Below are 144179 nucleotides of genomic sequence, written 5' to 3'. Positions count from 1 at the left end.
AAGACATAAAAAACTGATCTGGGAGCAGGGTTTGCCTTTGGAGGGAGAGGAGAGCTGCTCAGTGGCAGAAGCCTTCTCCCAAAATTGCCAGGAGTGCTCCAGAGGGAAGCAGGAGCAGAACTTCCTGGTGCTTGTCTGTTCTCTCACGCGATGTGTCAGGAGGAGTTATCCACAGCTCCGCTGCCTCCTGACAATGACATGATTTAATCCACGAGGCATTCGGTACAGGCCCTGCAACAGCCAGAAAATGGCATGCATTCAGATATGTAAATTGAATTACTTCGTTTTGCACACAGAATTTCAGTCATTAGAGGGAGAGATAATGACTTGCAATATGTTTTTGAGGAGAAACACACAAGGATAATCTTATTTACTTTACACTTTAATTTCCTAATGTGCACATGTGCATGTAGGTCTTGTTTGTGCAAATGTCAGTTATCAAAGAAATGTCAGACTATGATTAATTTAATATTGCTGCCCCTTAGGCTCGAGCAGATGGGCAAAGTTCAGGAACTAGCAGGGTTGCCTGCATTAAGAAGAGAAATCCATGATGTGCACAAGGTAGATTCTTGCTGCAAAGTTGCTTATATACATAAAGACATGCAGACACACACGTACAGTTCTGTGGAAAGTAGAGAGAATAAGAAAACATGAAAAATCGTCCAAAATTATTTTACTCAAATTATTATTTTCTTTCCAGAATAAAAATAGTTTATTTGCAATTGCTTAGAGATTATTATCTGACTGATCTGAAGCATATTGTGATTCTACAATTCTATGTAACACTATATAACGAATTTCTGTTTTCATGCAGTCTCACAGGAGCTGCATTTTCAGAGCTCTTTTTGTTAAGAGAGCTGTAAGTCCCCTGACAGATACAGCCATTCTCTGATGGAGCAGTGTGGTAAATCCTGGGAGATACACACTGGAGCTGCAAATGGGTTATCCCACCTCAGGCACTCCGGTGGCTCAGAGAGGAGCAGTTCCCACAGCCCAGGATACACCACCCTCGACAGGAAACACCACCTCTTGCAGGATGACCTGAAGCACTGCTTCCAGCCACTTCAGTATCAGACACTTTGTGTGGCAATGCTGTGGCTCAATCATAAAGTCTAAAATTAAAGGATTTTATGGTGGCTCTTTAAAATGTCTTTCAGGTAAGTGTCCCTCCTGAAATACATCATTGTGTAGTACTTTTGTCTCAATGGGACAAAATGGGACTAAAATAAACGCATCAACACAAGAATTCCTTGGGGAAAAAAAAAGTATCTTATTTTTCCCTCCTAAAAGGAATTAATTTTTTGTTCTCCCTGCCCCCTAAGCAGAAACTATTTATTTCATTTTGAAATGTGCCATTTTGGGGAATGTTGTACCCAGAAGGGACTGCAGAAAGTGATGTGACTGCTCTCTTGCTTGAGCCTGGGGCCAAGTCCTTGAGAGTGAGCTGCCACTGTCAAAGGCTGTAGCTGCCACTTCCTTCTAATCCATGACTGGTAGAAGCCCTTTTCCTTGCTTCAGCTGCCACACAGGGATTAGCCATGGCTCAGCAAGCTCGAGGTCAGATTTTCTCTCTCTTCTGGGGTGCTGCAAAAAGATTGGCTGTTCCTATTTCAAAGCCAGGTGACATTTTGAAGCTTGGTGGCATTTGGGCCCTTTTGTAGGTCTAACATTAGAGTTTCCTCACGTGTACAGAAGCTGCAAATCATCTTGTCCGCCCTGGGATTTGTTCTCACACTGGCTGCAGTTATTTAGGATGAAGAAAGAATATTTCATTTTTTCCATCTCAGGAAGGCCAGTCACAATGTTGTGCTGAGAGCAGCAGAAAATGCTCTTCAGAATAACAACATAAAGTCTTATTAATGGCTTCTAAAATGTTCTGGTGCAGCCTGCCCTCGTTTCCTTTTTTGTGACTACTACAAGCATCTGCACAGCTCTTTAGCAGAGCAATGACAGAAGATGAACCACTGCTTCAAAAAGTTCTAAAATACAATTTTTGCTTGGATTCACAATCAGGCTGTAAGATTACTTTTAGTAATACAATTTGTGGCTTTTCCTTGCACATTTTTGGTCATGTATGAAAGCATCCTGTGTACCCAGTGTCCACAATTACAGACAGAATGGAGATGCAGAGCATAAACTGACACACAAAAAACTTACCCCAGCCAGATGTCCTGACCCAGTTCCAGCTGACCTCCTTAAATGGATGGGGTTTTCCTTACAATGAATCGTGAGGAAAAAAATACATCCTTCAGAGCACACAGCTTTGTCAGCAGCCTCCATCAAGTGCTATAGTTAGACAATGTCCTTGGCAAAAATGTGTCCCTGACACTGTGCATGCCAAATATACACAAGATTGGGTCATTTCTTTCATTGCACAGGACAGACATAACACTAATGACTTTGCTGGCACATCTGCAGAAGTACCCCCCAAACAGGGATGCTGGTCCATGGCTCCCTGGCTGTGCATCCTCCCTGCTGCGGGGTGGTCCCAGCTGTGCTCTGGTACCCTAGAGCTGATCAGACTGACAGGCCAAGACTGGACTAAATCTGTAGGATTCCAAACCCTTGTCTTCCAAGGAACACATGAGAAGAACAGACTGTTTGTTCACTTCAGTCTCTTCCTTAGAGCTGCGCTCCAGAATGTGGAGGCTGGAAAATTGCCTAAGGTAAAAGAAATCGTGTCAGCTGTCAGCTGATGAACTCCTTGTTCAGAGACACAGGGCCAAAATCTGCAGGGACTTTGATGCTGCAGAACAAGCCATACAGAAAGAAGGCCACTGACAGCAGAGTGGGGATGGGTGTCTGGGCAGAGATCATCTAGAGAAAGGGTGGCGTAGGCTGTTTTGTTCCTTTTGCTTTTAGGTGCCATGATATGGAACAGAGGATCAGCAAGTAGTCCCACGAGTTTCCTCCAGGCCTCCCAGGACTGCAGTCATGTGTGGTGTACCAGCAAGTGTGGGTGCTGGTTCGTGGTGCAAATCCCTCTGCTCACCCTTCAGGAGCAGGTACACCAGGAGAGCCCTGCAGCACTGCCCCACTGTCCCCAGGCATCCCCTGTGGGATTTGTTTAGGGCAAGTTTGGGTACTACAGGCTGGGATTCAAAGGTCACTGGGGTCTGCCCAATCTTCCTGACATTCCTTCAAATGCTGCTGCTCTGGGCACTGATGTAGGAGAGTGTCCTTGGCCCCTGGTTACAGAGAAAGGGCCACAGCCTCAGGTGGCAGCTGCTGCCATGAGCACTGAAGGGTCTAACGCTGCACGCCACACAGACCTCAGGCCTGCTCAGCAGCTCTGGCAGCTGCTTCATCAGCCCCTCATGTCACCTGCACTGACAAACTTGGTCTCCTCATTGCATGTGCTCCTCCCTCCATTCCAGTTCCTGCTTCTTCTTGTCTTGCCATTCAAGGACAATTTTCAAGAAATAATATTTAAGCATAAATGCTGTCTCCTTCTCAACTGTACAAGACAGTAAGGCTGGTCCTAGTCTTGCTGCCCAGGCTTGCTTTGGGGTCTTTTTGTCAAATCTTAACAAATCTTTAAATTAGTACTTTCAAAGTAAAGTTTAAACCAAATAAAGAGTGTATTGAATCTTCATTTGGTCTTTAATCTCATTGTGTATAGCACTTTGCTAAATAAGTACACAGGCACAGCTCATACAGCATGAAGTCAGTGAAACATGAATTTAACAAACCTCTGAAATGGAATTATTCCTGTATGCTAATTAGTAGGGAAGACTAGTGCAAGTACTACAGCATAACCCAAAAGTTTATAGGAACTTGACTTTGTTCCCATTTTTCTGCAATGCAGGCACCTCTTTACATTTCTGCAGAAACAGTCCTGTTTTATTTGATGAAACTGCCCTTGGGCTTTGGATTAAATGCATTAAAACTAGAAACTGAATCCCTGGCATCAAAAATTGCCACACTAACAATTTATACCACTCCATCAATGAAGACAGGCTGGATTTGAAGTTTTTTGTATGTTTGTTTTAATTTGTTTGTTTTGTCTGACCTTAAGGGAAAATTATTCACAATTCTTCTGGAATAAATAAAAAGTCAGCAGCAATTCAATATATTTGGCACTCTATCAGATTGGAGAATCTGTAGGAGGAAAAAACACATGCTCCAGCCCACATTTTTCACACAGTTAATGACTTGGACTTTCTGCATGGGCAAAATGATCTTAAGTCAATGGAAAAATAATGTTCTGTGGTTAACATAACTAAGGAAGTAGAGACCTTCCTCATCCATGGGCTCCAAAACAGCAGGAAATGATGGCTCCTCATGGCAGGTCAGCACTGAGCCCTCTGGCAGAAGAAGAAGGAGGCATGGAGAAATATCTCATTTTCCTCCAGACAAGACCACTACTGGGCTGTTGGTGTCTGACTGCCCTGCATAAAAAGGGGTCTTCTAACTCCCCTTCTGTAGTGGAGACAAGAGCCTAATGTAATTTATAACCTTTCCTCTAAGTGGATTTAAATTCACTGCCTTTTTAAAGGACTCAAAAGTTTTCAGTTCTCGGATTTAAATCTTTTGGACAGGGATGGAAAGAAAATAGTTCTTTAGTGCCTTTGGGCAGGACATCAGAGAAAGCAGAGAAGAGTTATTTTTCTTTTCAAATTAATTTTCTGTTCATTTTTCAAGAGAAAATAATTGACTTTAGATAAAGACCTTTTTTTCCTTAACACTTAATGAAATACCAAAGAAGAGAATATTTGCAAAAAATAACTGTTGAAAAAATAAAATACTTAATGAAATTATCTGTATGCTTCCATTTTGTGGGATTCCAAAGTGAAATGTTTATTTTTAGATTTTCCAAGATTTTATTAAAATTCATAATGCTTTCTAGTATGTTGCAGACATTTTTAAAAATCTTGTGTGCACTGCAAGACCATTTATCTGGGAAATGAAGGTCAATATTAGGATTTTTCAAAAATGTTTTGGTTAAAATATTCCAAAGGAAAAAGGAAAAAATAAACTTGAAAAAAGGTCACTAGTTAATAATTTCTGTAAATAAAATGCAGTTCAAAGTTACTTCTTCCAACAGTAGTAATGTCAGCAGACTTTTGACCTTGTTTATTCCCAATCAAATTTAAAATGCATCTGAAACAGAATTTGCCAAATTACATTAAATTGAAAAACAGCAATTAGAAGGCCATGCCAAATTAACTAAAACTGATTGTGATTATAAAACTCAGTTGAAGTAATTGCATTATTTAGTGTTTAAATACTCCAAGAAGTCAGGAAAGATTTTAATTACAATTGTACTATTTTCTCAATTTTTTTCCCTTTTGCATGGAGAAAACCAACAAGCTTTTAAAGCAGCGCCAGCAAGAGCAGGACTGTCATCAAATGAGTCAAGACAGGAAGGGATCATGTTCTGTTTTGCAAATGCAATGTTATCTTTTTTTAAATGCCCCCTGTGCAGATCTGGTGTGGAGGCTGGGTCAAGGACATTTGAGCAGAAGTGTCATTATGCTGTGCACATAACCTCACCCCCAAACTGAACTGCAGCTATTTTGGAGACAAACAGCAGTGCCTGGATGTAATCTTGCCTGGTGGTCCCCATGATGATATTTCTGCAGTGATAAATGCTTGCCTGCCTGACCATATGAGTCATTTAGTAGGAGACCCCAGAGACCTCTATCAGCTGTGGGTTTATTCAATTTCTATATTAAAATGAATAAAATCCACATCAGCACAACCTGCAGCCACAGCAGCTTTCCTCTGGGGCTTTGGCACGGTAAGAGTGGGGAGGGATGCTGTTGGCTCCATGAAGGACCAGATCACATAGGATAAGGGTTTGTATTCCTGCTGCTATCCAGCAGAGGGACAGGGGCTCTCACAGCCTCCTGCAGCCATTCTGCTCTCGGGTTTCCTGCTGTTGGGATGACCCCGAGAGTCCCTTTTCCCAGCCCGATGGTCGAAGAAAGAGTCAGGATTCTTCGGCTCTGGTTCACAAGGTTGTTTATTGTCTCTTATCTAAAACACTCTTTTTCAGACCCGCAGAGGTCTGTTCAGCAGGTCTGTCAAGGGCACATTGCCCACCCCTGGGCTGGTGTCTACATTTTATACTATGAATTACGTGTACTTTATTTGTCATTATTTTCCAAGACCTATTGCCTATGTCAGACTGTCTACTTCTACTCTAGACCAATCTAAATGTGCCACCATCACCAAGAAGATGGAGGCTAGGAAGAAGAAGGAAGAAGAATAGGACAACACCCAGATCCCTCCATCTTGCCTCCTAGACCCCCTATAGTAAAATCCCCAAACTCCACTTTTCACCTGGTGATTAATTCATTATTACTCTACTTAAACTTCTGTGACTTATGATTCCTCATACAAGGTTGGTAATTTGCTCCATGAGTTAAGATCGAAATCCCAAGTGTCTTTGGCTTCCTGCCAGGGGCACGTTGTCACCCAGGGCACCCAAAGGGGTGTCTTGGGTTCTAACATCCTACCTGCCTGAAATTTGCTGCTTGGATTGGTCCCCTAAGCAAAACAGAGCCCTTACCTGGAAAAGCAGGGCTTGCAGTCTAAGGGCAGTAAAAGGTTCTCTGTGTGTATTTGCATGGGAGGACAGACCTTCCACAGCCACCTCCCACATTTGCTTTGGTGTCAGGTTGGGACAGCTGCCAGCCTGGTGTGGCAGGGACGATGTGTCACACAACCCTGTCCAACTTGTATTTGCTTTACTTCAGTCTCTTCTGCTACATCTTAATGAAACAAGTCTCCTTTTTCTTTAAAAGCAGGTTTTTTTCTCTGTACTTGCATTTAAAGGCAGAGAACTGAGATTCTTTTAAGAATATATTTGCTTATCTGAAATATTGATTTTAAAATTGCAGAGACTTTTTCACTAACAGAAGATGAGTTGTTTAGTGGGAGCAGATGCTTGCAATTCAGGCAGAACATAAATGGAGAAATGTTTGTGAATATGACCCTTAGATAACATTGCTTGGCATATTTGTGTTTCAATTTCTTTTTTCCCTCTGAGTAACATGGCTAATGTCCTGATTTTGCTCCAGTGAGGGGTTTACTGATGATTTTACTAGGCACATTCACTGAATGGTAGGTCAAACTCCTTTAAGTTTGGGTTTGGGTTTGCTTTTTCTAAGTCAAAAAAAAATGTTGCTCAATTACAGCCTCAAGAACCTCTGTGTTAAAGCTTGTGACAGGTGAACCAGAATCATGACTAAATAGCCACAGAGAGAGAAGTTAAGGGATTGAGTAAGACTTTGAAAACCAATCTTATGGAAAAAAACCCCATATTAGTATGTTTTTCATATTTCTTCAACATATTAGTATACCTGTTGCAGTCTTTCAGAGGCTGATTAAGAAATTGCAACCCACAGCATTTTAACAGTGGCTTAAAACAGTGGTTGACTTAAAGCAGTGCATTTTACATGATGTGGTGAAGGGTCTTATATCCCAAATGGTACCTTCCACCTCCACTGTGCCATACAAATGTGCAGAGAGGAGTAATGGGAATATCAGTCTGCAGTATCTCCAGCCAGCAGTGTTGGGGCAGGTGAGCACACAGCGTGGGAAGCTGGAACTGGATGGGATAATTCAAATCCTGCTCCCCTTTGCTGTTAATGGGAGGTGCTGGACTGAGACATCCATTTATTACACTGGCTCTGTTAATTAGAAGGTGGCAATAGCATTCCCTATCTGACCCCCCATGGGGCTGTGTTCCAAGCTGTGCCATCACTGCTGCTCCTACTGCTGCTTTCAGCTGCAAGACAACATGGGAAATTAAAACCTGAACTTGAGTGAAACAAACGGAGCCTTTCAGCAAAAGATTTGGTATGATAGTCACAAAAAAATGCCTGTGGTCTCTTGGTAAAAGGTTGACCATTTTAAAGAATAGTTACATTTATTCCCTAAGGCTTTCTGTGTTTCAGTCCCTCAGAGAGTGAGAGTCTTGAGGTTATATTTAGTTTGAGAGACTTATCTCATGATTAAATGAATCTCATCTGCTGTCACTCCTAATGCAAACAACTTTTTTATTTTTCTTGCTACAGGGAAATTGTAAGTCAGGCAGAATATCCTCTTCTTTCATTGTACAGCCTATGTTAGTGAATGATTACTTTATGGAAGCTCTTTTTAATTGAAAAAGAGAAGAACAAATTAAACCACACATAAATGCTGTGACTCACGGAAAACAAATAAAGGTATCTCATTATAGACTGTCATTTCAAACCTCAGGTTACAAAATTATTGCTAATTTTTATTAAACATGTATGCATGACCACAGTCATTGTTGGGTTATAATAATAAAAATGTAAACATGAAATGCTTATATTATATTATATTATATTATATTATATTATATTATATTATATTAATTATATTATTAATTATTTGAATATAATATACATTATATTGCAAATACTGTAGCACAGGGCTCATGGCTTCCTGCTAAGACACTGTTTCATGTCTTTGCTAATAAAAGTATTCACCTCCGATAAAGAATTCTTTCTTCTGTGTAATTAGCAACAAAATTGAATGTATTGTAGATGTCTCTTTATGTCTTAATTGTCATAGGAAAAGAGAAATCACAGGCACTGAATAAATGCAGTTAAAATAGAATGATTCAGAAATTGTTTCCTTTTTCTGCTGATTTTTACACTATTCACACTTTATGCTGTTTCTTTTGTAGCACCATAGAATCACAGATCACCCATCCACCTACCACCAAGATGTATAAAATCTAAGATAAAGAGCCCTTTATCTAATTCTCTCTGCCAAATAATTTCAGATGATGCTCAGGCTGCCTTCTTTAACTGCAAATGAATTGGAAAGAAATACTGAAAATAATGGTATAAATATGGGGGGGGAAATGTCAAAACCTCTGCCTATAAATGTTTATTTTTGGCGAGTCTATGTGGCAGGCTTTCAATCCCATTCATTTAAGAGATCCCAGCTGAGCTGCTGACTGCAGCATGAGCTTAGCTGCTAGCAAGCCTCTGGACACTTGTGTGGGGAAACTTAAATCCAGTGTCTGCACCCTGAACAACATTCAACCCCAAAGACAGATGACATTAATCCAGCACCACAAACCAGGGTTTGTTTTTTCCTTCTGTGACCTCATTAGGTAATAAAATAAAGTTGAAGTGTGTTTCTTCCACCTTTTCCTCAGCTTATGGCACTTTTTTTTTTATCTTAAAACTCACAGAATAGGTTTGTTCATGTTTCCCTGTATCTGGAGCAGTATGGAAAATGCATTTGTATCTGAAATCTCAGAAGAATGTAACATAACATGCTTAAAACAAGTACACTGTATTTATTCCAAGACCCTGTTCTCAGTGTTTCGGGCAAAGAAGGGCAGGAGGCAGCACCACAGACTCCAACAGATTCATGGCTAAATATGAATACTTGGACATGATGTCAGTGTTGTCTGCAGTAGTGATTTTATTATAAACCACTGCAGAGCTGTATCTTCTCACTTCGGCCTCTGAGTGTCAGGTGCATTGCTTCCACCAGTTCTCAGCTCCAGCCTGGAATTTATCCTCACTGAAAACTGGTGTCGAAGACAAAGGACAGATCCTTGCCTGTGGGAGTCTCTCTTTCTTTCACCCTTGACCACGGTGGGTGTCCAGATGCTAGACTGAGCTAGATCTCTCATTCCCAGGTAAGTGAGCTGGGCCCCATTGTAGGGATCTCCAGTTGTGAGCACTGAGAGGAATCAGCCCAGCTGTGCTGCTGCTGCAAAGGATTGCCCCTAGAAATGTGTTTGACTGGAGAGGGACAGGGATTTCTTGTATCATTAAGATCAAATCCTGCCCATTTGTGCCATCAATAGCACACAGCAAAGCAAAGCATAAATAACCCTTCAGGTGGATGTGAATCCTTTGCACAGGTTCCTTACACTCAATAGAATGTCAGGAAGAATTTGTCCATTAGTGCACACTGAGACAATTGCATGTTTGTATTTGTAGAATTGCAGGATAGCTGAGGCTACCTGGTTGGATTGTGTTGCAAATATATAAGTCAAAGTCTTCTAAAGAAATCTGAAACTTTAAACTTGAGAACAACTGTTTTGAGTATTGAAGTTCTACATTTGATGTAGCCTGCAAAACAAATTTGCACTTCTAATTAAGGCTGCCTAAAGACAGAGTAATACTAAATACTAATATTAGCACAAAGAAAATTTACTTCAAAAGAAGTTGGCAAATCAGTAGAGAAGGCAAAGATTAATCCTGATGCAAAGAAACAAAATATGCAGTAACTTTAAAGTAGCAGAAAACAAAATAAGGGAAGATATATCAAAAGATAAAAATAAATACTTGAGAAAAACAAGACTCATTACTCTACCAAAGCCTACCCACTGTCTGATACTCTTATTAAAAGGCATTTCTTCACTTGCACACTTTTTTACATTGACAAATGTAGGAATATCTTTCAGCTCTGAAAAGGGAATTAAATTTTTTGAATCAATAATGCAGCAATAATTGCCCTTAATAATTTGTCCCTAATCCTAGATGTAAATACAAATTGTAGTGTCTCTGAAGTCATATTTTGTTTCACAAATATTCCATCACTGTGTGATGAAGAATAATATTGAAATAGGAAAAAATGGTGAAACTTTTAATCAAATGTTGAAATTATGAAGTGAAAAGGTAGTAAAAAAATTGCACAGAAGTTCAAATTAAATTGCTATATATATTAATAAAATATAATTTGAAAACTTCAGGTTTTCTTTGGAAAAAGAACTGTTTTGACCAACTGGAGATGAGCAATTACCATTTGGAAGTTTCTTTTTTAAATTTGCTACTGTGGTTTCTAATTATTCAAATACATTACAGAAACAAATTTAGAGCAACAGTAAAACATTTTTTTCTTTTGAAATTTTAGACCTAGCCAGAGTAAAGATGACATTACCTTAAACTGGCTAGTCCTGTTTTTGCTCTATGGCTGGGCAGTGGCAGTCATGCTTGGTGGAGGAGGACTCTCTCTTTTGGCAGAGAGAGGGATTATGGGAGGAAAGAGAGACAAATGCAATCCCTCCAGAGCTCTTTGCTCACAGGTTTTTGCTTTTCTCCTTCTTATGGCCATTATGGCTCAACTAAACTCAGAAGTTCCCCAGCCTTAGGCTGACTGGGAATTCAAAATTCAGACAAATCAACACTAGCATGGGTAAAATGGACAGGAATAGCTTACTCTTTTTACTAATACAGGAACACAGACACGTTTGCTAATTGAGCTCAACAGATTTTAACAAAGGGAGTGCTTCTCTCACCTGTTATGTATATAATTGTCATAACTGAAAAGGTAAAAAATATAAAAGAGTTCATGAAAAAAAAAAGTGACACCATCTATACACTATTAAGTTCTGAGATCCCTAAGATTCATCTGCCTGTAAGAAAATCCTAGAGGAGTTGCCAGTACCCCCACCTTGCTGTGTTATCTTTCTCCAAGGGTTTTCTGCTGCTGGAGATGTGGTCCTGGGCAAAAAGACCCAGTAGAGCACTGCTTATGCCCTTAAGCTGGTGGACTGGTCATCAAGATACAGAACGAGCAGTGTTCTCATCATTATTAATGGAAATAAGGAGATTTTTTTCCTCCCCTCTATGCAGGGGACTATGCAACTCCAGTGGTGGTGCCTGCATGATACCAACACCTCAACTGGCTCTTGCAGAGTGTCCTGAAGAAAGCAGCCAGAAAATGTAGAAGACTGATGGAGTGAGGGGAATCATCAAGTCCTGGTGATTTTCTGATGAGATGAGGAGATCCAGAAGCAATGTGGATGGATAAAGCAGGTACAGCTGGGACTGAAATATGCGGGGAGAAGGAGGCAAATGTTGAGAACCTTATTTACTCACATAAGGTGCTTGCAGCTAGTCACTGTGGAATAAGTACATCAATTTATGAGTTAAAGGCAGCCTACCCAAATTTTTCAAGTACCTACAAAAGTGGAAACTGGATGGTATTTTGTGTAAAAGCACTGTGACCTTTTCCACCACTTTTGCACCACCAGGCACTTCTGAACCTGTGTGAATTCTGTCACACAACAAATTCACCTCCTGTCACACTGTGAGGAGAAAGCCTTCAAATTTAGATTATTTTAGATCCAGAAGAGGGACCTGCATCCTTTCTCATTTAGCTTTTTTAAAAACTATACTCTATACATATTCTTATTTGGTGTTCCATTTATTTCAAGTGTCTGGAATGCTGTGAGATAGCTTAGGCTGAAATTGCAGTACACACTACTCTCAGACTAACAAATCATTACTGGGATTTTGTTCAATTTACAGATTAATGAATTATTATTGGGATTTTGTTCATTTTTAAAGGAATGACTCTTTAATTCATCTATGTGCATAGTTTCATTTTCAGCTGCACTCACCCCTTTCAGAAGGAAAACATGTAAAAACCAGAGGGTGGGGTCAGTGTTGAGATATCAAAAGGTTGCCATCCCATGTTAGAAACAAGTGTCATCATTAAGGATCAGTCATTGTTTTCCTCTCTTCCTCTTTTATTCTTTTTAATGATGAGCTCTCCTGTATTTCCTCTTCAACAGTTTTACACCCTGAGTTGTGCTGAAGAAATTTGCTCCCATTTAACTGTGACAGACTGAGTAATAAACTTCACTGGTGTCTGTCTAGTTTACACCAGCCTAAATGATAGCTCATAGAAATGCTTTAGCTCAGCTACGAAATATCCACAAAATTAGGTTAGATTGAGTTAAATCAATAGAAATAGCTGCATTCAATCTAGTTTATACTGCTGAGTCAGAATTTGTGGTGCTAGGGGAAAGGAACATACCTTTTTTTTTCCAAATAAAGATTCTGAGTTACTGATTCTATGAGGACATAAAATGAAATCTGTACAAGTAGTTGTTTTTGGTAGACAGCAAAATATTCAATCCGTATCTTCAACATAAAAAATGAGTTTTTTTCCTGGTGATATTTCTAGCTGAAGTTTGCCTTTTGTTCTAAAAACCTTGTAACCTTGTGCTGAACACAAGTAATTTTTGCTTTCATATAATTTGACAAATAGGCCATATTTTGTAAATTAATCACTCAAGGTCATAAAAAGTGTTAAAAATAAACCTTTTTCCTACCATAAAGTAATGCAAAAATATAGATTAGGTCTTTGATATGAGGTTTTGTTCTCCAGTTAGCCAGAACACCTTAAAATCATGCTAGTGAATATACTCTAGATGACGTCCTAAATGCTTTCAAGTTAATCTCTATCTGTCTTTGCATGGAGGCCTTTGCTTTTTTTTGACAGGATTTTTGACAGTCCAGTTTTCTGCACATTGGTGCAATTTTGGTGTGATCACAGCAGATTTATTCCATAGGCAACAGCCTGGAAGCTCAGCTTAGCGGTTGCCAGTGGCACTTTCAGCCACCGGGGGACTCGAGGGCCCAGAGCCGTCAGTGATCAGCACCATGGACAGCTTCAAGCCACACGCAGGAGGCACTCTTTCCTCCAAGGGGCTGGAAAATCCAATCCCAAGGAAGAGCTGGATCTACCAGCAGTGCACACGCTCAGAGCCATTGCCAGCTGCTTCATTCCCTTGATCCACTCCTGCTGTGTGGAATCATTTGCTGTGAAGGCACAGCCCTGAAGGTTTCTCAGTAATTAGGACTCACAATCTGGGTGTCCTAGGTTCCGTGAACAGCACATTTTTTTGCTAGCAAACACATGGCCATCGGCTTTCTGAGGTCTGGCAGGCAGGTGGCAGGGCTGTCTCTGGAGATTTTGAGGAGGATTGTCAGGAACAGGCAATGTGGGCATCCCTGGGTGAACATGAGATCACTTCAGTATCATCAGCCCATTCATGTTCCTGCCTGGCAGGGCACTCAGTGATCTCGCATACAGATTAAACTAGACATCAGATGGTGTTTGTCTTTTTTCCTATTTTGTCATTTATTTTAAAGATGCACTGTTTCAATGAGGTCCTGAGGAGCAGTGAGACTAAGGAGATGAATGTTGTCTTTAGTGGGCTGTAAATAAGAAATCATCCTTATTTCTCAGGAAGGTCAGGGACATGGATCTGTCACCTTATGCAAACAAAACTCCTATTCCTGTGCCTCATCAAAGGACTTTAATAGAAGGTAAGAAGCAGTACATGGCTTATCTAGCAAAACATGCTGCTCACTGTGAATTCACACAATATTTTTCATTTTGTCTAAAAAGTCTCTAAGTTTCTTTGATGTACTTAGTGGCTGGCAGACTTTCAGTTTGGATGCAGCATTGTTATGCCTGAATGCAGCAAATTTCAAGCTTTTGTTCTTGAGCATAGGGGAGGCCTTGAAAATAGGGAGGAAAAGGTTCAAACCCTTCAGTAATTTTTAGTGATTCAGCTTTCAAAATTGCAATACTTTTCAATATAGTTTCATATATGTCAACAAATTATTAAAGGTTAGAACTATTTTTCAGTAGGCTGTATTAACATTTTAATGTTAGGGGCTGGTAAATACAGATGAAAAATTCACCTTTTATTTGCCTTGAGTACAAAGTCTAGTTTTAAATCATCGAGAGATTTGTTTTAAGGCATTTGGTGGAAAGTGTTCAAATAGTTTATTTTCATGAAAGTTTCATGGCAAAACCTAATATGATGATAAGACTTTCAGAGACTTAATAAACACCTTATATTGCAAACAAATCTGTAATATTCTGATCACTGAGCCTTTTTATTTCTCTAGTAAAAAAGTTAACTGGAATCTTAAAATAAAAAGTAGTGATATTAAGTTAATATCACCTTGCCAAGGATACAGCGTTATTTGTTGGGGGTTTTCAGGGGTTTTTTAGAAGTCTTGATGTCTACAGCATCGATTTCTTTTTTAGGTGACTGCTGACAAGCTTGGGGTCTGCAAAATACCCCTCCTGAGATCTGACATTTGATCTCAGCAAACAGGAGATTCCTATTTTCATTCACAAATAGCAACATAATTGCATTATCATAAAAGTCACATTGCTGTTGGCTGCATTGCAAGTGCCCATGAAAGTCCTCTTGACCCCAAAGGTGGCATCTAATGTAAAAGATTTTTATATAACTGAAATAACACCCTCTGCTCATGTCTGCAGAAAGCAGCAAAAATCAAACCATAACTATATTTTAACATCAGCAAAACCACCATTCAAAATATCTTTTAAATGTTTATTTTGTTTTAAGGTCACAGTAACATAGAGAAAATAGTTTTCAAATAGAAAGGAAAAGTTTATAATCTTAGCTACTGGTGTGAAAAGTCAGACTCATTCCAATAAAACCAGCGGAAGTGTTCCTCTGTCCAGTGCTGCAGCTAGAATCAGAATTGGGATCAAAGATTGAAACTGCATCTTTTAAACATCAGGAGCATCAGCAATACCAGAAATTATAATTTTTAGCCTGCCTTCCTGAGGCAAGAAGGCTCATAGAAGACCTGTTGTATCTTCTGTCCCATCTCAATAACCTGGAGGCCACTGTTTTAAGGAAATTTAACAAAATAATATGAATTTCAAAGATGTTGTGTCTCTGTTGTGTTTTTCTGAAATTAGACAAATCAGATGTTTAAGTTCAGCCAGCGACTCAGTACCATGTAACCACTCACTCAGTCACCCCCCTACCCCAGTGAGGAGAATCAGAAAGAACGTAAAACTCATAGGCAGAAATAAGAACAATTTAATAATTGAAACAAAACAAAATATTATAATGACAAGCTAATGGCAATCATAGTAACAAGCAGACATGCAGAGACAAGCAGAGAGGGAGAGGAGTAAAACTCAGGAAAACAAGTGATGCACAATGGTTTCTCATGCACTCTGATGCCCTGCTCATCCCTGAGGAGCAGTCAGCTTTTCCCGGCCAATTCCCCCTGGTTTATATACAGAATGTGACATTGTGTGGTACAGAACACCCTTTGGCCAGTTCAAGTCATCCACCCTGGCCATGTTTCCTCACGGCTTCTTGGTCACCTGCTCAATGGCAGGGCATGGGAAACCAAAAAGCCCCTGACAGGATAAGCCCTACTGAGCAAAAATTGAAACACCAGTGTGTTATCAACATGATTCTCCTACTGAATCCAAAACACAGCACTCCACCAACTAAGAACAAAATTAGCTCTATCCAAGACAAAACCAGAACAGTGTGTTACACAGGACCTAATAAAGGGACAGTCAGCAACAGAGTTGGGAGATAAATGTAGAACCCCGAGTCACAGCCTGCAGCTACAGGCAAACTATTTCATTAATTCCTCATGAGCTCCTGTGGGAGAGAAAGTAGATTTGTATGAAAAATGGAAAAGTGCACAGAAATTTTCAGGAAGACTGATATATGGCAGTCAATAAAAATCCCGTAAAAGCAGCACTCATGATGTATTTCTGGCAGTACTTAGTGGCCCTTCTCAGCACAGCCCAGGTCTTTCTTTTTCCAGGGAGCTTGGGATTTACAGCTGCAGCACTGATGGAACTCCCTGCACACCTGTAATGCACTTCATGCCTCAGCAATAAACAAAAAAAAAGACCTGTTAATCTCCAGGATGTTGTGCTGGTCTCTAACTTTTCCCATTTCAAATCTCCCCCTGGTTTGCCACAGGCAGGTATGCTGCAGGGATCTCTAAACACTTATCCTCAGACAGGGAATTCTCAGTTTGGCATTGCCTTCCGGGACTTGGTTCAGCAGCCCTAGGGAAAGCTCTGCACCCATCCTAAATCATGGCTTCATTCCCAGTGCGAGGGAAAGGGCAGCACTGCAGCTCCCTGTGTCCCTGTGTGCCACCACAGGCAGCTCTGGTGGACCCATCCCCTACAGTGGAGGTTCAGAAATCATTCCCAGACATCTTAGCGCTGCTGTTTGGTGATGTAAATCAGGACTGGGGATGTCAGTCAGAGCTGTGTCTCTGCCGAGGCGGCAGAGCTGCTCTCACAGCTGGAGGTGTCCCTACCACACCAAGGGAGCCCATCCCTGCTGCTCTGCTCCTGGGAACGTGCCAGCAGCTCTGCTGGTAGATACAGCTTCTTCTGTGCTGCTGGTAGATAATTTCTGCTCTACACACACCTGTCTCCTACTCCTGCAAGAATGGAAATTAGTTTATTTCCCAGAGCAGACGGCAGAGAATTATAATTAGCAAGTGACTATGGGGTCACTTGCTCCATATGACTTAATTTAGTCAATTATTGTCTACACTGTATCCAACAATTGCTTAATAAAAATACTCTTTTAAATGAAAAGGCTTTGTTCTCTGATTTTTTTTTTTTCAGTCCTAAGATCTGATGCCCTTCCTCAGTTTGGGTTGGGTTGCTGCCCTCATGGTAGTGATCACTGTCCTGACTGCCTCTTCCCTTGCTGCCTGATGAGGGACAAAGCATCCCGCTCTTGTTCTTGCTTTTCCTCCTGCAGATTGCTGCCCTGGAAGAGATGGACATGACCAACCTGAGGTGGGACAAGACTGCTTGAGCTGCTTGAAGAAACCAACTCCTCACCCCAGGTGAGGAGATAAAACCAGGAGCTTTGCAGCTGGGGACCAGTAATAGTGCAGCAGGCTCATGCAAAAAGTGCTGCCTCCAGTTTCAAACAAGTAGGGCTAATGTGAGCATGACTTTATGTATTCATATGCTTCATTTTTTTTTTTTTCTTCAAAGTGCCTGTGAGACCTTGCTTTATGTTGTGGTGTGCTAAAGGGTAGTTCTGTCATCTCATGGAGGGTCAAATGTCCCTGTGTGCCTCACTGACTTGTCTGGTTAGCACAAGTGACACAACCCCCATCCAGCAAGACACAAAGAAATAAAATTACTCACAGGCTGTCTTAGTTTCCATACCCACATTCCACAACGTCAGGTTTCTCCCAAAGACTGTGTCATTCTCAGTAGTCTCCAGTGGTTCTGCTCCTGCCAGAAATGACCCCCACTTCCACTTGAAAGCCTGAAACCTTATCACAACCAAAATTTCCCAGAGCTTGGCGGGTGCCATATATCCCTGCTTAGTTTACTCAGGCGGGTGGTAATACTGCTTTTAACACCTTTAGCACTATAAGGAGCACAAGCAAGGGGGTCTAAGCAACTGATTCCAGTTCAAGAAGTCGAATTGAAGGGGGGCTGGGACTAGGTGACCTTTAAAGGTCTTTTCCAAACCAAATTATTCTATAATTTCATGATTCAATTTCATATAAGCAAAAAATATGAGCTATTCCAAACCCTACTCTTCTTATTTCTGGCCTTCAGATTAGATGGAAATTTGTGCCCTATATTTAAGATACAGTGCTGAATTTCTGCCTCTACTATCAGAATATTCCTATCAGCTAAAGCATCTCTTGGCATGCTACAGCAATTATACATTTATCAGCCAAATCTGTTTCCAGCTGAGAGAAAAAATAGATTTTGCTTAGGAGCTTCAGAGTATTTTAAATAGCCGGGCTATTCCCTAGAATATACAGATGAGCAATTACCACCTTTAAATCATGCACTGTATGTTACTGCTCCCATGAATAATGTATTTGCCAGCCAGCCAGCATTATGAAATAAAATGGTGCTACATCATAATCTGCTCCAGATGACCTAAAGATACTGGGATCCTTGACAGAAGGGGGAAAACATAACACAGTCATCACTCTGCCCATCACCAGGAATGTTCATAGCAAGGGGAGAGCTCCACCATCTAACCTGAGATGCTGCAGTGGAGAGGTCTGAGCTGGTGCTAGTAGCTGGACACTGCCTTTTATAATCACTGAAATGAAATAGGCAATTTCAGGGTGCAATTTCTATGGTCAGTTTAATGTTTTCTTTATGATGACATGGTGCAATGAATCCTATCTACTCACTCTGAAAATGTGTTTTGACAGACGGCTCTGAGGAAAGGGCTTACCCTTCTTTTCCAGACCATTTTTTCCCCTAAATTGCTTGCTTTCCTTTCTTTCCTCGCTGACTTCAGGGAAATATCTTTGAACCAGTGGGTTAGGATTTGATTCTTTCCAACAAGAGAGTTCTGCCCTGTAGGGACCATGCAGACAAAGCTGTCAGCCACACAGGCTGTTTATCAACCCTTTGTCCTATACCTCACACCTTTACTATTTCTCACAGATTGTTTTAAGCAAACAGAAAAACATAATTTCCTGAGGAGTTAAATGGCTTTCCAGTCAGTAAATACACAGCTCACAAAACCCAGGTCTTTTCTTGACTTGCCATGCCCAGTGCACATGGGTGTGGATCAGATCCTCAGCTGGTGTAAAGGGACTTGGTTACACAGATCTCCCTGCTTTGAGAGCTGCACAGACATCCCCATGGCACAGGTGCCCCCATTCTGTGATCTGCACGGATGTGCCATGGTCTGCATGGGTATCCCATGTCCTGACCAGCACAGATGTCCCCATGTCACCATCTGACAGCAGCTCAGTCCTCCAGCACTGTGGGCTAGCGAGTCCTGCACATCAGGGTGATTTGGCACTGACAGCACTTGCTGATGTGAAATTCAAATCCCTTCAAGCAAGCAACTAAATTTTGCTTGTGGAGGGAGAAGGGACAAATGGATTTCTAGAGAGCAATATTCACTGACATTTGTATCATTCAGCGAGCTAGCATTTCCTGATATGATTGCAGTAACGAGGAAAGGGAAAACATCTTTTTCTTGGGTGAGGGTCAGAGAAAAGGAAACCACTGTCATAAAGGAAGTATTTTACAGTCAAGTAGCCAATTATGCCAAAATGGAAATAAAAGTGTTTAAATGACAGAATAATTAGGGCTGTAATAATTATAGGCTTTAGGAGAAATTTTGAAATGTGAAAACATACGAAAAACTCAATTTGTTAACAGATTTACATAGTGCTACAGATCAGGTTAGACTAAAAAATTACCTTTTCTGTTCAAACAATACGTTGTTTTTGAACAGAAGGGAAAGTATAGGTAACATGAAAGGTCAGGACTTTGGTACAGTCTGAAAGAAGTACTGGTAAAAAATCTTAGGTGCAAATACTGTCCTTTTGAAAAGAGTGGCAAAGGGGTACCAAAGAGGAGAAAAAGGGTCTGGATACTCAAATCCTACAGAAACTTTATTACCTCTGGTGCCAGAGACCACATTTACAAGGATAACTTATTTCATTTATCAAACTTACTTGCTGACTCTCTGGAAACTCGAAGCTACTAATTTTCTAATAAAGCATACAAAGGAGTATGCACAAGCCTTCTGTAAGTTAAAAACTCTGTCACAACTTTCATGTTCTTCAGTCTTCCTACTGCTCTTTCTGTGTCTCATTAACTTATACTTCCACATTGCTCTTCTCCAGACATCTCCAAGGACCACAGTCTGGGTAGAAGCTGGGGTAGAACGTGAAGCACACTCAGTAAATTCAGTCTGCAGAAACCACCCATGGCACACAGCCTCAGGTGCTCCACAAAACTGATGTAAGCATAAATGTACATCATCAGAAACCCCTTCTGAAAAAAAAACCCCAAGATACGAGCACCATCCCCCACCCTGGTCATATTTTAAATTATTGACACAACTGATTAGGAAAAAGGTCAAAATCAATCTCAGGCAAACACAGCAAAAAATTTAATCTCAAGAAAAAGTCAGGATTTTCAGTTGGTGGAGGGCTGTATTTGTTTGTTTGTTTGTTTGTTTAGGTGATTTTTCTACTTTTATGTATTTTACCCAGTTTTATATATATATATATTTATATATATATATTTACATATTTTACCCAGCAGTGCCATTTCCTGCATCTTTCATTTCTGAACACAATCCACACAATTCACCAGGAGAGCATAACTGTTCAAGGCTTGACCAGTTGCTATTATTGACATAAAACCACACTGCTGCCCTTGGCAGGGCTGTTCTGCACTGTTCATTCAGCCCCTTTGCCACAGATTGATGCCATTTTGGGAGTGGAGGTGCTGCCACAGGATACCTCAGCGCAGATCTGTCTGTGTTTGTCTTCTCAAACAGCTCCCAACGAGTCTAAATTTAGAGCACTGCCAGCCTGCCTTATCAGCTAGACACATAAAAGCTGGGATCAGTTTAATTAACATTCACACAGCCCTGCTGCAGAGTCCCCTGAATGTGGCAGTGATGGGAATCGCGTGCAGACAGCAAACACACGGATGTAAGAGGGAGTCCACTCCTCCTTTTCCTCAGTGTTGGCAGGGCAGTACTTGCAGCCCCTGATCCCACTCTGGGTGCTGTCCTTGGGGCTGGCAGCATTGTGGTGCAAGTGACAGCTTCTCCAGCCTCCCTCCCGTGGTATGGGGCCAGTCACAGCAGTGATGGTGGTACCACAATCTCTGTGAGACAAGCAGGAGATGAAGGACAAAGCATCACCACTGAGGAAGACCCCAGATTTGAATGAAATGATGTGTGTCTCCTCGAGGACAAGTTTGGGCTGCAGATGCAGTGTGCTGTCCACGGGCAGGCTCATCCTCCTGCCTCAGCAGCTGCTGACATTGGCCAGCCTGGCCTTTTCCTTGGGGCTGCAGCATCCTACCTGAGTTCATAGCTGGCTGATGGATGCACACAGGCAGGGACAGTGCTTTGGTAGGGCCGTGCTGCTTGCTTCACTTCAGCACAGGTAGCACACAGCTCGTCCCAAGGCGTGGTGTGGGTTCAGAGTGGTGCCTTTAGGTGAAAGCAAAAGGGTCAGGCTGGCTGGGCAGAAGGACAAGAGAGGGAAGGGTCACCCTGCTGCTGTTACTCCTGCAACAGGGACTGTATCTGCATGTTTGCTGTTGGGATTTGTGATAGCAATCTGATAATTCTGAATTGCCAGAGAAAGTGTTCAACTATTTCTATGTAGTAAGGATTTTACACTAATAGCATGGCATTAGGCAATATGACACATGAGTAAAATTATTTTCCCCGTTTCGTGTGCTCAGGCCAATTTTAAAACTATAATCAACCAAACAGAAAGACACGGAGGGGAAAAAATGAATTAAAGAATTAGTTCAATGGGAGTATTTATACCAGGATTAGTGATTTAATTCAATGCAAGAATTACTGTAGGCATGCATAATTCAGAGTCAGCTGTGTACTTCACCAACTCAGAAAGGAAAAAAGAAATTCTGATGCTTGTAGTCTGACAAACTGCAGTGGGATGCTCTTAACTTTTGCACTCAAAATATTTGTACTACTTGGATTTCTTATGAGACTGGGAGCCAAATGAAGGGCAGGATCTGTGATTTTCAAGATTTCAGAACAGCTTAATGGCCACCAGTGTAATGGACCTGGTTTTCAGTGGGTAGCTCACAGAGAGAGCTGGGAATGACATCAGTGGTGCTTTCAATGTGGGCAGTAAGGACTTTGTGTGGTCATCTGGGAGAGACATTATGGGCTGGCAGCAGTCCACAGACTCAACTACTTTAGAAACCACTGATGTAATTTGTAGCACAAATAGTTTTTTTCTGCAGCCTCAAAACCTTTCAGAAAATAAATAACACTTCATTTTATGGATACACCTTACAAATCTTTCCATCAGGCACATGTATTTGGGTTATACAAGATGGGCAGTAATAGCACTTAAGGGAGCCATCACAACATTAAGTGACTTTTGACACCAGGAGAAGTTTTTATGCCAAAAATAGGAAGTTAAAGTAAGTAAATATTCATCATATCAGACATAAATTGATCTTTAACCTATGATATTTACTAGTAGCTGCTAAGAGAGCACCAGCTCAGCTATTAGACACAGTAGAGTAAGTGCATGTCAGGAAGGGATGGGAAGTTTTCCTCCAGTTTTAGTAATCCATTTCCTCTTGTACTCAGAAGATTCAGTCTTTGGAGAGTTGTGGTACTGAAGTTACCATCAGTTCCAAATGTGACACTGCTATGTCAGCACTAGGGTTTTAATCTATACAGGCTCCTGTAATTTTGGATCTAGAAATTTTCTTTTCTGTCTGCTCCTGATACACAAGCAGAGGGAGAGAATTTTTTAATACCAGTTACAAAGGAAAATATCATTGTTTAACGTCTTGCCTGAAAGTCCTTTGCAAATGCCAAAAGATCTCTCAGGATCAGGGGAATTTTTATGTTGTTCAGAATTGTATGTAGAATAAAGTAAATAAAGGCTATGAAGGGAAATACTGCTGATCTACTTAAAACTGCAGTTTTACTAAATGCAGGACCTTTCATATTTTCTTCCTCTCTTATGTTTAGTTATTGATTAATTTTTTAAAAACTGTGAAAGCAGAGGCTGTAGGAAATTTAAAAACATTTTCCTTCTAAAATAAAAGAAATTAGCTGTTAATATCTATCTGTGGTGGTGAAGAACTTCAGAAGCACAGACTTAAATTTCATTTCTTCATTCCCAGAGGAGTCTTAAATCCCTCCCTTTTTTTGGTTGTCTGACTTGAGTAAGTACAAAGCTGTTCAGTCTTCTTATGGAACATGGTTAACGGAGGACAACAGAAATGTCCTGGCACCCTGCCTGGGAATGAGATCAGCTTTAGACAGCAGTTGTTCAAACACCCATTTCCACGTATCAAGAAAACGCCTTCAGCACAAGAGGCTGGGTGAACACAGGATCTCCTGGACAAGGACTGTGGGAGTCATGAGCATGTAGGCATGGACACCCAGTGGGGAATCCCAGGACTTGTCATCAAATTCACTTTGTGCTATCCTTGAGTATAAAAATAGAAGTATTTCAGTATACAAAACACCACACTTTGGTCCTCCCAAAACTAAATACAACTTTTTGGTAGTTTGGTTTTGATCAGTCTTTCTCGTGTTTGGTGAATTACATTTCCTTTCCATGCAGTTTCACACTTTGAAGTAGAGCAGTGGCTTTATACCTAAAGAAATAGTTATGGTCATGAACTTTCTATCGTTTCTTCACCTGGCCTGCAGTGGCACACAAACACAGCCAGGCCAGCTCACAGCCCCAGCAGCAGCACCTTGAGGAGACATGGTTCATTCCTTCTAGCCCAAAATGCTCCGTGAGGCCATGGACAAGGAGCATGTGTGAAGCCCAAGGTGCTCTCCTCAGCCCTCATCCAGCCTCAGGTCTGATGGGGAGCTTGATTTCAAGAGGAACATTTGCATGGCAGAAAAATATCTCCAGAGTAAAAATAACAGTTACTTCCACAAATATAAATCCATCGAAACTTAGACTGCAAGCTGTTGCTCTAAAATGCAAATACATTTTCCAGGACTTGAAAGCACAAATTCACCTGCTCTTCTTGTCTGTGTTAAATTCTCTGTGGGAAATCTAATGTGAGTTTTTGGGTTCTCTCCACATGACACCACACTGGATATGGGAACACACCAGGCAAACACAAGCCCCAAGGCTTTAGATAACATGCAGGTGCAGTTGATATTGTTTACATGCTTTTGTGAATCAGATTTCACAGGTCATTTTCTTGGACATTTTTGGGGGGAAAAAATGCCCCCTAGGACATTTTGACTCACAGTAATCACAATAGGTTTTTTTGGTGACCAGAATCTCTGGTCTGGCTGGTGCAGGCACCGTTTCAGTCCCCTGTAACAAAATTCAAAAGGAAGTACTTGAGACTTACTTTCTTGTCACTCAAAGAAATATCACCCTGTAATTGTCCTTTTGGCCTTTTGCCTGGAAAATGGGATTTCTCTTGTTTATCGTCTGCAAGTCATTGCTTCAAATGTTTGCCAGTTCCTAGGTTTGCAGGAAGGAAAGCTGCTGAGAAGTGGTCAAACTGAGGATGAGGTTTCATGCAGAAAAAAACCCCCCAGACTTCACCACAGCAGTAAGTTTTGTGGCCCAGTGAGGGGTATATCCCCTCCTTTTAATTTTGTCTGGTCAAATGACTTCTCACAAGCAGAACAGCTGAAAATGGCTATTCTGGCATTTTTCAAAAAGGAATGCATAAAAAGGAATATGCAGACCACAACCTTTTTTAATACCTTGTTTAATAAGTGCTCAATGTTCTCAGCTCTCCAGGGGAAGCAAAAGGAGTGGTATATGCAGCCTATTTTTAGACTCTCAAGCGTTACTTCCAGTGCATCCACTAATGTATTACAGATTTCTGGATGGTAGAACAGCCATTGAACTCATTTGATTTCTCAGAGCCTATCTAAAATTCAGTAATTGTCTTCAGCTATCTGAATTTTCACCTTCCATCATTAGTCTGGCTGTGCTGAACCTTCCCGTCATTTGAGCCAACTTGCCACTCCCACACGGCGCAAATGCCTTGCAACACACAAGGCTCTGTGGCAGCTGTGTAAATCATCCTCATTTCCCAGGACATCCTGGAGAGGGTAACTGCTCCTCTCACATTCAACCTTTCTGTTTCATAGAAGGAGATTACAGAATTACAGGCAACATTTTCCAAACTCACATTTCAAGTGTGTGGGTACTGGCAGGCACACACTGTGAAACGTGGTCCAGTTGGTGTTCAGCACAACATTTCTTACCATCAGTTCTAAAAGGAATTGGTCTGCCATGAGTAGAAGGGAAGTTCTTTGTCAGGCTAATACATGATTAATTGCAATAAGCCAGAGATCAACTATTAAAGACCAAGTTTCTGGCAGGGTGCGTGAGGTTCTATACTGGGACCATTCAATGCATGCTGCACATACCTGCACCAGCCATTTCTGTATGGGTGTGACACAGTTCAAAGTGCTGATGGAAAAGGAGTAGCAATATGTGCTACACAGCCTGAAGATAATACAAAATAAATCAAGATAGTCTAATCTAAAACTGTCTGCAAGAATTGTCACCAGAACACTAAATAAGTGGGCAATAAGCTTGCAGGTGAAATTGAGTGCAAATAAAAGCATAGTCAAACTCAAGGAGCAAATTATCTTTACTGCACCATCCCCATCCACAGCCTCTGAATTACCCCTTATGAGCCAGAGAACAGCTCTTGATATCAATGTCACTTGTTGTCTGGAAATGTCACTCAGTGCTCAGAGAAAGACAAGTAAACCGTGAGACGTGGTCAGTATGACTATTGCAGTAGAGTACAGCATCTTGGAATATTTGGATTTAATATATTTTATTCGTCTAGGTAGTGTAGGTAAAAACAGTAGATGAGTGTTCAGAATGCAGTGTTCAGCCTTTTCTGCATCTCAGGGAGAGAGAAGGAAATGGGAAACATGATGACTCTACCTTTTAAAAGCATATAAATGCATCTCCAATATTGCTTGCAGTGTCAGTCATCCCAGCTTAAAAATATGATAAATTTGAAAACTACAGAGATAGGGTATACGGAAAACCTTCTTTTGAGAGCAGAAGAATATAATTTTAGGTACTCCAGTATGCAGAGAAGAGATTAGACATGGGACTCTGCACAGACAAGAACTAGTGCTACAGTGTTAGGGAAAAGTAAATAGGGAAAAACAATTGATTTTCTGCACAATACAAGGACTGTGAATATCTGATATGATTACTGGGCAGTAGGTTTTAAACAAACAAATGGAAGTGCTTTTTAATTCAATATTTATCTGAATTGTGGAACTTTTTGGAACAGTTTAGCACTATTATGTGGGAGAGAAAATCCAGAACACATAAAATTGTAGGCGTATGGGAAGATCAGAAGTGTAGGTATCACACTTAAAAGTCTGTGGCTAGAAGAAGGAACAAACATCAAAATATCCTTGTGCACACAGGATATTTAGCAAACTGATGAAAAAATTGTGAAGATGTGAAAGCCCTTGGTGAAGACAAAGAAAGGATGTTCTTTCAATTAGCTGCATGGCTGCAAAGGGTTAAAACTTGCTCTGATATGATATAAAGCTTAGCAAATCTTCCAACTAAGTTATGCCTTGTTTTAAAATCCCAAATTTGCTACATTTTTAAGCTCTTTGCTCTGCGGCGAGCCAGTCAGTAATTGCTGGTTTTAGACACAAAACTCCATAATCCATGGACTAATCATAAACAAGCACACGTCCCCAGACACCACAGCCTTGTTCCTCTCGCTGCTGCAGTTACATTTCTGCCTCCTCTGATCCATACATCTTAGCAGCCACTGACTTAGCCACAGAATAACTTATTTCCTGTGATCCTGGTCCTTTGTCAGCTCCAGCTCAGGCTTCATTTGCAGCGTTATGTCCTGCACAAGTCTGTTTTTTCCAATTCTTTTTGCCATGTGAGTAGCAGATAAGAGTTTGTGACACGCAGACTGAGCATGATGGCTCAAGGACACCTCGAATACACATTTAAGGAGTTTTTCCCTCAGAATTATGTCAGCCTGAGCATTAAAGAAATTGCATATTCAGCTGACAGAGCCATGCCAGGAGATGGCTTTGGAGAGACACAGAAATCTCTGTCATGGCAACTTGCCAGGAGAGCTTTTGTCGTTTCTCTAAACACTAAAAACTCCACTGGGAAAACAACTCGTTCACCAGCACAAAATGTGCAAAAGGGCACCTGCCACTCGAATTTAGTCATTGGACTGAGGTCTCTTCTGGCTACAGCTCAAGGCAGAGGGTGTATGTGACAGAGAGGAGAGGTCATGGGAGCTAAATAGAGCTCAGCAGGGGCAGAGAGCAAAGAGTAGGAGTTACCCAAGCTGGTCACAGGTGCAGAGTGGATGGGTCCTTGGAGCTCCTCTCCGCCCCAGCAACTTAGGAGCAGCTTTTAACTAAGCACAGCACTGGGCAGAGCAGAGCCTGTGCATGGGACCTCAGCGTGATGCAGTGTTGAAGGGAAATATTGCACTTCTTCCACTCCCTCACCACAGCTGCTCTTGCACTTGATACTGACAGGTATTTGTCCAGGCTGCAGAGATGATGTTTCACGCAGCACTTGCCAAATTCATCATTATCACATCCCAGAGAAATTTCCCTTTTTCACATAATTCAAGTCACAGCAGTCCTGGGAGCAACTTTTTACTCAGATCAAAGCTCCAGAGCTCTGCAAGAACGACCCTAAAGAGATGTGCCTGCACCAGGTGCTGGTTGCTCACCCAGGAGGGACAAAAGCTGTTGCAGCAGCACCCGTGGGGTCCCTGGCAGCTGCCTGTCCCCATGTCCCCTGTGCTCCTTTGCAGCCCAACCAAAGGCGGTTGAGTATTTTGCAAAAGTATCAGGAGCTGGGTCTTGGGGGGAAAGAGTCTGTGTTATGCCTTATTTTCATAAAAGCTGCCTTTAGCCTTAACTTGCCAGTTTCTTCCCCTTCCCAGAGCAGCATCAGGAGTGTCCTCTCCTGCAGGAGCTGCGAGCCATGAGGCACTGGGTGTTTGGGCTGCTCCTGGCTGTGTAATTATGGCCACCAAGTAACTACTGCCACATCAGGAGGCCCAGGTGGGGCAGTAGTTAGTTGGTGGCCATAATTACACAACCTTCCAATAGCACCACAGAGGGGTGAGCTTGAAAGCTTCTTCCCTATGCAGCTCTTTGTACCCCCAGGCCTGCAGACTGAAATCCCCTGCATTTCACATTGCAGCTCATGAAAGTGTAGGTCAGAGAAGCATCAGTTCAAATATCTGCCTTTAATTCCTCTAAACAGGGGCCCCAAAGTTTTCACTACAAAGCAACACCTTCATACTACAGTTTTTTTGTGGCTTTTTTTAACTGCCCACAGGAGAGGAGTGTGAAACACATTCCTGGAACAGGCTGCCTGTAAAAATTACTTTTTGTAATGACTTTTCCCTCCCATGAAGTCTAGATAGAATTTTGAGTATGATGCACTCAACTTACAAGTCTAAGGTGAAAGACTAGAAGAAAACCAAAAGAATATGTTGCTTGCTAAGATATAAATTCAAATGGTTTTAAAAAAAATTGTATCAAAGGACATGCAATACTATTTCATAACATTTACCTTTTCCCCACTAAAACAGACATATATGACAGCAAACACCAAGGAGTCCCGTGGGGTTTCTCCTGATTTAAACAGTTTGTGATGAGAAAATGTGTAAAGGTGAGAGTTTTTCCAACTTGTACGTGGGGAAGAGAAATATTAAGAGACAAGGCATCAAAGTAAAGTTTGAAAAATAAAGAAGAGGAAAGGAAGAAAGTGTGCTGCATCTCTTAGAAACATCAATGCAATGCCAGCCTGGAAAAAAGAGAGGACAGGAGAAACACAAATTATGCTAAGAAATAATAAAGGCAGCCTCAAATGCAGACAGTATGTCTGCATTGAGTCTGTAATAAGATCCTCGTTACAGTCTACTGCTATGAGAGAAAAGTTATCCATCCACTGGAAAAAGTTTGAGGAGGGCATAGCTACAATATTAAATTCTTTCAGCTGCACCCTATTTGGTTTATTCTTTCACTGATGAAAATTGTTCCCCATTAAGCCTAGTGCAGCAAACTCCTTTTCTAGAAGGTTAGCTTGAGCTCTCCTTGACCTGGGGACCACAGATTAAAGAAATCCTTTTGAAAATGAGTTTAATTTGCCTCTGCTGTTTTGGACAGACCGGTAACCTTTTGAAGGAATTTTATGCTCTTATTCACATCTTAATGTCTTCCCTATAGTAATTAATTAAAGGTGGACAGAACTGACACAGTTGCATCCTCAGGAAACTGGTGTGTCTGGATATAAATGCTGGCATGTGCGTGCACGTCAGAGGGTGAGGAGCTGGAAAGAGTATGAAGAAGTTAATGGCCCTTAAGAATTCAAACCTCACCTTGGATCCATTAGATGAATTAGCTATAGAAATGGGGATAGTGTGAGCTGTTTCCAACACCCCAGGGTATCCTCCAGTGTTGCAGGAGTGGCTGCCAGGGCAGCGTGCAACCAGGCTGCTCTTCAAACCCTCTACAAGCAAATCACTCATCACTGCAAGTGGTGATAGGCTTGATGGTATTTCACTTGGCTTGTGTTGACAGCTCAGTTTTGAGAGCAGAGAATCACACCGGTGATTTATAAAAATAAGGGATAACCCTCAGCAGTACAGATCTAACTGGAGAAATAAAAACATCAGAGCAGTCACCCAGCACATGTCCCTGCAGAGGAGGCACAGTTACTTTCTCCACCAAGCTTCATACAACAGCAGACAGTGGAGAGGTAGCTGCCTGACAAAATGCTCTGTTCATAAAATCTTTGATGTCTGTAAGAGCAGGTAAATAAAAAAAAAATGTGGTCGTGCCTCAGATCAAATTTATGTGTGTTTGTTATCTTGCTCTGTAGGGCAGGGGTTTTCCAAACATTATAACCCCTCTAAAACTGGAATAGAATAGAAGAGGTCAGTAAAAGGAGTCTGCAACAATCCATTCTCTAATCCAACTGCATGGCCTCTTCAGAGTTGACCAAAAGTTAAAGCATATTATTAAGGGCATTATCCAAATTCATCTTAAACACTGACAGGCTTGGGGCATCAGCCACCACAATAAGATACCTGTTGCAGTGTTTGACCACACTCTTGGTAAATAAATGCTTTCTAATGTCAAGTTTGAGCATCTCTGATGAAGGTTTGATCTATCTCTTGGCCCTCAAGAGAGTAAATAACACCTCCCAGTTTGGTATCATCAACAAAATTGCCAATGGTGCATTGAACTCCTGCATCCAGCTCATTGATAAATACATTGAACAGGACTAGTCCTGGAGCTGAGCCCTGAGGAACAGCACTGGTGACTGTCACCAGATGAAACCCTGTTCAGTACAATTATTTTAGCCCTAGAATCCACCCAGCACACTGTGAATCCACTCATCCCACAGCTGGATAACTTGTCCAAAAGGATGCTGTGAGGGACACTATCAAAAGCCTTACTAAAAATCCAGAAAAACAACATCCACTGCCTTCCCTTCATCTGCTAGGTGGGTTTCCTTATTGCAGTTGTCAAACCAGTAAAACAGCTTTCCCTTGAAAGCTTTTCCCAAACCATGTAAACTGTGCCTGATCATTGCATTGTTCTTTCAATGCCTTTCAGTAGCAGCCAATATGATCTTCTCCATATTTTTTTCCTGAAACTGAGGTTAGGCTAGTAGGTCTGTAGCTGCCTAGGTCTTTTCTTGTAAATTGAAATAACAGTTGTCAAATAAATTGACAACTTTGAGTCAGCAGGGGCCTTCCCAGACTCCCAAGACCTTTGGTAGGTGGTTGAGAGCATTACTGACATAACATTCATTAAGTCTTTCAGTATCTGGGATGAGTCCCATCAGGCTGACTGGACTTGTGAATATTGAGCTCAATCCTATATTTATATATACATATGGAAATTTTAATATATATGTGTATAGCTAGTGTATGTAGGTATACATATAAAAATAACATTTATCTATTGAAGCACACATACCAGAAATTATGGAAATGAGGATCCAAGACTAATCCTTGTGTCTGAATTACTTAAGGAAAGAATGGTTGAAGCCATTAAAAATTTAATACCAGAGGTACACAGGTAGGCAGAATGAGCTTCCACCAAAGAGAACTGTTTCATGAAAGAATTTGGGATGACCTCTAGCTAGATGTCATCCTAATGATGCTAAGGCTGTATATGTGTTATTAATGAAAAGTACCTGCTTCAAGAACTCTGGAGTGAAAATTTGTGTTAAATTATGCAAGTGGAAAGGACAGATCCTGATAACAAGGAGACTTTCAGGCAGAAAACTACAGAATTTACCTTGTGACTTACCTTCTCCTACTGTGTAAATGAGCATGGAAACAGCCTGAGGCTGCAGACAGGTTAAACACAGCCTTAGAAATGAGACCTGGGCAAGTCCAAAGGGGGAGTCTTCTGACAGAGCATGCATGCCTGCAGCTTCAAGATGGAATTCTTGCATCTGCTGACTCAAATGCCAGCAGTGAGGGATGGAAATTGGTTTGTCCCAGGTCAGTGTGATCCACAGAGCAGTGAGTCATCCACCTATGCTCCAGTTTCCCCCCATCAGCTACAAAGGAGGGAGAAAACCAGAGCAGGAGCACTAGCTCAGACTTGTGTGTCTAGAGGGGAGAGCTTCCAGAAAAATGTCTGTTAAGGACATTTGAGCATTAACAGAGTGAGTAATTTCAAGTGAAACACCTTCCACTAATCTGCTGCAAGTATGGAGCTCACTGAGAAGTAAAATAAGACACAGAGTCTCAGAGGCACAATTTCTACAGGGGAAGAGCCTACCTGGAATGAGGTGGTCCACACCAGTCACATGCTGTCTTTATGTTTGTGTTCACCTGAAGGTGCAGGGGTCAAAGATCAATGAAGAGGTTCAAGTCAGCTGCAGATAGAAAATTAGGCATATTCATTCATCCCACTGGCTTGTAGGGTCCCACCACTTGATCTCTGCCCTCTTTCAGGATTATTTTCAAGCTCTGTTCACTTTGAATCCCTTTCAGGTTAATTCTCATGGTTAAGCATGGCTAGTTATTTATCCCCAGAAGTACACAGAGACCTCACTGCAGCACCCAACAGCACAAGCCCATGGGGTGAGCATGCCATACCTCCCACTTCACACACAACTCACAGCAGCCTGATGCAAATCTGCGCCTCCCTGTGGCTCAGCAGGTGACTTTCTGATACTGCAAAATTCACCTGTTTAGTATTTTAGCTGCCGTGATCACACTCAACAGCTCTCTGTTTGAGCTTTTGTTCCCAGCTAATGACAGCAGCACAAAAGAGATTATGTCAGTGAGGCTGATTTCTGTACATTTACCCCACCGACGTCAGTGGGGCTCTATGGATATGTTCAGAGCTCCCACTGAATGTGGAACAGCTCAGGAACAAAAAAGTAAATATATCCCCCAACAATCTCCCCAGCTCAGGCCTCTGAGCAAGGAGGCCCAGCAGCAGCAAGTGGTGAAAGCTCCCCTCGTGCTGTTCTCCTCAGCCTCTGCATTTTGCTCTGCGGTGCTGCAGCAGGTGTTAAGCTCACAAGCCATATATTTCTCCTTGCCCATATACACTGGAAAATAATGAGCATGAAATATATATGTATTCAAGAAGAGTTTCTTCCTTCTAAGATCTCTCTCTGGATCAGGTTAGTGGAGTTTTTAGCATTACAGTGACTTTAATTTCTTTCCCTGAAAATTCCCTGAGGTGGGATTTGAAGATTTTAGACCTGGCTTGGGTGCACACTTCAACTGATGCAGACAGCTGTTAAAAATCAGCATATATAAGCATAGCCTAAGCATGCAAATGAGAAATGAAAACTTTGATTTCTCCACTCTTTCTTCCCTGATTACAGTTAAATGTTCATCAGTCTCCATAGTTACCTATTTACTATGGATAGAACAGCCTCATAGAAATATTGCATTGCTGTTGGACACAATCTGACATTTATTACTGTGAATTTCACACTTCAGGTAAGAGGTGTTGACAGGGTGTTTGTTCACCTGCAATGGACAGCAAAATCACTTCATCTTGGATCTGTTGAAACATTTTAAATTCCTATTTCTAGAAGTGTTTCTTTTTCAGCTTCACCCTGGCAGATTTCTTGCAAAGATATTCTAAAACAGAGAGAGTTTATGAATGGATGATGAAAAGCACAGCCAAAGCATTTGTTTCCTGGGGACAGATAAGATTATCTTTCCTAACCTATTCGAGTGATGGACATTGTTGAAGACCCTTTAAAGCCACTGTGCTAGAGTGATAGCATCATTAATTATTCTGCAAATACCAGATCATGTTTCAAATAAGTAACAGAAATTATTTACTCTGAAACTCATCGTGTCTAATTCACATCTTTAAAAGCCACCTGTAGGAGTCTCAAATATCAAATATCTGGTAAATGCAAAGTCTCCATAGACAGAGGGAATTTTTCACTAACCTGTTAGAGAAGCCAATAGCCCAACCTTTTCTTTTTAAATACACCTTGACTCCTATTCTTGTATTTCTTACAAGAAATACAACTCTTTTGATATCTTGTCAAAGAATTACTACTAATTATGTCCATAACTAAGAAACTCCCAAATAGTGGCCAAATGCTGCTTACGCAACTCCAGTGCTGTTGCTGAGGCCACGTAAGTGTGAGAGGGGGTGTAAATCAGCCTTTCACATCTACAGGGGCTGATGGTGTTGCTTTTTCCAGTATAACTGTGCCTTTTCTCATGGCTGTGTGAGAAAAGTCATGAATTTGATTTAGCACTTGCTTCACTTGCAGCTTTGTCATGCTGTGAATGTGCAGGAGCACTTTCAAAGGAATGCTTGTGTTGGGAACAATAAAACTATCTATCTAATCCATTTTTTTTCTGTGCATGTTGTAAGGCTCCCACTACCTCCTTTCTGAAGGGAGATCACTCCTTATTTGTCCATGCCAGAAGGGTGGTTCAAGGGCAGTATTCCTTCAGGGTGCTTCAGGGTGCTCTGGTCAGGGTATCCCACACAGCCTCATCCCATCAGAGATGAGACAGCTTGAATTTGTTCATACTGTTGTATCCATGGCAAGTGTTCATCTGCAGTCCAGCCATTCATATCATCACCTGTTCAGTGCTGAAGGATCTTCTTCCCCCAAGGGTGAAGACCTGTGTATTCCTACAGCCCTGTGGCTCCTCAGCACACCTTTGCTCAGGCACAGGCAGATGCTTGCATACCTTCCTCCATGCCTTGTGAATGCCTCCCACCTGACTGGCTTCTGAAACCGCTTGGTTATAGCTGAGCCTGTCTTTCAGGAGTGAGTAGCCACGTTTTTCCTCTGCTTCTCACCTCCTCCCTATCACAGCACAGTGAGAGCTACTCCAAGTGGCTGATGCACCGACTGCAAATGGCTGGGATGCACTGAAAGGCAGCCACATTCCTCTCTCCTGAAAATGTGAGCTGCCAGGAGGAGGCTGGAAACACTTCATCTTGTTAACTCTCTTCCTCTGTGCACCCCACTTGCCAACAGAGGCAGAAAGAGACTGGCCAAATAGGCAGCTACTCTCAAGCAGCAGTAGCAGGCAGAGAGGATGTTGTGGGATTTTCTCCCAGGATACTACACCAGACAAGTTCACACAAATAAAGGCTTTACACAGCACTCACTGCCATCAGTGGGAACTCTCCCATGCTCTGCATAGGGCCAGAAGGGCTGGCAGCAATGATGCTGAGCAGAAGGGTCTGCACCCTGTGTCATTTCAATGGGGGCTGCCAAAGTGTAGTTTAGGGAGGCTGCAGGTTTCCTTCATTTCCATTTGCTGCTCCAGTGCTGTCACACCTCCAGAGTGGTCACGGCAAATCTGTATGACCTAAGGAATCTGAGCCTGCAATAAAATAAGATTTGAAAGAAAAAGATGAAACTGATTAGGGAAATGCTTACATACTGGTGTATAAGAAAAACATTTTCTGGGGACAAGCAGTGTATTTACTAAACAAGCTGTGACAACAGGGTAAAGAATAGGAAACGTTTCTGAAGTTTTACAGCCTGTATGGACATGAATTCAAGCCAGATCAGAGGGGCCTGAAATAACCCACATTTTATGAATAAAGCAAGGAAGAAAACTCTGAGCAAGACCAGGCACAGAGGAAGCTACCCACAGCATGGAAATATACAGGGTGTGAGATATTTGTCCCTTGAACTGCCACTGTAACCTGGGCTCCCTGTCATTTACAGCAGAAAGAGATTTGTGTCTGAGTAATTCGAATTTCACAGAACCAGGGGACAAATGACCCTGCACTTGGATGAGAGCTGTTCTCCTCAGCTGCCTGTCTAGTGCAGAAGGCAGCAAACAGAAGAGATGTGCTGGTTGCTGCAAGGCACAGCCCAGCCTCTCTGTGAGCAGGTACAGTAACTTCTTCTCTCTGGAGTCGCTCCTATTGAGTTTCACATTTTGCAGACATTTTCTCTATGAAAGTTCCTTTATCACCATCCCACCTTCATTCTATTTGATAGGACTCATCCACCTTGTTTCATTGAGGACCTTAGAAAACTGAACTTGCTACTAACTTCCCATAAAAACACTGACACTTGACCCAATCTCCTTTGGGGAAATGGGTGTAAGCCACACAACATGCAAAGCCACAGAGGGGTTTAAGTGCCAAACACAGAGCCTACCTGGATCATTCCTACGGTCTTTAATTTCTCTCCTAACTTTATATGTTCAAGGAACTTATTACTGGACAAAACTCACAGACTTATAGGATATTCAAACATTCACAGAGATCTGTAGTCTCTGGAGTTAAATCCTTCTTCCATTTCCACCCAGCAAAGCTGCTGAGAGCACAGCAAAGCGTGAATGCAAATGAAGACATCATTTGACTCACAACAATTTGTGTGTCTTGACAGGCAAGGACCAAACACAGCGCAGACATTGTCCCAGTAGTTCCTGGTCTAAAGGCAAATAAACAACACCAGCCAGAAACAGCTGGTGGGAGGGAAACAAAAGTTTTGCCATGCATTTTAGAAAAGGTCAAGGCCAGTGGAATTGCCTACATATCAGCTTAAGCCAACTTTTTCAGTAATGGATCATTTCTGCTCTTATTTGGAGTTATGTTCCCAAATGTGACAGCTAAGAACTTTGAAATCCCAAATGGAAATACAACACTGTGCTATCTGAAAATCACTTGTTGTGAGCCCAAAATGCGCAGCCTGTGGGTCCAGTGGCTCTGGATTCCACCTGCCAAGTGGATCCAGCTCCTCCTGTATCTGTTCACGGGCAGCAGTAATTTGGCCCAGGACCACAAGGTTTCAGTCATGCCAACACAACAGTTAGAAGGAAAATGGCTCAGACAACTGGTTTGATCTCCTTTCATACAGACAAAATTTTCACATGGAAATATTTCTGAAAATCAACTGTGACACAAACAGCAACTGCAGATACTAGAGATACTGAAAACTAATGGCCAGAAAAGGTTTCTCAAATAAAGACCAGGCTCTGCATTCAGGCTGTTGAATCCAGGCTCTGTATAAAAATGAAACACATCTGTTTGCTATGTATATTATGAAAATTGTCATGCTAGATTGAAATTCTCTGAAGAATGTTACTGAACTAATCACACAGACTTTTTTCATAGACATTTTAAAAGGGACTGCGAGGCCAGACTAAGCAGAGATAAACAAATAGAAACACACAAGAGGAAGGCAGATCTGTGTATATATATGAAATAAAGAAAGATGTCACCCTTATAATCAACTTTGGTAGCCAGATGGTGCCCAAGGTCGGTCTGAGGGGTGAATCAGCAATTTGGACTTAGAGGGTCCCCTTTGCAAGGAGGCCCTGGGAAGGCATTTATTTGCTAAAATACTGTTGAATTATGAAGAACAGATATAGAGGCCCCCTATTCCTGCATACCTGATAGCTCCCATTACCTTTTTTTTTGTTAGAGGTACCAAAAGAATTGCTGTGTTGTAGGGGATGGTTTACTGGAGCAGGAGGAGAAGGCAAAGGCAGCACTGGCCCTTCCCAGGCAGTCCAGGGCTGTCTGGGTGCACAACAGAGCCTGTGCATCCCCCCCTTCACATTGCTGCAGCCCCATCTAGTCCTGAATGAGATCCTCACACCCTCTTCTGGCTTTCCAAATGACCCATGTTCGGGGCAGAGGTTCCCATCCCTTCAGCTGTCTGTGACTTCCCACTTTTCTGACTGGTGAGGGGCAGCTGATGTGCAAGGCAGCAGAGGAATGATGGTCAGGCACAACAATCAAGGCAATAGAGCACTGCTAAAATAGGACAATAGCAAGAAATCTAGGGATTATACCATCAATAAAGATGTCCAGAATAGAAAATTTGGCAATCGAGATAGCAGAGCAACCAGCTGAGTCCATGGGCATCATTGCCAGAAGGCACCATCCCAGAAGCCTGGAGGCTCCAAGGCTCTCAGTGGATGGGAGCTGCCACAGCTCTGCTCAGGCCAAACTGGAGGCTTGCCCACTTGCTTGTTAAATCCTGCACACTTCACACTGGTACTCATCAGACACCATTTTTAAAGCTGAAATCCCACTTTTCTGTGTCTTATAGAGAGGAAGTGTCATACCAATTTGTTAAAACGACCAAGAAAAGCTCAAAAACTTATGCTTTGAGCTTTAACTTAGTCTGCAGAGTAGGTTTAGATTGGATATTGGGAAAAATTTCTTCACAGAAAGGATTGCCAAGCACTGAACAGGTTGCCCAGGGAGGTGGTTGAGTCCCCACCCCTGGAGGTATTTAAAGATGTGGCACTTAGGGACATGGCTTAGTGGTGGACTTGGCAGTGCTGGGCTCATGGTTGGACTCAATGATCTTAAAGGTCTCTTCCAACCAAAATAATTCTACAAGCATTTCTACAGGAAGGAAATATGACTTGTTCAAAGGAGATTTGTCTGTATATACATAAAGTGAATGTTTCCATAATCTTGGTCCTTCATTTTGAACTGTGTTGCTTTTACCCCTTGTAATTTTCTTGAAGGGGAGATAAAAGATTTTCAGTATTGTCTGCAGTTCTCCTTTTCATGCAAATGTTTTCAGTGTTTATTTTCTATTTCCTGAAGCAAGATATAATTGCAGTCAGTGTTTGTGTAAGCAGGATAAATGTATACTGTGTACACATATATTCACGTATATCTATTACATATTATTATAATGAATACTATAAATACTATGATATAAATAACATATTTTTTATTTCCCCAGAGCACATAGACTTTGTACCTTAACTTCACTGCCAAGGACCAGTCTCTAGCAGCTTTCTATAATTGTGTAGAGAGAGTGTTCAGCAGAGGGAAGGACCCTGCAAAGGTGGGATAATCCCACTTGTAATCATGGCTCTTACAAGCTGATGGAGGTTTGACTCATTGAGATAACTCTGAGGAACTTTAGTTGTTGTGAGACCACTGAAAAAGCAGCACCTTTTCTCAAAGACCAGATCTTACTATATATTTGTGTTTATAAAGCATTTTGTATCACCAAGTGTGACAACAAACCTGCAATTCTCACTTCTTCGTGCATTTCATAAAGGGGATAATCTGCATCTTACTCCTCGAGCCCAAGTGTTGTTTGGGAAGGAGCCATATAATTTAGGAAGGAGCCATAAAAAAATGCAGCAAAGCACCACTCACAGCAGTTCTGTATGCTGATTCCTTTGTGGTCATGCAGGTCTAACTCATTTGTCTTTTAACCAGGCCAAATACTCTTTGAAAAAGTGAATCCTGTACACAAAGAAATATTGTTTTTCTAGTTATATTGTTATGCATGTCAAGAGATAGATCACATTTATTATTGTTTAGGCTTATACATTACTTACTCTATTTCATGAATAGCTGTGACAGTGTACTCAGGACCAAAAATAAATCCTAGTGAACATTATAATGGCAGAAAGCAGTTGTACTGCACTGTGGGACATGGCCCAAGCAATGAAGAAGGACTGAGGGAACCCAGGCAAAACTGGCAAATTCTTACTATCTATCCCAGAAATGCTCTGTGATGGTGTGGGAAAACCCACCACCACTAGAAATGCACTAAAGGAAAGAATTTTCAGGGCTCCTTCATGTTCCAGAAGAGCCACATGGGCACTTTGGACTTTGAGTGGGACAAGCTTACTGTGATTTGTAAGGTCTTGCACTGAGTCAGAGGTTGCTCACTAATAAGCAGGAGACAAAACAGGGTGCAATTCCCTGCACCTGAAACATCCAGCATTTCACCATGGGCTCCCCAGAGACAGAATATAGCTTTACAATTAAGAATGTAGTTCAGTAAAGCACTTAAGTTGATGCTCAATAGCAGACAAAAAAATCTGGCTCTATAGGAGGGCTAAATCTGCTCCAGACCATGCCACAGGGCATCCTTGTCTCAGCACCACTAATGCAAGTGTTGAGCCTCTGGCTGTCAGATCTTTCTTCCCAACCCCCAGGTTTCACAAGATTTAATGTGAAGTCCAGTTCTAAACCACGAGCATGAAAGGAATCCCTTTGCAGATGAGTCAATCCCCATTCTGTCTTGCCTTGCTTCACTGCATGCTGTCATTCCAGTGATCACTCCTTCTGGTATAACTCCACTGTCTTAAAATAGACTGTCTCTGAAAGGACAGTCATTAGAATCAGCAGTTTATTTGGAACGGAGAGGAGTACCAGGCATTTCAGGAGCCTGGCAGCTTCTTCTTTTCAACCCCACAATCAAGACAAATTTCCTGAGCAGGTTTCTGAGCTGAACATCTTTCTGGCTGAAGTGATGTTCCCATAATTTTCCTTTCATGTTTCCAATTAGATGAAAGAATTTTGCATGGGGTTTCTGTGATGGCATTTATTGTCATAGCTTTTCTACATGGGCACATACCTATAAGCTGTGTGTCAGTGGCATGAAAGCAAAACTGAGCCTCAATATTACAGGCTCAGATAATTGATGTAGTATGACAGAGGCTTTCTTCCAAAGTCTTTCCATCTCGTGTACTCTGGACCGGGGAGTTTGTCCACTGTGTCTTAATCTTACTTGTCACAGTACTTCCCACAATAGGAAATAATTCTCCTAAGAATTAGTAGGAGTCTTAAGGAGATTAAGTCATTAGTGCCTTTGTTAAGTGAACACAGCATTATTCACACACAATAGAGTTTAGTATGTGTTTAAATGCTTTTAACAAGTGCAGCTGAAGGAGGGAGACATCTCAGTCAAAAACATGCTGTGTAATTAGAGGTGAAATGACTGCATGCCCCTTCCAGGGCACTGAAATGAATATGACCTGCTGTCTCATGCCAGTTTTATATGCATGTATATGATTTCAGTTCCTGAGTTCCACATGTCCTTTTCCAATGCTTGCATTCACTCCTCAGATTTTTTTGCAATCACTGCTGACGTATTTTGAGAAAGAACAAAGTAAGGCACATTTGTTAAGGCAGAGCATTTTCCCATCCCTAAGATGATTTCCTTTTTTTCTGTCTACAATTCATACCACTGCAACTCATTTCAAACCAATATTTTGAAAGAAACTCTTCTTGAAAAGTTAACTTTTAAATGCTTTTCCCTTTTAAAGCTGTTGCTTCTCAGGTAATTTTCCTTATTGCTATGTTGTTGACTCAGAGCAGTAAAGGACAGAAAGAGGGAGGGGAGTAAGGACACCAGGTCAGTACTAGGACTTCTCTGTTATCCAGGGACAAAACACTTATATCTTCAAAACATATATATCTTCTCTGGGCAAAGGATATAATAGTGAAGTGTTTCCTTTCAGTCGTGAATATAAAATATTTTAGCAAAGTGGATGTTTTTAAGCATCTGTGTTATAGCAGAGCTGTAGCAGAAATGCTTCCACACCTCCAGATTACTTTGCCTGCAGCTCAGCTCCTCTAAGTAGCACAGGAACATAGACAAGTGATGGTCTCTTTGCTGCCACTCTTTCTGCATGGCAGCGTATGAAGATACACTGCAAAAGGTGGATTCACCTGAAATTTAGAGACTATTTAGAAAGGAAACTTCTTGGGAAAGGTTTGCAGATTTGCTATGTGTTTCCATTACAATGACTTCTGATCCTGAGCATTTGCTTATGATTTTTCTAGTCTGCTAACTCCCCAGTTTCCCGTCAGCTACTGTCAGAAGTTTGTGCCAGTGTCACTTGGCAGGCCTGGCCCTTGGAGGGAGCTGCTCCTTCTCCTGGTGACAGCTGCCATGGCCTCTTCTGCTGCCAAGGCTTTTCAAGATGTGAAGACAAGGAGATTGGCAGCAGTGATGAGCAAGATTTATTCAGCAGTTCATTGTCACAGATCCACAGAGGCTCAAAGGGGCCTCCAGAGGACAGCTGCTGTGACCCTTATGTAAAGATGGAATTGTGAGAGCAGGTTGCTCAGCAGAGCTTCAAAAACTCTGAATATGAAGATTCAACAATGTGTCTCAGCTGTTGCAGTTGCTGTCTCTGTTTGACCAGTCTCACAATGAATGATTTTTCCTCTGTATCCAATGATAATTTCCCCAGTTCCAGCTATTGTGTCTTCTTGTAGCCCTGTCCACTGCACTGCCAAGAAGAGTTTGGCACCATGTTCTCTATACCATCTCTTCTGATGGTTGCTTGGTTGGCTCAGCCCTGCATGTCCATGTCTTTCCTGCACTGGGAAGCCTGAAATGGAATCCAGCACTCTCCCAGTGCTGAGCAGAGGGGAAGACACACTTCCCTTGACCTACTGGCAATGTTTGCCCAGCCCAGCACACTGCTGGCTCATGTTCACAGGACCCCCAGATCCCTTTTTGCACAGCTTCTGCCCAACCAGTCAGACCCCAGTCTACACTGGTGGATGGGGTTGTTCCTCCTAGGTGCAGGAATTATTTCCCAGTCTTGAACGCCATGGGATTCACTGAGAGCCTCTTCCACTGAAACTTCCAACAATGAGATGTCAAGCAGCATTGCCAGAGCACCTGCATCCACCTCTGCTCCACACTGGTCTGTAACCCCTGCCAGAGAGGTCTTGGTCAGAGCAAGAGCACCTGGTAGTCAGAGATTAATAAAAACTCATCTACTTTTGATGCCCAAGTGTTAATTTGCAGATCTAAGTGGCATAGGATCTAGGGTGAAAGATACAGTATTCAGAGTGAGTGGTGAACTGTTGGATATCCTTCAGATTCTAGGAAGCTGTTCATCTGGTTAGATTACTTGTCTAAGAGGGTAGTCTATTGAATTTTTTTCTTCACATTCTGTTCCTGCTTATTGTGCTTATAGTATCCAAAAAAAGCACCAAAAATACAATTCATCTGTGCATAAAGACTACTAATAGTATTGCACCACCTCTAGACTTTATGAAAATGAAATTTAAGTGGATCAAGAAACTCATACAAATAAATATATTCTGAAAGTTTGTTCTCTTTTGGAACAAGTACTTTTAGACAAGAGTTATCTGCTTCCTGGATCTCAGCTTACAACACCACACACAGCAGCAAGGGATCAGGCAGGGAGCAGTCCAGTACAGACATAGAGGAGTAAAACAGCACCCTGTGGAGCTTGGCAGAGACTGATGTTTTGATTACCAATGCTAGAAACCAAGTCCTGCTTCCCTGCATATCTGACATACTGCTGCTTTAAGAATCAGTGCTATCAAATCTCCTGGATTAAAGAAGATTTATTTTTTTTTTTAAATATATGTGGGAGAAACTAATTCAATAGGTGGCAATTTCATCCTGACTTGATATTAGGGGCAGATCATGTCAGGATGGTTTTCCTAGCCCTGGTTTCACGAGGATCATGTGCATGTATATAGATTTGGTACCTATGCCTCTTCAGCCCAGGTCTTCCTTCCAGCAACCCTGAGTGGAAAAGTGGCATACATTACAGTTTAAAACAGTTGCAGTAGTATTTAGGAGTAATGGAGCACATCAAAATAGCACATGACCATCCACCCCACTGACGTTCATTTTGGCACTGGGTCTTTTTCATGAATGAAGAGTGACTCATAAAGCCTGGTCCAAAGCTCACTAAAATCAAGGGGAACTTCTTTTTTGGTTTCACTGGACTTGGATTAGCTGCATGACAGGCTAAAAGGGTTTGCACACATCCAGCAAAAGTGTGGAGATAATTGAAAGCTTGTCTACAAAAATGTAGTCTACAAGATCCTGTTCTATGGGGCTGCTGCTTGCTCTCCTGAAATAGTCTGCTGCCTGCATTCCTGCCTGAGCAATGAAATTAACCTGATGGATTAGCTGTTATAAAAACATAAAGTCTCTGCATGAAAAAATAAAGCCTGCCATTCCCTGATGCTTTCTGTTGCTGAATTCTGTAATAATTGAGACTGATCCATCAAGAAAAACTTGCAGGCTCCTTGGCAATTTGTTGCAGTGTCTGAAAGGCTACACATTACCCACTATTGACCTTTAACACCAACTCATGGAGATCTCAAAAATCACACAGGGAACAAGCAGAATTTGTGTGTGTTCATCCTATTAAAATTATTGCTGCAATAGAAGAATCATCTGTCCATTTAATGGGAGAATCTGCTTTTAGATTACCTACCTCTCTTTGCAGACAAGTATGTGTATAATTTGTTATTTTTTGAATAAACAAAGAGGGGTTGGGTTCCCTTACACACACACAGAGACTAAGGAGAGCATTTTCTGAGTATTGTTTTGTCCTGTTTTCCTATGGCTTAGCACTGATAACATCAGGACTTTGGCTGGTTCTAGTTTAACCGAGTTCTAGAGACCAGACCTGCTGAGGGCTGAGTCTGGAGTACATTTAATGATGTTTGCACTGAATCATCCTCTAAGGGTATCTACATCCAGACTGACCCACAAGGGCCCAGCTATAGGGATGTCAACATTGACCAGGTTAATGGAAGGAAAACTGCAACCATGAGCCCGTGCTCCTATCAGAAGATGCAGTTTTGAACTTTTCAGTCAGGGAAGATTTGAGCAGGATTTTCTGCTGCAGATCTCCTGAATTTAAGAGCAGCAAAACTACATCTTTATTTAAAAACAGACTGGGTCAGGATCAAAAAACCCAAAGGGCAAGTGGCACTTCAAAGTCTGTGTACATCAAAACAGAGCCTCTTCTCTGCTTCCCGGAATCAAGGTGGCCTCATCCAGGGTGCTGGTGGGAACCAGTGCTGCTTTGCACCCTCTCCAGGGCATGTACCAAACCCCTTCTGGATGTGCATGAGTCTCCAGAAGGCAGCCTTTTCACTACTGAAAGTCTCCTAATACCAAAAGTGTTCTGCAGAAATCATATAAATTTTGGCTATTGTTTATGTGAGTGACTAGTCAGAGCAAGTCTTTAGGAATGAAAGCTGCTCTGAAATATAGGGAGGGACGTGCAAGATGTTTTCTGCTTTTGTTTATCTTCATTTTGTGCAGAGGTGCTTATTAACATTTGCACATAACTTTAGCTTGCCAAACTGTAATTTGTCTGCTTCCAAATTAAAATGGACAATGAGAATATGGCCATTTTCCCAGCTCACAATGCAATGCTGGCCATGTCTTAGAGAGTATTGAACATCTAGTCACGTAATAATGCAAATTACTTGGAATAAAAAATATAATTAGCTCATTAAGAAAATAGAAATCCCTCCTGTCAGGCCAGACCTGATTTAGCAGTTTCATCATTCTTGTCCAGCCAGGCAACACAAAGTACAAACTTCTTTTTCATTTGGTTGTAGCCTACCTAAGGCATACAAAAAACTCAGATGTAAAATTAAACAGTGTGTACTAGGCTACTATGTCAAGAAGGCTTGGTTCCAGTTATTATGAAGCTCTTTCTTTCAGGCTTGTGTCTCTGATCCCAACCTCAAAGAGGTATCTGGGTTGATGCAGAAACTCCCTTCTGTCAGATTGTCCTTTGGCTGCACACTCCATACATCACTGCTCCTTGTCCTCCCCACTCCTGCCCACAGCACTGGCAGTTCAAAGGGATGCAAACCCTCCAGCTCACATCCCAGGTGGAATAAAGGAAACAGAGGAAAAGTTTACAGTAACCCCTCCGTGCATAGCCTGGGGAGATGCCAGAATAAGCATTCTTGAGAAATACATATTTCTGTGAAACCTGAAAAGTTAGGGTTGACAAGCCTCTTTTTGTAAGAGAAAAAGGTGAAATGAGTGGAAAATCCACATTTCAGCTGAGACCCACAATTACTTTTCTACAAAACATCCAGTTTTGATTCTTTGATCAAAGTTCAAAATCTTCAGAGGGAGAAATTCCAAACTCTTCTATGCTGTCCAGCTGTGCAGGAGAAATAACACTGCCAGATGTAGTTCAGGGTTCCTCTCATTAATATTTGGCAGTTTAAGGATTAGCTGTGCTTGGTCTAAAGTAAATCATCCAGTCTTAGTAAAGCAGCATCATCTGATAAACCAGGATTCAAGGGAATGCTGGATGGAAAGGGGGCTGTGGTAAAATTGTCAAAAAACCCCCTTCTGCTAATATCAGATGGAAAGCTCTGAACATCAGGAGGTCATGGTAGAAGACAAGAAAACTGTTTCCCACCATCCAGGGGTAGTAGATGAGTCAGGAGATACCAGAGTAACAACTGTGGAAGAGCAATACTTGATGTAGGGAAAGGGCACACCCAGGTGGGAAGAAAAAAGAGCAAGTGACCCTCCTGTCAGAAGGTTCAGCAAGGTCTGCAGACCCTGGTATGTGATGCTAAGGCATCTTTCCCTGTGTGAATCCCCAGCTTTGAAACCTTACCTTCACATCTTGTTCATACAGTTGAATCAAATTTCAAGAAGCACTATGAGAAATTCAGGATCTGAAGGACAAATATAGCAGTGTCCTTGGAAAAGAAAGAATGGCCCAAAGGATTCCTTTTGGACTGTGCAGCTCACCTGCATCCCTGTACACTCCAGGCAGATCATTTCTTGAACCAAGAATGAGCTAATGAGAGCAGAAAAAAAGCAGCAAGAACGCCAAAGAAGATTACCAGCTCCAAGAAAGATCCAAACCCCCCAAAAGCAGAGGCAATCCTTAAAAAAAATCAAAGTAAAGAATGCTTGATTATTTTTCTCTCTCTTCTTGCCTTCATAGCACATTAGTAAGCAGTTCTCTGCAATCTACTGCACGTCACAGAACCTCTCTCAATCACACCTTGGAGGTGGAGAAGTTAATTGTGTGACCACAATTTGACCCCATAATGATAAGATTGGGTAAACTGAGACCTTGGGAGAAATGCTGCATGCTGTTCAAGCTTCATGACAAGAGAAGGAGAGCTGGGAACACTGTTGTTCTGTCTCTGAGCAGCAGAGTACTTGGGCAGTAATAACTCTGCAAGTGATGGGGTCAGCAATTTGTTTAAGAAGTAAGACTGATTTTTGTTTTAAAAAGGACCATGTCTGGCCATTTTTTGAACCATCCTTAAACACTGGCTCCTATTTTATCTTAAGTTGAGTGCTGAGATCCTAAGATCCATGCTGAGCACTGAGCCCTGTCCCATGGACATACCCAGAGCAGAGCCACTCCTGGGGACATCTTTTCTAGCCCTCACACAGGAGTTACCCTCCCAGGCCATTCCAGGATCTGCTGCTTCTTCTGAGAGTATCTCTGTGAAAATCTACCCTGCTCAATTCATCTGATGAAGATGATGAGCAGAAGTTCATCTTCCTTCTGTCCCTGCTTGCTGGGGAATTTTTATGGTACCTTTTGAGACAACTCCAGGAGAGGTAATTCCAGCAACAGGCAAACACATCCTCCTCAGGCTCTTTTCAAGGAGCACCTATCCTGCCTTTAATCAGCATCAGTACACAGAAATGCTGAAATGCCATGGTCTCTTGTGAAGAACAAGGTCACCTCCTGGTAATTCCTCTTTGTTGACAGCAGTAAAAGTGAATACAGAGCAATGTTTCACACCTGACTGCTGCCCATACAGGTATGAAAGGCTAAAGTTCAGAGGGGCTTTTCTAAAAGCATCCACCTGATTTGAGGAGCAGATCGTCTCTGTGGCCCACAATGCTTTGAAATAATAGCATAGAGGTCCATAAAAGCAACAGAATTACCTTTGCTGTCAGATCACAGCTGAGAAGAAAACACAGTAGGGAAAGAACTCCCTGCTCAGCCCTAAAGCCACACATCTTGTGTTTGCAGTGAGTTTACCAAATCACATCACAGGGTAATTTAGTGAAACTGAAAACTATGTAAAGTCTCACAGGCAGTACCTGCTTTCAGATGTAGTGGAGCATCTCATGTTCAGCTCCAAGTGAGGAAGGGCTGCATATGTCTATGATGGCACTGCAGGCAAGGCTCCAAAGAGCAGTGCAAAGCAGGTAATAAAAGTGCACCAAAGCACCAGGGAAGACCTGAGTTGATAAGTAGGCCCCATTTACAAGACACAGACAAGTTTGTGAACGCAATTGCAGGTGAAATAGTCAAATAAAGTAACAAATAGGCTCCTGCTTGAGAGATTTGCAAATCACATACTCCATCTGCAGCACACCCAGCAAGCTAAATTGGATTCAGACTTACTGAGAAATCTTTAGAGAAATTCTGCTTTCTTTTATTTCCCTGTGGATATATATTTTCACTGCTCTACCTCCCACCATGTAGCAATAGGACAGATAAGAATGATTGTCAATGAGAGGAATGTTGTGAGCAACACAGGGAAATGGAGCTGCTGCTGCTGCTGCAACAGTTAGGCTGCTCTGTGCCTGTGAACTCCTGTCACAGAATGAAGGAATTTCACACAATGTTTGAAACTGGAAGGGACCCACAAGAATAACCAAGTTCAGCTCTTAAGTGAATGGCCCATAGTGGGATGGAACCTGTGATCTTGATGTTATTAGCACCATGCTCTAACCAACTCTTAGATTATACATTTCTGCATCCAAATTGATTGTGTACAAAGACTTACAACAGAAATTATCAAATTGGACTTGAGAGGAGGCAAGTTCAGTTTCTTACTTTTGATAAGGATTGTTACATCTCACTGATGCTATATCTCCCTAAATAAAGGACTGGTTTGTTTGTCAATGAAAGGTTCTGGACAGTAAAGGACCCTAATTCAGATTGCATTTTGATCACCTTAGGCACATGTCAAAAATCAGAAACACCCACATGGTAAAAGATTAGGGAACATTTGTCAAGTTACTTTGCTTTCCAGCCACTGACTCTGAAACAAAAATAGCAAGAGAAACTACATGGTAATGTTCCTTGGCAAGTGATGCTATTACCAGCAACAAGAGGATATTATTTATTGACAGCAGCCTAGATGCATAAAGCTGCTTCTAAGTGTCTCTGCTCTTTTCTTGCTGATACAAAAGTAATACTTACAACTGTAGATGGCTTCTGAAAGCTTCCTAAGGCTGCCAGAAAGAAAGACTGTTGTGTCACCTTTTTGTGTAAGACCACATAGGGAAATGAGAAGATCTGTAATGTGATGTTACTGGAGGTCAGGGACTTTGTTTCAAGTTTAATTTTCCTTGATGTACTCACTACAGTTAGCCAGAATTAAAATGGTTTTGAAGGAAAAGTGAGACTGCTGAAATGCAAGAGTGGCAGATGTCTATTTGCTCTTTTATATTATCACTCACTCCAGGGAAAGGCTTGCACCTTGGATTTTCAAAAATGTTTGTTTGAGCTCCATTAAAATACACACAAATTGATATGGTTCATCTGAAGTTGCAGACCCCTTTGGAAGATATGCTTTTACTTTCACCAAGAACTCCTTACCTTTTTCTGCAACTAAATGTGCACTGATTTAGAGACAAATTTGTCTCTGTTTGCTTATAATTATATTGTCTTTTTATTGCTAATTTATCCAGAAGCTTTCTGCAAATGCATATTAAATCAAGATAGATTATTCTTTTAAATGGAAACTTCATGGTCAAGTTACTGTGACAATAAACTGAAGGCAGAAGCACTTTCTACCTAGATCAAATGTCTTATTACTGAGCAAGATGAAACATTGCATGGTGCTGAACATGCAAAGAGAGCCTTTTATTGAACAATCAGTCTCCTATTGCTTGTGCAATTCCTAACTCACAAGGCTGCATTTTACCCACTTTTGCCAAGAAGGTTGTAGGGAGAGTCCAGGGACAGGCTTTGCTCAGCAGGACAAAACAACTCTTCCTCTTTGCCTCTCACAGCCAGGACTCTGAGGCATCCCCTGCACTGCTCCACAGCAAGAGCAGCTCCTCCTTGGATGCTCTGGTGGCTGTGAAATCCCTGCAGGCAACATGGGAATCATTTGGTGTGAAGTCATGTCTGAGATGGAATGCCTTAGGTATCTCCTTGCTCTTTTTCATTTCTATCCTCTATTTTCTTCTGGTTTTTTTTCTCTTTCAGCTTCTATTGCTTTTCCTTCTGTATTTTTTATCTCATGGGTGTTTTAATCTTTACATAATAATTTTCCTGGAAATATCATGACAGCTTTGGCATTTTAGTCAGCAGAAATCTGTGAAGCAATAACCTTGTCTACTATAAACAAGAAAGCATGAAGGAGCCAGATAATTTTATTTGCACATTTCTCCATTTTGCTCAATACTGTAATAACAGGGTCCAATTGAAAGTAAATATTTTGTGCTTTCCAACCTACTGATGCATGGCAAAAAATTTATTGAGTTACACTGCATCAGTTTTTGCAGAGAGAGTGTAAAAATAGTATTTGTCTCATTCCCAAATAATTTCAGACAAAAAAGTATTGTGATGGACTAACAGTGTTATGACTCATGACATCTACTCACTTGATGTATTTTGCTCTACAAATGTACACTGTGTAGTCACGGATAGGCAAATATAAAAACATGGTAAAAGACGTTTTCCTTCAAATATACCCAATGAGAGAGGAGATAATAGCTCATTGCAGTTAGAGATACCAGCTGTAAAAAGAAATTATGAAGGCAAAGTCTGTGTCCAATATTAACAAGGAACCTGAAGGTCTGCCAGGGCCAGGCATCCTGAGGACACTTGAAATTTAATATCACTCCCCTGAGAAAGTCTAAATGATCCACCTATCTTTAGGAAATTTCAAAAGTGGGATGTCACCTACTACAGGACTGCCTCTCACCTGCCTTGGGCACTGCCTGGCAGCCTGTGCACATCTGCAGGGGAAAGCCTTCAGAAACACACAGCATTAACTCTGGGACACTCAACAGGTTTGGGAGAGGGACATCCCACAAGCACAGATATTTACCCTCACAGCTTACCTTGCAGGGGTAGTGGTGAAAGGTCCATCCACAAAGAAATTCTGGGAGTAGTTTTTATCAGATATTCCCAGTTCCATTGGGTCCCAGATTACTGGGATTTTTAAAATGTGGTCAAACTTTCAGTGTATAACAGATCAAGACTGACATGGTGTTTTTGTGTTCAGTGATACAAAATCCTCTACAAGCCATGCCATGGAAGAAACTAACATCTGCATAAGCAATAAGATTTATAAATGAAATACAAAGCTCTGGATCTGCCTCCTCAATTCAAATGCAGTGTTTGGTGTCAGGAAAAATTTTCCATCTGAATGAAACACCATTTTCCCTACAAAAGATAAAGCAAGATTGACCAGCCGGAGCAAGACAGGTCGGTAGTATTTCCATTGAGGAAACAATGGACTAGGAGGATTTTTGGTAATAATTTCACACTGGAGCCACCTAAAAACCTTGCTTTCTCTCCATTGAAGTGGAACCCCTATTCCTTAATAGGAAGGATTTAGGGGAGTTTCTGAGTGAAATTATTCTCCACTGTAATTAATTATTTTGGAGGCATTTAAAATGCTTCTGAAAAAAAAAATCATACACGAGCTCTAGGATATGCAGAGAAGTGATAGGGAATAAAAAAGTGAGATTTTCTGTGAAAAGATGGAGATAGAGAGAGAAACCTTGGTGTTTTTAACTATGGGAGTAGAGTAAGATTTCTTTATTGGTTTGATGGTGAATTCCAAAACAGCAGCATACTGTCAGCTCTCACTGTCAGCTTTGAAAGCCCAAAGATAGCAAAAGCATTAGACACAAATCACATGGCACACACTCAGTCCCACCAAAATTTCTGTCTTTATGGGACTCCAGATAACTAAAGGGAAATGATCTGCTTTTATTGTGCATATGGAAGAACCACTGCCTAAAGACAGCTTGAAGAGTGATGGCAAACAGTTGAAGGCCACTTACTGAAGGAGCTGAAAGCACAGAGTGAACAAACTCACCTTTGCCTCCTTCAGGTGTTCATAGCCAAAAACTGGGTGCGGCTTTCAGCCTGGTTTTGGGGTATGTGGGACGCACTAAAAGAGGGTAACCAACCCATTGTATGAAAATAGAGGTGAATCACACACTTTCCAAGCATGTTACTGAATACAATACCACTGTAATACTCCAAATACTCTTGTTCTTTTTACAGGAACTATTTGTCCTTACTCGATCCATTAAACAACTTTATATGGGAGGGATTATTCTAGATATTTCTTCCACTCTTCCTTCACTCTTCATGTGCTTCAAATTGATTCATGCTCCATGGCAGTTCCTGCAATTAAAAAAATGGAGGAGAAAAATAGCTGTCAGACTAAAAATAACAGCTTATTAAATACTGTTTAATATCCATACATTAATATCCCAGTTGCTGTAGCCAAAACTGTGACTCCCAACAGATCATTGTGCATTTTACTTATGTTCCAAGAATAGGGTTCAGTCCACATAACTCCAGCTGTCTCAGGTCACTCAGTGACTGCAATGGCTATTTTGATATTTAATGGGGATGAATAGATACCAGGAAACATGGATGCAGCCCACCTGAAAAGTCTGAGACCTATGTGAATTGCCCTCTGAAAATGCTCCCTTATCCACTGAGTGCAGAACGAGGCTTAGGGGCAAGCTTAGCCCTGATACTTGGATTTAAGTAAAGTATTAGACAAGAAGAGCATGGCTCTCAAGAGTGGCATGTTTGTGCTAGTGTGACAGAGGTGCTAAACAGCTGTATCAGCACCTTGGGCACCTTAACTCTCTTTCAACCCATTACATACACCCCCACCAAAATCACCATCCATGTACATTGGTGTAAATTTGGGAACCTCTTCACTTCTCTCCCACAGCTCTATGCTGTTTTTATCCTCTGCTTTAAGACATGCTGCTGCTGCCAGCTCCTTACTTGCAATCAATCTTGTCAGTCCCCTCTGCTGCCCAATGGAGGATGGCACAAGGCTGATGGTTTGTCTTTTCCACTGCCTCCAGAAACATCTTAAGCTTTGCAAAAGGAGATGAATATGAATGTCCCTTCAGCTTTCATTCCTGAGATCTCTTGGTTCCAGCTGCAAACAAACAAGCAGAGGGCGACTCCAGTGCATTGTCTGTGATTGCATGTGTGTTTTATCTGTTGTATATATCTGATAATGGACAGATATAAAAGAGAGATATACTTTAATATGAACACTAAAATAAAAACTTAACAAGTTTATTATAAAGATCCCCATATGAGATGATCTGTGACTGTGTCAGTCCAGGTGCAAAGGTCTGTGCAGCTGTGATCCCTTTGACATCTCACTGAATCTCCTTCCTTCAGAGGCAGCAATTTCTGGAGCTTTCAGGCAGTCTGACTTTTTATGTACACCCCACCCAAGAGGAATGAGGTGGCCATTTCAACCTAGGTGCCATGGCAGGTATGATAATATAACTTTGTGATTCAGAAATGGCCATTGTTCATGAGGCTTAAAAAATCCCAACAAGCACACATGACTGCGTGGAGACCTTGAAGTTGAATGACGTGCACATTTTATATTAAAATCAAACTCCAAACTTGCTTTCAGGCTCTCAACCTTGAGAAGGAGGCTACAGAAAACATGAGAAAGTAGAGTGCTTCTTTGGGACTTTTGCTATTTGTGGTAAAAACCAATGCATTTGAGAAGCAGCAGATGAGTTTTTTGATGCTCTTGAAATTTCCACTACTTCAGCATCTGATTTTTCTGAAGAGACCTGACCATGAAGTACTTGCAAACATATCAGGCAAGCAGACAGTTGGTCCTTCACAAAACCTTGAGGAATGAAACATCACAAATATAATGTGATTTTGGAGAACTGGAAACTCTACAAAGCAAGTGTCATATGCACCATTGCATTTTTGAAGAGCTCAGCATGCAGTTCTTCCTGTGGCAAATGGATTTACTGTAGTGCTACCAAAATGCTGAAGATAAAGTAAATGCAAAGGTATTAAAAAACTGGAACATATATAAATAAGAGAAGAAAGAAAAAATCTTGGTCCAAAAGATTGTTTTTTACCAAAAAGATGAAAATAAATGTTTGAAAAAGCACTGAACTCCCTGTGAACAGCGTTCAGAAAGAGAACAGGAGCAAGCATTAAGGACAGGGGTGTTTTGTGAACTGGCAAGAAGGTATTGGCATTTAATCCTTTACTGTTTTAAGAGTAGAAACATTCGTAACTTATTCTTTTTTAACCTCCAGCATTTAGAATTTCAAACTGGTCATAGTCCAGATCCATTACTCAAAATGGACATGAGTGAGTTTGCTCTCTGAGTAAAGAGACCAGTTCCAGCCAGAGAGCAAGGAGGTAAAACTCATTCAGCAGTGATCAATGCAAAACAGTGCCACAAATCACACTGGAAAGGAAAGAATAAACTAGTCAATGCTCTTTCACAGTTACCACAGCATTTAGATTTCTTTTTATAAGTTAAAATAGTCAGCTTCTAGGACAAACAAACAAACAAACAAAAAAGGAAACCATCCAGGACTGAATATTTTGATCAAAATTCTCAGAATTCCTACTCTTAAAATAAATTGTTGACAACACTCCTTATTCAGCAAGGCATGCTTTACCACCTGAACTGAAAATACCTACAAATAAATAGGATTGTGCTAGCCTGTATCAAGACTCTATATGTATTGATACCACAACAAAGTAAACTTTCCCCAGCGTAAATTAAAGCCTTACAAAACTAATATGCAAGGTACAAGTAATAACATAGAAAGATGTTGGCCTATAATGAGATGCTGTGTGCAAGTTTCTAAAGACACTTCTATGTAACATTTTTAGAAATGTTTCCTTGTATGCATATAACCTGATTCAAGGAGAGTCATATAAGACTGCCACATGTTGTTGCATCATAATGAGATGTCATTGTTGTACCTTTTCTTGTTGCTATTACTTTTAAAACCATGCGTGGTCAGTGGCTGTAATGTGCAAACACATTGAAATCTGTGCTGAGATTCACCACTCACAAAAGTCGATGTTGAAAGCAGTTTGAGTCTAATATTGAGTAAATATTGAGTAAATATTTGGCAAAGAAGCAGGACCGAAAAAAATTTTGGAAGTGCCAGCCCCTAAAAGTAGAATTTGAATGAATGTGGAGAATAAGTGGCAAATGCTCCTAATGACAACAGATGGCAATTCACAAGTTGTGTTTTATTTGACTGAAATATAGATGATTTTTTAAAGCTGCCTCTTTCTAGAAGACAACAGGTTCGGGAACTTTACCTAACATCTTTTTTTCCAATAAGATATTAAACCTGTACTAATAATGAAGGGTTATTTTCTGGTGCAATTTTGGTATTTACTGTATTTGGCACTGAATGAAATTGTAAAAACAACGTGTAAGGCAATTTTTCTTTCAGTCTACCAAATGAGATACTCAAACAAAACCATCCAGTTATCCAAGAGTCACTCTTTTTGTTCTTAACTTTGATCTCAATCCCTTTGTTTCTGTGTCTCCACCTGCTCACTTTGGGAGTTTGTGCCCTTGAGGTCTTTCACTCTGACTCATTGGACTTTGAAAGCACAGCCCTTTTAGCAAGACCAAGCGCAGCCTCGAATAGAAAGTGTTTTATGCTAATGCTCCATCTGTGAATTAGCTTGGCTTTTCAGAAAATCTAAGTATGTCCATTATCCGCAGGCCATCTTCACCTGGCTCCCATTTAAGGAAGAGGTAACTCAGTGTTAATCCATGAATTATCCTCCAGGACCATTTAAAGCCATGGTAGGAATCAGTCTTCAGAGCATCTTTTGGACAACGTTTCTACCTGATCATCTGTAACTCATTCTCCTCCCTAACTCTTCTGCTGTAACAACAGGGAGCTGCCTGGTAATAGAGAGCTCACAGCGAGACATCAGATGCATCTTTCCACTCACTGCCACTGTGCTCACACTGTTAATATTGTAATAGCTAGTACACAGCATGCCAGCATCAGACAACAAGGAGAATTAATTATCACAGGCTTTGGGGCTTTGAATCACATACTATCTACTAACGTTTTGTCTGGAGCAAGCAAACGCTTGATAGAAGTCTCAGGCATATCATTAAATCCCAAGGACACATTTTGAGGGCAGTCCTTCAGTAGCAAGTAGAAAGGTGGCTTCTTTGATAAGCCAGTTAAAAGAGAAAGAAAGAAAGATCGATCCAGGAACGTTCCCTATTCAGCCAGCACCCCTGGAGAGCAGAGCAAAGCAGCCTCTCGTGGGGGCTGAAAATGAAGCGATTTCACAGCCCTGGTGTGACACTGCAGCAGCCGATGGCGTGGTGACCCCTGCTGATGAGCACACACATTGCAAACACTTGGCTGGTGGAGGCTGGCTCACATCTGCATCCAGCCCGTTTTTTGTCCCGTGTCTGATCCCACAGGCTGCTTCCAGCGGTACAGCTCTGCCGAAAGCACTTTGCCAAGGGCACTGCAGAGCCCCAGCCGCCCCTCTCAGCCTGGGCTGGCTGCACCACTGGCTGGCCATGGCAGGCTCACTTGCTCTCTAAATTTAATGCCAACCCCTTTTTTATGGACTGCAGGTTGGACCACGACTGTGTGAGGGAGGACATTATATTCATTTGGACATAACATTCAGTGATAGACACCTGCTCTTTACAGTGAGCAAAGGGCTTTTCTCATTGCAGTTTAAGTCTTTGGCTTGCTCCCCAATTAATCTATTCTAGTTGTTTGGAAATGACACCTGGGGAATATATCTAAAAAAAGAGCAGAGCTCAGAAACCAGGTTGGAGTGTTCTAACTACTGATTCAAACCTGAAAGCAAAGATTCATTCAACCCCACTCTTTCATGTACCCTCATGAATTTCCACAAACTGGAGAGCTATGTCCTTAACCATATTTTCAGTCTGCATTTCTATATTTCCCTCCATTGGTGCAATGGTGGAGGAAAGGCAGCTTGTCACTTCAGTTACTAGTAGGTAGGGTTAACTTATATGCAGCTTTAATTATCTTCGGGCCCTGAAGTTCAGGATCTGTTTTCTGGCTCTACCAGTGATCCTCGCAATGACCTTTTCCAAGTCACTCCTCTGTTAGATCAAGAGTGCTGTAGTCTCATTCAGTCATGTCTGTTACCTCTCGGTGATAAGCTCTCTTTGGGTCTATGTTATAACCCTCAAGGCTTTTCCAAATTCTACCCACCCCAAAGAACAGCCTCAGATACACTGCAAAAACAAGACTTTAACAAGAAAGGATCAGTTTAATATTGACAGAATAATGAGGTAATACCCAGTTTTGTAACAGGACATTTTATACACATTTGTTAATTGGCATATATATGTATATAAACAGGATGAATGACCATGATGTTAAATCTCCTTGTGCCTCAAAATCTGATCAACAAAGCCTTCTCTTCCTGGCTATTCTATCTGCTCTTCAAGAAGCTTCCTTCATCATAGCAAAGCTCAGCAAGCAACAGGTACCAATTCTGCTGAGGACACCTTCTGTAAGTTAGTGTTTATCAAAGTTCATTCAACTAATATGAACAACATGGTGGTCTATAAGAGGCTTGCACTGAATTCCTTGCCAAAGGAGGTGTTATCTGAACAGCTGTACCTTCCCTACCAGCTGATTTCCCTAAGTGTCTCCAGTAATGTTTAAACCGTCTTAATTATTGTCTTTAGCAATCGCACAAGGAAAATAATTATTACAGTATTTATCTTTATTGCTTAAATGCTGATGGAGAGAGGCAAGATGCCTTTTCTTAATTATGTGACAATAATTAAAATTAATGCACAGTTTTCTATTGATTTAGATTTTTTTACTTTTTAAGGCCTCATCTTTTCTGCCTCATACGGCAGCTGGAAGGGAATGCACAGCAATAAAAATATGAGGGAAATTACAATTTTTCTGATTCAAATTAGAGTTGGAAAAGAAAAAGATTGCATCCAGTAATCATTAGAAATCATTTTACTGGTTAAGCTGTTATTATTATCAGAATCAAGCTGTCAGCAGCAGCAGATAACTCTGTGCATTCAGCTCTGCCTACAGCCTTTGAGGTGGGATCTGGGGGATCTGGACAGGAAGGACAGAAGCAGATGTGCAGAAATCTAGGAGAGTTGCCCACTCATCTGACTACCTGCCCATTCCCAGAGCACTTTTAATCTTGTCAGACTAACATTTTCCACTGGAAGACATTTCCCACCCAATATTTCTGCCCAGCACGAGGGCTGGGTGTTAGATGAGCTTTAGTCCTTGCAGGCTTCACTCACTGCCTAGCTCCCCTTGCTCCCTCTGCAAGTTATCAGGCACGTCTGACCTCCTGCTGCCGAGGCTGTTTTGTGGGGGCATTAGGGAGTGATGCTCTCTCAAAGATAATTATGGTGTGTGGTAGTGCAGAGCTGTGAAAGCAGTAGCAGCATCGCCTCTCCAGCAGCAGACTTCTCCAGAGAGTTGTATGCAAATGTAATTTTCATAGCTAATATGAAATCCTGCATTTGTAGCCTCCCTGTGGGCATCAGGGAGCCACTCACTTGGGTTTCTTACAATCATTTCTAAATATGTATATTTGATTTCAGAAGGTCTCATGCTTTACTGAGACCACAGGAAAATTCCTGATGGAAAAAGGACCAAAAGGACTAGGCTTGAGCTTGGCACTAGCTCTGAGCAGACAACTTTGCAGGCCCTGTTGAGCAGGGCAGGCAGCAGGACCTGGCCATCTCTCTGCTTGCAGAGAAGGGCAACATGCTGCACTCAGAATATTGTTTGTACTCTCCTAACTTTTAGAGGCACTGCCTTCCAAGTTTGTTGGGCCAGTGGTGACTTCTCATGTACATTATGCCCCGTCCTTTGAGATACTTGTAGAAGCTGTTGCATTGTTGCAGTGCAGAGATATTTCACACCTATTCAGGCATGTCAGTGTATTTTGGGGCAATTTTCCTATTTTTGCCATTTTTGTCATGGCAAGAACAGGCAAAGGCACTGTCTAACCTGTCAGGATACAAAGTCACACTGAGTCCAGAATCAGCGCTGGAGTTCAAACCCTGCCCAGGCCCATGGACACCAGGCACTCTGCCAGACCTCTGGCCCCTGCTTCTCAGTCCATCATTACTACCAGAATCAGGACAAGAAGACAAAGAACTCCAGGAAGAAGCAGGAAAAACTCACCTTTTCCAAGGTGTCCTGCTGGTGCTTTCCCTGATTGGAAAGACTGGGTGGACTGGGGTTTGAAAGGACTTTTTTGCCCTTTAACAAAAAACTTCATCACAAAATGCTGCACTTTCTGCTCCTCCTTTTGCTCTTTTGTCTTTGGGAAATTATTTTAGAGGAAAGTGGTAAATTTGATAGCTGCTCTTTATCCAGAATTGGTGGATGAAGCAATTCTTCTCTTTTCCTGAGAAAGGGAGCTGTGGGAAGAGCCTCTGGGACCAGGCAAGAGTTGCCCCTAGAGCACGTTACAGAACATTTTGTTGAGCATTTAGTGCACCTGCAAAAGGAGCTGTGCTATTTGAAGGGCTTTGAGCATGATGTGAGCTATTGCAGCTAGACAAGGTTTAGAAGTAGGCAGTAGGAAGTAGGAAGAAAACCAAAGTCAGCTTGAAAAAAGTGATCTGTCAGAGAAAGCTGAAGGGATATGCAGTGAGGGCACAGTGTTGGCTGGAAACAGTTCTTTGAAAAAGTGGAGAAAGGAGATGAACAGCCTCCAGGCATTCACAGTGACTGTCTTCAGCAAGGCACACATTTGCACACCTCACAAACTAAAGGGCAGCACCAAGCACTGCTCCACCACCAAGATCTTTCCCCCGAGGCAGGAGGTGACTCCTTCTCCTAAAGATCTCAACCTCAGGACTCACCCCAGGGCCACCCTACTTCCCTCTGGGGCTACAAGGGCAGGGAGGTGCCCACCCTCAGCAGCTGGTGGCCCACACTGTGATCCAACACTGGGAGCAGCCTGGCACCAGCAGTGACAACCCAGCTGTGAGACTGCCTTGCCCTGCTGCTCACCCACCTCCTCCTCTCCTTCTTCTCCATTAGCAGGACTGTGATTTTAGTCACTAATAAATGTCAAGACAGGTCTGGCTTGTGGGTGCCTTTAAAAATGTTTTATCCTGGTTTATATATGCCTAATTTGCAGGAGAAGCTGCAAATTAGACCAATTTAATTCTAATGAAGTAAATTTGTCCTATTTTATCCAACTTAGACTATTTTAAATGGCATGACTTAAATAAGTGTACCTGTGAGCAGACTACCTCTGTCAAATCAAGGAATCAGGAGTCACTGGTAATGCAGGGCACCAGGTTTCTCTGGCACGGAATGCAAATAATATATCCACAGAGTTATTTTTCACATTAAATATAGTCCTAATTGGTTTCCATAATTGGTTTTTGCTTGTTTGTTTGTTTCTAATTTACCACTTCTATGTCTGTATTAAAGCCCACATTGAAAGGAAAAAAATAAGAAAGCTTGTACACAGTGTCAGTTGGAAAACACTGCTGTTAACTGAAAATCCTATTTGCACATTCTCTGTTATGAGCAAATTCTCAGTGTTTAGGGTCCTACTGATCCTGAATAGAAATCTCCTGTTATGAGTCTATGATTACATTGTGCTTCCTGATACCAGTGTACATCCTACCAGCAAGATGCCATCCCATCTATGCCTTACAAAACCATAATTAGATTGTGCAGTGCTTCTTCCTACTGAATGAGATTGCTTTTATCAGAGTATCACTGACAGCCATAACAAATCCTCCCACCACTTGATTAGAATCATCAAAGAGTGAACTGTGATGGGCAGAAGATGAACTGATTAACTTCAGAGAGTTGCTGCCAAAAAAAAAAAAAAAAAAAAAAGTGGGGAAGGATTCTGGGGGAGTACGGCACCCTTGAGTACCTGTGCCAGCAGGGAGAGCAGGGAAAGGCTGGGAAGCCCAGTCAGGGGCTAAGGACTGAGGATGGTCAAGTGCCCTGTGGTCAGCCCAGCACTGACACCACACAGAGAGCTCTTTGGGGCACCAAGGGAATGGTATCCCATCCCACCATCCCACTTCCACCCAGTTTTCCAGTTGTAGGGCCATGCTCCCCTCTGACTGGCAGAGCAATCTAAGCCAGAGGAAAAAGCAGACATTTCCAGATGGATCATAACTGTCTCCTTAGAGATTTCTGGCACACCTGGCTTTTCCCCCAGGGAAGTTTGTTGTGCTGTGTTTTGGTTTTTCCTTGGTCTGTGTCTCGTGCTCATAAAAGTCAGAAAGAGAACATCTTTGGAGCCTATTTTGCCAGGAATTTAAATGTGTCAAGAGTAATCACACCCTTTTTTGCTCTAATTTTTTTAACAGAAAATGACATGAAGGAAGTTGAGGACTTCCACTTCACTAGAACACCTGCCAGAGACAGATTTAAGTCCCCCCAGTCCATCAGAGCATGTGCCTTGGTCACCAGCGGAGCATGTTGGAAGGCAGAGAAGATGTCTGACAACATAGCCACTGCTCACTTCCACGCCCAGCTGCCGCTCACCTCCTCCTTGCTGGTGGCATTTAAGGATCCAAGCTCACAGACCAGAGTGACCAATGTCAAAAATACCTTTCCCAGATGAGGCACCAAACGTGATGGGGACACAAGGGGGTGGGAGGCTGAGCCCCACATTTCCAGTTGCACAGGGAATTTAGGGGAGCGCCAATAAACAGAGAAGCAACAGCTTCTGTGCATGCTGGGGGCTGAAAATATAAGAGGCAGGAAGTGAAAAGAGAGTAAAAAAGACCTAGTGGGTGCTTTTTTCAAATAAAGACTATGGTGTAAAGAAATATATGAAATGCAGGATCAACAGCCCAGCATGGCCACTGCTACCAGCCAACTGCCCAGCATTTTAAGGCCACTCGCAGCACAACCTGGAAATCATGGATATAAAACACAAACTGTGCCTGTGGATTTCAACACTAAGATAGATTTTTTCCAATGTATGAACATTAATGCTTCTTTAAAGGAATGTGATGAAATTTCAAGAGAGGCTGAGAGAATGTGGTATTTGCAAGGTCTGTGCCTGAGAGCTTGCACACAAGGGGAAGAAGAGACAGAACAAATGTAATGAAGACACTTCTATCCCAAATGATTTGAAAAGTGTTTGTGCCAAGTCACTTGGAAAATCTTATGAAATTAAATAATTCAATGTAGAAAAAAGTTCTTTTACAAAGCAAAGAGGCGTGGGGAGGGAACAAGCTTTATAGACAAGATGGAAATGTGGACTAAGTATCAAAATAGATTTAAATAAATGAACAACCACTGTCAGACCATACTGCATTTTGTAGGTTTATCTGACAGATATATCTATAAAACACAGCACACCCCTGTGAAGGGAGAGAAAGAAAAATCTGTCTCAGAGATGGAGAGGTTTTTTGTGCAGTGACTGAGGCACAGGCTGACCACAATCAGTGGAAATCCTTCCCCTGGTTTAGGTGCCTTTTCTACCACATTGCAGATCCTTGCAAAGGAAGCCTTCAGATCTAAGTTCTGAAAGTGGATCAAAAGTACCAAAATGCAATATGATTGCAATAACTGCAGAATAACTGCAAACTGATGGGGAAAATTGTGATCACACAGGAATTTTTGGGATGAACCCAAACTTCCACACAACCAGCATTAAAATTGCTGCTGCCTTTGGTAGGATCAATCCTGACTTTTGAGAAGCAGGTAACTAATGATTTCCTGGGCTGGGATTTGAACCATCAGTAAACAGGGTAGTACAAGGATATTTACTGAAAAGGACAGAGCAATTACATAAGGAAGGGGTTGTATGGGACCACCAGTGGGTGAATATAGCAGGAAAACAGATATGAGACACAAAGGAAGATGTTAACTGATGGGATTTGTGAAAAAGTCTCCCAAGGTCACACAACTTCCTTATCTGAGTCCATGTAACTCATGCACAGGTGTCACAAATCCCAGTTTAGGATCCTGATAACTACACCAAATTGTCACAAATGAATGGCTTAAGTTGCTTAAAGAATCACCATCAAAGGTGTTGTCAAAAGCAGATTTTACTATAAATTTTTGGAAAATGAAAAAAAGTTTTGCGGCAAGATTTCACTCTATTACCTAGTACACAGATGAATCACACAAGGGAAAATGGGCTTGGGACCACTTTAGAATGATCTGCACAGAGACTGGGGATGCAAAGGATAATGGTGTGTAGGGTAAGGAATACCCTCCTGCTGGCACGTGAGGTTCTTGACAGGACCCCTTGCTTCAGAGAGGACCCCTTGCTGTCTAAACCCTTGACGTGGCTGAGTCCAATCTTACCAGTCCCAGACCTGGTCAACAGTTTATGTCTACAGGGTTTAGCAGCACTTAGTCATTGGCTAATTTAACATTTATAAAGTTATTCTGTAGAACTTACCACAGTGACTTAGTTACACTCCCATCCTTCACTTCAGCCAGGCACCAGGAGTTCCTGGTATGGTCAGCGCTGCTTTCACTTTAGCCATGCAAAGGTTTCCAGTGTGGTCAAGGGATGCTTCACTGCCCAACTCATGACACAAATGCCAAATCCCTAACAGCCATTCCAGCAATCACAAAGCAGTCCCGAGGGCAGGGGCAGATGCACCACCACAACTGGAGAGCTCAGAAGTAGGCACTGTTCTCCAAGTGTAGCCTCACCCACACTGAGCAGAGTCAGGAATGTTCCCACAGTGTTCTGGCAGTGTTCTGTACCAGAACACTCTGAGGAGAACTCATCATCATCACAGAGGAGCTCCATACTGTCCTCCCTCATAGTCCTTCTGGAGAATGTGACATTTCCTCTATCAGTGTGACAGAGACTTGACCATAAATGGAACTGAAAGAGCTGTGACAGCCAACTAGCTCATAAAAATTTTGAATATCCTAGGCTTCATGGGCAGAAAAGCAGACAAGGCAAGCTTTGTGATCTTGTTTCCTTGAATCTGTTTCATATTTCACTTTTATTTCCTGGGAAGGAGAGATACAGACAGAACACATTCATCTCTGTCAGGAGCAAGTCCAGCCCTCACTAACATAACAGGAGAGGGCCAAGCCAGAACAAGCACTTTTCAGTGTAATTGCTTTGCTTCAGCAATTTCGTTTTATCACAGCTGATGTAAGTGAAGGCAAGTGAAAGGGACCTGAGAGCACAGCTAAAAAACGACATAGCACACAAAAGGCTTCAGCTTTCTCAAAGACAGATCGAGTCTGTCATCTTTATCTGACACTAATTGGGAGCTTTTTCATTATCACTGCCAAATTCTGCCCTTGGCTATTTGCCTATAAATCTTTCTGACATTTTCCAGTGGGAGTTGAAGGCAGATAATCTGAGGGCAGAATCTGATAGGGAACTGGTAGAAGGACACAGGGAGGGCCCCAAAGACTTCCCTTTGGAATTCTTCCCTTGTCCTCACTCAGGCACATCTGATAGCTGCAATGGCACCAGCACAGGCTTTTCCCCATGTCAGGGAAAGGGAGTGCATGAGGTTTGCTAGTTTTGAGAGAGAAGGGATTCAGCTTTAATTTAATTTTATTTACTTGGCAACTTTTGGAGGTGGGCTGGAGAGAGGTTGCTCACTTAACACTTAACGTTGTTTGCACTGGGATTGCAATGGAGTATGAAACTGCTTGCATTTTTGGAGAGCTTTACAACTACTTTCAAATGCCTCATTTGAATCATACTTGGGAAGGGCCAGAGTGTAGTGATTCTGATCAAGAGGCCACTGTACATCAAGCAGCTGGGGGTGCCCACAGCAGGTGACCCAGATGGGTGCCTATACAGGCTGAAACCAAAACTCTCTTTAAAAAGCAAACAGATCTGAAATAAACAGAATCATACAATAGAAAAGGTTCATCAACTCAGGAAAAAATGTGGATGCATGGACCAGAAAAGGAACTTTAAAGTTATTTTGAGCGCAGGATTAGGTTTAGCCTTATTTTAGCACTTTCTCTTGTAAAGATGCAAATCAATTCACAGCCCTTAATTTCCACAGAACAGCTAAAATGCTGCAACATGCAGAGAGGCCTTTTTAATGTACCAGAAACCCAATAGGGAAACTGTATTATAATTAAATAAGAGCACTCCACTGTGCAAATGGGCTGGCCACATGTCCATCTTGTTTGGTTTCTGGGTGTACACACAGTTATTCACAGGTTTGCTTTAAAAATTATGTCTAAATTGAAGCCTGCTAAATGGAGGAACAAATAGCAGCTTGGAGAAGAAGGAGGCTCCTCTGTCTACCCACCTTTTCCTTTCTCTGTGCCTCATGGCTTGATTTGCTTGCATACAAGTGTGAGTACTGACAGTGGAAGGATAAGTGTCGTGCTAGAAAGAAGGTAGCATTGGACAACACACCATTGCTATTGTTTGTTCAACTCAAGTCATTCTTCTAATCTCAGTTTTGTGTAAAATGCCTCACACAGTGGCTTATATGTTACAACAGAAACTGGAGGACAAATTATTACATTGCTTGCATTACTTTGCTGTAATGCAATGTTATGTAGCTTTGTACAGAACAGGCTGGAGGGCAGAACCAGGTAAGGAAATTATTATGTCTATGTGACTGTACTTCACAGGAAGCCCAAAGATGAATCAGTGCCCTCTGGCAGATTTTGTGTGAACACAGAGAGAAAAGACGATCCCTGCCTTCAAGTGCAATTTAGCTTCAAGGGTATTTTTGCCTGAGCTCAGACTGGAGCAGCAGTGATAGAAGGTTCTTACCAGGTGATGGAACTGGAGAGGTCTCAGTTCACATCCTGGCTCATCAGTAAATAAATTATCATGACAGTTTTTCTAGTTTCCACAGTGGGTTTTTCATCCTATGTGAGACACTCAGAAGCCTGGAAAGATGTCCTCTGTCAAGGACACAACACATTCTGTAAAGCCAGCATCACTAATCCCTTGGAAAGAAAACTCATGTGCTGTACAGTCACCAGGGACATCTAAGAATCTTTGGTACTGTACCAGTGTGAGGGGTAAAGGGGAAAAATTTAAAAGACTTCACAAGAAGGTGAGGTTCTTGCTGCTGTCCAAGTTATTAGTCCCTGCCAGTGCTCGTTAGCAATTTTTTTCAATCCTTGATGCACCCCATTACAGATCTTGAAGGAATTGCTGTAAATTTTGTATCAGCTTCTCCACAGAGAGAGGGTGACTTCAGCCATCCCCTCTTCTGCCTGGCAGCAGCAGAAGTGCAGGGCAGGAAATCACCATCCACATCAGTTCACATCATTTACAGTCTGTGCTGCCAACTCCTTGATTTTCAGGTCAAAAGAGGAGTAAAAAAACAGTGAGTGAGGAAAAACAGTGTATTGCAGGGAAAGTGGAAGCTGGGAAGAGGCTAAAAATACTGTGGCAGATCTATGAAAAAAAGGGAAGAACTGCAGACGTGCTGTTGGGCTTGGGGGAGGCTTGTCCAGGGGTAGGGGTCCAGGACGTCACATGGTGGGTAATATTGTAGAAGGAGGAAACAACAACAACAACATGGTCCTGATGATTATGGTGGAAGTACAGGGAAAACCTCGTCTCATAAGATTATATTTTTTTAATTAGTTCAAAGCCATTTTATATTGTACTAAATGCAGAATATTTATGGAGTAATACCTGTTGCCATTCACCCAGGCTTATTATGTAGGGGTTCATTTTAAGGGTGATTTTTTTAATCTAATCATTTGTGTCCCATCATTAGATTGGAGTTTATGAGATAAAATATGACCCTTTTTTTTCCTGCACTCTATGCCCTGTATTACAGTTTATAATTGGGTAAAATTGAAGATGCACTTGGTAAAGAAAACAGTCCAGACTAGACTCCAGAACAGACACTTTTTTCCTTCAGTATTTCTAACTCAATCTTTTCATTTTCAAATCTTTCAGAGCTAATTATATACTAATGCTACCAGCTTTAAGTTGCAAATCTAAATCACTAGCACTACAAGGATGACTGACAAATGTGTTCTGGAATGAGTTTCGTGCTTTTCCTTCCTCAAACTCATTCACATTTGTCACTGGGAGACAGAAGGGAAAAAAGCAAGCCAAAGTACATTGTGTCACTGAGGATTGTCTTTCATGGAGACAAGAGCTACTCCTACGCAGAGTAAGCTCTGGTGATACATATATATTTATATACAACTAGCTAATAATAACTGTTGATATTAGCTTTAATGAAATTAATTAATTTAATTAGTTTTAAACTTTCCTTACTAGCACTAATTTAAATCAGGCCCAGTGAAGTGTTGTTGTTGCTCTGCAAATCAGTTGCTCAAAATCTCGTCCTGTTCCTCTTCAGGCTCAAAGCCATTGTACATCAGTGTGTGACAGCTCAGTGGAAAGTTATGGATAAAGGTATGGATGGCACATGAAATATTGCAGGTCAGATATTTGTCCTAACCTCTGTTACATGATGTGAAAGTGGTGTCCATTTCTTCTGGTGTAAATTTTCAGTATGTTTCAAAATTAATTAAGGATGCGACCATCATCTGGTGTAAATGGCTCAGATCCTTTTCTGTATTCCCTAAAACCAGACTAATTTCTCATCCCTACAGAGTTCTGTCAGGGAGGATTGTCAGTTTCTAGTTGCAGGGGTCCCTAATTCATTCCTCAGCACTAGCCAAGCCCAGCTTTTCCCTCCTTGTCTCTCCTCTCTTCACAATTCATTTTAAAACACATTTTTGAAATACAATAATCTTATTTTGGATTTTGAGCATAGTGAGATTTGACTCTTTTGTTTTCAGGTACTTTTGTATTGTTCACTTTAGCACTCAGTAGTGAGAATTAGACTGGCAAAGTTGTAATTTTATGTCATCTTGCCAGAAATTACTTGTTCATGAACAACGACTCTGCAATCTGAAAACAGCAGTACACAGCATGCCGTGCAGTGGCTGCTTAAAACACTTACCAGGTGCTCAGTGCAAGCCATGCTTAAACCAAACAAATCTGTGCCAAAATTTAGAATGTGGGAGATTAAGAGTCTTACTTTATTTTGACAATTCTTTGGCATTTTATTTTTTCTGCTGACTGCAGTTTATACACAGATGTTCTGGGAGGAAAAAAACACAGAGAAAAGGTACACAGGCAGTGACAGTTCACTGTCTCTTCTGACACAGGAATCAGGTGGCAGCAGATGAAAATAGCAGGTGGTAAATAGCAGATCCAGAGTGAATAGAAGCCCTCTTTAAATTTGGCTGAAGCTGTCTGACATAATCACAAGTTTGGAGGGAAGACTGACAGACAGACTGCATAAAAATAAATATGAAAAAAATACAGTTCTCCCTTGAGAAACAAAGCTTGCATTTAAAAGAAAGCAGCAGCTTCCTTAGCCCAGACAGGGCATGCCTGTCTGGCAGGGAGAGTTTATGCACAGCCATTGCCCCCTGGGGATGCCAAGGATGCTTAGATCAGTGAGGAAGATGAGTCCCATCCAAAACCTTTACTGCCTCTGCCTGTGGACTCTCTGGGGGCTGACACCTGGCCAGGGCAGTGTCCCTGAGCCAGTTCATTATTTGCAGAGGGTGTGCTTGGACCTGGGCTGGAGTGTGAGAGCACCCAGGTGCAGCTGGAAAATCAGATGCTGCGGTTTTTCCTCAGGGAGTCCAAGTGACAGATGTGCTGACACCAACATGTTTTGTGTGACAGAAGGATGTGAAGAGGCTCATGCGTGGTTAAAGAAAAATAGGGGAAGTCTGTGCATTTTTGTGATCTCAAAGTTGCTAATAAGCAGACAAGCACTTATTGTGTCTCAGCATAGCTTAGCAGGGTGCACTCCTCAAGAAAATTAGAGGCCTTGACATTACCCTTCCCAGGTCTGCACACCCACAGGCTGCTAATTACTGACAGGCTGCAGAAGGGTTGGCATAGAGAACACCTTCAAATTGCAGACAGGCACTTCCCACTACTGCCAGCACAGAAATCATCAAGACTCAGGTTGCCCTGTGCTGTAAAGCTTTTCTGAAAGCTTATGCTGAATTTATTCAACTTTTTCTGGATTTACAGCATTAACTCTTAGATGGTTTAGGATAATTTGTTATACATGGCTCACTTACTCTGTGGACAATTATTGAAAGATGCTGGAAACTTTTTCATGCTTGGTTAAAATGACACTGATGGGGAACTTGACAGTTTCAACAGAAAGCTTTGCAAACACCTCTTCTACCACAGTTTGTTGTGGTACAATAAATAGTAAAGAATCTGAAAATATCAAAAGGGAAATAAAAAATACCAGCAGCCAGCAGCTCAAGTGTTGCCATGCTAATACTTGTAAATTGTAAATAAATAAAATGATGGTTCTCATTTTAGCTAATCACTGTGCTAGTGGTGCCCAATTAGTCTAATAAATTGCCAGCAAAACAACTCAAAGCACCCATGCAATGATTCCTTTGTCTCTCCCTCCCAGGCTTTTCACTTGCACAAATTTATTAAATCAAGACATAAAGCATGCATAATAGTTCTTGGAAGTCAACTGCTAATTTGCATTGAAAAATCAAACAAATAAATGTGTTTTGTACGTGATGCAGGGTTAAGAAAGGGCTGCAGTGTGGTATTGGATTGGATAGGTTGTATAGTACACAACTTAAAGTCAGAATGGATTGAAGGATCTGCATGGACAGTTGAGTCTGTGAGTTAGGCTCAAGATGGGCTCAATGAGGCTGTAAGGCCAGCTGAAGTACCAGGACTGTGCCACAGGACTGACTTCTGTGAATGCATGTGGGGGTTTATGAGCCTAAAAATCCCAAGGTGACAGACGTAAGTTACAGAGCACTGTTAAGGTTGGGCAGCCAAGCAAAGAGAATTTAGGATCTGCCAAGACTAGGACATTGGTATATAATACATCCCATGGCAGTCCCTCAGGATATGTTCATACACCAGTTTCCCACAGGACCCTTATCAGACAGACCATTTTAATCCTGAACAGGAGCCACAGACACAGGCAGAGTAACCCTTCAGCCCTTGCTCTGCTACAGGAGGAGGATGAAGGACACCGCTGTGGCCAGACCATGCTGGATGCTCACTAGTGCTGTTATCCCATCCTTCCTGCTGTTGCCCAGAAGTGCCAAGCAAGTCAAACAACCTCACTCCTCAGTGGCTATCAGCAGCAGAGTGCTCCTCAGCTCCTGGTGCCTGGGATCTCATTTACAGAAGTACCAAGCTCTTTGGAAGACAAGCTAAATCAGGCAGAGCTGCACCAGGTGAACCAAGGGCAATTCTGCTGCTGATTTCAGCAGGGTCAAACTCAGATCAATTCCCCTGTTTTCTTCCAAACCTGTATTTGAGCAGGAACCCAGAGGAATAAGGGAAGAATGAAAAGGTGGGCACTGAAAAATACAGCATGTGCAATCCTCTCTCTCCACATGAAGCCATCTTACCTAGCTGGGAGATGGAACCATCTGACAATGCCTCAGTAGAGAGCCATGAGCAAAAAATCAAGGTGATGGGATTCATCTGCCTTAACTTAGATGTTTAAAAGACTGATGTCTGAGCCACTGTGTAATCCCTTAATAATAGAGTATATATCTCTGATACTCTAAGCCAAGCATTAAGAGACCTGTTGCCTGACCTGTTCCTCTCTGTTGACTATATTGGTTTAGTGCAAATATAAATGCATACATACAATGCATACTTTAGCACTTTTGGTTTAGCACCTACTTTGACACAGCAGAAGAGCAAAGCAGATGGTGCTGAAGTCCCCAGTGTCCACTCCATATTCATATGGGGTTTGGTTTAGTCTTGATTTAGTCTGTCTCCCCTAGATCAGCTATCCTGCCTAGGCCAGCTATTCCACCACCAGCAATTTCAAAACTGCTTGAAGGATTCATTTAGATCACTGTGCCTCTCTAGAGATAGAAGGACATTTGATGCACACCTGGAACAGAAGCTTTGGTTCAATTTCCTCTAAAAGGAATTCAGCTAAGCAGAACAACTTCTCCAAGCTGACAACAGACACAAGGATGGGATTTGCTTTGGAACTGTATCATTGCACAGATCCTAAATATTGCTGCATATGCATCATATCAACTCAGACTGGTATTTAATTTTCAGAAAAGCGAGTGTTAGGCTTAGCAACACAGATAATAAAACCCAATCATATTATTTTAACAAAATCAATCAAAACTATTTACATAGCTTCAATTATCACAGATCCTTTTGAAATGCTGTTTGTTTAACAGATCATAAAATTTGCAGAGAACAAAATGAAAACACAGAAATGGTATTTTTCATTAGAAATTAATCAACTACAAGCTATCCTTATGGAATTACTTTTCCTACAAACACAAAAAGCGAACTCCTAATTCAGAGAGTTATAAATAACAGCATCTTAAGCATGATTGGAAGGAAAGGCTCTTGACTGAATGCGGAGAACATTCAAATACAGATTCAGGGCAATTTCTCTTTCTGTTTTCTGAGATGTAGTGGGAATATGCGCAAATTAGTGTGACAGTGAAGTCTATTTCTTCATATTCACTGCAAATTCCCTGGGGAAATTCTGGCTCTGATCACAAAAGACCCATTCATCATACTTATCAGGGCCTAGATTTGTTCCTAAGCTTCCCTTTCTCAGAATTACTGCCTTTTGAACAGATTCGTTAAAACACTGGTGGACCAGCATCGTTTGAGCAGAAATAACTACAAATTCCTTGCTTAAGCTTTTCAAAATGTCCATTAGTAGAGAATATTTAACATCTTACACGGTTGCTCTTACTCACTTGCATGAGTGAGGACATGCAGAGCTTTTCCATTCTCATCAGAGATATCAAAAACACATGAGTTCTCAGATGCTTGGTCTGGTCACTTGGGTTATGCATTCCTGTGCTGAATCTTGTAGGGAAGGTGAATGATGTATTGTAAAGCCAGAGGAAGGGGAAAATACATTTATGAGTGAAATATATACAAAGAAAACACAAATGCTTTCCTGAAAATTTTGTTTTCTCTTTATTTGCAGTTACTTCAAGTGATAAAAAAATTATTAATAAAATGAGAGACCACTGCATGGAGACAATAGTTACTTTTTCCTCCAACCACCAAATCATGAATGTAAGCAAAAATGAAAATATTTTTAAATTGCCCACTGTCATATCGAACAGACTTCTCAGATGTTTGGCCCAGTCACTTCAGTTATGTGTTCCTGGGCTAAAGCTTGTAGGGAAGATGACTGTAAAGCCAGAGTAAGTGAAAGAGACATTTATTTATGAATGAGAAGAAAGGAAACCCAAGTAGTGGACTACACAAAGGGCTGTAAGTGGCACTGTAGAAGGCAGCTAAGCCTCCAGTGGAAGCAGGAGAGACCTGGCCAAGCTGGGAAAGGCAGTGGCTGGGGGTTCAGTGACTTAGGACCATTTGGTTTGCTCTGAAAACGGCCCCTTGGTCAGATGTGTCTCATGACCATCACTGCCACTGCATCTGAGTAGATGACTGGCCAGTAATAGCTGGCCGTGGCCAGTGTCACTTGCCAGCCCTCAGAGGTGACCCTTGTTCTGCCTGTGGGAGAGGTCTCTGTCCTAGAAGCCTGCTTCCCAACAAAGCAGTGCTTAGCTGTCATAGCCAGACAGGCAATCAAAGGTGACTTGGAAGAACCAGGGTGAGTCATGTTAGTCTAAGGAACCTTAATTAATTTTATAGCCCTGACAGAAGTTCATGCATTGAACAAGCCCCAGCTGTCACATTTTATCACCTATTTCTGCTCTCAAACAATAGTATTATTCCAACTCAGTTGCAGAGTGTGAATGTAAAGCCTGAAGTGTTGAATTCATCTTTGTGCCTTTAATGAGACTATCCAGTGTTCTCCTATTGCATTTTATTTTTCCGTTTTTCTTTATTTCTTTTGTTCTTGGGACTTCAAGATGTCTCTGAGCATTCTCCTAAAAACAATCTCTAAGTAAACCCTGAGGATTATTTCTGTCTGTCTTCCCAGCCATGCAGGCAGCAGACATCTTCACTCAAACCCTGAGCACTTGGAAGATTCCCCAATGCTTCTGCTGGGGTTTACAACATGGCACACTGGCATTGTCCACTCACTGTGGTTAACACAGGCTCAGGTTCCTGCAGTATTTTGACATTTCCTTTTGTGCGTACAGCGTTTTACATGAGCTGATGCTTTGGAGTGGCTACCTGGAACAGAGGCTAGACAAGATTAAGAGAATAAAGTGGGTGTTTATTAAAGACCTTCAATAGATACACCTTGGGCAGTCAAACGCTTCCAAGTGGCCACACCCAAAATGGAAAATGGTCACAAGTTCTTCAGACCATTTTAAGTTTGGTTCATTTATATACGAGGGGTTAATCCTCCAATTACAGCTTCAGGTAATGAAGTCACATTACCCACAAAACCCCAGTTTTCTCCCCCTCAACTTCCTTTTGTTTATACTTTTCAGGGTCTGGGGCAGTAAGGTGTCCTTGAGCGACAGGCCTAGAGGGATTGTTTTGTCTGAATAAAATGGGAGAACAGTAGCTGACAAGCTATGGAGTTTTAGAGTTATACCCTAAAGCAGTACAGGATTTGAAAAACATAAAAGCTAAAATCCTAAGGCATTAGAACCACCCTATGGTACAAATCTTCTTGGAACGACAAAGAGAAGGGAAATTTTGTAAGTCCTGATGAATTCAATGTTTTGGTTTAGAGTGTGATTCAATAAACAGCTCTGAACAGGAGTGGAGAAGTGAAATATAGCATAGAGGGAAGAAGTCAGGTGGTAATATGAAGAAGAACAGGACAACCTCAAGATGCTGCTGGCCAACAAGTCAGTGAAGCTAGAGAGTTCCTTAAATTCCCAGCTAGATCAGTTGGTCTAAGAAAAGGTGATTACTTCTCCCCCCAAATATTTCTGTGGCTATTTGGAAAATAATAGTTCTAGTCCTCATTAAAATATTGCTTAAAGTCTTTGAAAATCATGTTAAAACAAGAATCATGAAGACTAACCTCTTCTGTGATATAAAAGATCTTTCAGAGCAATTTTATTTTAAAATAATATTCATGTGTTCTGCCATGTCTGAAGTTTTTCACAAGCCATTTTTTTCAGATCCATGTTGCCACTTTTAACTGTGAGCAGTTAAATCTGACCCTTTTTCCTCCTGCTCACCCAGTGGTGAGCCATCCCCAGGAGAGCAGGGCCCATCACACCTCACTGTGACTCGGGAAGACAAACGGCATCAGGGCAAACATCCTCCCCTTCCTCCTTCTTCCCCTGCCTTATATACCGAGCAGGATGTTCCATGGTCTGGAATGTCCCCTTGGTCAGTTTGGGTCACGTGTCCTGCCTGTGTCTCCACCCAGCCTCCCAAACAACCCCAGCCTCCCCACCAGCCTGGCAGCACAGAAATCAGAAAAGGCCTTGGCTCAGTGTGAGCCCTGTCCAGCAATAACAAAAACATCTCTCTATTATCAACCCTGTGTTCAGCACAAATCCAAAACACAGCCCCACACCAGCCACTGTGGAGAAAGATAACCCCACCCCAGTGAAAACCAGCACATCATGCAGCTGAGCTCTCTGCACTCCTGACAAAATAACCCTTGCACAATGTAGCCCAGCATCTCATGGCTGTGAGGACCAGAGTCTATCTTTTGAGAATTTTTTTATTTTTCATAAATCACCACACTTACTGATGCAAAGGTTCAGGAGCCAAGTCAAACAAAGCACAGAAGCATGTGAAATGTTATTTATGCATCAGGATTTAGTTTAAGCAGCGACCTTGCATTTTGCATTATTACCAGCCGATTTCTTTGTCACCTTGGAGAGGCGAGGTTTGTCCTTTATCTTTGTGCTTCAGCTCTCTGCACATTATTCTTCAGCAAACATTTAAATTCACCATAAATCTACAAGAAATCTTTCTAATTTTTTTCCCTGTCAGTAGAGCTCTTTTCTTTGTTGCTGCTTACTCTCCCTCCATGCAATCATTTACTCAGGTTCCAAATTCCCTTCCAGTGTTCCCAGACTCAATTTGAAACTATTGCAGGAGACAGCAAAAATTAGCTTAGAGAAATAATTTTTTTCTGCCAGCTGTCATTCCAGCATTTCCTCCCATCAATTCTCCAGCCTACCTTATTTCTTTTCTTCCTAATAGAATTTTCTGCATTATGATCCCTAAATTGTTCATATTCCTGTTTAGGCTTTAGTCTTCCACTTGCAAGCAACAACAGTTTATGTTTTCTGCTTCTGGCACTTCTTACAGATTAATCACTGTGCAAATGCACTGCTAGAGTAACTCCATGGAAGTCAGTGAGACTCTCTCAATTCTTGATAGCAGCTCCTTTGACCTGATATTTCTAATGATTTATTGACACTAAATCTATTTTTATATAATTCACATTTTAAATTATATACAAACTTCTTATTTATTACAACTATTTAAAACCCTGGGTTCTTCAATTTGGACAGCAACAATAAGCAATTTTACAGCCCAGAGAAATTAATAACACTAGCCACTGAGCTCTGTTGTCAGGCCAGAGACTTCCTGATCTCAACGGATTGCTTGGCAGAGTCTCCATATCCATTATTTAACTGGAAATAATATTATTTTGCTCAGTATGATGGAATTCTCTGAAATAATTCAACTGGAAGGAAAGTTACCTTGTCAGAAAGTCATCATCTTAACAGTTTTAAAGCAAATTTGCAAGATAGGATAGGAAATTTGGATAGGAAGAAAGAGTGTTTGAAGGAGTAATATTTCTTTGGAATAAGTCTGAAACTTGGACTCTGATATGAAGTGGAAGATTATCAGCTGTGCCTATCCCAGGACAGATTGGTAGGTAAATTGCACTAACTTTCATTGGGGCTAGAACTTAACCACATATCTGCTTCCAAAACAATGAGAAAAGTTTTAACTTAATTGACTCTGTTTCTAAGGAGTGTTTAATTTTTTGTTTAGTCATTTCTATACAAATAAGTGTTTTAATAAACATCAGGAGACACAAATTATTTATTACTGATTGCATTACATGTCTATTACCACTATAAAGCTTCGTGTACATGCCGATTAATCTTTCAATTTTTTCTTGCTGTCCTAAGCAAATGCCTGCTTTGTGGCAAAACAAAATTAGTGACCCAAAATGAAGCATAAATTACCTTTATCTCAGTGATAATGGGTATTATTTAGCAGGAGATTCTTTCAAGTATTCACTAATGTCATTCTATAGTCCTTCACATAACTCACAAGACTAGCAAACAGTTCTACAGTCACTAGTTAAGAGATAAAAATTCAGTATAAGGCTAATATTTACTGAAATCTTTCAGCTCAACCAATCCTGAAGAAAAAAGTGAGCCACTAACAACCCATGGCAATTCATCACATAACACTGGCACTGACATTGCAGTAATATCTGCTCCAGAATGGATGGTTGCTCTAATATTTGCTCCCAGAAACTACTACAGTATCTACAGAAATGTGGTATTACTTTTTTAAAAGCCAAGCACTGACTTTTTAATAGAGTTCATTTATTACAAGAGAGACTAAATACATAAGCTCAGAAGCTAAGAAGCTCAGCATGTCTTGCTTCACATGCTCAGCTCCAAGCATGGACATTTGCCTGACACAGGAGGTGACTTCCCACCTGGATGGATGGCAGTACCTGTGCTGCAGAACAGGCATGCACAATCCACTCAACTTCCCTTTCTCTGGTGGGAACCACCTGCAGACCATGCATACTGAGATCAATGTAAAATTTAAGATAGTCTTGCTGGGATGAGCTTCATCTTTTATTGGGAATTGTTTTGGATTTATTAGTGTTTTCAGTAATCTGGAGGATATGACAACATCTGGAATAGGAAGACTTTCAAATACTATTCCTGACTTACCATTGGCTTATGAGTCAGTCTTGATAAACTCTATAAATTATCTAATACACAGAGCATTCTTTTGAAAAACAGCACTTTCTCAGGGTTTGATACGCACTAATGTCTTGTAGTAAATTCCTCTCTTTGTCCACATGGTGTTCCAACATTTTCTCTTCACAAATTACGAGGAGACAGGAGTGGCAGCTCATAAAGCCAGTCACAGATGACACTGATGTCTTACCTCCAGCCTGTATCCTCTCTCCTCCTTGAACATATTACCAGCTCCTCAAAGGCAAAGTTTTCAGGCCAGACACAACCCCAGCACAGCTGGATCCCCCAGGCCAGCAGCATACACAGCTCCTACAGGGAAGCAGTGACATGCTGTGGAATTGAAACTTGCAGCTTGTTGGATGCTGAGGAACAAACCTAATCACTGGCAAGGACATAGAGCCTGAGTACAAGAGGAGGGAGGAACGGCAGAATAAGTAAATGCTTTACATCTTTCATAGCCAAAGACAGAAAAATGAAATTCTAATTATTATGTTCTAACAGATGCTCATTTGCAAGAGTGAAATTACTTTGGGAGGCCATTCCTACTTCCAAAATACTCATTCCTCCAGAAAAATACCTGATGATTTGGAGAAGCTTGACATCTACAAAAACAACTGGTGGTGCAATATCAACAGTTTGAAAGTACTTACTACTTTTTTGAAATATTACTCATCTTGCCCAATACAATGACTGATTTCACATTTGACTTCTTCTACATAACATTCACTCAGTAATGAAGAAAGACAACAAAAAAATATGAAAGTGCTTGGGGCCAGTTTCTGCTCTGAGTCAACATTGCTTCCTCATTGGCAAGAGACAGCATTGCTCTGGACTGAGCCCAGTGCTTGTAGCAAAAAATAGAATTCAAATAAAATGTGTTCCCACCTTTAACAAATATGTATCTACAGCTATGCTGAACTTTGCCAAGAGCTTCCCTTGGTGAAATACAGATTTTTCTTCCTATCTTCCGGTAGCAGTAGGGATCTCTAAACCCCACTGTGCTCTGAGAACAAGACTTCTGTAGTTAGGGCCACAATATCACCTCCTTGCAATATGGTAATTTATTCAGGGAAAAAACTTTCCTCTTTCCTTTCTTAATGCTTTCCAAACTGTTTTTTCTACTTTGCTGAAGTCAACAGTTTTTAGTCCCTCATAAATGCAGAACTTAGAACAACATTATTATTATTTATATATTTATAATAATATTACCCATACTTACATGTTGGGGAGCCCTTCACTTAAAATTATTTCCAAAAAATGCCACTCTTCATAAACCTGTGGAAAATTTATTATTTAGGACTGTGTGTCCACATACAACTTAATATTGGGTTTTTTCTGCATAGTTATTTGCATGGCCAGTTCTGTTGGGCTGAAATCTTTGTCCTTCTGCCGTTCTTTCAGAAACTTTTATTCCCTGTTTTCTTGATCCAAAAACCAAGTAAAATGTGACAAGACTGCTCAGCAGCAAGCTGAGAGCCCATGAAAGATCATGCTGCTTCATGTAGGCAAATATGCCATCCACACAAGACAACACTGGGGTGAAAACTGAACCCGGTCTTCTGGGCCACTTCCTGGACTTCCTAAGTCCTCAGCTACATTCCTGGGATGAACAAATTTCTGCCGCAGGACAGCTCCAGTCCTGAACAGCAATCCTGCCACAGGGACCCAACAAAAGGGGAGAAGTATGAGGTGCTGGGGAGAATACCAGCAGTGGCAGTGGAAGAAGACACAGTGGGGATAGAAGGACAAGGTGGAGAAGGGAAGCAGGAGCACATTGCAAAAGTGCCAAAAACAGACAGAAAGGAGAATTATTTTCAAGAAAAGTCAGCAAGCACAAAAAAAAAGAAAAAAAGAAAAAAAAAACCCAAACAAACAAACCAAAACCCAACACAAAAACATCCCCCCAAACCCCCTGAAGAACAAAGGGAGAACACAGAGGGCAGGTGAAAGCAAAACTACAGTTTAAGAGGCTTTTGAAACAAAGGCTTAAAAGACAGGAGGAAGCCTTGGGACAGAGGGAAAACACTTCAAGGCAAACCTCTCTCACTCCTGGGTCAGTATAATCTGCAAATGTTAAAATTATTTTCTTAATTACTGATATTTTATGCCTTGGAGGTTTTATTTTTTCCTAGAATTAAAAGATTACTGCCATAGTAATTTTATTTCAGTATGGATTCTACTTAATTAGATACAGACACGTAAAACCATGGATCAGCAAAAGGAAGAAATAACAACCTAATTTATTCACTTACCCATGGAGGGAAAAAATCAACATTTTTAATCCTTTTTCTTGGAAGCATGAGAAAGATTGTGAATCCCATGCCTTCCTCTTAGGGGATGTCCTGTTGACTGTCAAGATTTGCTGGAGTCAGGAGGAGTTGGTGTAGCAGACTGAACTGCATGGCATGGTGTTTGTGGATTACTGCACACAGCAAGCAAGTCTGGCCTCTGAAATCTGCTGGGAATTTGCAGCTTGGTTATCTGCACATGTGCAGATAAACCAGGAAAAGAAACTAAATTAAGAATCAGGCAGGGATTGTTAATAGGGAATATACTTTCGCAGAAAGTGCAAAGCCATTTAATGCAACTTATTTTAAGAATACCCCCAGAGATACTGTTCAACATAAAACATATAACATCCTCCTGAAGCCAAATTAATGAACTCACTTCCTTGCCTAGAAGAGTTTACAGACTGAAACAACCACTTGTAGTGTAAATGAATAATTAGATACAGTATCACACAACTTAATATGGCTGAAGCTCGTTCCAGATTTTCTCCCATGTCTGAGGGTCTTGGAATGCCTGAAGGTCAGACTTATCAGTAAAGATTTAGGTGAAGAAGGCACTTGGTACTTTGGCCTTTTCCATGTTCTTTGTCACCAGTTTCTCCAGACAATTAAGCAGCTGCGCCACATTTTCTCTAGTCTTTCTTTTGCTGCCTAAGTACCTGTAGAAGCCATTTTTGATGCCCCTTTACATACATCAGCAGATTCAACTCCAGGTGGACTTTGGTTTTCTAAGCCCAACCCTTCATGATGCATTCTTCCCGGCTCCTCTATGCCTGGTTCCACCTCTTCTATGCTTCCTTTTTATGTCTGAATTTTGTCAGGAGCTGCTTGTTCACCTGTGCAGATCTTCTGTCTTCAGCTAAAGAAGAGAATCCTTGAAAAGCAACCAGCTTTCCTGAGCCTCTCTTCTCTCTGGAGCTGTATCCCTTTGGATTTCTCCAAGCAGATCTATGAATAAGCCACAGCCTGCTCTTCTGATACCCAGGGCTGTGGTCTTCCTGGCTGCTTTACTCTGTCCTCTCAGGAGCCTGAACTGTACCATCTCATGAGCACTGAGGTCAAGAACATCTCCAGAATTCACATGGTCATGATTGTCATGGAAAGGAATTAGTTTGCATTCTTCAGACTGCCAACCCAAATTGAGCTTTAGGGACGTTCTTTAGCCATATTTCAAGAAATCCTGGTGCTTCAATAAGAAGTTTGGACACAGGAATTTACTTTAGACTTGCAGGAATGGACTTTAGAATTGCAGATATCTGTTGTCATTTCCACCCAAGCAACACTCCTTTTCTGTGCTGCTGGATCTGCTGTTGAGATCAGCAGACACTGTCAAGTATGTACAGACTCACATTTGTGATTGACCTGTATCTCCTCGGGGAAACAGAGTTGTCACGTCCCTAAGCATTTTAAAGAGCTTCTATAAATATGCAAAGTTTTCTTCAAGAGTTAAAGAAATATTCTGTGCTTTTAAAGAAAGAAGTGTTCACATCCAAAGCCTAGAATTATGTTTACACCTGAGAAAAAAACATGAGGTGTGCATTTTCAAAGCACTGATTTCTAAACATCTAATTCTTACATCTCTGTACTCTCAAATATGCATTATAGTAAAATGTTTAATGGTTTACTACTATGTCTTCTGTCACAGCACATTCAGAAGGCTGTCACATAGGTACACCCCTTTCTAAATTTAGACACATTAATAAATTTCAACAAGTAAAATGGTCTCAAAACAACTCCAAATTTGACTCCACTGCCCTAGACCTTGTCAGACCTTTCCAGAAAATAAGGCTAAAGGAAGATTTATATAGGGAGATAAAAATCTCAAGGTGTGTAAAGGATGGGGGAAAACAAGGTGATAAAGTGATGCCCTTTCTCAACCACCATTATTGCAATGTTTCTGTATATTTCCCATTGCTCTGGAAAGTAATTGGCTTGCTATATAGGATAACATATTTTATAAAGAGTAAAATCTGTGCTATACACTTTGTGGTCCTCTGAAAAATCCACCTACAAAAATACTGGTAAATAATACCTAGCACTTGGCAGTGTGATCACCTTTCCACGACCTGTACATATGAAATGTGCATTCCCAGTCACTGCTAATTAATGGCAAAGTACAGGCATCTACCTCCAGAAAACATGGGACATACAGAACTATCTGAAATCATGAGCAAATCACATTCTCTTCCTTTGTTACTCTTACTTTGAAGAAAAATTCTACACCAAAAACTGTCTCAAACAACCTGCAACAGATTTTTCTTTGTGTCTGTTTGCAGCTATGCAGGGGAATAATTGTCAGTATGTCAAACTTATTTTCCCAAATTCTTTTATCGACTTTTCCTAATACAAAATACCTGCTGCAAGAACAGTTTTTTATTTGCTTACAAAAATAACAGCTAGTACTTTGAGAATGATATTTTAAACAAGCCTTTCTTAAGCTGAGTGGAAGAAGTGTTTACCTTGCACAGAGGCTTACAGTGTGGAAGGAAAGTTTAGCAGTAGACCAACTGTAGCACAGGCAGTGAAGGAGTCCAGAGAGGAGCTCAGCTAGATCCATCCGATCTCAGTGAATGCTGCAGGGCAAACACTGTGATAGCATCCCAGCAATTCAGTGCACAGCATTATTTGGAGGCTTATGACCCCAAACCAGAAACCTCTTCCTCATCAGCTAATGTTAAGTATTTGGAAAAGATTTGTAACATCTGAGCAGATCAAAGTGAGCAGAAAGGAGTCATGGGTCTCCCACCGAATGAATTTCCTTGGCTGTTCCATGGCAGCATGATGCTACAAAAGTTTATTGCTAAGTTTTATAACACAAGCTCTTGGATATATATAAAGGTTCAGGTGGAGTTTCCACCAATTTTAGTCATTCTGCTGACTACAGGAAGCACTGAAAATATGTAGAAAATAAAGAGCGAAGAGATGATCTGTATTCTGCTCACATAAAAAGACTGCTTTCCAAGCAGGGCAAAACTGCCCTTGATGGAACCCATGCCAATAAATTATAGGGAAGCACTGCTATATCTGCTGTATGATGTTACAAATTTTGGCCTGTATCATTTTCAGTTGCAAAATGTTGCTCTCCTTGAAAAAAAATTATTTTGATATGTCAGTTATGCTTGTCATTATGGGGAAATATGCCCATGATAACACAAAAACTTAAAACATAAAGGGCCAGGTCTATTCCAGATGTAATTTTAATAACAATGTGAGATCAGGATGTTTAGTACTAGCAGGTTCCTGCTCTTTATGAAGCAAGAGCATAGGATAGAAGCAATTGTGAGTGGCATATCTGTTCAAAGCAGCACATAATAAATGGCACTCTGCAAAGCAGCTGTTTCAGTAATTCACTATCAGATGACAAAAAGCCCATTAAAAGAGTTTTCTGTTCCTCCTGATTGATGTGATTTCTTTAAATTAAAAAAAAAAGAGAGAAAGAGTGATAGAGCGAGAGAGAAGGGATGTTTTCTAATCACAGAATTTCTTCATGTTTCAACTGCAGCTTCACATCAGCAATTTGCAACTCTTGACATGTTATTTCATTTCACTTTGGGGCATAACAGGGTTCAGATAATTTTGACTATGAACAAACTGGTAAAGGTCTCTGGCCATTAAGGCAGAAGAAAGAAAGAAAATTTCCATGCAGGCACTATCTAGTTGCTGGCAAGGGATAAAGAAAACTAACTGATTTTGCACTCCTTGCTAATTATTAGCCTTACTAATTATTTTAGACTGAAACAAGTAGATCTTTGCATGAGCTTTTTGTATATCACTCCAAAGCTCTATTGTGGACTTCCAAGAATTTTGAAAAATTAAGGCAGATAATTGCTTAGCTGGAAAAACCCCAGAGTTTATGTGTTTTAATGTGCTTTCAGCACATTAAAAACTCACATGACATTTGTAAGAAAACTGATCCAAAGACCACTGAATTCAGTATAAGCCTTTCCATAAATGTAGGGGGTTGGATCAGCTCCTTGGTTTAAAAACATAGATGTCAGAAGCAAGATGATGAAATTATATACTAGCCTGATCTAGAAAAATTCATCTCTTATTTCCAGTATGTTTTATTGATACTGAGAGGCTATTTAAGATTCACCTCTCTGCTGCACCAGTTAATTATGTATGTTGTAAATCCTTGAACTTATATCTGAATACATCACGTAGATACAAATTCTTCCATGCATGCAACCAAATTAATTCCTCGCCTGGTCATTTTATACTTCAGTTGTTTTTCTGCTTTTTGATGGATTGGAACAGATTAACTTTTCTGAAGGCAATGCCTCAGTTACTCCCTGAACCCTTCAGTCCTTTCTGCACCAATTAGCCATAACCTATTTCCTCACCACTGGTTAAAAATCAGGGCATGTTGCACAGCTCCCTGTCTGTGATCTCCCCTGTGATCTCCTACACTCTGCTTAGTACCCTGAGATGGCCAAGTTACCAGGAACAGGTGAAAGCTGTCATGACTTCTAGTTGGTATAGTGGGAATTTCTAACACAAATTTCTTGGGGTTTAGGGGATCTTTTGCATTGCTTATACACCAGCTTCATGAGTGTTGAATACAATATGCATGTGAAACATCACTACAGGATGATGTCTCATCCATTCACCTAGGTTATTTAGAGTTAGATAACGATTATTCTGGAACTTTAGGCATGGCACTCTATCCTTCCACAATTCCTTTCTTCAAAAGGAGTGGAGTGGAGAGGGTCTATTCACTTAAAGATAAAAACTATTTTACAAAGGACATTAATGTGTAGGGACCCTACAGAAACTCAGTGTACACATTCAAGGTGCTCCTCTAGCTCCTCACAACAGTCTCCTTCACTGTGCAGAATCCCTCTGAGGAACTGCTGAGAGCCCCAATACTGCAGTCTTCACAGCTTGTGGTGCTTCCCAGATTACGATGCTTCCCAGTTAAATGGTACAGGACTAATCTGTGCTCTGTGCTTGGGATATGCTGACAAAAATTCAAGCAAAAATTGTTTGTGTGCATATGCATGTGTACCCTTCCAAATTTCCAAGGTCCCTGATGCAGCCTCCAGCCTGTGAGGGTGATTTGATTTGCACTTTGAATATCAAAAGACCCTTCTGCGCCTTCCTGTGTATTTCCCTAAGAAAAGAACACCCAAGTTGCAATTGTAAGACACCCATATGCCACATGTAAATGTTATTCCCTCTGATGAGAGCATGTTTAGCTGATCTTCAGGCAGCTTGTCCTCTCTGCAAGGTGCAGGCTCCCACAATACCCAGCAAAGGGTAGTGAAGGAAGCCACATCAGGGAGCAACAAGAGCAGACCATGTGACTGGAACACAGCTTTCTTCTAACTTTGACCTGGGTAATGTGACTCAGTTCAGCACCTTTACATTTTCTGTTGCAATATAAACACAATATTACAGACGTTGCCCATGTGAATTGCACAATGGAGTGTCCCAAGCCTTGCCATGCCCTCAGTTTGTCCTCCTAACATGTTCCTTCTTGTTCTCCTGACTAATCCACTCTGAACACTAGGGCTTTCATCTCAGTTATTTGCCTTAAGCTGAAAACACCAGTGATTTAGTGTTGCTGACTCCAGAGTTAAATGGCTGTTTCCAGTTGCGTGTCTGGTTGAGTAACTGTTATAACTTTTATATACATATATATATATAAGTATTGGCTTTTCCTTATGAAACAACATACTAGAATAGTTGTTAGTTAAAATAGTTAGAATAGTTTTATTGGTTTTCAATTTTAATTGTTTAATTTGCTTGAAACTTCTGCATATTTTACTTTTATTATGAGCTAAATGCAAACATCCTGCTCTCAAAAGAGCTGTTTGTTAGCAATCGTAGAGTCGTTGAATGGTTTGGGTTGGAAGGGACCTTAAAGACCTGAAGCTGTGTCAGGGGAGGTTTATGTTGGATATCAGGAGAAAGATTTTCACCCAGAGGATGGTTGGGCACTGGAATAAGCTTCTCAAGGAAGTGGTTACAGCACCAAGCCTGACAGAGTTCCAGAAGCATTTGGAAAATGCTCTGAGGCACAGTGTGACCCTCCAGGTGTCCTACAGGGCCAGGAGCTGGACTTGATGATCCTGATGTGTCCCTTCCAACTCAGCATATTGTCTGATTCTATGAGTCTGTGAGTACCCTAGTGAACAACTCCTCTAGAAATGTGGCCTTGTCCATCTGAGACATCCAGTAGCTCAAAGCAACAACAAAAGATTCCATGTTTCTTGGAAGTAACAGGGGGAAAGAACATTAAATTTGATAGATGTTAAGGCAAATGTTTTCTTTGCCTGGTCATTTAGCCACCATATCTAAAAATATTGGGTTTTTTCTACTTCTCCTGGGGTTTTTTTGTTTGATTTTTCATTAATTCTGCTTAGTTTTGTCTTTTCTTTTTGTTATTTACCAAGTGACCCACATTTCCTTGTTTTTCTAAAGAGTTCTTCCAGATTTTTAGATGGTATCTGTGCTGGTAAAAACCTTGGCTGCATTTATTGCATGCTTTAATGGTACAAGTTACAAACATATACTGCTTTCCTGGAGACAGAGCACCAAAGTCCCTCCAGGCGCAGGTGCTGGTGCAGATGTGGTTAAATTGGAATAGCACTGCCCTCTTTGGAAAAAGCAGTGCATGGAATGAACTAAACCACACTGGACTATCTTTGAACTACAAGTCCTTGCAAGTGCTTTCCTTCCCACATTTCACCAGCAAACCTGCAATGACAGTGGACTCTTTGAGCAGGCTTGGCCTGTGCAGGATGGGTTCATTGACTTTTCCAGCCACATTAGGCTCTGAGCACTGCAACTTTCTCTGGTATCACAGTTCAGGACTGGCAGAGCTGGAGGTATAACTACACATGAAACACTATTAACGAATCTCATCAAAAGGAGATCACAAAATCCTTGAGATGCATAAATCTCTAGAGGCTATCTACAGCTAATTTTCTCAAGCATGTTGTTTCTCCAAGCTCCCTGTAATAATGAAACAGCACTTAGACCTTTTAAGCACCATATTGTATAAATTATAGGTGACACACAACCCTCACAGCAAGCCAAGGAAAATGACAGCATTAAATTCCCAACAGCTATCAGGATACATTGACAATTTTAGAAGAAAATTACTTTTAAGAAGACAAATTTTAAATGAATAAACATGAATCTACAAGACTTCAGCAGAGCATGGAATTTCATCCACAAAATTTTGCTTCGGGGTCACATAATTCCATCTGAAGCGAAGCAAAAGCACCACAACACATACACATGGTCACAGCAGGCTAATCTCAGCTCTGATCACAAATTTGTCAAAACTCAGCTCAGCTCAGAAGGGATTTATGTTGGACTGACACTGAAGAGTTTATCAGCTGCTATCATAGAAAGCAGCCCCTGCAAACCACAGCAGAGATGAAATAGATGGGGCTGCAGCTTCATCCTATTTGGCTATAGCATCCCTTCAGCTGCAGCACCCTTCTGTGCACTGCACTTATCCATGTCCTGACAAAGCCTTTCAAGTGGCCAGCTTTGCTGCAGTAGTGTGCAATAGGTCATAAGCATCCGTCTGTTTAGGACTGGAGCCTGCCAAAGGAACAGCAGTAAACAACCTGGCACCTATGAGACAGTAGCACAGCTAGCCAGCCACACATAATTTCTTGCATCAGGCTGCAAGAGGAACGGAAGTGCTTAGCTCCAGCTGGGATGCTATGGATTGTTCCTCTGTTTCCCTTCATAGCCTCTGTGTCTCCTTTTGTTGCTGGTGTTGGTGGTTTGGGGAGTTCCACACTACACTTTTGGGGTAAGCTGGTTGGGAGTCACCATCTCCCTGCTTCAGTACCTCACAGTGTGAGGTCTCCCAGAAGAACACTCAGCACCCCCAAGGACTGTCCTAAACACACATCCTATGTGTGGTATCAGCACCCACTGGAGCAGCCCCAAAGGTAACTTTGGAAAGCTTGTCATTCTCCTTTCCTGTCACCTTTGGGCTGCAAGAGCACTTGAATTTCAGGGGGGCACAGTTGACACCTACAGCCAGTCCAGATCCCTCAGCTCTCTACTTTCAGTCTCATTCCATGTCTCTAAATCACACACCTCCAAAATGGTCCCTGCAACAACTGAAATCTGCTGAATCAGCAGCTCTGGAAGAGGGGAGTTATTTTAAGAAGTTATTAAAAAAAAGGAGTTTCAGAGCTGCCAAATTTTCAAGCAACAGCATGGCACAGAAAGCAGAAGACATGCAGATAACACATAAGGAGCAAGTTGGAAGGCACTGGAGGTCACTGTACAACTCATGAGGAGAACAAAGGGCATGTAAGCAGCACAGAAGGGTGAAAAGTATCATGACTATTGCAATCAATGCAAATGGGTCCCCAGGGAAAGCATATTTTTGTACAATGAGCCAGATAAGAAGTGATGTGATTTGCTATTTATGCAGAGGACAAAACACAGGCTTGGCAGTCAGCACAGACCAAGCAGAGCCCAAGGTCAATTGCTGTGTAATTCATATTCATATCAAAAAAATTATGGTGCACAACAGTGAATATCTGCATAAGTATTGAAAAACTGCATGTCCCATATTGGTGTAAAGATACTCAGAGCTCAATTAATTAAAATCCAGACTAAGAAAATGAGAGGTTGAAATGCTCTTTCTAAAAAGAAGCTGCAAATACACACCAAGCTGATTATGCAGAAAGCAATGCTGTAGAGAGAGAAACTCAGATGTTTAAATGGATGCATAATTTCTTGCATCAGGAGAGCAAGCTAGACAGAGCTTTGAAGCATATATTTCCAAAATAAACTCTCCAAATGGGAGTATAAAGGTTTTAAACTTGGGAAAATCAGGTTTCATTGGAGTATAAATGCATATTCTCAACATCTTCTGCAGAGAAAACCCATAGTCCTAAATCTGGCTGAAAAGAAGTAAAAAAGGTAATAAAACACTGTTTCCCCCATCCACTATGTGTTTGCAGGGCAAGCCTCTGTTTCCAGGGGTTTTTTTAAGTCAATTCAATTTTCTGAATTGCAGAAAACTGCCCAAATTGAGGCATTTTCTCATTCTGTCACCACTGAGACAGGCAACACCTGGAGTTGCAGGGACCTCTTTCTGCATTTAAAGAAAATTGGTAGAGTACAAATTCCATCTACAAGACAAAGTGCTCTTCCACTTCCTGGAAGTAGGGTATCTGTACCCAAACTGCCTAACCAGGAATGGCCCTTTGGTTCTTTAGTCCCAGGTATCCTTGCATCTGTCACAATCTCAGCCTCTGCACTTCCTTCTGTCCCTTTTCTTGAAAGAATTCTTGTCTTGGGCTGTTCTCTCCATAAGCATGTCCCACTGCTCCCCAGGGAAGCAGTAACCTCCTCCTCACCCCTCTCATCCCAGATTCAGCTGCTCTGCCTTAGAGATATTTAAAATCCATATTAAACCAGTTAGGGTTAACTATGCATCTGAGTTTTTAAAAAGAGGATATTAAAATGGCATGTATGTGTGGAATCTAACCTTAAATTAATTCAGAGACAGGCACTTAAAATCCCTTACTTCTGGATGAGGTTATAGGAAATGGGTCAGTCTCACTGGTAACATCACTGGATATTAATCTTTGGAATATGGCAAATGGAATTTCTGATGCAATCTGCATCAAATACTGTAAGAGGGGTAGCAAATTTGGAACTGAGAAACCAACAGCAGCTCTGAGACTTCAGTGAAAGTAAATCCTATGATATGTTTCTATACTGATGGAAAGACCAAGGGATTCTAGCAGTTAATAGGCATAAATATCTGCAAGATGGACAGTGTATGTCTTCCACTACTATTAATAGCTTGATGAAGAGAGAATTCTGTCTGGCTCCCAACAACTCCGAAGATTTATGAGGATCATTCTAAGGACTATGAATATAAGGCATCTGAAAGTGAGAACTGAAAAAGCACTAACGAAGCAGGGAGAGACAGATGAATGCTGCAGAAAATGAAAAATGTTGGCAAAATCCAGAGACAGAAATGAATGTAAAATGATTTAATAATTAGCTAATGCATTTCTCCCTAATAACTGTTTGTTGACTCATGTAAACAAAATTGCTATAGGATAAGAAGAAACACCATCACATAAATGAATAACTGATTAAAGAGAGGGAATGTGGTTGAAATGAGCAATTTTCAAAGTGAGAGGGATTCTAAATGAAGCACCACAGGGATCTCTGCTCTGGCTTGTGCTGTTCAATATCTCCCTAAATGATCTTGAGAAGAGGATGAAAAGGAAAATTAAAGTATTTGCTGGTGGTAAGCTTTCAGGATAGTTAAAAAACTGTAGAAGGACCTTGTAGAATGATAAAAATGGGCAGGTAAAATTTAGTAAATGCATTTAGAGTATTTTAAACAAACCCAGCCTTACAATCAGAGGAATAGGCTCTTACTTGACTGCAATAGCTTAAAAAGAAAATCTCACAGTTATAGTGTATATTATTAAAACATAATTTCCACAAACACTTTTGGTATAAGTTAGGTGTCAACAACTGTTAGAAAAGGAACAAAGAACAAAGCAAAGCCACTATGAAACTCTTTCAGCATCTCTGCCTTCTTTATTGTAATTTGTGTTGCTCTATTAACTGAAAACATGAACAGGGAATGATCAAGAGATGATTGTCCTTCTTGTATAAGAAAACTGAACACATGCAGATCCTTCTGCTTGGAGAAGAGATGACTGAAGAGGGTATGATGGGCACCTTTGAGATCTCAAGTAGCAAAGAGGATGTGGCTGCAGAGCAGCTGTATTTCTAACTGAAGAGCTGAAAACTTGGGATGAATTCATCAAGGGAAGATTTGCTCTAAGAATGAGCTGTGAAACTTCTCTGGCAGCTCCTGGCTTATTCCACACAATGATCTTTCTGCATTTTCTTCTACCTCTCACCTCAATGCCTTGGCCAAAGATCCCCAGTATGTGTCCTGGGGACTCCAGCTGACATATCCAGCATAGGGCAGGACAGAAATATTCTAATACACACCCAAGACAAGAGCAGCCTCCTTGTACAGATGGTACCCTCTGCTTTGATTGCACGAAGCATTTATTGAGAGTTGGGTTTGAAAGCATTTCTAGGCTGCCTGAGTAGAAATGAATGATTACAAAAAGGTCCCAAAAGGACCAAGAAACACTGATATGTCAAAGTAGCTATCAAAGTATTTCCCTATTCATTACCCTCCAGTCATTCCTTCTGTCATGACGAGCACAGATAGTATACGAACACTGACATGTAAAAAAAGTCATTTAACATTTTTCCCCCAGAAAACTGTCAGGGAATATTGTCTTTTCCTAGAACTCCCCAAGTGCTGTTGAAGGGTTCAATCTGAAACACAGCCTGGGTAATGAAATCATGCATTATTTCTGTAGCAACAGTAAGCATTAGAAAACTCAGGGAATTCAGACAATGATGCCTTCTCAGAGCTTGGCACTTAACTTGAGAGTGAGTGTCTCAAATAAATTCCTCTTTTCAGAAATATCCCAAATTTAGAATTACCTCTTCAAACAGCAAACAGCCAGATACCCAGCTGACTGGCTCCAAATTATGTTGGTAAATTAGGTACAGATCTGATAACCTTTAAACTACATCTTATGGATACCCACATTAAACTAATCTATATGGATTCCCACATTAGATTAGTATCTGTTTTTTTCTTATTAAAAAAACTACAAAAAACCCCTGTGATAAAGTAATGAAGAAAATTTAGATTCAGTTTAGATATGTTAGTATTCAAAACCAACAATATTTGTATCTCACTTGATTTTGCTGATAGCCAGGGGGTTGTATATGGTAACCTAGAGGAATCATTAAGGAAATTAGATACTCTTTTAAATGCCTGTAGAATTTATTTTCTTACATAAACACAGTACATGCTGCAGCCTAATCTGCTAGTTGCTGTTAATAAATACTTTACTTAGTTTTGTGTGGGATGGAAATTTTCACTGACTATCTACACAACAGGAATCTGTAAAAGTTAATTCTCTCCTCCTTGCCCTTTTGCCATTATGACAGACCACAAACACCTATCCCATTTTTATGTCATACCACATGGATGTATTGGACTGCTATGGGTCAGATGTAAAGACAAATATACTGATCAAGACAGAGGGCATATGTATTTCCTAGAAGCAACTAGGTATAAAGGTAATGAGTTATTCACAACTAAAGATATTTTTTAATACTTTGGCTCAAGAATTCAGGCGTGTTGGACTAGAGAGGAAACCCAGGGTCAGTTTCTGCAGTTTGAAGTAGCTACATCATGGAGTTCTTTAGAGGAATTTAACAAGCTGACACAAGGCTGTCCCAACCAGGGGTAAGTTCAGCTGTCCCTCTCACAGGCACTGAAATCTGTGTGAGTGCCTGGTGCATGGTCCTAGCTGCTGTGACAGAAGGGCAATCTGTAAGGTTGACTATAATGAGAGCTTAAAAATCGGTTACCTGTATAAAGTTCTACATGTAGACAGATAAATTAGGCATCATTACTTGCCACTGAATCTTGCCCCAGGTTCCAATACCCTCAGAGAGTGCTGTTCCCTTCCAGCATTAAATTCTACTCTCCACACTGCTGTTCCTCTTAAGATCCATTTCTTTTTCCTCCCCACTCGCTGTTTTTCATTACTTGTCCCTGGTTCCTCTCTTTCCTCTCTTCTTCAAATCCCAGTCACAGATTTTCTGCCTCTGAAATAATTCCTGCTAACTGCCTTTTCTCTCCTTTCCCAATAACCAAGTGAGTTTCTTGACTCTGGATTCAAATAAGGTAGTTTCTCTATGCACATTGCAAGATAAAAACACCTGGGGATCTGTAAGGATGCAGGAAAGGCAGCCCTTCTCCCATTTTCCATCATTCTCTAGGGGTCTAGGAGGGGAAGGAGGCAAGGCAGCTGCACTGCTTAGTGTACATGGAAACTGCAGAGATTTATGGAAGTCTAAGCTGTGATTAACATTTAATAAGCAGCAGCAAATGGTGAAAACTTAATCAAAGTTGAACACATATTAATGGGAAAAATGCAGAGTTCACACCTGGCATAAAGGGTGCTCTTTAGCAGATGTGATGCCTTAACCTCAAATTATAAAGGCATCAGAGCTTTTCAAAGAAAAATAATCATCTGCTGTTTGCAGAATTATTTTTTGCCCCCACATGTCAAAGCTATGTTGACTTAAACTGTCCAAAAGCACTAAACACAAGCTGGTGCTGTACAGTAATGAAAGCCAAGGTCTGGGTAGCTTGGCTAACTGGTGGTGCTTCCAGACACTTTATGTAACAGTGCAAGCTCCTAGCTACATATATACACACAAATATTTGTGCATATTTATACACATACACAAAATATATTCAGAACCATACATTCCTGCACTGACTAAAGTTACATTGATCCCTGTTGATGCATTACCACATTGCTCCTCCCAACACCTCATGCTATTTAGGTGGCAGCACTGCTTCCAACTGAGCCACACACCCTTGGTCCACTCCCTCCAAGATGCTCTTGGCAACGAGGGAAGAGATTGTTCTGCATGGTGGCATTTTCCTACTGGGACAAAACACCTTCAGCAGTAGTCAGGATCAGAAGGTTTAAACCAGCTGTCTGCTTGGAGAACCCAGAAAATGAAAGGCACATCCACATCCTTTCAGGTGCTAGGCATTTAGTTCAAGGAAGATGAAAATCTACATAATACACCAGGTACTGCTTTGAGGATATTTGTTATTGCACTCCCACTTACTTTTAACATGTCATCTCTTCACAGAGTCAGGCTATTTCATCAATTTGCAGGTCCTGCATTCATGTTTCAGAGGTACCAAACTGTAGGTGCTATTTTTATCAGGCAATGACAGAGTATTTGAAAAGGACAGCACATATGGTAGAATATTGAAAACTGGCATCTTTCCCCTCTACATCCAAGGAATACCCAAAGCAGCCCACGTAGTTTGGCTCATCTGACCAGTAAAATGCTCCACTGAGGTCAAGGGTGTTATGTTAGCAGTGGCTGTGCTTTTTAGGCACTAATGCAGCAGAGCACTTAAATATTTTGCTTATCCATCTAATTTCTTGATCTAAGGCCAAAGGTAATTTTGTACAAAAAAGTATGTGAATGTATAAAACGTATAAAATTGCAGCTAACATCATTGCTCAGTTTAAAGGTGGAATCAGCTTCAGGTTATTCTGCCTTCAAAATTAGTCCTGCTTTAAGCAAAACACAGACCAGAGTGCTTCAGTGAATAGCAATAAATTCTTGAATTGACACTTTCAGATTTGATTTCTGGCTTTGCAGCATAAAAATCAAGGGATTCTCAGTTATTGTGATAAATAGCTTTGTTGTCTCAAAAGTCACATTGGACCTAGAAAGATTCTATTTTTAAATAAGCAAACAGTGCTGGACATTAGTCAGGGTACTTCAGGAAGGATGTATCAATTTATTTAGAGAACTGGGGAAAACTGCCATTATTTAATTAAGGGATAAGACAATTATAGGCCATGCATGCATGCAAATGTATACTGTATTATCTTGGGTAATCATGGATGTTATATATACAATAGGGCACACACACACTGAGCTGACAATTTTTAACTCCAAGTCCTGGAATTCTGGTATTTTACAAGTTATAAAGTAATGAAATATAAAATAAAGCACTTATGGCACATAACCTTTTTAAAATGCTACAAGCATTTATGGAGTATATCACTGTTAAAATGTTCCCCATTAAATTGCTAATTATTAAACTCATTTTAATTTAGTAGAATTGCATTGCTTCACACAAGTGCCATAGTAACTCACATTAAAATATTTCAGTAGTTTACCTTCATGGACATCAATGCAATGATGGTTTTTTCCCCCTACTCATTTTTTAAAAAATGCAAAGTACCTGTGACCCAGGCACCCCAAGCAGTGTCCCCTAGAAGAGCTGCAGGGTACACACTGACAGAAGGGATTGTGTTTCCCTGTCTGTGGAGCAATAGACCAGTGTATTGAAGCCAGGCACATGCCACAGTAGCTAATTTGAGAGAAAGGTGTCTTATGCAACCTAGTAAGAGTCTGCTGAAGATCACAAACATAGAAAAAATTTTAGAAGTTCGCAGTGGTGTTGCAGAGATTGTCTGCTGTGTAGAAGTCTGGACATTTTGATTGAGACAGAGTTAAAATTAACCCAGTTTTATTTCTAAGAATACAACTCTATTGTTAGATAAAATTAGCTCTGCAACTCTGAATTCTTGCTATGTTCTACCAAAAAAAAAAAAAAAAAAGAAAAGAAGCCCAGTTTCATTTAGCATAGCAATGTTTGCAAACTGACACATTGTGAAACTCACGGTGCTTTCCGCTGATATTCAAGCAGAAATTCATGCTATTAACCTCATGCAACATTTGCATTCAGACAGGCAAGGCTGTGCCTAACTATGTATTTTGTTACATGTTTGACATTGAACTCAAGTCTATGGTGCAGTTCTAGAGCAATTTGAGAGAAGAAAAAGCTTAATACTCCATGGCAAATTGATGTGGGATACCCAAAACATTATATATAAAATAAACCAATGATTAATTTTGGCAAAACCAATGTGCCAAGCAACTCCCATCAGCTTCCACATAACTGCAATGGAGAATTTTCAGGACCAGAATGTCTGCCAAGTTTCTATGTGTAGGAATTCAAACAAAAGGAAAAAATCCAGCTTCCTCTTTCAAGGATGTAAGTCATATGTGAAGACCAGGGAAAAATCATAATTTCCAAAGTAAAGAACTGTATTCAATCAGCATTACTAAAGACCTCTCTCCTACTGCAGCATCAAGTACTCACCAATGCCAAAGCTAGATCAGACATCCAATCCAATATAGCAAATTACACTAATTGGTAGTTTGGTTTTAATACAACAGCTCCTGTAAGCTGGTTATTCCTGGTATGAGGTATTTAATTAAAAGCCAAAGACCTCAAAGTAAAAAAAAAATCTTCCTAATTCATGCTGCTGTGCCTGGGTTTTGGAAGCTGGCATTGTTCCAAACTGCCAGTTTCCCAGTCAGTTTGGTCAATTCCTATTTCAGTGATGAAAAACTTTCCTGTACCTCTGACAATTATTGACTACATGGGAAGTGGGGGCTTTTAAAGATCACCCTTGTATTATTACACAATATTCTAAAAGTAGAGTTTCAAAAACATTTTGAAAAGCCACAGTGACACTGTCTGTGTCATGGAAGTCCCTCAAATTATAGAAATCTTGACTTGATCCCTCATATAGCAGCTAGAAGAACCAGAGTAACCAAAAGGAACAGCCCTGAAGAGGACAGATTTATGCTGATCAAGGTAGCTGTTATAAATGAAACAATTCCCAGTTTCTCTTAATTGCACTGGAAACCTCAAACACAGCTCAAAAAATTAAAGATTAGCTCAAGACACTGCATTTTTACTTCACTTCCACCATATCCTCTGCCTGATGAGCTCTAATCTACTGTTCTGGGAGCCACCTTAAAGAAAGCTATGCTATTTTAATAGGCCTCTGTGAATGTTTTATACATTCACATACAGGAGTTTGAAGTTCCTGTATGACCTGCACTAATAATTCAGTAAACCTCTGAAAGGCATCACTCTCCAATACGTACCAACATAGAAGGAACTCCTTAGACTTTAAGTTTCTCTGTTTTAAGCAATGCACTTTGCTTTCCTCTCATTTTTCCCAGCTGCATTTTACAACTGTTACCAATAGGGCTCTTCATCAATTACTGATTAGCATTGCTATTGCTGAGATTTATTCTAGGCACAAGCAAAATAGGTAGAAGTCTATGGCAGCTATGCTCAGACAATGAAAGAAGCAGGTCCTCCTCCCCTATTTTTATTTTTACACCTTTTATCTGATAAAATATACAAGGCATTTTAGGTTAAAGAATATGGAAATAAGAACCACTTATGGTTAAAAATATAAGAAACACAGGGCTGAACTCAGTTAATGTAGTGTCACTACAAGGTTATTAATACTTCTTCTGCAAATTGTTTCTGAGAGCAGGGTCATCAATTTGTCTGATATTTATGGATTTTTTTCCATTTAAGAGGATTGGCATCTCCTGCTCTTGTAGGGCCCATTGTAGGGCCTGTGTTGAAGGGAGTCTCTTCTGGAAAATAAGGACATTCAGAAACCTGTGTTTGACCTTCTACAGGACTGGAAAAGGCCAATGTGACCCTGGGAGCACAGACACCTTTCTGAACTCTTAACAGTCTAAGCAGCCCCCTGCAAATCTTTTATGGACAGGCAGCCACACAAACCAGTTTTAGCTTGTTCAGGCCTTTTAAATGGAAATAAATTCTTCAACCTCTCTTATCACTGACAGAGCACTTACCAGCCTAAAAGTCTCATAAATGTATACCTTGTGTTAAATTGCCCTCTAGAGGAGACAACACAGAGCCAAGAGAATGAAGAGCTGGAAACCAATTGTAACAATTTTTTTAAAGCAGCAAAACTACGACAGTAATACCATGCTGTTCTTTCAATACATCAGGAGAGAAATCTGATTGTACAATTGCCCTTTGTTGCATTTTGCTCCAAGGACGTAAAACCCTGTACTACAAAATAAAACTGTGTTGTAGTTTCAAGATGACAAGGTAGATCTTCACAGATCAAAGGTGGAGTTCTGTTTTTCAGCCAAGAAGCTGCACTCTTAATTTGTAATTTGCTTTGAGGAGAGCAGGATGAGTTTTTTGATTAGAAATGGATTTCTTCTGATCAGAGTCGACTGTGGCTTCACACAACAAGAAGTCCTGAGCTTTTCAAAGCTATTTCTCACCATGCTCAGTTGATAGGGTTTTGCAAAAAGAATCCCTAGGGGGAAAATAAAATCACTAACTGTTGCAGCCCTTTGTTCTTACAACAGGTTCCTTTAATTTTTCCATTTTATAGAAAGTTGTCTTTAAGTTTGAAAGAATGGTTATATCCCTTACCTGGACCTTTTCACTCTTACTGAGCCTGCCTATTCATGTCAAAAGGAAACAAACAATATTATATATCTTAGAGGTAAAATGCATTATGAGAACCACGTGGTTTAATTAAAAATAGCAAATCAAAACATTTTAGCCTTCTGTAACACTAATGGAGTGGGAATACAATACATAAGAACAAGTACTGGGGTGAATGGAGGTAGAAGACACCAAGAAGCTAAGAGAATTCATCTGGGGAAAAATCATACTTATTGAAAGTTTACTGCTATGAATTTATATCAGAGATGTCACATGTCTCCTTTGTTTGGGAAACCACAAAGAGGTATATTGTCACATAATTTAAACATTCCGTTAGTCATAAATTATTATATGCAGTTAGAAAATCTGTTAATCATTCAATATAGTATTGTGTTAAAATATAAAATTGAAAACAAGCAGTTCTGGTACCTATACCTGCAAAGATGTATGAACCATGGCTACTTTACCAAAATAGCAGTGGCAACTTTACTGTAGATTGCAAATGAGGAGACTGAAAAATGAGAGGAAGCTGTAGAACCCAAGGTCTCTGATAGAATACAGCAACATGAGAAATTATGTTGTGGCTCACACTGATACCTTTCCCAGGCACCTGCCCTACCCCTCTGATGGATATTGCTGGCCCCAAGGCAGGGTAATCTGATGCACTACTAATTAGTTTCCAAATTGCTGTAAATTTTTCCATATTCAAGTGAGGTGATTCCTCTTTCAATGTACCTTAACATAATGAGCTGAAAGCCTGGTGTTCCAGGAAAATCATAATGAATGGATTGGATGTTCTTTGTGCAGGCAAGGAAAATGAACTGGAATTACACTGATCTAAATTTTATGAGTATCATCTGTGTTGACCATTAAAAATGGAAGTTACCAGTTAATTACAGTAATTCTTTCTCTGTGTACACAGCAGTCAGCTCCCCCAGTATCCATGGATGCATCCCCTTAGGGCCCTATGTGTGTCCTGTTTGCTTAAGTGTTGGCCATCCTGGTCATTATTCACAAGAGATAAGACATCCTTTTTCCAGACTTTTCCCTTGATCTCTGCAGACTGCTATTAGTTGCAGCTATTTATGTTGTCCCTCTATTTGGGAACAATGACCTGTTATAATTTGCCCCCTCCCAAATTTATGTAAGAAGACAAATGTATCATCTTGAAACAAGAATTCCAACTATAACTCTAGAGCCCATGTTGCATTCTGAAATAAACTTCTTTTTTGTAATTACTTCAGTCTTGAGACTATGGTAACAAAGGGCAGTTCACATCATGGTATAACCTGAGTATTTACAAATGGTTGAGAGAATACAAACAATACAGAAAGAGAAATGTAATAAGAATGCAAACATAAACTGGTGGAAGACACATTATTCATATCACGTCGTATTCTTATGATGCACGAGAACTGCATAATAATTTAATGAGTACATTTCTAGAATTGTATATAGTATGTCTCAGCTGCCTCTACAGATTACAGATAGGGACACTGTATTAGTGTGGGGATGAGAAAAATGAGTTAAGGCATTCATTTTGCAAAGCACTAAAATAGAACCATAATATCAAATCAATGTCAGCTACTGTAAAACATGTATAGTAAAAATGTGATCAATTTAGACTTACTCATGACTTTGCTGGAAAGCTTTCAAGCTGATTTGAGTAAGAGCATCATATTACAAAAATGTGGCTGAGCTTTATTTGAGACATTACATCCAGCCTTCTCCTTTTAAGAAGATATTTTTTGATGCCTACCACTCTGCAATACAACCACCCTTCAAAATCTTTCTGTGAGAAAGATTTCAAAATACTGTGTGAGAAGCTGTAGGTTCTTTCAGTGGGACAGAGTGGAAGCAGTTCTAGCACAGCAATTCATTGCCATCTTCCATGCTCTCACGAGGTTCTCAGAGATCATGTAATGTATTAATATTTAGCATTCTATAAATTCTCTCAACTAAGTAAACAAAAGAGTGCCATTACATTCACAAAGTGTTAAAAAGTGAAATTTCGGGAGCAAACATGGGACATCTTGAATAATTGTAAAGAAAGAGAACAGGCTTTGCGAGGTAGAAATTTCCAGAAAATAAATCTTCAATCTTTCCACTGGCTGTGATGAAGAACCTCATCCTTTGAGTCTAGCTCCTGTCATTTTCTGTCACCCTTGAAAACACAGATGTAAGAGACACATCTGTATGTTGATGTAGCACCATGACCACAACAAGGTGATCAAAAAGTACAGCACCACAGAATGAGTGCCCTTGTGTGACCCATGCACTTCTGCCACATCAGGTTCAGCCTTCACCACCTGGGCTGAGCTTGGTTTGCTTGCTGATCTGACAGGGAACTAATCTTACTGAAGTCTTAGCTGAGGAATGAACACTTGAAGCAAGGCTTGAGCCAATGCAAGAGCAGAGATGGGGACATGCACTGATAGCTGGGACAATAACATTCTGCAATTAGGCTGCCTTTAGTCCACCATAAAACTGCAGGACAAATGTACACCAAACCCCCCAACAGTTCTAAGCACTAAAGAGCTGCATTGCTCTCATTTAGGGACTATGGGGAGAGAGTTTGATTCCTGAGCCATGGAATTTTCCACCAACAGCTATTTCTGATCCTCTGGAAGAAGTCTCTGAATTACAATACCACAGGTCCTGCCTTGCACTGAGCCAAGCACAAGAGTAAGTCTGTCTGCCTGTTTGAAACAAATACAAATTGCTGCACTACCAGACATGACAATAATATATCTGTGAAAATAAAACCACCTACACAAATTAACTATATGCCAGCCTTTTCCTGACAACCATTTAAGGATAATACTACAGTGAGAGGACACTGTAACAGCAAGATGAAATGCAATTAAATGAGAAATCAAGATCTGAAGTTTGTTATATGTATAATTCCTTCTTTTTGGACGATGGTCCACTTCAGGGAGACTGTTTATCATCAGCATGAGAGAACATGTCTTGAAGGGGACAGCACACATTTGTTACTGTAGTACAGTGGATCTGCTGTAAATCACACAGACTAACAAACCAGCCAGCAGCAGTAGCTCATGGGTACTGGGCATTTTTAGATGGGCAGAGTAAATCTATTGTCAGAGATAAACCACACTTCATCATCTTTCCCCTTCACAAAGGGAAATCAGGAAGAGCAATAACAGAATATTCAATTTACAGAAACACCTTTGAAAGAGATGTTGAAGGACTGCTAAGATATTTGCAGAGTATTTTGTACACAATCTATAGAATCACATGAGAAACTTAATACATTATAGCTTGAAAACCCATGCATATTCTTAGTTTACACAGATTAAGTGTGAATTACTAAGTGAATTCTTCTCTGCTTTAATGCTTCTTCACCAGTTCTTCTGGTGACAGAAGCATAAATACTATGCTACCTCCTACAGTGTTATGCCAGTGCTACTGGTAGTGTGCCCTTATTTTTGCATATTTTTGCAGTAAAATGTGACATGACCTTGAGACATTGAGATTTTTCCTCTATGTCTGTACCCCCTGTCAGTCCCAGGAAAACTGGGCTCCCTTCTTGCAGAGGTCTACTCCACTTATCTGACTGAAGGTCCGTGGAGGTGGGCTGTGTAGCTGTCCTATCATTTCTAGGGTAGCTCTGCACTGATGATGTCGAGTACTGTGAGAGACTCCCTGCATCTCAGACATACATTTCACAGCAAAAAAAAAATCTATTTTTTAATGTTCTTTGTTACCCCTGCAACCAGTTTTGTCCAGATCTGCACTTCCTTATCTGGTAGCTGTAGAACTGTTCATAACCATGGGGTCTCCAGCGCCAGGACAGGGCCTTGTTTCTTATCATCCCTCACCTGCATTCCTCTGTGCTGTGTCTCATTTTTCCATTTATCAAGGCTGATGCTATCACTCCAGGGTTGTATTTCTCTACACAACATTACTGTCTTAGAGCTATAAATACCTCATTCCACATATAGGATAACTGTCTGCTAAAATATCTCTACAGAACCACAGTTGTACAACACAAAGACACACAAAAGCAAAAGAAATTAACTACAGATACCTGGTCAACTAGAAAAACTGCTGTCACATGTAGACCAAGTGAAACCAAGCTACAAACATGTCAAAAAAAGCTCAGACAGAGCAAGCCTAATGAACCACAGTCGCTCTGCCTTGCAGATTCCATACAAAGATCACGGTCTGCTATCTGAGAACAGCAATCCTGTGCTGCAAGGACAAGGCTCTCATTCGTAGATCTGTACATTCTGAATCCTAGTTTTTTTATCCCACTTCGTTTGTGGGTGGAGGGGGGGGAATCTTACTTCTCTAGGCGGAACAGATCAAGTCACCACATTTAACTTCTTCTCCATAAGTAACTCACTTGCTCTATGCCTGCTGGTATCTTACCCAGCAACTCCCACCATTTAGAGAACAATTGCAGTGGGATCAGTACTTGTCTACTGCCACACAGAGGCTTCTAGGGCAAGCCAGTGTGTCTCCAGAGAGGCAGAATGAAAAAGAATCAGATTTTCATTCAGTGTTAATCAGCATAGATTCACTGAGATTAATGACAATGAATTTATGAGAGATGTGAGAACTGTTAAAAATCCTTTTTTTCATGTATAGCAGGAATTTTTACTTGCAATTCTACCTTCTAAAATTTCACTATTTGAATTCTTTGAATCATATTTCAATTTAGAGTCAGACACAAAGGGCAGGTTTCTGGTCTCCTAGTCAGTGCTCAGGAAGCAAATAAGCTCCTGCAGGACCACAGAGTGGGTTCATCGTCATTGCCTTCACATCCAGTGAGCACAAACACAGCACCTCTGAACATCCAATTCCTTATGGGAATCCTCAGTACCTTGCACAGATCTCAGGAAGAGGAAGTGGAGGGGGCATTTTGAATAACACTACACAACTAAATTCTTTGACATTCGGGATTGGAAACTACAGGTTTTCTGTTTTGATTCAGGCATTCAATAAGTCATTAAAAATGTTCCATTAAAATGGCAACATGTATGCAAACTTGTGACTGTTTCTGCCCTCAAATGACTCAACCGTTTCCCTCTCATAGTGCCCTGGTTACCACTGTTTTGCCAAAACAGAAATTATCCACTCAGATTAATAATTGTGTCATGTCTAGGCATGTTAATTAATAACTCAGCTGCTTTTACTTGCTCACAAGCCATCATAGCCCAAACTGCAGTGTTGGGTGTCTTGGTTTGCTTATCTCTGGAGCACTGCATGAGGATGCGGGATGAACCATAGATCATGTCCATGAATATTAGAAGTCAAAGTTTAAATATCCCACTAAACAACTTCATCTCTCATTAAAATAACGGTATAGAGGCCTCAAATTGTACATCCTTGATGTTGAGACCAGATTATTTTCAGCCGTAGCCTCACTCTTAAACTGCAGCTTCACAAAGAGACTGTGAGACAGGCACAGCTCTGTAGTCATTGCAGCAATAAACTTAGCAACGCAAGCACTTTCATATTTTTGTTTCTGAATGCTTCTTTGGCATCCATGACATTGCACAGTCCTACTTTTTAAGACACATTTCTGCTCAGCAGCATTTTGGGGATGCTTTGTTTGGAATTTCAGGAGCTTTTCAGAGCCTATCCTTTGCTGGTGATCACTGGCAGCAGATGGCTAGAGCATTGTGTCTTATTTTTAAGATGCTCACCCAAATTATTCTGTTGTCTCCATTCAGGTATGTCTCAGTGATGGAAGTTTTGACTAAAGGTCAAGTAAGGTCTGTTGAAGGACTTCTGATGTGAGTAGATGCTGAGTTATTATAATTGTAAACTGGAACACTTCTGTGCCTTATCTTTCTGTCCCATTCTCATAACACACAAATAACATGAAGCAAGTTTTTATTTCATTAACAAGGACTACTGTGGCAGATTCTGTCTACAGCTGTTGCTTCATGATCTCCCACATAATTCTCACTGATTTTCCTCCTTGCATCACTCCTTGAATTTCTGTACAGCCAGTCAAGTACACTAATACTCCACATTATTTCTATAGTATTTCAAAACAATCCATCTCAGTCTTCTTTTTTCCTTTTGGGTGGTTTCCATGAGGGCAGTTGCTCCATCACTAACTGTGGTAGGTTTCTCCCACCAGGCAGTCACCCAAGAGTCTGTAATTAAATTTGACTCATGTTTTCAAGCGTGATAAGATTCAGGACATATTGACTTATCCCTCCCAGGATCTACCTTCAGGATGTTTTTAAACTACCATCCGCCAATGCTATAAGCAAACCATTTTTATTGTTTTACTTGCAAATGTGATTTAAACAAACATTTTTGATGTAAGGCCTTTCACAAGTTCTCTCCTTAGTAATTGTTTCCTGCACTATTTAAACACATCCAAAACTGAAGTCTGACTATATAGAGAAGTTTAACTCTTTATTGCTAAAGCATAGTTGACAAATGGAGGTTACTGAGCCTACATTGCCAAGACTGGCTGTCCCCAGACAGCACTGGCCTCAGCACATCCCCATGCTGCCTCCAGTGCCACAGGATTCTCCCTGTGCATTGCATGCCCTGTGCACCAGGAGCTCCAGCACAAAATGCAAAATTTTCCATATACAGCTCAAAGACAGGGTAGAAAAGCTGCTACACAGCATTTATGGTTGCAACAGCCATCAGACAACCACTGCACCAACACATCTCTGGCCAGAGCACCCCTTGTCACTCAGACAAGAGAAAGGACTGGGAAATTGGTTTATCTGTGATGGAGGATGGGATGTACTGGCTTCATAATTCAATCAAAAACAAATAGGAATGGAAAATGAATAATTATCAATAATAAATTGCATAATTAATTACAATAATATCTTATAGCCAAATTCATAGTCACAATATACTTTCAAATTATAATACTTATGACAAGTTCCTCCTCCTGTCCCAACTTTGCCATGCATATGAACAGGACCATTTATAGGAAAAGGAAAAAACCTACAAGAGAGTCACCAGCATTTCAAATCGATTTCTTCTGTTCTAATAATCACTATCGACCCTCCTTGGGGGAGTAATTTCCTGATGCTGGCAGAGGAGGCCTTCTGTAGAGCAGCCAGGCTCTTCAATATGGTTTATTAACATAGTTAAAAGTCAACTTTTACGACCATCATTTCAGAAACATCCATACTTACAAATCAGTCACTATTTCTGAGGAGAAGATCATGCTTGAAAATGAAATGAGCACATTAACCCAAAAAGATCTGCCACTGCTTCATTTGTTTCATGCAAAACACATATTTTTTTAAACCAGATTTCTTTGAAGAAGCAACTGGTAAATGACAATTCAGTTAGACTTAATATTTTTCTATGAAGTTTCCTCACAAACACTTTGTCTGGTTTTAATCTTTAAGTAGACTTAACAGTCTACTTTATGAAGCAATCAGGCATGAGTTTATGGGTCTGCTGGGCCATAAAATAAAAAAGTAGTGTCATGAAGATAAAATGCAATGCAAATCTCCACAGCCCATACTCACATACCTTTAATGCCAGTATTTTACATAATTCTTATTCTAGTACTTTACACTTCTAACCCTCAAATTTTCCCCCAGAGTGCTGTACTGGATAGTGCTGATCCTTCTTCTGTTTCTTGTTTTCAGCATCTCAAAAATATTCTGAAAGAGAGACATCAGACCTGTTGGCCAAAGGAAGAGTTGTTTAAGAAATGGGCGGTGAAGCTCATAATGACCAAAACAAGCATGAAGGAGAGAAGAAGGAGTAAGAAGTGCAAAAAGAAGATCACCCAGTTAGAATCTGGACAAGACTCATGTACACAAACCTGCCATCTCCCACAGGGCATTACCAGGTCTCTCTCCTCCCACCCCACTCCTTATTCCACTGCCTGACATTTTATGTCTTATATGGGAAACAGAGGCTAAAATAGACTTCACAGGGAGGGGACCATCAAGGGACAACGAAGAGTGCATCCCATTTACACAAAATAGCATGGAAATACACCTTGCAGAAAGAATGTGAAAAGGCTAAATGTGCAGTTAAAATTTGTTTCCCCACAGAAAAGCTTTAGACAATACCAAATAACTCTCTCCAAATGAAGAAATGAAGCATTCCAAATGAAGAATGTAAGCATTTACACTGAGATAATTAGCACAGTGGACTTCGGGGTTTGTAAATACATATATTTACATTTAAAGAGTAATTATTTGTGAATTTCATTTGCACTTCAAAATGGACAGAAAGTTCTCCTCTACAAGCCCAGCTTTTCTTTTACTATGCTGAACAATATTAAAAGTTGTTAAAATCTTTCTGAGTGATCAAGTGAGACTCTGATCCCTACAGCCAAGAGGCCCTTCAGTAAGCTTAAAATACATTTTTCCTGTGTAAGTGACTAGAGTGTGCAAAGCATTGCTAGTACATTAGGCAGACAAAAATGAGTGGACAAGAAAAGCTTATATGAATGGATTACCGGCATGCTACTTCAAGACACGGGTGCTGGCAACTTTAAATCTCATTACCCGCCTCTGTAGTTGCTCTTGGAGATTTTTTTTCCTGTAGACAAAGCAAGTAAACTCTGTTTCCATGAGATAATGTACCTAAAACCCCGACAAGTAGTCTATAGTCCCCCAGTTTCAGTGTGCCTCTGGTTAAAAGGACATACGAGTTTTGTTTTTACTACATTGAGATCAGGATTAAATTCAATCTTTTCTCCATACACACATTTAGAGAAAGCATCAAACTAAGACCACATTTGTTAAATATGGCCTGTAAGCGCATAAACTATAAATGCTTATTAAATGCATAGTGTTGTGTTATCAAAGCATGTACAACCGATTAGCTGCAAATCTGTTGTTGCATTAAAAACTTCCCTGTGCTACAAACCATTGAGGAGTGAGGTGGGAGTGCCCTCTTGTGTTTACAGAAGAACGAGCTTAATGGTCATCCCATTCAAAATCACTGTGTGGGGAAAATTCATCCACTCCTGTATCAAGCATCTCCAGACTGGCTGCAGGTCAGGTGTAAGTGTCTGATCAGCGTTGCAAAACCGATTGCTTACTAGTTCAAACAAGGTTTCAGCCTCTTGTTTTGTCATGCAGTATCGTGCAGCACATTTCTCCTCCAGCAGCTCTTCTGCTGCAACCTTCAGCAACGCCTGGCTTTGCACAGGCCCATGGCCCATCCCAAGCAGTGTGTGGAGAAACATGGGCAAGAGCCACTGCCTCACGCTCTACCTGATGCTCCCTCCCAGTGCCTGCAAGGCAAGTCCTGCCTTTCTTGCAGAAATGTAGGTACAAAGTAAGATCAAGTTACTGCAGATCCTAGCGAGGTCTGTGGTAACTCAAAGTAGGGCGACAGCAGGAGAAGAACACATGGAGCTGGACCCACATGATTCCCAAAAGGTGAGGACATGAATAACCTCTTAGTCTGCTTCTGCCTACAGCCAGTCTGGTAGGCTGGGTGAGGTTTTCAAACACTATGACACTCCTAGTAGAATACATATTAATTATGCTAAAAGTATCTTAGTTTATCCCTTTCTCGCATGTAATAGACAAACCCTACAATCAGGCTGCGTCACAAACTCCCACTACAGTCCATAGAAACTGCTTAAACATGTCAATAAACTGCAGAATCTTCAAGAGAAATGAAAGATAGCAATTAACAGGGCAACTGGCACCAGCCAGGGTCATATGGTAATTCTGTCAACTGTGACAGCTCCTGTGGGAGTAGTCAGCTGCATTACAGCAAATATTAATGGTTTTCACTGTGTATGCAGCTACCAGGGCCATTCAGCAGCTTCTTCAGCCCCATCTGGCATCCTAAGTTCCCCTACATAACACCAGGCTGCCCGTGGGCAGTGGGCTGCTTGCCTCAGCTGAGAACAGGTAGTGGCCAGACCTTTTTGTGTCTTGCACAACACCACCACAGGCTTCCACCTAGGAGTTCCTCTGGAGGAGGCTGAGTCAGCGCTGTTCCCAGGAGGGATGCACTCAGATCTGATCACTGGTGCCCAGCACTGCTTTTTTGAGAAGGAATGGAGAACCTCCTGATCATCCATTCCTGGTTCACAAGAGGACCTAGCTTAGGGATTGCAAAGGATGCTGATGGGAGTCAGCAGAGTCTGGCAGCAATTGGAGATTAAGGAGCACCAGAGGATTCATATCAACTCAAGTTTCAGACCACAATTTTTCTGATCTGCAAAAGCCCTGTGTTTAGAAACGATGTGTGCTCATTACCTCTGGCAGAGCAATGTTCCCAGTGCTGACAAGGGGTGGCAGCCTTGTCCCATCCTTTCCCTACACAGCACATGTAAAACTGAGGACCAAAAACCAGGATGGCCTTGTCTTACCCCCTCTCTGCTGTGGAGCACACAGAGGGAGCCTACAAGTTCTGAAATGCCCAGGTCTTTCCCTCTGTTGCCCTGAGAGTCTGGATGAGCTCCTTTGAGTTTTGGTGAATATCCAAGAGAGCACAACCTGGCAAATCAGGTTAGATCACAGGAGGGCCTTCAGAGGCCACCTGGTATGAACAACGTCCATGACAGAAGGATGCAGTCTCTCTGGTATCAGGAGGCCTATTACCTGCTCCAGTCAAGAACATCAGGACAAGGCAAGAATATCAGGACAGGGAATGTGTGCTTGTGTACCTGGTAAAAATTTGCAAAGTTATGAGTTCCCCCCTAAGAAGTTATCAATGTTAGTTTACTTTCTCTTAAAGTTAACAAATTACTTACACAGTTGAAATGGCTTACTTGGGTTTTAATGAATATTGTCATGGTTATAGGATTAACTGTGCTGCCTGCCTCTTTCTGTTCTTTACAAATACAGACTTCCACCTTTAAACACTGAACACATTAATCTTATATATCCTAGGGCGGAGTATCACAATTGTGTTGCTCATTAGTAGGGCCAGTCAGAAGTTTTACTATTTTTATATAAATAGTTTCTTTAATTTAATTGTATTTAGATAGAGATAATTTCTTCTTAATAGTATGAGAGTAAGTATCAGTGAACGGTAGAACAACAGTCTTCTTAAACATCTAATATTGATTATTTTAACGGTTGAATCCTTGCATTTAGGCATAACTAAATAGGGGTACACCGCATTTTGGAGGGATCAAGCATGAGGTTTCACATCATATTTATAGCACCCCGAGTATTAGCTGTCAGGGGACATCACCCTGCTCAACAATTACCCAGCCCAGAGCTTTTGTTACCACCACTTCCTTTCTGTTAAATCTAGTGGTTAGATGGTCACAGTCTCAGCTCAGCTCAGTCAGCTCAAGTCATCTCAGGTGGCTGATTTGCTAGAAAACTAAAGCAGGAGAAAAATTTTAAAATGTTTTCTATTGCACCAGGTAGTTGCTTGTAGCATCCTGCAGCAGTGACAGAGAGAAGAATAAGGTGATCCCTTTCCACAGGAGCTCTAAGTTCTACTTAACTGTGAAGTTAAAACGCTGTAGAAAGTGCTGTTTGATCTCTCCGTGTATGAAAAAAGCTGAGCTGCTGAGAGTAAGACACACTCACAAAACCTGCTAACTTTTAAGAATAAGACAACATGGAAACAAAATTCTGCAATAAAAGATTTCAAAAATACCTGCATCTGTGCAAATTTCATAGAAGGAAAGACTTATGCACCATCGTAAGTGAAGACTTGATGCATAATTATCATCTACTAAAATTAATATACTGACACTGTAGCTAAGGTAGTTACATTTTCCTACATTTTTTAATTATATCTGTTTTAATATTAATACAATTAGTAAAATAATATGTATGCCTATTTGATTTTCTTACTTTATCAAATGAAACATTCCAAGCAGTTGAAGAAGTGTCTGAGAAATATCCACTTCAAATAGAGTGCCTCTTTCTTACCCAGAATTCTGTACTTATCATATCCAGATTCAATTCCAGATACTGGAATGTAGTTTTACAACTTCTGTTATAATAGTTCACGTGGTATTTCATTTTAAAAATAACAAAGTAAATATGTGTTGTTTTTCCTGATTGTGAAAAGTGTGATTTTAGGATATTGTAAGAAATAAGATACAATTTGTAAGAAAGGCTCAGAAAGATGGCAATATTAAGAATAGTTCTGGTAAAAATAATCAAATAGATCAGTAGCCTTGTATTCTCTAAGAGTCAGAAGCAGCCTCTTGTTAAGGAACATGAAGATATATTTCCTATTTAAAAATTGATTTGACATTTAATCTGCCAAGGCTGTATAAACATGACAGAAAAGCCTTATTTTCCCTATGCCTTGTTAATTAATGAAGTGATTGCAAGTGATAGCAGTAAATGGCTGGGCCGTAGAGCTGTGAGAAGAACATTAAATAGCAGTTTGCTCTTCTCCCGTCTCATCACTTCAATGCTTTCATCTCACCCGAATCTGTTCATCTCATCACTTAAGGATGAGAAAAGCCAGTAAGATAAGTAGCAATTACACACCAATTAAATAAAACATATTATCTTCCAGTAATATGCTGTTTATGTGGAACAATGTAGAAGAGATGTAAACACTGTCAGAAAATGCTGTTCCCAATCACTAACAAAGACTCAGACTGAAATTTCCCTTAAGTATTATGGGCATGCTGCTGCAGTAGTTCAAGACAATGAATGCTCCTCTTACACAATAAAATAGTTACAATGATGTACGCCTAGAAACAGCACACAGAACTGCCTTTGAAAACAGAGGAAAAATTAGCTGATATAATTTAAAATTATTGATATGAACTAGTTTGCCTGCCTTAATACACCAACTTTGTAACTTCTTTTAGGTAATCAAGTGTATAGGGTTTGAGGGATTTCTTGCATAAAGCTTAGTTATGCTCAGTGGCAATTTTAGCCATATAAACTGATTAGATTATGGCACTAAACCAAGTATGTCAGTATAAGCAACCATTCTACTTTTAGATTAACTTTGCAGCAGAAACCCCAAATATCTGCCAGAAGTGTGCTCAACTTCAGAAAGGGGAGATACCTAAAAACGAAGATGTTGTTAAAAATGAAAGTAACAGAACCCTCAGAAGTGGTATGCACATTAGATCCTCACAAGTGGTATGAAGACAAATTCTGTCTTGAAGGCACAGAATCACCATTCAAGGCTTGTAAAAGGGCAATAGGGAACTCACATTACACATCAGTGTAACACTGTCTAGTCATCAAAACTAACAATATATACCTTTTCAAACTCATGAATCTGACCCCCATAAGGAAGCCTGTTCAGAGAAAATTAGGCCATGTAATTGCATTCATTTTTTGCTCCTGTGTTCTGTGTGGAAAATTCGGGAAATTCACTGCACCGCACCACTTTTGAGGCTTTTGTGAGGGAAGTTGCCTCCAACTTCTCAAAGATGCTGCAGTTTCAACATGACCAAATGATGCTTTAAAGGAGGCTAGCGAAATGTAAACTTCTAATTGTGGTGTTCTCCTTGAAATTGCTCTGGTGCTAAAGAAGGGAAAGTAGCAAAAAGGATTATGCTTTGAACAGGTTCTACAGAAATCCAGAAAACTAAGCCTCACACCTATTCCAGGGAAATAAGCAAAAAGCTTATTATAAAAAGTAGAATTAGTGTGCATTTAGTTAATTATGATCTGTAGGGCAATGGTCAGAACACTTGGTAAACTCACAATACATCATCAAGCATGTGAGAAATTGATCTAGTGCATGGGTTCCCTAAGGCCTGCTAGCAAATGATTTTAAGAAAACTAAGCAGATGTGAGATAAAAGCAAAAGACAGGAAACAGAAGGTAGAAGCAAATGGTTAATTTTCACGGTGGAAGACAGCTACCACAGGAATCCGCATGACCTACACTGGTGAACTCACTGAATTATCTGAAATCGGTGGTATGCAGAGGGGTAAAAAAACCTAGTAATCATTTCTTTATTGCTGATGCGAAAGTAGCTGCAGGAGCTTAAAAAGCCTGAGTGAGTACAACAGCAAGACATGAAATTCAACACAGATCAATATAAAGCACTGCTTAGCAAGGAAAGCAAACACAACAGCAAATGCAAAACAAAGGGCGCAGCCTTTATTGCTCCAATGTGAGATCCCCAGTTATGACAGACAGCTCTTGGAAATGTCAGCTCCATGCACAGAGCCAGCCAAAAAAGGACACCAGAGTTTAGGAAGTGCTAAGTAACAAAAAAAGAAAGCAGAGAACATCATGGTACTCTACATAAGACCAATAACCTGCTTCCTGAACAGACTCTATAGTCTGGGAGGCCAATCTCAAAAAGAAAGCAAAAGAAGTTGAAAGCAGATCAGGCGGAGTACAGTCAAAGGTAGGAACTGATTCCCCTATGAGGAATGATTAAATAAATGAGGTTTCTTCAGCCTGAAGAAGAGATTGGGGGGGTGAGTGCTCAATGAGGGGATGACTGTGGAGGGAAGGATTAACCACTGCTTCTTTTAAAACTGTGCAAAGAGCAAACAGAAAGCAGATACAAAGCGAATTAAAGGAGATGCATTTCCCTGTAACACTAATTAAGTTCTGGTATTCCTTGCCATTGTAATTGGGCATGCTAAAATTTTATAAAAGGCTCTGAGAAAGACTGGACAAATTGATGGATAGGAAATTAATGGAGGATTGTTATATTCTCATGCACACAAAAATAATAACCTTCTAGGAGGTTTCCGAGCTTTATATTTCCAGAGGCTGGGCAAATACCTGGGGAAGGACATGCTTGTTCTACCCCTACTCCCCTCCCTAGGCATTTACTTTGGGCTACATTTGGAAGCAGGATACTAGTAGGTGGTGGGGGTTGGAAGACCTTTGATCTGACCCAGTACAGCTGTTCTAATTTTTAATTAAAAAATGCTTGTCTTTCTGTGACACTGAAGTGACAAAAAAAAAAATCAAAGAGAGACCTGAGAAGTTTAAATAAAAAATTCTGGTATGTGCAAAACACTAAAAACAGGGTCACATTCATAAGCTAAATTGTTTCCCAGCTCAAGTATTTAATGATGTATAACGTGAAATATGGCAAAGTCAGCTCAGGAGTTTGCAATGAGTACTATCTGTTCTGAAAAGGAAGAAATTAAAGCTACATACAATAGACTTCCTGCTGGGAGGGTGAGAGGGAAGGGAACTCAGCATCCCAAAGGATGCACCAGTATAAACCCCAAACTAAACCAAGAGACATGAGTCATCCAAGCTACAACATTATTGGAGAAAATCCAGGAAGCCAGACCTAAAAGAGGAACAGAAAGGAAGTGGGGGGAAAATAGATAGAAATAAAGAGAAAGAACAAGAAAGAAATAATTTAAGACAATAAAAGAGAACTTTGAGAGAGTTGCCTAGACCTGAAAAGCAATGGAGGTAGTCACACCACCAGACTTCCAGGCTGACATACATTTGTGTGGGCCAACACAAGAGTCAAACCAGTACATCCCCATTATCTCAACCAGCACTTCCTTCTGCCAGCACTGACACTGTGCATGAATGTGAAGCCTTGTGGTGAGCTAAATTCAGAAGCAAGTCATCTATAAACTAACACTTTATGGCAAGCAGGCTTGTGGCTCAGACCAGCCTTAGGATCTCTCTGGAGAGTGGCAATAGAGGATCAGTTCTTGGTCTACAACTTGCACCCTCATCCAGACAGCTGGGACATAGATTAAAGATGTGGAAGCCTGAAGGAGGGGGGGAAATGCAAAGGAAGGAACCCTACACTTTGAAAAATAATCTATGTTTGTGGTGTAAATTTTTACTTTGGTTTGGTTAACTTTTTTCAGACTTGCAATTGTTGTCTACCTACAGTAAAGCTGTGCTTCACTTGACCCAGAAGCTTGCCCAGCGCTAGCAGCCTTGGGTGATGCTGAGAAATATGAGACACACTTCTTTGGGGATAAAAGGTTTGCAAAGCAGTGCATTCAGGCTCTGCTAGTAAACCTGTACCCTCCAACGTAACAGAGAGATGAGGAGTTTCCTCTGCCAAGTTCCAAAGCCAGGGTGCAGTAGCACTGCACAGTGTGAGGCTCCCCACACTGGGTGCTCCCCCATGTTTCACCTGCAAAGCTCACACTACAGAGCACCCCGCAGCCTTGGACAGCCCTCAGTCACCTCAGTATTTATAGGCTTCTCATTATCAAATGCAAACTAAAACTGTATTCATTTATACTTATTGTAATGTAGTCCAGGCTTAATTGTGTTTTTACCCCAAAAAGAAATTCCAGTCTTTGCTAGTCTTTGAGACTAACATGCACTAAAAGCCCTTGACAGGCACTGGTAGAAATATGGAATTATTTAGCACTTAGTAAAGGAATGGTAAGGAGCTGCCTTCTTTCTTTAGGGGTAATTGAATCTTTAACCCTGATGTCACTAAGGAAGAATGGCTCAACACTTTCTGTACCATGTGGCAAACATCAGTTTTGAGGCCTTTTGAATAGGTCAGATGGAAAGACAACAGCAGCATAAATTGCTTGCTTGTCTGTGCCCAAGCTGGGCTGCTGAGCACTCCCTGAAGCACGAGCAGCTCTTCCCCGGTGCTTACAGCTTCTCACTCTCACTCCTGCAGAAACAGCAGCTGAAACAGCTGTGGTGGGAGGCATTCAGAGGAAAAGGCAGCATTGCAGACCTCCGTCCTCATGGCCCCTGTTCAGCACAAAAGGGGCCAACTGCAGCAATCAAGATTTCAGACAGGTGAAACGGGATGTATAAGAAGAAAAGCAGAGAAGAGTGTCATCTGCTGCCATGGACTGCAGAACAAAACTTGCTTAAAATTTTGGAATTTTAAGTAGCTATTTGGTTTTCCTGGTAGTATAAATCTCAATAATTTTAGGAATAAAATTCCCAAGTATTTTCACACCTTACAACTCACTGTTCTAGATTTCCCTTATCTGTTTCCAACAGCTAAATCCTCCTAAAAAGAGTCCATACCTGGAACATTGGTTTTTGTTATATTGTTAGTAAGTTGTCAAAACACCAAACATTTTTTACAGCTTTTCTTCATCCTTCCTTGTTTTTCCCTTATTTCTTCAATTAAGTTGATTGATATACTAAAACTTTCAATAAACAGGCAGACAAAAAACCCCACTATTTATAAACAGCTAGTGAGACCCTCCATAGCTGAGAATTTAGGATGTGGTTTCCCATCAGTTTAAACATCATCTAGGCTGTAGTGCTCCTGTTATCCCCACTGTAGCTCAGGCACCTTTCACTAAGACTTTCTTTCACTAACTCTTCCACAGCAGTACAGGAGGCAGATTCAGATGGAGACTAAGTCACTTTATGAGGTGCAGCTGCACAATTTCAAGTGGCTAAACTGTGGTGGAATAGGGTGAATCATAAAATGGTTTGAGGTGGAAGGAACATTAAAGATAATCCAGAAATAATAAAAATAACACCCCCTGCCAAGCCTTCCACTAGATCAGGTTGCTTACAGCCCCATCCAACATGGCCTTGAACACTTCCAGGGATGGGGCATCCACAGCTTCTCTGGGTAATCTCTTCCAGTGTCCCACCACTTTCACAGTACAGAAGTTCTTCCTAAAGTCCACTATTAGGTTCACTGTGGAACAATATCCTTAGACTATATGTATAGAGTGAAAAACTACAGAAAGCTCAATTTTTTGCCAGCTGTGGATAGGAAGAGATTTTTCAGCTCTTACAACTTGTAATGTTATACAGGGATATAGTATCACATGCTACTTCCAAAAAGTAGGAATGGGTGCGCCTGTGGTCAATGTTTCAGAAACATCTAATTAGAGCCGAAGGAAAGTTGAGGCATCAAGGCATAGCTTCAGAAGGTTAACCAAATGGGTGACCCAGGGAACAGGAAGGCAGATATAAGAAACAAGTATTCACTCTGGGGGCAGCAGGGAAGCTGCCTGGTGGAAAAGGACCTGGGGTGTGGGTGGCTGAACAAGAGCCAGCTGTGCCCAGGTGGTCAGCAAGGCCAATGGCACCTGGCCTGTGTCAGCAATAGTGTGACCAGCAGGGCCAGGCAGTGACTGTCCCCCTGTGCTCTGCAGTGGTGAGGCTGCACCTCGAGTGCTGTGTCCAGTTCTGGGCCCCTCACTGGAAGGACAAGAGTCCAGAGAAGGGCAACAAAGCTGGGGAACGGTCTGGAGTAGTGTGGGGAGTGATTGAAAGTTGGGGGTGTTGAGCCAGGAGAAAAGGAAACAGAGGTGTGTGACCTTCTCCCTCTCTACAACTCCCCGAAAGAAGCGTGTAGCCATGTGGGGGCTGGCCTCTTCTCTCAGGGAATCAGCAGCAGGACAGAGCACACAGTCAGTCCATGTAAGCTGCACCAGGGGAGGTTTAAGCTGGACATTAGGAGGAATTTCTTCACAGAAAGGGTGATTAGGCATTGGAATGGGCTGCCCAGGGAGGTGGTGGAGACACTATCCCTGGAGGTGTTTAAGGAGACACTGGATGTGGCACTCAGTGCCATGGTCTGGTTCACATGGTGGTGTTTGGTCACAGGTTGGGTTCGATGATCTCAGGTCTTTTCCAACCTTAATGACGCTGCGATTCTTCGGGAAACACGTTCTTTAAGTTTGGGAGCTGCACCAGGTCGGCTCCTCCCTCCCTTTAGAAACTCGCACAAAGCCGCTCAGTGTTTTACATACGAAAGCTCTGAGGCAAACCGAGCGAACACGGCCCGCTCCTCCCGTCCCATGGCGGCCGCGCCGCGCCCAGCCAGGCGGGAGCGCGCGCCGCCCCTCAGCGTCCGGCCCGCGCGGACAGCGCGACCGCGCGCGCCCCCGCGAGCCGAGCGCGCGCCAGCTCCGAGCGGCGTCTCCGCCCCTCGGCCCGCGCGAGGCAGGGGGCGTGGCCAGCCTCGTTCCCACCCCGCAGCGTACATATAAAGCTGGCGCGCGGGGGCCACGCCCTCTCTTTCCCCGCGGAGCGCCTGCAATGGCGGCACACGGTAAGGCGGCGCGGGACGCGGCGTCTGCCGCTGCCCCGGCGGGGCGGGGTGGGGGGGGATGGCTTCTTCCTTCTGCTTGGGCGTTCGGGCGGATCGCCCGCAGTGCCCGTCGCGTAGTGCTTGAGGCTGGAGCCGGCAGCTGAAGCCCTCACCCTTGGAGGTGCGAATAGAGCTAGGCGAAAGGCGACCCTAATCCAGCTGTGGGGCCGCAGCCGCCCGTGCGCGGTGCCCTGCTGAGAGCCGCGGAGGGGCGAGGGCACTTGGAGAGGACTACATATCACAGCATGCCCCGCGGGAGGCTCCCTGGCGGAAGCCGCGTGCCGAGGCGCGGGGCAGGCTGGGAGCGGTAGGCGGCGGTGACCCGCGTGGCGCTGCCGGCCGGCGCCATTTTGATCCGGGATCGGCGCGGGGGCTGCCCCGCGGTGCCCTCACACCTCGGCTCGTACATCAAACGCTGCGTAAGGCGGAACCGCCCTGTTCGTGCGGCAGAGGGTTGGTGCACACGCTTGTGCTACCCGTAGGTCTTCTTGGAGGGCTCAGCCAGCAGCATCATGGCATTGCTCCGCAGCAGACTTACGAAAGTGCTGTGGAATCCACATAGCGTCCCAAGGAAAGACCCACAACATTTAGGTGATACCTGATGTAAATCATAAGATTGTGTTCTAACTAATTATGTTTTCTTTATTTTTAAGTCAATGGCACAGCATAATAGAGATTTGTTTTAAAAGTATGCCGCCACGACCCCAAAGTACTGACAGAAGCCCATTGTGTGCTTAAGATGCCTTTTTGTCCCCTCTATGAAATGCTGATGTCATTGAACCCATAGCACTTCAAAAGAATGGGAAATAACATTAAATATATCGACGATTCCAGGCTCTTACCTGCAAGCAAAGATGAGGATGTGGGTGGATTTACACAGGGAGTTGTCGGGTGCATTCATTGTGTGTTTAATTAGCTTGTCTAACAGTCTGAGTCACACGTTAGATGACTGAACAGTAAAATTTTGGAACTTAAACCATTACTAACCCTTGATTATTGAGTTTAATACACTCAGCATAAAGTTTATTGCATGCAAGAAGTAGAAGCTTGAGTCTTTCTATAGCTTTAATTGTTTTTGTGATATGAAACAAAATGCTTGATAGGTTATCTTTTATGGCTCAATGCGTTTATTATGTCTGTAGTAGAGGGTGAGATACTTTAAATAAGCACATTCAAGTGATAATGTATTGTCACACATTTCTTGAACTGCTTGAGTCAGTGGACTTTGATAATTGCTACATGATTAAAACATTGCTACAACATTAAAACATTCTCTAAACCAACTTAAATCAGTTCTTATAAGTGATTAAAATCTTTCCTTAAAAGGTCTTTGGACTGAGGTTTAACAGTGGGGATGTGTAGTTATTTCTACAATGCTTTTTGTTATAAATGAGCGCAATGGGCCAGTCGGGTCAATTATATAGCCAATTTATTAACACAGAAAAGAGAAAGCAATTTCACGTGGGTGTAGCTTGAAACTCCTGTGTTGTTTAAAATTGCATTTCTTGCTGCTTTTCTCGTGCAAGCTTGTGATTTAGTACTTAACGTGCTGCTTCTGGAGATTGTGTTGATGATTATTGCCTCTTAATGTGTGTGACTTACTGGCCTGGTAATATGAGTGCTGATTTCAAGTTTTAAGCCTGTCCATGTTTGTTTTTAGGTGTGATGGAGAGGAGGTTTTCAGTGCTGCCAAGTACGTCCTACATTAAGGTAACAGCTTTGGAATCTTTAATGTTGCTCTAGAAGTAGTACTGCATTTCTGGTTTTGACCAATTTAATAAATACTTGTGATTTATAACTTGGTTTCTGGCTTTTTTGTCTGACAAAGTATGGGAAGTGCCAGAGAGTTGTCAGTTTTGTATGGCTACTGAGTGGCACAGAAAGGAAAAACTACATTGCATTTTCATAACTGCCATCAAAGTGATAAGTAATTATTTGATAATTTTTGTGTTTCATGCTCTTTGAGTTAGTCTGTAGGTTAGTTCTTAGACTTCCTTTGCTTGCAAAATTTCACCTGTTCCAGAAGAGTATTGTTGCATGAAAATTTTAGTTTTTTAGTGCTTGGTGATTGTTTCTGACATAGTGACGTGAGAGATGATGCTAGACCACAGCAAGAGATATTTTCTAGTTTAAAAGATAATTTTTCTTATCTTTAATTTTAGCACTTCATGGAAGGACTGTCAGAAGTAGAAGAATACTTGGTACACACAAGTGGATTTTCCTGAAAAATGTGTATGTTCTAAATGACCAGTGGGGATAAATTAACAATAAATGGCTTAGAAAACGATGCATAGGATTAAATTAGTAGTTATGTCATTAGCTTTTAAATTGAGGTATCCGTAATTTTGGGCATCTTTGACATGGTCTAGAACTGTGTGGGCTGGGGGGTTTGGGAATAGGTATTTGTATTGGAGGAGCTGGCAAAATTCCTGTCCCGAAGTGTTCATATTAAATTTAAAGTTTACTTCAGAATAGCTTTTAATTGTGAATTTGCACTTTATTGGGAAATAAGTATGAAACAGTGTAGTCAAAGAAAACAGGACATCTGGATGCTTGTTAATATAAATAAGCAAAAGTTCCCATATTTTAATAAAAATGTGTATTCACTTTGTTAGTGTATAGTTATAGTTATCCTCACTGCTTACGAAAGAAAGAACTCCAGGATCTGTATTCATTTAAATTTTACTCAAATGCTTATAGCCAGTTGTTACAAAAGTAGAAATTTGTTGTTTTTACTGGCTTATATTATATGTGAACTTGTTGTAATTTGGGATTTTACTTAAATTTCTAGAGTGGCATGAACAGTTTCTAGTAATGGCAATGTGATGTGTCCTGAAGAAAGGTTTCCTCGCAACAGGAAATAAAAGAGGTAATATTTATTGATGAAACACCAGGCGTTTTCTGTTGATAATAAATTATTCCCTTTTTAGTACATTGCTAGTGAAAGAGGTGAGGGTTGTCTTGTGGAATGTATGAATGGTGTTGCATTTCTTGTCACTGATACTTGTGGATAATGGTGAATCATGCTAAAACTGCCAAACCTGGTACATTGATGAGCAACTTCATAAGGCTTTGGCTACTGAGATCAAGCCACTTAGAATTTTTCAATCATAAATCATCCGAGTTGATGTTGGTTTAATGGTTTAGTGCTGTGTACAGGTGAGGTGCCAGCATGCACCAGGCTGTGAATAAGAATGTTGGTGCGTTATTGAAACCCACCTCAGGTCTGTGTTGACACAAATAAGTGTCACCAGCATTGCAGAAGCTTGCATGTTTAAAGAGCAGAGAGGAGGAAGTGTCAGACTTGAACTATTTTGCCTTATAGTGTAGTTGGGTGTGGTCAGGAGGTGGTGGTAGTGTTTGAAAACTAGTGGTGATGTTTGCACTTCAATTTAGGGCTCACTCAGATGTGAGCATTTAGGAAAAGTCACGTTAATGACAAAGGTGGAACTTGATGGTAAATTGTAGTGAATTCTAAAACTGTTTCAGCTCTAGAGATAAATTACTTCACAAGAGCTGGTATGATGTACTTGAAGCAGGCAAAAAGAATGCTCACAAATGCTTAGTGTGCTTTAAGAATAATAGATGTGGCTTCTCCAAGAACTTCATTCACACCTAAGTATCTAAACTTAATATTTTTCAGTGAAATTCTCTTTACCTCGCTGGTGTTTAACTAAAACCACAGGCTGGTTTTAGTTAAAAAGTTAAAACATAGAGAGTGAGAACTTCTCATTTTCTTGTGTTGCTACACATCTGTAACTTTATTCTACTCCTTATTCAAGAAAGGTACCTTTAAATACTTTGTTAGCTACCAGTCCTTTCTTTGAACAACAGGTTTTGTTCTAGTATGTGAAGTTCAAATGTACAAGTGAAACTTCTTGTGCAGCAGTGCTGCCTGTAAGATGCTCTATTGTTTAGACAAGTAGAAAGGGGAGTGACTTCATGGCTGAACTAGAGAAAAGTTGGAAGTAGCAAACCTTGTGTTAACTAACCCCAGTGCATTTTATGTCTTTGCAGAGATGCTTGAATGTTGCATCTGAGTAGAATGTATGAATTCCAAGAAATATTTTTGATCCTGATAGGGAAATAGCCAGTATCAGATATCTTGATAATCCAATTGTAATTCCCCCTTCCTATCATAGTTCCTACCCAGATTGAGCAATAGCTGGGCAAGAGAAGCACAACAAATCTTACTGTGACCTGGCTACACTTCTGAGTGAAGTTTCACAGAATTTGTAGTGTGCTGATACTAATGCAGCACATGCAGTTTGGTCTGTACGAGAGGCTAAATAGATGTCAAGTTGTATTCTGTGTGATGAAAGACAACTTCTCCGAACTAATAAATGTCTTTTTTACAGGAAAATGGGTTTTATAGAAAACAAGTAGGAACAAGTGCTTTTGGCTTATTCAGGTATGTAACTGAAAAGCTTCTAAACATTTTATAGTTCTAAGTCTAAAGTAACTGTGTTTACAGTTCAGATGCTTTTGCATTGTGATAGTTACAAACATTATTGATCAATTGATATGGTAAAAGTCATAGTTGGCATTTACAAAACACTTGTTCCCCAAGGCACAGTGTGAGCTGATAGCTGTGCCTAACCTTGCTTAGCTTTCAAACCTACGTGAAAATTTTTAAATAAATGTACATTATTACTGAAATATAACAAAATGTTAGAAATTTTAATACAAAAACTAAGCAATCAGAAACCTTATAGAATGTTTCCTACTAGAGTTTTTGTTCATGTACTACTTTTGTCTCATCTGTGATGATCCTATCCCGAACCTGAACTCCTGTTGAAAAACTTAATACGGATCCGGAATCTGAGACGAGACCAAAATACTTTATTTTTAAACTTTCTGAGAAGTATTAGTCTTTCTGAGTTTAGGGCTTTTGTTGGTTTGTTTTTGTTTTCTCAGAATTAGCAGCATGCTAATACAAACTGTTGTGTGCTTACTTGCAAATGAAAATTTCTACCTTGAATGAACCATTTTACTTAGATCTTGTTCTCCTTTTTCAGTGATTAATTGGACTGCTTTGTCAGAACTGCCTGACAAATGTGGATGATGTAACCAGAAGGAAGTGTAACACCTGAAGAGATTTGTGGCTTGGAGTGGGATGCTGTGCTTTTAAAAGCCTGCTGAAACACCTGCAGTTTTCTTTAATAGATACCATCTCTGCTATTTAAAACACCATCTTTCCAAAATACTGAACTGTCTTCTGTAGGAAGTATAGCAGTAATATTAGGGAAAGGAATACATGGAAAACCCCTTGACTTTTTACCCTTTTAAAATACCACAATGTCTACAGCTTGCATCACTGTATCCTAGTGAGGGAGTGAGGAATCTGTGTTTTCTGGGCTGCCACTTCAGCAGGAGAAGTCTGGTACAACAGTGGAACTGCCCTTTAGGGATACACTGGCAACAGTACTTGATTGCTCTCTGGGGGAAAGAGGTTGGTAAAAGAGAGGGAAAAGAAAGTTATGTACATTACAACTTGGGCTTTTGTCTTGGTTTGAAAAGACAGGTGTCTGCTGAGGAAGAAAGTTGCCTCCCTTGAAATGAAAAATATAAGCTTCTTCCCTCTGTTATAATTTTGAAATTAAGGGGCTCTCAGGCAAAGATATGGGACTAGGAATAACAGTTCTTTATTACGAAAAATAAAAGTAAGAATAAAAATGCAGTAATACAAAACAACACTGACAGAGTCAGAATACAGCCTGACAGCCTTGTTGGTCAGGGTGTTGGTAGCAGCCCAATTAAATGGTGGCTGCAGTCCTCCTGGATTGTCAGGTGTCGTTCTGTTGGAGCAGTGATCCTGTAGAAGGGTGGAATTCCTCTGAAGGTCCAGTGGTGGTGTACATGGGCCTGGTGATCATCTGGGAATCCAGAGGCTGACTGGTGTTCCAAAGTCTCAGATTATATCCAGGTGGGAATGTTTGGCCACTCTCTCTAGGTGGAGCTTCTCACAATGGGGTGATGAAAGTTTATCAGTCATGCAGTGAGACTCAAAGGCCCATTAATAGAAGATATCTTCCTGGGGGGAGCATTGGTTGTTGAAGAGATAAAGAGAGCTGCCCAATTAACAGAAGATAACTGTCCCACCTTTAACAGATGGCAAATAGAACAACCCTATAGGTCATGGGGGGTAGCTGTTCATCAATGACAAATTTCTCTGACAAAGTAGTATGAAGTATAAACACTACCAGGAACAGCACATAAAGCATTGGAAATGTCAAAAATAAGTATCCATCAGCCTACTGAAGTGGATGCTAAGGATCTTACTGAACCTCAGGAGTGTATTGGCTCACTGAGCATCTCCTATGGCTTGCTTATTAAGAAGTGACCGGTCTATTGAATATCAAGATAAGCAGAAATAAACTAGAAAATAGGTTTCTCTTCATTGCTTTCAATACTTGTTTCTGTTAACAAATGTTTCTGAGAATGGTGCATATTTTCGTGTGCCATGTTTTGTACATGCTTTTGAATAAAGATGGAAGATGTTAAAGTCATGGCTCTTGCACATCAGTTGTGGATCACACCTGATGATCACTGTGTTCTCAAGAGCTATGGAGGCTGTGTGGCCTTGTGCTGACTGGTGCAGCAGGTACTGGGCACACAAAGCTCTGGGCACACAAAGCTTGAGTGGCTCCAGGAAACTACTGACTGTACTCAGGAAGTCAGCAGGTAAGATTAGTCTCAGTCTTCTGCCCACTGCAGATCTGCAAAAAGTGGGTGCTGTTAACAGCATCTAGTAGAGCTGCTTGGCTGGTAAGTCCAGAAGTTGTCAGTCCTCTTCTGGATGTTAGGATGTCAAAGAGCAGAGAGATGGTTAATAGAGCAGCAATATTTGCTAAGTACTTTCTGGGTATTCAAAGGGATACATGGCTTCATTACAGGGTCAAAAGAGCAGCATATGGTTTTGAGAATAAAGGTACCATCTTTGTCCTTTAGGCTGATGTTAATACAGAATGTTAACTTTTAAAGATAATGCTATATGTGTGTGCAGTATACCTTGTGAAAGTGAGTTTATCTTGTGATGTAGGAGATGAAATAGAACACTGAAGGTTCAGGGTTGTGGGTGGCGTTTCAGGTGCCCAAAGTTTTCATGACAGTCTTGCTTTGTATGTTCTAGAATGTTGGCTGGGGATGGTTGGGAGGTGGGATTGGCAGCAGATAAAGGATGCCAGGAAATAAAGTTACTGCATATTAGTGTGGTGGAGGTGTGTCTCAAAATGTTAAATCATAAGAAAGATTGGCCTCTGAGCATATAAAAAAGTAGATGTGGCCACTGGTGAGGTATCTTCAATATTGAGCTGTAGAACTTCCTCAAGGAATGATCTTGTACTTCAGCGCTACTGAAAATTGGTAGCCAATAGTAAAAATGTGTATTAGTAGTGTAGGGAGTCAAGTGATTACAAAAGTTAATTACTGTTTTAACCATGACATGTTCCAGAGGATTTGGTTTATAAGACCAGTGAAAATTACTATTTTTATAATCAATTTTAAGATGGAAAAGATGGCTTTTTTTGCCTTGTGAGAGGGGGTTAATATGTTTTCAAACCAGTTGTGGATTCAGTGCTGGTACATTTTCTGGAGTGATGTTTGATACAAGTGAGATAAGGAGATGTAGCTTTGGAGAGTTACAATGTGACACGTTTGGAACACCTGGCATGGGATTTCTCTGCAAAAGCATTTCATGAAACTTTGGGTTTTCAAAACAGATTGTTAAATTCAAAGCTTTAAGATTGTGCAGTAAACAGCATGAAAGCATTTTTCTGCTTTTGTGTTTTAGTCCAGTGAAGTCTTGCACTAACCATCATTAGTGCGGAGCTAGAAGTGTCAGGTGGCTGTTGGGCTGTGGTCCAAGAAATCGGTGGTTAAACAAACTCTTCTGGAATGTTGCCATTTATCGGTCTTAGTAACTGGGCAAAACCAGCAGACACTTAGTAATTAAACAAATATTGAGCTTAGAAGCAAGAGAAGTACCTTGCAACCACATGGAAGATTCGAGAGTAGCTCTGCAGAAATGCTTTGCTGCTATTGAAGTAACAAGGTCCTTATTAAGGTGGGAGGTTTTCTCTTGCTGAAGAACTTGTCTTACTGGTGAAGGCTGTGATCTGTAATCAAGAGTTGCAAGTTGGTGAAACTAAGCTAGCAGTGGTTATCTTGCCACAGCACCCACACTGCTCCGTGACTGCCAGTGCTGCTGTGACACCTGCTTGAAGTATCAGATCCCAGTGAACAGGAATTTCAGAATAAACTGTGCTGTCTGGCTGCCATCCTGCAGAGGAGTGTGTGACTGGCTGCAGCTATATGGTGTGTTGGGGTTCTTACCATCCCTCCTGCAGGAAAGCTCTTAACTGTATAAATTTGCCATACAAAGTTTGGGGTATGTGTTCTGCCAATTAAAAACCAGCATCGAAATTAAATCAGTTGGTAAAGAAAAGCATTCCATAGGACATTCAAACATGGACACAGCAGAATCAGCAAGTGTTTGACTTTGCCCAAGGAAAAGTTATTCTTTATACTGAAGGGTGTTCAGCCCTAACTTTGGTAGCTTTACTTCATACTCCCTCCCTTTGTCCCAGAGGACAATCTTTGAGCTATCATCTGGAGTATGAAAGAATTTAACAGAAAAATAGTAATTTCAGATGACTGAAGTACACATGGAGGCTTTATATGCTATGTAAATACATGTCTGATGATTTGCATTCTTTATTTTTTGGTGTTACAACCGGTTTTAGGAGCATTTTTGCTTGTCTGCCCTAGTATTTCCCTCCGAGGATATAAACTGGAAAAGTACAATTAGAATGATGAATTCTATTTCCTCTCGAACATCATGTGGCTTTTTAGTTGATAGTCCAGTTGAGCTATCAGGGCTATGAAGACAGTACTTCTCTGCCATTGTCTCAAACTTCCTGCAGGCTCCGGAGGACAAAGTGGTGTTTGATGCTCAGAAGAATGGCTGTATTGAGCGGGACAAAGTCTGCCTCGTTCAGTATTCTGTCTGAGGATGACCAGTATAAGGAACAGGAGAAGTATACAGAGCCTTTCCAGCACTTTTCTTGGGAATTTTCTGAGATTTTCATTTGTGGTTGAATACTACTTTGCAAATTATGACCTATCTCTATTTAAAAATATTTGAAATATGACTGATATGTGGGCTGTAAAATAGATGAAGTAATGGGTATGTTAATAAGTGTAGGGAAGGGAGGATTTGGATGGGGCTGAAGTAAAAATTGGTTTTTTCCCCCCTTTTTGAAGCTGATGTTACTTTTGATTCTCATGTTACTGAAAACAGTGGTAAGTGATGCTCAATGAGAGCTCCTGAGCGAGGACAGCCTTGCTGTTTAACTGAACTGTTTTGGGTGGGAAAACTTGAAGTACTCATGTGTGCTCTTACCCCTGAGCTATACTTCAGGCTTCTCACCAGACCAGTAAACACTATCTTTTTCCCTGAAACTGGAGTTCTCCCTAACTGAAGGAGCACTCTCCCAGTAACAATGGTACTAGTTTTATAGTGACAGGTGAAGAATGATTAATATCTGTCCCAAAATGAAGTTCAGTCTTTTTTTTGTGGAAAGAGATGAATGGACTGTAATAAAATAAATGCTTAGACCTTCCTTTGAAACTGGTAAGTTGATTGGAAAGTAAAGGTATTTTAAATAGTCTTAAGATCATTGAAGAATATGCAGCTGTTGATATATCTGTGTTTCATCTTACCTTGACAAAATAGGAAATAATTTGCCCTAGGCTTACCTTGGTTTCTTTCAGAGCGGGGAGTATTGCAAATACTAGGGTCCTGCAGAAAACTTTTGAGGCTTAAACTCATGTGTCTCGAGGTTTAAGCCCAGACAGTAACTAAGTACTGCATCCTACCTGCCCTTGTAGGATGGAGAGGAGAATATGAGGAAAGATAAAAGCAATGGGTTGAAATGAGAACAGAATTGAAATGAAACATAATCATTGTACCATAAAGGAAGACAACAAAAAGAAAAACCCCAAGATAAGCCAGTGATGATACACAATACGACATGCTAACATGCCCAGCCTGAGTGATGATCCATGCCTCCTGGCCAGCTTCCCTCAGTTTATGTACTGGGCATGACATGCTAGTATAAAATATCCCCTTGGCCAGGTGAGGTCAGCTGTCCTGGTCTTGCTTCCTCACGGCTTCTCGAGACTTCTGGCTGTTGCTAAGTAGTGCAACCCCAACATCCAACTGTTACCAACTCTATTCTCATTCTGAATCCAAACCACAGCACTAAGAAGTACCGGCTACTAAGAAGAAAACTAACTAACCCAGCTGAAACCTTTATGGTGTGTTAGCTCTGTCTAGTAGTTAGGTCATTTTCTGCAGCAAAAAATACAAGCAAAATTGCTGTCTTTTGTTTCATGCACAACACCAGAAAAGTACAATATTCAAACATGGTGAGGGGTGAGTTCTTAATGTCATTTTGACTTCATAACTAAAACAGCTCAGGGTATGATTATTCATTCCTCAGAGTATATTAGAATAAGCATTTTCTGAAAGTAGTTGGATTATGTAGTTCTCATTCTGAAAATTTTATTAAACTGCCAATTTGCTACTGCAAACACAAAGAGAAGTTTGGTTTGTGGGAATTAGTGCTTCTTTCCCTCTTCCTGTTTCACAGATTATAAACCACACAATATAAAAAATTTAACGGCAGGAACAGGAGTTACCTCTAAAACATCTTGAAATAGTATCTATTATAAATTGCTATTTCAGTGCTGAGTGTTTGCTCAAAAAATCTGCATGGCAGGAAATAGTGTCTAGGCTTTTGAAAATGTTTCTGAAATAGTACTCTTACACTTGTCTGAACTGGCTTGTCTTCATTTATGTGTATTTCAACTTAATTTCTGTTGTTAGTGAAAAGTTGTTCAGTATAGTTTCTGCTAATTTGACATACAGGATGTAAGGTGCTGGAAACCTTTTTGCCATGTAAAGAGATCTTAAGAGATCTGGTGATCCTCTGGCAGGGGTTGGCTGCAAGGTGTTTTGTTGTGGTTTTGCTGTGTTTTTAAATGCTATGAGAAGATGACTGGAAATTGTATGAGTACTTTCTCCTGAGAGTATTATGTAGTTTCTAGTTTTATAATTGGAGAAGTAACACTGAACAATTGTAGCAACTGCTTGATATATTTTCTATAAAAGTGTAGTCCCTTTATGAGCCATGGGTGGATATGGGAAAATCCAAAGCTTTTACCTTACTAATATAAACAAATGCAATTTGCTAGGAGCTACAGATGTGAAGAGATCTGTGGTATAAGGACCATTGACTTCCTGATGGCTAGTGCCTGACAGCACTAATTTTTAAGGGAAAAATAGCCACTTAGCTTTGGTTTTTGGTTGAAGAGACTTGACAGTGACCAGGACGGTTCACTATAATGAAACTCTCTCACCTACCTGTAAGAGAAGAAGAGGAATTCTGTTATTCTGAGGTAGTGCTCCTGGAGTGCTCTGTCTCTTGGTTTTTATCTGCGTTTTTTTCCCAAGGACTACTTGGAGTTCTCTAGTTGTGGTTTTTTTTTTTCACTGGGGTGAGACCAGGGAATCCTAAAGTCTCACCTAAATGCATTTTACTAGTTGACTATCAACTAGTAAAATGCATTTAAAATTACAAAAGAAGTATGCATATTTGGTCTTTCCTGAAGTTATGTCTTTTATAGAAAGCTCGAACTTCTACAGATAATCTGCTCCATCTCCCACCATAAAATTTTATGCTATGGGCCAAGGTTGGGACCTTGGTGTCCAAAATTTTTATATTGCACTCAGTTTTGTCCCAGTCTCTTAAAGATACTATTCCTCCTCTTCTATACCATTCCTGTATTGCTTTCCTTTTAACAGTTATGTATTAAACATAAAAACCCCCACAAAATTTGGTAAGATTACTACATAAGCATTCAGTATTAATCCCAGAAGGGCTGTAAGAATATATAAAACTTCTGTGAAGGGGGAAAAAAAGGAAAAATCTGGGACTCAAGGATATCGTAATGAAATTGAAATATGTGATGAGTTTTAAAAACAAGACCAGGTCCTGTAATTGATGTGATTTGACAGCTGTGATTTGCTCTTCAAAAATCAGAGACAGAGCCTGCAAATAAATCGCTTCTGAGGTAAATTGCAGATCTATCAGCAAGGACAACTAGCAAGGCTTCCGGTTGTTTTAGGAAAGGAAATATTTCTTTTTCTGCTTCTGTGTTCATACTGAGCTCTCTGCTGGAAAGTTTCAGGCTATAAAGTAGGTGTTAGAAAAAAGTGGAAGGTGAGTATTATTTTAAATAAAAACCCTTTCCTACTCACAATTAATGTAATAGTGCTAAAACTCAAGTGTACTTTGTATAGTATTCTCCAAAAAGCCATAACTATTTTTCAGAAATATCTCAATTCTGCAGAAATAGGCTTGGTTGAACTTGCTCTTCTCTCCTGAACTATTTTGAAGTTTGGCTGGGAAACAGGCACCTCAAATTCATTAAAAAGGCAGAAATTAACGTCTGTGAACATGACAGCCTTTTCTACAGCAGCAGCAAAAAGGACTATCAGCAGAATTGGCATCTGGCCCTGGAAGCAAAACATTCTGAGCTTCTGCTAAAGCTTCCAAAAGAAGCATGATAATGAGGTTTTAGAAAATTCCTGGGCTGTCTTGATTTCATATACAGTCTAATCCTACTGCTCAGCTTTGGTGATTAAGATAAATAATATAGAAAATACTGTCTTGGGCCAAGCAACAGTAAGTTATGAAGTATTTATTTTCTGAGGTTCACTGAGGCAGTCTCCCCTTTTGCTGGGATTTAACCTTAACCTGAACTTAGTCATTGTTGGGATGCACAGACTCACTGCTTGCTAACACATCTGACTAGCAGTTGGGATGTCAGAGGCTCAGAGGGAAAGCTGATGTGTTACCAGCACTTCTATCAGCCTAAGGGTGGAAGAAACCATTTGTGTCACCTTGGCTGAGCTATAAAAACCAGGTGAACTTCTAAGCTGGGAATGTCTCACGTTTGGGGTTTGTTGTGTTGTTTTTTGTTTTGGTGTAGATTGGGGGAGTTTTGTGCATAGCTTACAAAAGTTTCTACGTTAATAACCCTCCCTTCTTAATTCTGGTTCTAATTTTTTTCCATTCTGCACTGAGAGTAGAGGAGTTTAAAATATTTTCAGACTAAAAAAAAAAATCTTCTGCACTTTCCTCACTGTCTCTTTTGGCTGCAGCAGTTCTGTATCAATACTATTGATCTGAAGTTTGTTAACTGTTTTCATGCATCAAGTTTACTAACCAGGGCTGGTCTTTTAATAGATGTTTAAAGGGATAAAAGTTGGCACTAAATTACAAATCTTTGCCTTTTAGTGTACACAAGATCATCTCTTGGGTAAGAATTATTTTATATTTTTTCTTGTGAGACACATAAGATGTGGATGTGGCAGTAAAATCTACAAATGCCTGACCTGGAAGGGTATGAAAGAATTTAGAAACTTCTGCAGTTAACTGTCATCAGTGATTTTAACTGGTTTTTTTATGGACATGCTCACTCAGCTATCTTTATTGATTCTGCAGTAACTAAGAATTGATGTATTGGCAGTAAAAATGCATATTCTCACACAGTTGCATTGTCTCTTCTTGCTGCTCAGTATGTGTCTCCGAACACTCCTCTCCATTGTACATAACTCCAGCTGGAAAACACAAGAGCTATTAGAAGTGTTTTGGTTAATTTAAATGTGGTGTCAATAAACAAGTTCACAGATTTATTAGCCAGATATTTACCCAGTCATAAACTGATTTTTTTTAATTGACCCTAATACATTTAAGTTTTCAAAATGAAACTTCCCTGTAAATGTTCTTACTTAGTGCTATTTTAAGATATAAACTTTAAAAAAGAAAAACCCTTTTATGTTTTTTACAGGATCAAAACGAAATTATTTTTTTAAAGCAGATTAAAAGCATAATATTCTTTATCTGTCTCCTGCAGATCACAGAATAGCAATTTATTTTTTCTAGTTACAGTTGCTGTGAAATATTAAAACTTTGCTTCTCTAAAGATCTAAACCTGTGCTTCTAGCAGCACAATACAGCTGCATTAGTTGTACCATATTAAATTACAAATTTGTTCAGGTCTGAGCACAGGTTATGTTGCCTGCACTGCCCTGTGCAAAACTATGAAGAGATTCCTGATTAAGGTTGCACAAGCTGGAAAGGCAAAAGTTATACACATGTGCTGAAGCTCTATTTTAGGTTAAGATCTAATTCTAGTATCACTCCAGGCCCATGTAGAAGTAAAGAGTAGATCTTCCAAAAGAAGATTATTGGAAAGCAGCAAGTCCAGCCTGAGGTTCTGATAGAGTCAGAGTTCTTCATCCCTGTCTGGTCTGATGTTTGTGCTGTAAATGAGAATTCCCATAGGGCAGCATTCTCCAGGTATCTTTAAGAAATAAAATAAAAAATCGTTTGTACACAAAAGGTTGTATTGTCTGCTCTTGGGATCTGCAGAAATGCTGCATTTAGTTAGTCACTTCTGCCTGGCAAGGGTCATAAATATGTGTGTGTGAGCTTGTTCTATTCTTACAAGGACCTTGAAGACACGAGGTTATTTGGGTTCACCCATCCTTGAAAGGATTTTTAGGTTCTTTGGTTACATGTTAAGTAGCCTGGAACACTTGACCTGAAAGCTGTGTATTGCAACTGCTGCATCAGACACTTTCCTGAGTAATCAGCCATGGAATTACTAGCCAACTAAAAAGGCCTGGGACATAAGCCAAATTTCTGGCTACTGATCATCCATGCCATAAAGGGTTAATTAGTCTGACAGCTAAAGCCTGGAGAGCAGTTACTATTTGGGCATGGTTTAGAAGTTAAGGTGGGTGAGAGCTTAGCTGTGGGAATGCAAGCTGTGCTCTCCATATTTGCCTTACAGCTGGAGAGCAGCCCGTGACCTGTCCCATCTCCTGTATGGCCGTGGCCATTGTGTCTGTGGTGTGCTGTGCTCTCCTCTCCTGGGAAAGGCGCCCAGAGCTGGAGAAGAACATTCTGTGACCCAGTGACATGCTGTCTGCCTTCGGAGATGGGCTTAGTGCAGTAAGTAACTTACATGGGGTTAAGTGGATCCCAAAGGTCGCCTTCCTTCAGCTGGCTTTTACAAGGGTGCCAAGTACTGGAATCCTTGTGGCTGCTAGGCAGTGCAGGATGTAAGGGCCAGGCTGGATGTGTGTCTGGGGTGAAGGAAGGGCTAAATACAGCAGTAAGTTCTCTATTGACACTTTCATTTGTGGCTGTATTCAGTGAGTTGCAGCTTCAGCACTTGGCTACCTCACACTGCGCAAGTGGACAGGACAGCACTGCTGTCCTGAGATGACTCGGAGAGGTTTTGGAGATGGATGCTGATGAGGAATGCTCTCTGCAGTGTGTTCTCTTGCATGAGTCCTTCTCATATGGCAGAACGCACTAGGACTCCGAGGAAAGTTCCTCGTCCAACCTTTCCATGCTAATTTGAGGAAAATAGGGCAATATATGGTGTAACTCTCCTGTCACTTCTTTGCTGAATATCTTGTCTCCTCTTTCCATGGAGCTTTGCCAGGCACTGACCTAATGGTAGCATTCCACTAAGAGCTTTAAAGCATCATATGCTTAGGATAACAGGAATAGAAAAGGCAGCAGTTGTGTCCTAACTCTTGCCCTTGTACCCACAGCAATAGTAAAGCATTATTTTTTTGTTAGATTGGGAAGCCTTTTTCCATAGTTTCCTCATTCTTGATAAACTTGTGGGCTATTTGTATAGGAAGCTTGTGATTTATAGGTCTATAGTGGCAAGAGGATTAGAGGGAATCGGGAGGAACATTTGCTTTTTATGCTTTTCCAGGAAGTGGAAAGGATTTGGGAAGAAAGGAACAGATTAGTGATTGCATGTTCTGCTTGCTGCAATAACAAGGTATTTCAATTGTTAGACTGAAGAGCAGAATATTCAGTTTCCAGTAGTGGATATTGGCTAATAGAAAAATACAAAGCTAGGGCAAGTATAGATACAACAGTGTACATTCTGGTATGCTCCACCAGTTTATGCACTTCGTCCACTAATTTCTGTTGCAAAATTTAAATTGGGGTGATATCTCTATCTCTGCATTTAGCAATTTTAGATGAGTGTTTCTAGCATTAATTAGTTATTTGGGGGGTATTAGTTATTTTGGGGGTTTATGGAAATACCTACAGCTTCATGTGCCAGTGCATTCCCCTGGCTTTAGCTGCATGTGTGTAAAAGTAGTGGGTTTTGTTTGGCTGCCTGTTTGATTTAATGCCTCCTGGCTCTTCTGCTGGAAGAATGAGTGAACAGTTATTCTCTAGTTTTTCCCATGCCACTTCTGACTTGTAGGCCTGCATTAGGTTTCCTCATCTGTCTCCTCTGTATTGAAGGTATAGGTTCTGAATAACTTAGTACTGGCTTTTTTTGCCAGTAAACATGTGGCATTTGTAGTTCTTTGTTGCAAGCCTGGGCCTATTTTTTGAGTGACAATAGTCAGTTTGGGATGTCTTTCAGTTGGCATTTCCACAATACATGTGGAAGTGACTTCACTGTCTTCTGAACATGCAAAAATAGAGTGCTCTCCTCCTCCAGTCCTCTTTCAATACTTGCACATTAGCCTACAGCATACTGCAAATACATTGAATTCTACAGTGATTGCTCTGAACCCTCAGCTGGTAAACAACTATTAAAATCTTCTAATTTAACTTAGAAAAAAACTAGGGGTATTAACAGAATGTGAACTAAACTACCTTCTGCTGCTTCTCTTGTGCCTCTTTCTTACAAAGTCAGCTCTGGAGTGGTTTTTTTGGAGGTGGATGTACCTGTGTGTTTGGGGATGATGTTGACTGGGAAGAGGCAAAACCAGTGACTGATATTGGAAAAAAAGACTAATAACATAGATAGTTTACAAAAATGAGCAGTTCGATACTCTTTCTTTCACTGGCAGTGTTGCTACAGCACAGACGTAAAACAAAAGTGAGAGCAGAATTTAACACCTTCAGTCTATACACAAAATTCAACTGCAGAAGAATTCCTGGGACAGCTTCATTCTTCCTCATTGTCAGCCTTGTTCTCTGCCTGCAACTATCTGGACAATTATTTAGCAGAATGCAGGTGATTTCAACCTCAAATCCTTGAAATGCATTGTGTCAAGTCTGTAGGATCAGACTCCTCTTCCATCTTGCAAAACTAGAAGAATTAAAAATTAGTTAAAATTTAGTTACTCTGGGTTTTTGGCTGGGGGTGGGGAGGGGGAAAGAAACATTCATGGATAGAACTGGATCCACGGTAAAGAGCTGTATCACAGAATCTGTCTGTCTGCTCCAGCAGGCCCACCACATGCTCAGGTCCATGTCCAGACAGGTTTTGGATGTCTTGGAGGATGGGAGACTCTACAACCTCCCTGGGCAACTGATGCCAGTGCCTGGTTGCTCTTGCAGTGAAAAAGTGTTTCCTGATCTTCAGAGTATTTCAGTTTGTGCCCATTGCCTCTGGTGCTGTGAATCATACTGGATTTGCAAATGCTTTGTTTGCTCCTTTTGTTTTCCTGACTTAGTTAGAAGAAGTGAAGTATTTGAAGAATCAGCAGGATCAAAGTTAGAACTTTAGAAATAGTTTAAATATAAGGGGGATTAACTTTCATTTTAAGAAGCACTACCCTGCTTAGATTTGAAAAAGTTTGAATATGCACAAAGGATATAACTGGAAAGAATGTTAAAAGAAAATATTACCATCAGTTATGTTAGTAAAGTTTCTTTGCTGAAATCATATGACAATTTTAGATGGTAAGTTACTTTTTATAGAATGGAAGGACTCTCAAATCTGCATATTAAAGACTGAGACAGTCATATATGAAAAGTACTTTTTCTGAAGGAAGTTTCATATATGTGATTCATCCCTTTTTCATTAATTTCTGACTTGCGTTTTTCTCCTAAGAGACACAGGCCTTGCATTTTATAATGCAACCTATCTTTTAAGAAAGAATTTGACTGATAAAAAGAAGAAATAGCACAAAATTTTATTAAACAGATATTTGCACAAATAGCTTTATTTTACCAAGGATCTTGCAGGGCAAATAGGCCACTAGCCAGCTGTGCACTACACTGAATAAAATACAGACAGCAATCCCTTCCTGAAGTATCTTTATAACATATAGATATATTAATAACTTGGCAGCCTTACCAACCAGGCTAAGGGCAGGGAATGGCTTGAAAAGCACACTGCTGAGAAACCCCAAGAGTGGCTCATTAATTTCAGAATTCTGCTGTGGCAGGCACAGAACAAGGGGCTTGTTTTGTTATTTTGAGTGATGACATTTGCTACATGACCGGAGTGATCCACCCCCTAGGGCTGTAGCTGGTGCATTTCATAGTTCAAGTACAGTGAATTCTACAGAGTAGCCTAAATTTCTAATAAGTACACACTTTGGAAAGATGAGGCATCATAGAAACTGAATGTAAGATTCCTGTTGAGTTTCCTAATTTTTTGTTCTTTGTTTAAGACATGATTGTTTAACTGTATATAAGTAGTTCCAAAGCAAAAAATAGTCTCTTAGTCTATTTGTCAAATTAAATTTCTTTTTTGCTGCTTTATCTGTGCTACTCTGTAGTTGGTCTTGCTGTAATCACTGGTTTTACATGGATGTACTGGGAGGAACAGGAGTCCAGCTGTGGCTTCAGTGTGGTTCTGCAGTGGCTATAACTGGAACAGTAGCAGCCAGGGTTTTCATATACCAGGAAAATTTATGAATCAATACAACTTTCATTATGATGAGAAGCTGTCAAACTTCCAGGCACGTGCAGAGAAGCTCCTCATGTAAATCTAAGTCACCAGCTAAGAACCTGCAAATGTTCTTGGCAAGGGTATTTTTTCAATCAATATTTTACATGATTAAAAAGAAACACCCCCACTGGTTTCATGGATCTTTTCACAGAATTGCAGAATATTCTGAGTTGGAAGGGACCCATAAGGATCATTGAGTTCAACTCTTAAGTGAATAGCCCATGCAGGGACTAAGCCCTGATGCTCTACCCAGTTGAGCTAATATCAGGGTTTTCCTGGGCATGCCACTTTTAGCTTTGATATTAGGGCTAATAGTGGAGCTATATTTGGAGGAATGGTGTGTCAGACTCTGTGCTTCCTATGTAAAATTTCAAAGGATCAAATGACTGCAACTCGGGGTCAGCTGTGATTTTAAATAAGGGTGCAGATCTGTTCACTGTATTAATCCTAGTCTTTTTATTGGTTTTGCTTCCATTTTATGGAGGAAAAAGTTAAATGCATAAAAGACTTTTTCTCTAAAAACTCCTCCTAAAGCAGGAGTTACTTTCTCAAGAGTTTGCCAGCTACAGTTAGTCAGATTGACTGGCTGAGAATTATAATGAAACCCAAGAAGTTCCACCTCAACATGAAGAATAATAATTTCTTTACATTGAGGGTGGCAGAGCACTGGAACAGGCTGCTCTGGGAGGTTGTGAATCTTCCTCTCTGAAGAATTCCAAACCCACCTGGACATGTTCCTGGATCTCCTGCTCTAGGAGACCCAACTCCCAGCAGGGGAGTTGGACTGGATAATCTCCAGAGGTCCCTTCCTACCCTAATGGTTCTGTGATTTTTCACTATTTTCATTAGTTCCAGAGAACAAATGCATTTATGAAATTTAGGTAATATTCTGGACCACATCTGTACTATAAACACTGAAACACCTTCTGTAAACATCTGAAAACATGCTTTGGTGCAAATCCTTCAAAAGCGGAAAAATTGGAAATGTGAAAATATGTTCCCAGGGTTGTTTTTGAGAATATTACTTCCACTGCCCAGCTGACAGCTATATTCTTGGAAAAAGTTATTAACTTTTGAAAGGAAAAAAGAATATGTATTTTTATAAAGGATATGTTTAAAAATACCACTCAGGTTTCCACTAGAAAAGTTACCTTTTGTTTTACTAATTTTCTTTTCAGGAGGTTTCATTTTTGTAAAGGTGGGGCAAAATCAGAATAAAAATTACATTTCATCAAATTTTTTGAATTAAAAATTATCCGGACTATTTGATAGTGTGCATCTGCCTTGTATTTGTTGCTATTTCAGACAAATCTGAATGGTTCAGCTTTTACTGGTCTTATTGCATCAAATACTTGAAGAGTTCTTTTTTTTTTTACCTTGTATCACTGAATACCAGCTGTATGTTTCACATACTTATACGCCAGCATGTGAGCGTTTGTTGACACTGAACTAACCCTGTAATTGTCTGTGCTTGCTCCACTGCACAGGTTCAAGTGTTTTTAAAGTACTGGAGATATGCTGGAAGTATTCGGCCGGGCTCAGGGGCAGCAGGCACTGCTCAACTTGTGGCTGAGCTGCCTCTGGGGAAGTGAGTAATACTGTATGTGCCTTCCTGCCTCCGTTTTGCTGTCTTTATCTGGACACACAACTCTGGCAGAGAGCAGAAGGTCGCTTTCCAAGTTTCTCGCGGGGGGTGTGCAAGCGCGCCGTGCCCAGAACTGGCGTTCTGAAGCGAACCCGCCTCTGACAGCGCTGCGCAGGCAGACCCGCATTCCTCCGGGGCCAGCAGGAGAAAGTTAAATCTCCACCGAGGGCGCGCTCCAAGCGTGGCTGCGGGGCAAAGGCCCCGTTCCTGGGCCCGTCCTGCGGAATTCCGGCGCTGGAGCTGCGCGGCGCCCCAGCCCGTTCCGCTTTTCCCTCCGCCGACCCCCGCCCCGGGCCCCGGCCGCCGCCGCCCGAAGGAAACTCGCGTCGCCCTGGCCGAACTCTGCCTCGGCCCGGCGGCTCTGCGGGGCGGGCGGGCAGTGCGAGGGGCCGGGGCTGAGCGGGGCCGCCCCTCCGGGCGGGGGTGAGGCGCCTCCCGTCTCCAGTGCGGGAACGCCGAGCGCCGCCGGGCTCGCCTGGCCGGCAGCCACACAAAGCGTGGCTCTCCCCTCCCTTTGTCTGCGTGGCTTTGTCTCCTCCGTCCCCTCCCCGCGGCGGGCCGGGACTTTTTCCCCAGCCCCCCCCGCTCCTGCGGCCACCGCCGTTCTCCCCCTTTTGTGCCACCTGCGCGCCGTGGGAACGGCCGCTCGCCCAATCCCGCTCCGGCCGCGGCCGCTCCGCCAGCGCCCGGCCCGCACAGGTGCAGGCGGGCGGCGCCGGGGAGCGCGCGGTCCGCGCGCGGGACTCGTCCCGCCGCCGCCGCCGCCCCTCGGCAGCGCTTCACGCGGGAAGCAGGGAGGGAGGAACACAGCCAGGGAGCGGCGCGCGCCGCTCCGCATGGAAGGCGGAGAGCGCGCGCGTGGGGCGAGCGGAGGGGAGGGCGGGCGCGCGCGCGCGGGCGGGGCCCGGCGATATAACCCTTGCGGAGCTGCCTGGGAGACCCCGGGTTTTGGGGCTGCGCCAGCGCGCGCGGCGGCGCCTCCTCCTCCGCCTCCTCCTCCTCTTCTCTTCCCTCTCCCCCCGCTCCGCTCCCGCCCGCCCTCCGCCCGCCCCCCCCGCGCGGAGTGGAAGGGGCCGGGGCTGGTGCCAGCAGCAGCAGCAGCAGCGGCGTGAGCGCTCGAGCGGCCGCCATTTTACGCCAGCTCCAGCAGCAGCACTGCCCGGACACACCGCCGCGGGAGCGCGGAACGGGGGCAGCGCCTCAGCACGCCGAGCCGCGACCCGCGCCCCGAGAGACCCTTCGCACACGGCGGTTCTCACCCCGCAGACACACACAGGTCAGGGCGGCGGGGCGCTGGCGGGGTGGGAGCGGGCCGGGTGGCAGAGCGGGCTGAGGCGGCGGAGGGCGGGAGGCGCACGCTGGGGCCCTGCAGCGCTCTGGGGCCGGGGCGCTGCGCGATGGGCGGAGGAGCTGCTGGCGCTGCCTTCGTGGCCGCCGCTGTCGGGCGGGCGGGGGGCGGCCGGGCCGGTGCGCGGCCCCGGCGTGGCGGCCGCGGCCGAGGCACCACCCGAGCCGGGCCGGCGCGGGGCGCGTGGCTCCCGCCTTATTGTCCCGCCGGCCCCGCCGCTCCATTCATTGCCCGTGAGGGGCAGGGGACGAGCCGCGGCCTCGGTGCCCGGCGTGTGCGCGGGGAGCGGGGCCGCCCGGGTTTGGCGTGGCCCCGGTCACGTCGGGAGGCGGTGGGCGATGGGCAGCGGTGTTTCCTGGCTGGGAAACGGGGCCTTGCATTGTTCCGGACGGCAGTGTGGCCGGGAGGCGGCGGCGGGGCCGGGAGGCTCCGCGAGCTCCGGGCCGGGTGGTGAAATCGGGCCCGGGGTGTTGCAACCCGCTCTCCGGGGGGAATAGGGTGAGAGGTGGGGAATGGCCGGGGCTCCGGGCGGGGGGGAGCCGCTCCTCCCGCGGGAGTGTTGCGGGGAGGGGGGGAAGTCGGTCACTGGAGGAAGTTGTAGGACATCTGAACGCGCGGAGCACGTGTTTCCATCGGGCTCATGGCCGCCGCCGCCGCCGTGGGTGGGTGCGGGCTGGGAAGAGCGCTTTGTTCCTCTCGCTTGCCCGGCCGGCACCGAAGTGGAGGCGGGAAGGGATCCCGGCCGCGCCCGGGGCCTGGAGAGGCGGCGGGAGCCGAGGGACAGCGAGTTTACAGCGGGCGGTGGAGGCGGCAGCGAGTGTCAGTGACGGTATCGCGGTGCATGTGGCAGGTCCGCTCGTCCTGCCACCCCCGCTCTTGCCTTTTTGCTCCATTTCTAACTTGTTCAGAGTGTCTTAGGGAGTGCGTTAGAGAGAGGGGAGGTGAGTCAGTGTCTGTCTGGGTTGTGTAAAATCGGCAGTGAAAGCTACCGCACCCCCCCCAGGCTGTGGTGGTAGGGCTTTCCTTTGTGTTAGTGCTTCTTGTGAGGAATTTCCTGCGCCTTGCAAAGCTAAAAAAAAAAAAAGTGTCAGGGCGGTGATCTTCTATTTTTTTATATTTTTTTCCTATGACTTTAAAAGAATAGGGTAGTCTATTGCATGTATTGTCACTTGAATTGTTCTACCTGAAGATATGTCTAGCTTAATTTTGATGCTTATTGCATTTGAACAGATATCTGGAAACATGGCTACTGAACATGTTAATGGGAATGGTACTGAAGAGCCCATGGATACTTCTGCTGCAGTTACCCATTCTGAGCATTTCCAGACATTGCTTGATGCTGGTTTACCACAGAAAGTTGCTGAAAAACTAGATGAAATTTACGTTGCAGGTAAGATCTAAGACTTGCAAAGCCACACATACAATAGTTTATTGGATACTGCTGTCTTTGGGCTAAAATAGCAACTTTTTGTGGTTTCCAAAAGTATGGGAACTGCAGTCTTACCAAGATCTCGATGTTTTAGACTCAGTATTTCAATTTACTGTAGTATCTTTCAGAGGAAAGTCCCAGGCTACTTGGGCTGACGGGTGGGAAGAAGTATGCAGGGTACAGGAGCAACAGCTGGGATAGGCAATGGATGATTTTTAGGAGGAGCAGGTGACGTGGTCTTTGTGCGGTTTTTTGCGGTAATTGTAAGTAACAGTAAGAAACTAAAGCCTTGGTTTGCATCTTTTTGTGTAAGTGATACTTCCTGACATGGTGTTTGGGCTCATGGATGCAGAAGTTATGGTGTTGGTTTTTTCAGATGTGGTGATAGCCAGCATTTTTTAAGCTTGGTTTTTGGAGCATGATGGCCATTTTTAGTGCCGCAGTTTATTTGTATTTATAGTCTTCTAAAAGTGTACCAAGGTACAAGGCAAGCTAAGTCAGTCTTTGGTAGGTTTTGATAGACTCCTCTGAATTCAGCTTCAGGATATTGAAATTAAACTTGGCCCATGTAACACCTGGGTTTCACAGAAGTCAAATGAACACATAAATGTAGTAACTTTTACTCTGAGTCCTATCTCTTTCTGGTTTTAATTAAAGGATTACATATCCTTAAATATTTAACTTCAAAGGAACTAAATGGTTTTTTATGCACAGTAACTTACTTTAATCAGTAATTGATTTAGAGGTCACTGAAATGTGTTAGGGATGCTACATTAGGTTTTACAAAGATTACTGACCAAATATAATTAGTAATTTTTTTTTCTTTTCTCTAGGCCTAGTTGCACATAGTGATCTAGATGAAAGAGCTATTGAAGCTTTAAAGGAATTCAATGAAGAAGGTGCACTGGCAGTGCTTCAGCAGTTTAAAGACAGTGATCTCTCACATGTTCAGGTAACATTTAGCAATTTACAGTATAATTGTTGAGGGATAAACTGTTAGTTGTCTGGGAAGAGGTCTGAGTCTCTTCAGTGATCCACGTGTGCTATGTGAAGTGAACACTATTAGTTCAAGGTAAAAGGAAATTCTGGCTTGTCATGTTTTCAGAACTGAAGATTGTATCTTTTGCAGAACAAAAGTGCCTTTTTATGTGGAGTCATGAAGACATACAGGCAGAGGGAAAAACAGGGGACCAAGGTGGCAGATTCTAGCAAAGGACCAGATGAGGCAAAAATTAAGGTATGTCAGTAAAAGTTAAAATCATGAGGTCTACCTTTTGTTTGTTTTTCTGAGTTGTTGTGATGGTTATGTTGGTTGTTTTGGAACTGTGCTTTTTAAAAAAAGATTATTACAGATTATTTGTCATATTTGTCACTGTGACATATTTGTCACTTGAAATTTTGTCTTGCACTTCTTCCTTTTCAAGTATAAAGTTAATATATTGCTGAAACTGAACATAAAGTGAAAAAGGTTTCACAGTTTGCTCTATGTCTTATTGAGACAGTTACTCTATTTCACAGTAAAAAGTTTGTGCATACTTGTCAGCATACTTCTCAAGTTCAAAATGCATAAGTTCAGCTACTGCTGATTGTTTTTTGTGTTCTGGTTTTTTTTGTTGTTGTTTCCACTCCGCCCCCTTAGTTCAGATTTACAGCATCTCCACAATAGAGAGGAGATACCACATGTCTGACAAAACAGACTGTAATGGATTTAGGATTTAGGCCATTTGTTATGACATAATCACTCTGCTCATAAACTGTACCCCAAACTGTCTTAATGGGTAAATTATTTTTTTGACCATGTCTGGTGCTAGCAAGAGACTCCTTTCTCAAGAGTTAGGCATATAATGTTTATTTGAAAATACTGTGATTAGCAACTTTACCAAAGCTTAAGGGAAGGAAAACCATCTAAGCATGTTTAGGTGATGTTGTAAAAAAACCCCAAAGAATCTTTCTTCTTTGACACTTCATGTATATAGTATAAAATGATTGTTACAAATAACTGTGTACCCTGTAAAATTAGAAGATCTTTTTTTCTCTTTGAGGCTGAGATGCCATTAATTATAAATTAAAAAAAAAAAAAACTGGTGCAGTTTTTGTCACTTCCACATAAAATAACAATATTATGAGGACTTGGTTAATAACTCCAAGTAGCATGGGTTTTACTGCTGATGGCTCTAGCATTTAAAATAACTGCAATTTTGTAGCTGTGAAATTACTAACTCTTGACTATAATTTGGCTTGTTTAATATGCAGTTTCTTTGTATGTAGAGTTGATTTGTCTTTATACAAAATTATTATGAAAGACTTAATTTCAGAGGAGTTTCTCATGTGTTTGCATACTGAATGTCAGCTAACATTTTAAGTTGGTATTATGCCTGTAACTATATCTGACTATATCTATAACTACATGCAGTGGTTGTAGTGAGGGTTAGTTGTCCTGGGATCCTGTATATAAGCCCACAAGGAATTGGAAGGGGGGATGATAAGAGAAAGGAAGTAGTACTACCACTTTGGTGGTTGGGTACCTGAAGCAGTCTGTACAGTGTTCCAGGGGTGTAAGCACTTAAACATGTGTTCTTTACCTTCACACTTATGAGTAATCTCATTAAGTGCAGGGAACTCTTCTGCATAAACGTCTGCAGGATTGGACATGCCAAAACAAGAAGTGGCTCAGACTAAGATCTTCCTAATTAAAGGGAAGCCTCTGTTACTATTATATTACTTGGCTTTTTTTTTTAATGAAAATGAAGGAATTGGGAAAACTGGATGTGAATCTCTAATTTTCTAGCAGCATTTCTTTACCTAATAGTTCTGTTAATTGTTTTGCAAGTTTCTTGTTGAAGTACCAGCAGTAGATCTGTTTGTAGGAGCTTCAAAGCAGTACAGTTGAAAAGGAATTAGAAGCATGTCTGTCTGTGAACAAAGTGCAGCTAAACTTGCTCAGTTTGTATGTGATTTTGAATTTTAAAGTTTTTTACTTGAAGGCACTCTTGGAGAGAACTGGCTACACTCTTGATGTGACTACTGGACAGAGGAAATATGGTGGACCTCCTCCAGAGTCTGTATATTCTGGACAGCAACCTTCTGTTGGTACAGAGGTAAGAAGGAGAAGATGTTTATGCAGATGTAGACTTCCTCATTGGAAATACTTTTTATAAACAGTGCTTTGTATGTCTGTTGTAGATATTTGTGGGCAAGATTCCGAGAGATTTGTTTGAAGATGAACTTGTTCCATTATTTGAGAAAGCCGGACCTATATGGGATCTGCGCTTAATGATGGATCCACTAACTGGTCTAAACAGAGGATATGCTTTTGTCACTTTTTGTACTAAAGAAGCAGCTCAGGAAGCTGTTAAACTGGTAAGTTTTCTTGGATTTTTTTCTTTTTTGATGAAGTGCACTCTGGCTCAGATGCAGTTGTCCTCTTGGTCCTAGTGCTTAAATGCTTAAGGTGAAACTGTTATTCTTAGATTACTTCATAGTTTCCACTAGGTGTTAAATTTATTTCCTCATTGCATATGAAGATTTTCTGACTGCATTAGGGACAGGGGAAAAAAAAAACTGATGGACTGCTGTTTGGTCCAGTTATATGAGCCTTTTATTAACCAAAGTTGTATTAGCAGTAGTGACTTCTGAGCTGTCTGCATCTGTGTGAGTTCTGGAGAGCAGTGGTGTTGGAGTTGCTGTGCTACAAGGGCAGTGCTGGTCAGGGTGCCTCTGACTCCTGATGTGTTTCTGCACCAGCAGGGGGCCCGTGCTGGAAAAGTGCTTCAAAGTCACAGAATTTTATAAGATACTTCACATGGGGAAAAAACGTGTCTTGAGCATTGAAGGTCTGTTCTGTTTGCTGCAGCTGACAGGAAAGCATCATAAATCCTGCCAGTCTAAGGAGCATTCCCTCTGTTTTACACAGAGGTAGGAAATAGTTTGTTATAGTATACTCCTAATAAGCTTCTCAGGTTTTATGTGTAAAGTACCCATCACTAAAGAAGAGGGTAGGGAGAAACACTACCCTTATCCTTGCACAGCGCCTTTATTTGCCTTGGCTAACTTAAATTTGAATTTTTTGAGCTGGTTACTGCTGCACTGATACGGCCAAGATTAGTGTGTGACTCGCGAGTGCTAACCATAGGCATTCTGAAGTGTACTGACACTGTATTGCTGTACTAGGGCTAACTAAAAACCTTGGTTTGTAATGAGCTATAAAACTAAGGTACCCTATTGACATATTAGTCAGTTGGTGGAGACAAATCAAGCTGAAAATGGGAATTTGTTTTGAGAAAGCACAGAACTATCTGCAAAAGTGGAAGTACAAAACCAATGTGGTATACGCTGATTTAGCTTTTTAAATAAGAACAATTGGTTGTTCCAGTGTGAAGTTAGATATACTGGTGATAACTGTGCATTCTCTTTGTACTTTTCATTGTCAACCTAGCTGTTCAGAGTGTGTGTGAAACTCTTAAGAGTTAACTCTCAAAACTTAGTGGAACTGTGAATCAAATCACATAAGTTTCTCAGGGTAAATGAAAAAAACCCCAATTTTTCTTCATTAAGCTGGATTTTGCTTAAAGGCAACATGCTCTGGAAAGTCATTCAAGTCATGTTTTCAGAAAAGTAACATCAGATCCTAACCTTAGTCTTCTACTGAAGGATACAGGGGAAATAGATACTTGATGTCCCTTTATGTCTGATCTTTGATATGCAGGAAAAAAGCACACTGTGTTCTGCTTGTGAGTTAAATAGCCGCTGAGAGTAATAGCTGAGAAGTGTTGCAGTTGATGGAGCAGTCTTTCAACTTCCTTGCTAAACTTGTAGAAAGTAGTTAGTCTTAAATTGGATTCTGTGATTTGTGTCAGGTTTTTTCGGAGTGATTTCAAGCATAGTTTACGGGCTAGTTTGGTATATAAGTTTCCCAAGTTATCTGTAAGTAGTTTGCAGGCGTATTAGCAAATTGTGGCTGTTGAGTTCAGTTGAAAATTGTAAGTCTGACTTGTATTACACATGCATGTAGTTACACATGCATGGGAGAGACTGCTGAAAGACCTCTTCAAAACATTGAACTCTTGATCCTAGCCATTTTCATAACCTTTTATTTTAACAGGTGGTGTTCTTTTTGATATTGCCTGCAGTCTTCTCAGGTGTATGCAACTTCCTAGCTTTCTGGACTCCTTGGGATAATGGTTCTTCTGTTATTTCCCATCTTTTTCCAAGAGGCCTTTTTTTTTTTTCCCTTCAGGACAATATAGAAAAAATGAGATTAAAAGTTCTCTCCATTGCCTATAGGCTTTTGAGTAATAAGAGACAGCTATGTTTTTGTCAATACCAAACTACAGTAGGGAATTGCCTGTCTTCAGGCTTTTGGAGTTCATGTAACATATTTTGTATACAGTTAATATTTGTGTGTCTGCTGTATGTATCTTCCAAAGTCTGTAGGTCAACTTAATGTAAAACTGATCTAAAACTTCTGAATACACTAAAATGTTGACTAACTTTATTTGTTAACAAGAAGTCGTCTTGCAGTTTAAAAGGTTGACATCTTGATTTTGTTTATGCATATGCATTTTTAAGCCACTTATAATTAATTACTCTTCATATCTGTAATTCTTCTCAGTATCAGGCCATAGTATCACTCCATTTTTGTCTTAAGCACAGCCAGAACTATTTTAAACTCAATTTAGGGAATTCTCTCCTGTTTTTGTGACTAGTATTTAAGTGGTTAACCCTTTGCTAGTTAAGTAGAGACGGTAGAGTAGTGAGGTTCACACAAGCATTCACTCTCAAAGTATGATTTTTTTTTTTTTTTATCTCAGTCACTTTTTTCCCCTGTTAACATGTTTACTTTATACTGTTTAAGAATTACAATTCTGGTAGTGTTCCTTTGCACACATGTTCAGTTCTTCCTATTTCATAAGAAGTTGC

General features: G+C 41.3%; 1 protein-coding gene, 3 long non-coding RNA genes and 1 other non-coding gene across 10 annotated transcripts in view; 3 read left to right on the top strand and 2 right to left on the bottom strand.

Annotated features, from left to right (window-relative positions):
• Nucleotides 1-50894: 50894 nt before the first annotated feature.
• Nucleotides 50895-115954, bottom strand: LOC135296351 (uncharacterized). 2 transcript variants are annotated; one of them, XR_010358413.1, is made up of 3 exons: nucleotides 115871-115954; nucleotides 52099-52258; nucleotides 50895-51477 (listed from the first exon to the last, which is right to left on the bottom strand). It is a non-coding gene; the product is annotated as an uncharacterized LOC135296351 (long non-coding RNA). The 2 variants fall into 2 exon arrangements; XR_010358414.1 differs by lacking the exon at nucleotides 115871-115954 and adding an exon at nucleotides 62539-62860.
• Nucleotides 114915-120692, top strand: LOC135296350 (uncharacterized). The gene is made up of 6 exons (XR_010358412.1): nucleotides 114915-114989; nucleotides 116689-116738; nucleotides 117191-117260; nucleotides 117820-117897; nucleotides 119387-119439; nucleotides 120047-120692. It is a non-coding gene; the product is annotated as an uncharacterized LOC135296350 (long non-coding RNA).
• LOC135298288 (small nucleolar RNA SNORD50) lies at nucleotides 119787-119856 on the top strand. Its single transcript, XR_010360286.1, has one exon. It is a non-coding gene; the product is annotated as a small nucleolar RNA SNORD50 (small nucleolar RNA).
• Nucleotides 120686-123681, bottom strand: LOC135296352 (uncharacterized). The gene is made up of 2 exons (XR_010358415.1): nucleotides 123015-123681; nucleotides 120686-121823 (listed from the first exon to the last, which is right to left on the bottom strand). It is a non-coding gene; the product is annotated as an uncharacterized LOC135296352 (long non-coding RNA).
• A 12748-nt stretch (nucleotides 123682-136429) lies between these two features.
• The window catches only part of SYNCRIP (synaptotagmin binding cytoplasmic RNA interacting protein), a 26517-nt gene continuing 18767 nt past the window's right edge, over nucleotides 136430-144179 (top strand). For 4 of the 5 annotated variants that reach the window (XM_064412592.1, XM_064412591.1, XM_064412590.1 and 1 more), the window contains exons 1-6: nucleotides 136626-136759; nucleotides 138062-138221; nucleotides 139094-139212; nucleotides 139390-139497; nucleotides 141245-141358; nucleotides 141444-141620. In XM_064412592.1, the coding sequence (XP_064268662.1) occupies nucleotides 138074-138221; nucleotides 139094-139212; nucleotides 139390-139497; nucleotides 141245-141358; nucleotides 141444-141620 (666 nt within the window). In that variant the 5' untranslated portion in view covers nucleotides 136626-136759; nucleotides 138062-138073. Of the gene's footprint in view, nucleotides 136760-138061; nucleotides 138222-139093; nucleotides 139213-139389; nucleotides 139498-141244; nucleotides 141359-141443; nucleotides 141621-144179 lie in introns of all 5 variants that reach the window. The other variant, XM_064412593.1, reaches the window with a different exon arrangement.

This window comes from Passer domesticus, chromosome 3, assembly GCF_036417665.1.
Source record: "Passer domesticus isolate bPasDom1 chromosome 3, bPasDom1.hap1, whole genome shotgun sequence".
In the NCBI taxonomy this organism is placed as follows: domain Eukaryota; kingdom Metazoa; phylum Chordata; class Aves; order Passeriformes; family Passeridae; genus Passer; species Passer domesticus.
Note: the sequence above shows the minus strand (reverse complement) of the source record. Positions and strands in the feature narration are given on the sequence as shown.